Source organism: Arachis ipaensis, chromosome B4, assembly GCF_059453495.1.
Source record: "Arachis ipaensis isolate K30076 ecotype BB chromosome B4, ASM5945349v1, whole genome shotgun sequence".
Classification (NCBI taxonomy): Eukaryota; Viridiplantae; Streptophyta; class Magnoliopsida; order Fabales; family Fabaceae; genus Arachis; species Arachis ipaensis.
Genome location: NC_142439.1, coordinates 17,980,886 through 18,103,574, shown reverse-complemented (window position 1 = coordinate 18,103,574; position 122,689 = coordinate 17,980,886). Strand labels below are relative to the sequence as shown.

The window sequence follows — 122,689 nt, the reverse complement described above, 5'->3', positions numbered from 1 at the left end:
GTAATTTTACTTATTATTTATTCGAAAGTCTGTAATTTTCTATACCATTTTAGTGTGATGTATATTTTGTTTATTTTTGTTTATTTTTTATAACATTACTGAAGAGAATAAGTCACAAATTAAATTCTCTCTCCTTAATTTTGAGTCGAGCCTATAACAACGATAAAAAAAATATATATTTGAGATACAAATAAAACAAAAGATAAGACATCAGTAATAAATATCTAAATATTTGATACTTTCTTTATTTCTTAAGTTTTATTTTAAAAAGATATCGATGGAAGTTTTATACATATAAAAATAAATGCTTGTATATGCCACTTCTCTCTATCTTTGCTTTTTCTTATGTCAAATTAAGTGAAAATCTAATTTTGATGGTTAATGATGAAAGTTCATATATTCAAATAACATAGATATAAAGATTAAAAATAAAAGAAATTATACAAAAACCTTCATAATTTAAAGTTGATGCAGCGCCAATTCATGGTAACTTTTACATACCTAGGTTCCCCTGAACTATGCTTCTAATAAAAATACTCTGATTCTAAGATTCTAGTTATTTTTTAAAATAGTAATATTTATATTTATTCAAATTATTTGTTTATAGTGGGATTCATTTAAAATCACTTTCTTTTTTTTTGTTCCTCTTGATTAGTGATTACATCATTTCAGGATATTTTTTGGTTTAATTACTCTACAGGTCCCTATAGTTTCACCGAATTTTCAATTAGGTCCCTATACTTTTTTTCTTTTCAATTGGGTCCCTGTACCTTTTTTTTTTCAATTAAATCCATGTCGTCAGTGTACCGTTTGAGATAACAGAATATTTTTCATAAAAAAGGAATATTCTTGAAAATTAGCTGTAGAGGCTTGATGAAGTAATCTGAATTTTTTCCTAATATCCAAATAACCCCTCACATTTCATTCCTAAGAAAAAAAGAACCCCTAAGTTTCTCCTGTGTTCTCCGTCTCCTGCCTCCGTCGACGGCGTGTGTGTCTGCCATCGACTGCAACAGACGGTTGCTGGTGTCCCCTCCGTTGCCTTCTCTCTGTGCTGGGCCCTTGTTCGTTGTTCTTCTCTGAGGTCTTCTTCACGATTTGTCCGGCCAAGGCGTCTTCCTTTCGTCGCGGTGAAGGCCCTCGCCTGGAGTCACCGTGCCGCACGTTGCCGAGCCTCCGACCACGCCTCTGCTCCATCTCTCTGCAGTCGAAGTTTCTGCAAGTAAGTGACAAAGAAAAAACCCTAATTTTTCAGTGTTAAAAGTTGATATTTATGTTAATTTTTTCAAAAAAAAATATGGCATTGTTTGAATGTTGTTGCTATGATGTTGGTGCTTTAAATGGATTCTACTTCTATTTTTATTAAATAGATTTTGCTTTCAATGGGAGATTTGTGAAAGTGTAATGTATGCTGATGGTTTCAACTTATAAAAGTTTCAACCTTTTTTTCAAATTATGTGGTTGAATGGAGCTACTATGGTATTGGATGATGAATTTTGTTTATTCTTGAATGTTGATTATTATGGCTGTGCCGATGTTGCTTTAAATGGATTATGTTTCTGTTTTTAATACCTGTAGGGATGGGGGACTCAGATTTTACCATAGACATACACCATAGTGACAAGTTTCATGATTTAGGGAATGGGCTAGAATATTTGGGGGGAAAGGTGTTGGAAGATATGCATTATGAGCTCGATGAATGGAGTTTGCAAGAAATAGTTAGTGAGTTGCAAAAGTTAGGGTACAAAGGGAATGTCAGGATCTGGTACTGTGAACCAGGCTGTCAATTGAGCTCGGGTCTCAGAGAATTGATGAGTGATGGAGATGCCATGAGAATGGGTAGGTTATTAGTGTCGCAAACTGTTAAGCATTGCTCGGTGTATGTTGTTGATGGCTGTAGGGAAGGTAACGGTGTTGAGATATGTTCGAATGATAAGGACTATGTGCCAACTGAAGCTGAGTACAATGAGAGTGATTTCGTAGAAGTAGAGGTTGAATGTGAATCAGAAGCGTCTAGTGAGGAGGATAAATTTGATGACAGTGCAGACGATGGAGACCACGAGGATCATTTTGAATTTGACGTTGAAGATGGAAATGATGGTGGAGTTGGAAATACTTTTGGGAGATTTGATGACCCTTTAAATGAACATGACAAAGCTCAAATTGGTGGTTTTGATGCTGCTGTGAATGACGCCGCCGTTAGGAATGATGTTGAGGTTGGAGAGAAATTTAGATGCAGATTGATCTACAATGTAAAAAATTTAGAGTGCATAAATAAAACTTTTTATTTGTGTATGTGAACAATATCAGTTTAACTATAAAAGTTGACGTAGTATTTTATTTGAATAACAATTAAATACAAACTTTTTTTAAGATCTATTATAATAATGAAAAAGATTTTTGTGAAATGGATTTTTTTTATTTTTTTTTGAATTGAGAAAGTAAAATATAATTTTTAATTTTTTAATTTTTTTATATTTTTTTATCTTATTTATCAAATTAACGATAAAAAATCATACTTTATCTTTTCAAATAAAAAATTTAAGAGAATCCACATAAATACCGGTCATAATGGTAACTTTTAATACGCTAGTAACATAATTTTTTTTATACAATTATTTAATTATATTTATATTTTTAAATAATTATTTATATAATAAATATAAAAAATAATTATTTATACTAATTTAATAATATATATATATATAATTAAATACATATATAAAATTTTTATATACCAATAATGCACGTCAGAATTAAATTTATATAAACTAAATAAAAAATGAAAAGGCTATGATTTATCTTTTTATATGAGAGCGTAATAATTAATGGTCCTTTCGCTAGGTAGGCACATGTAGAATAGTACTCATCAAGATTCACCTAATAATGGTCGATGAAGTTTCTTATTTTGTGCAAAATTTTCAAGCAATGCATCCGGTTTCTAACTGAAACTATGTGCGTACTATCAAAGGACAAATATATGATAAGTACATTTATCTAACTAAGTTCAAGTAGTTACTTTTTTAGTTTTTCGTTTATTAATTGCAAGGAGTGCTTAAATTAAAGTTTAAAAGATTTAATCTACCCTTACGAACTACTAATTTTAATGAATCACATTTCACACCCACAACATATTTACGACTTTTTGAAGCATGGAGATATCAAGTCTTAAACGTTTAGCAAAAAGATTATATCCATATAAAAAAAAATATTGAGTTAGTTATTATATATTTGTGTATAAATATATATTATTTATTTTATAATAATTTATATATAGTTATTTTTATATAAAGTTGATAAATAATAATTATTAGATGATAATTTAATTAAATATATTAAATTATTTAATAATTTTTAAATATCAACTTCATATAAAATTAACTGAATATGAGTTTTTATCTTATTTATTTTTAATATATATTTTATATTTTAATATATATCTTATGTAAATAATTGATTAAATAATTGATTTTTATTATACAAGTAACATGATAATTATTTAAATTTTATTTTTTAAAAAATATAAAATTAATTATTATTAATTAAATTTTATTTAAAATTAACTAATTAGCAGTTATTTACCTGTAATTTTTTCATAAGAATGTACCTAGCTATATTATTCTTCAAGGCGTCGCAACTTTTCACATTTTTTTCAAAGACTCCACGTTGTTGAAAACTTGAGGCTTAAACTACTTATTCTCTTTCTCTCTTTCAAGATTTTGTTTATTGATAAAGATTAAATTATCGTGAGTTAAAAAACTGAAGAATGATTCAACATAAGAATCAACATTTAATTCCTTTAATGCTCTTAATTCAGTACAACTTTTTCACATAAAATATTGCAATGTTTTTTTTCCCTGTTGGTCAATGTATGCCTACACTTTCATAATATATCTTATTTTTTCTTACAAAATATATTTCACTTATATGGTTCATCAATATATAATAGATGACATAAATCATAAAATAAACTACTGATGATCAATACATTAAATATTGGATGAATTGTATTATCTATATCAATATATAAAAAGAATTGGGTATTTATTTTGTGTAACTACTCTTTTTGGTTTCTCTATCTCACACAAGGTCACTCACTTTCTTTGTCTTTCTCAAACATAGATTCTCACATATGATAACTAATTTAGTCTCTGAGTCTCTCATATAGTAAGTACTTTGGACACTCACTCACTTTGATTTAATTGTCTAATTTTTTTCCACTAAACACTAAACAATAATAAAAAATTAAAAAAATCTAAAATTTAAAATTATATGAATAAATTTTTTAAACATAATAAAAAAAAACCCACTTATATAGTGGGATGCGGATCTAACATACATGATCAATTGCCACTATACATTAGTTGCATTTAGATTCTATATCTAAGACAGAAATACAGGATAAAAAAATTTAAGAGATCAACATTTTTATTAAAATTTTATCAATATTTAATCATTAAAAAAAAGTGAATAATTTTACATTATTAGATGTAATTTCACATCATTAAAAACACTAATAATAACTAATTAGTGGCTACAAATCATAAAATCTGTTGCCCCCTAACACTCCTTATATAGAAATAAAGAACATTTTGTTTTTAGAACTAAAAAATTTGACATCTTTATTTCTATATAAGTCAATAACCAAATGAAATTTTTTTATCTCTATTATTTATTATATATTCTGATTTCAAAAATAATATTCAAATAGAGTCCTTGTGTATAAGAAAGAAAAAATGAAGAATAGTAGGTTCTGTATATTGCTTTGTCATTTAGGTTAAAAACAGAGAGTATGCTACATATTCATTATATTGCCACAAAGCCCAAGGCCAAGGGAGAGGGCTGAACCATCACCACAACCCTACCAAAATCAACTTTTTACGATCATGACAAATGAAAAAACTATACCCATATATAATTGGTACTACCCCTATGCTCCGGGCAATAATACTTGAGAAATAAATCACATTCCAACAAACACACTGCTTCAAATTTCCACAATTGCCCTTCCAACCTTAATAAGAAAAATAATAAGCCCATCTTTTTATTGAAAATAATAATTAAGATATACATACAATTTAGTTAAATATATTAAATTATTTAATAATTTATTTTTTTTATGTGAATAATTATCCTAACAAAAATATTTTAAAAAAACAATAAAAAATCCTTCAAAGTTATTTTATTTTATATTTATTATACTATTAGAATAATTGAATAATATTATATATAATAATATATAAGTATAAATATTATATACATAAATTATAAGTATTAAATTAAATAGGATAATTCTGAATTATGATATTCTTAACATGCATTATTATTATCCTAGGGTAATTTACAGGGCAATAATGGAAATTTACTAGGACAAACCACCAAAGTGCTTTTGCCAACCAATTTGGAATCCCCCCACAAAATAATAATAAAAAGCTAAAAGGACAATTTGGCTTCATACTAGGAAGCAAAAGGACAAGGGACTTATTAGAAGTTACTCCATCATATATGAAGCATGGGTAACACTGGAATAATAATGTAGCTGCAAAAATTACAAAACAAAAAAAAAAGTATGAAAAATTGAATTTAGTCTTTTAGTCTTCTAAAATTTTAAAATATTATTTTAGTAATAAAATTATATTTTTTAGGGCATTTAATTTTTCTTGTCAAAATTAATAACCTAAAAAAACATAATTTTAATATCTAAATCAATACTTATAAAATTCTCAAAACTAAAACAAAATACATTAATAATTCATTCCAGGGCCAAATTTAAACATTTTCACAAAAAAAAAGAAGAAAATTAAAAAAAAAGAAAGTCTCCATTTTTGGTCATAGTAGTTACTGTCTCCAAATCTAGGCTATTAGTTCTTCTATCTTTGACTATCATCAATAAACAAAACCACCACCTCTTTTTCTTGCTCCTTTTTTATTATGAGCCTCTGAAGAAGAAGAAGAAGATGAAGATGAAGAAGTAGGTTTGATTTTCATAGCAGCCATGGAACAGTTCTCTCTCTGAATAGCTTCTTCCTCATCCATGAAAATTTGCTTAGACCTACACTCCTCACTGCAGAAAGCCTTGTCCCCCCTTCACATATATAAACACCAAATAAATAAACAATAAATTAAATAACCATAACAAAAAAAAAACTGTGGTATTGTCAGAACTAAAGAAGGAACAATACAAGATAAACAATAAATATAGACTACTAAGGAATTGAAGATCTGAAGGGTAGTTTCAAGAGAAAGTGCTAAGTGTCAGAGAAGAAGAAGAAGTAGAAACAGTAGCTATTAGCACATGTAATAATAATAATAATAATAATAATAATAATAATAATAATAATAATAATAATAATTTAGATAATATATATGGGTTTTAAGGTTTGAAAGGACACTCACTTGTACATGTAAATGTCTTTACCAGGCAATAGCTTCTTCCTGCAAAGAAAGCATAGCTCTAGAAAAGTTGGATTCAGAAAAATAGTGTTATGAGAATAATTATTAATATTATTCAATGAAGAAGAAGGAGGAGGAAAATTGGTTGTGTTACTTAGCATCATCATAGTGGTTTTGTTAATAACCCCACTACCTTTGTGAGATTCTAACACTACACTCAAACCCACCATATCTCATTCTATGCTTTAATTAATTATTTCTTTAATTTGGTGATGAAATGACATATAAAATAGAAGAGAATGAAGAAGAGATGTGAGGGAATTGATGAAGAAGGGAAAGAAAGAAAAAGAATTGATGATGGAGGAGTTAATAATAGTACCAATCAAAAACACTGGAGTGAATGTGTCATCATATAGAGGAGGAAAAAAAATTATTAAAAAATAAAAAAAATAAAAATTGAAGAAGAGAAAGAGAATGAGGTTGGTGGGTCCCCCTATAGCTATGGAGCAGTAATAAAAACAGAGAACGATCAACGATTTGACTGCTTTTCAGCCATTTAATTGACACGTAGCATGTTTTCAACACCTTTTCTTTTATTTTTAAAGTTTTGGTTCATATATATTTATATATGTTTTTTTAAAAAATATACTTAATTGTAGGTATTATAAAATGTTGATACCTTTTTTTTTTATTTTTGTTTTATTCCAATCAGTTATACATAAAAAAAAAGTGATTATACTTTTTTTACTATTTACATTAAATGTATTTTAAAAATATAAAATTTTCTTCCAAAAAAATTTTGCAGGTTTTTGTCTTCTTGTGCTGTTGTGTTTGGTAGTGGAATTTTGTCTACGTGTTAAGGTGATCATATATACTGGTACTAGGTGGTAAATTTTGCTTCAATTGTTCATTGTTTTTAACTTCTTTCTATTTTGTACTTTTGTGCTGAAAATGACTAGGGTATGCACATTATTATTATTATTATTATTATTATTATTATTATTATTATTATTATTATTATAAAGTTGGGTTGGTTTAGTGGTTAGTTCATTAGTCCGTTTAAACAAGAGTTAGATGTTCGAATTCCGTCTTGTGCATGCAGCAACCTATTGAAAATAAACCCTTAAATGAAGTTTAGTACAGTAATAAATTAGTTCTTGACTTATTGGGATGAGAGATACTGTGAGAAACCAATAATAATAATAATAATAATAATAATAATAATAATAATAATAATAATAATAAACGGTAGATTAGTTTGTGGAATGTAAGATGATTCTCTTTTATTCTACTCATTTTTTCATGTTAATGATCCAGTGTACAGCCACCTTTCACTTTTGTTTTGTGAGAACATTTTGGGGAAACAGTTTTGCATGGACTTTTTTCTTTTTACTTTTATTTTTTCTTTTTCTTTTTTCATTTTTTTTTGGTGGTGTGTGGACTTCATTCATCCGGACGTTTGAAGAGAAACACTTTTGACTTTGTAATTTTTTTTATTTTCTTTCTTAAAAGAAAAAAAACAATTCTATAATTTCTATTGCTACTTTGTAATTACATAATAGACCAATCAGCACACATTAAATTTAGAATTTTTTTTATCTAGAACTAAGATGACCTATTTTAAATTCAATGTCTCACTTTTACATATTTTCATGTTATTCTAGATTGTGGGAGGATCTAGGTTAAGTGGGGCAAAAAAAAAAAAAAAAGAATGAAACTATAAAGTTTAAGAAAAATTAAAGATTTTTTTATGAAGTAAAAGAGGAGAAAAACTATTGGCAAATTATAAAAAATAAAATTAGTTAAAGAGTGCTCTAATAAGGATAATAGAATGTAAGTGAGAAGTTTTTGTTTTACTAATAATACATTTTAAAAGTTTTGTTTTGAAAGGGTAAAGTATTAAATTGGTTTTTATATTTGGGCGTAATTCTGTTTTGGTCTTTAAGGTTTAAAATATTTTATTTTAATCCAAAAAAATTTCATTTAGTTTTAATGTAGTCTCACCGTGAAGTCAAAATTAAATAATTAATGGAATGTCCTACATGACCGCAGTATAAGAACAAGGTCAATAATTTGGAAAACAAGTACAAGCTCTACATGCACAAAATTAACCGTGAATGCATCAATACATTTATTTATCATTCTTCTTACAATTTAAATGAAATATTTTCTATAGAACTAAAGAGAATGATAAATGAATGTATTGATACATTCACGGTTGATTTTGTGCCTCTAGAGTTTGTACTTATTCTCCAAATTATCGATTTTGTTCTTGTACTGCTGTTATGTAGGACATTCCATTAATTATTTAACTTTGATCTCACGGTGAAACTACATTAAAGTTAAATGAAATTTTTTTAAATTCAAATAAGACACTTTAAACATTAAAAGACCAAAATAAGATTACGTCCAAATATAAGAAACTAATTTAACACTTTACCCTTTTTAAATAAAAAATTTCAGGTTATAGTGTATTTAACGAATATCTTAGAAGAGAATGAATTCTTTTAATTATTTTTTAATTGAGAATGTAAAATATAATTTATATTTAACCTTTCAATAATGTTTCTTTTCATATTTTTTGTCCTGTTTATAAAATATATAGTGAAACATCACATTTTATTTTTTCAAATGAAAAAAAATTAAGAGAATCTAATTCCTATCTCAAAATTATTTATTAACAAAATCTATTAACAAAATCAGATTATCAGCACATTTATATAGAAATGGCTAAGATACTCATTTTAGTTTTGACATGAGATTATTGCAAAGAGTGGTCTATGATTCATGGATTAATGGACTTTCTTTTTGAGTTTGAAATCTCCAACGGAGAAATTAGAAAACTCTTTTCTGATAGAAAGGTGAATGCTATAATACTTTTAATATTATGCTTAAATTACTAAAAAAATAAATAGATAATATTTAATAAATTTTAAATAATTTATTTTTTATTTTAAAAAATAAATTAGGCAATTTATGCATCGTAGAATTCACCAAAGAAGAGAAGGTACTATAAATTGCTATAAACAGTTAAACTTTTTTAATTTTATAGATGATAATGGATTTTCATAGGGCACGAAGTCGTTTCTGTTCTTGTTTCCATGATAAAAAAAAATTCTCTATCTTCTTCTAATATTTGTGATGGGTAATACATATTTGATATTTATTGTATATTCATATTTCTGTGAATATCCATATATTTTTTAATTTTATTAAAAAATATTAAAAAATAAAAATTCTGAAAATAAAGGGAAAAAACGTAACCCTCAACATTAATACAAAACAATTCATGATACAGTCAAAAGATATTACATTGCACTATCATTGTTGCTGTTATTATTATTAATATTATATCTAAAAATATTAAGTAATTTCATATTCACGAATATTATATCAGATATTTATGAAATCGATTTTTTTTATCTTATTCCATCTTATTTATTATTAAATTGATAGTCTCTTATTTTTGTAGAGAAAAGTTGACCCCTAACTCGTTTCGGCGTGTAAATTTCCATTGATACCTGCCTCGAGGAAATTGGCATTCTTGTTTAAGTTTGATCGAACATTTTTTTTTTCTATAGATGTTGGCAATTTGATCATATATATATATATTGGAAATTTTGTCGGTGAAATCGCTCCTCTTAGCATTTTGGGAGGTGAATGATGGGCATAATGGATTAAAGTTTGTTATAGCGGGAAGATTAAACACTAAGATGGGTTGAGTAGGCTTATGAATATTGTATTAATTATTTAGAGAAGAAGAAAATTGTGTTTTCTGCAAGAAGGTACCTGAGACAATGAAGCATTATTTGTACTTACACTGCAGACCAATAATGTGAAGGCTTTTTGTGGATGATTCCTTCAGATTTTAAATATATGCCAAAGTGTCTAAAATCGGAAAGAGGAAATCAATTGTATTTGACATTTCCCACTGTGGGTATCAATCATCATGCTCAACTCAAAACAAACCAATTTTGTTTGAAAAAAGGGAGCATAAACAATACTCAACCTACCTTACCTCCAACTGAAACGGACACTGTTTTAACTTTTAAGTTTTTTAATTGGAATTAATTTTAATTTGGAATGACTTGAATTAGAAATAAATTACTGCATTTAAAATTAATTATATAAAATAAGAATTAGTTTGATTTTAAAATTGATATAATCATTGATTTTATATTTTATCTTTTATTTAACTATAAAATTTTTTAACATTGTTAGACCATCTTTGGACGGCTTACAATTACCCTATCGAATTTCTACTATTTTTTTCTTTTTCTAACCTTTTTTTATATTAATATCTAAAAAAATAAAAACAATTTTTTATATTTTTAATACACAAAGTTATTTCAGTTCTAACCAAATTTTATTTAAAAAATTGAATTTCGTTATAATAAAAATTCATAAGATTCACAAATAAATCCAATTTCCAATTTTTATGCATTTTAAACGAAGGAATTATTTTGAAATAAAATCAATTCAAATTCATTTGTGTTCCAGATGCACCTTAAATTTTATTTATTTATTTATTTATTTTTTCTTTTATTTTGTGTTCTTTGTTATGTTCTTCTCCCACCATCCAAAGTTTCTAACATCAGCCTATAGAACCGTCCATCACTTTTCAGTTTTCACTGAAACTTTTTAGGCCAATTTTATGGTGTATTTTGTTTGGTGTCTAACTTTTGTTTAAATTATTTTTTATAATAATTTTAAAATATTTAAAATTTTTTAACTTTTATATTTTTAAATTTAAAATTAATTATTTTATCTATTTTAATAATTAGACAATATTTTTTAGGCACTATAGCAAACACCAACTTTTTATCTTTTAAGCCATATATAACTCTCACTATCTTTAAAAAATATAATGATATGTATGGATATGGTCTATATATCTCTTATCGAATAATAAGGGTACATTTGGTTTACGGTTTTATGTTCAGTGTTTTTTATTTTTTAAATTTTATAAAAGAAAAAATAAAAATAATAAAAACAAGCAGTAAAATCTTATTTTTTATTTTTATTTTTTGTTTTTATTTTTTTATAAAATTTAAAAAAAATAAAAAATATTAAAAATAAAAACAAAAAATAAAAACACAAACCAAAGACACCTTAAACTTTTCAAAAGTTATCTCTCAGGATTAAATAAAGTTGAAGTTAATATAGTTTAACAAAAATATAAAGATATATTCGTTGAATAGATATATAAATTGTTTCTCTTAATTATCTTCAATTCTCTCAAAATAAATAAGGAATTGAAAGGCAACAAACTAAGTAGTACACATGCTTTATGATTAGTGAGAGAACTATATAATAATTGTTTGCAATCCATAACGAAGCTATAATCATGAAGCAGCACAATTCCATAGTTGACCGTGGGATGCGAAAGTACATAATACTATAATATAAATCACACTATATATTTAATACATTTGGCATTTTTACCAATTACTCATTTAATTTATGCACTTTCACTTTCATGCTTCTCATGATAATTATTATTTCACGTTATCTTTATGATCTTTTCCATGATCCTAGTAGTCCTTTTGACAACGTAAATGATATACTATAAAAATGGCTTCTCTATAGTATATTAATAATATACTTTAATCACCGATGTTGTTGAGTTTTCATCCATCCTCCCTCATACGAGTGGATGTTATTTCATTTTTTCTTTTGTTATTATATTCAATGAAGTTATGAAATGGGCTAAGAGTTGAAGACTCGATTTTAAACTCAAATGAAACATAGAACTTAATCAGCAGCATTTGGTTCTGAAGATAAAATAAAACACTAAGAACAATATATTAAAAATAATAATATATATAAAAATTAGTAGTTTTATATTTTATTTAATGATAAATTAAAATAAATTATAAAAATATAATTTATTTTTATTTTTTTATGCAAAAGGTTTTAAAAAATATATATAATAATAAAAATTTAATTATAAAAATTTAATTGAAATAATAAAAAATAAGTTATTTTTTTTGTTAGTATTTCTGTATTTTTTTTGTTAGATACAAAATACACTAATTCAATATCTCTGAATATAATATTTTTATTCATATCTTATCTGTTAAATATAATTTTATATTTTTGTGTTCTTATTTTAGTATCTCTATGTCTGTAAGGTAGCGTTTGTTTTGAGGTACTGAGACAAAGACTGAAAGACAGAGACTCAGTATCATGTTTATTAGTTCAGAGACTGGTATTAAAATTTCTGTCTCTGTCCCCAAAATTTCAGTATTTTAGTACCTCCAAAAAGTGAAGACACAGGGAACTAAAATTTTAAGAAATGGAGACTAAAACTTTAATAACATTTTATATCTAAAATACCTTCATTTCAATTAATTAATTCCAATTTTATCTTTTGTACAATTTAAATTAGAATTTCATTCTTATTTCAATTTTCACCTTAGGTAGCGTTTGGTGGAAAGACAGAGACGGAAAGATTGAGACTGAGAGACAGAGACTAAGATACAGGGATTGAAATAAATCTCAGTATTCTGTTTAGTGCAAAATGGGAGACAGGAATTAAAACAAGAATGAAACTCTAATTTAATTTGCACAAAGGATAAAATTGGAATTAATTAATTGAAATGAAAGTATTTTAGGTATAAAATGTTATTAAAGTTTTAGTCTCCATCTCTAAAAATTTCAATCCCCCGTGTCCCTACTTTTTGGAAGTACTGAAATACTGAAATTTTAGAGACAGAGACAGAAATTTTAGTACCAGTCTTTGAACTAATAAACACGATACTGAGTCTCAGTCTCTCAATCTTTGTCTCAGTACCTCAAAACAAACGCTACCTAAGATTTATTTCATAGTTTCTGTCTCTCAATCTCAGTTTTTCTGTCTCTGTCTCTCTACCAAACGCTACCTATAAAGGTAGGGTACGTTATTATTATGAACTCAATTGCGATGCTAATTATTTTTTCTCTTTTAAGTCCAAAATCTCAACATATTCAAAGTGTGAAGAACGTACAAATCAAACCAATTACTATGCTACTCTATTTTCTATAGCTCAAATCTCATCACATGCCCACTTACCTTACGTCTATAAGATTGTAATACACATAAATGACATTCATAAAATGTGAAGTAACTTTGGTATTGTCATCATCAAAACTACACTTAATCATTCCAACATACATAACATACTATCACGCACGAATGATTCTATATATGAAAATATAATCTATATATATTCCTTTATAAAGCATTATGAGCAGTAATTATTCTCAAAGATGGCAACACTTTCGCATAACCATTTGTCTTTGACACATTGTTGTAATGGCATGCATCTCTATATATAATTTATATAACTATGTAAATAACTAGACAACTACCGATAATTATCTAACACAGTTGATGTGAGATTCACTAAAAACATATGCTTTGTATATTATTAGTTGTGCCAATTGTTGGGTATCATTATATGTAATAAATAATCTATAAATATTGGTTAGTTTTCTTTTTTTTTTTTCTTTTTATTTTAGTTTCTGTTCAACAATAATTACTTTGAATTTAATCTTCTAGAGGGAATTGAGACTTCTAATCAGTCACAATGTTTGAGCCGAATAAAAACTAAGGTGTGGAGTACTTATAAGAATATTCTGACGATCAAGTCAGTAATAACCTAAGCAAGAAATATAAAAAATTAGAGTAAGATAACATATCGTAAAACAGGTAGTATTTATAATATATTTTTACGAATTTAAAAAAGGATTTATACTAAATCTTTGTTAAATTTGGCAGAATATAATCTGATTCCGGTGTCTTATTATGACCTAGTTATACCTTTAAAAGGGTGAGTTTGAACTGATAAAGTACGTTAGCCTAATTGAACACAATTAGTAACAGTTTTTAATTTACAAAGCATAAAAGTCCAGCTTAATACAACAGAATAAGAATGAAAAATAAATAAGACTCATAAAAGAAATAAAAATGAATTAAAAAGACGACAATTTTTTTTTTTATTTAAGGTGTGAAACCCTTATATAACAAACTTTTTTGTCGTAGCCATATATACACATAGGTCAGTCATGCGTACGAGAACATTAAATGGCGAATAAGCTAAGGTTAGTTAGTTGATATAAAGGCACTTGCAAACTTTAACATTAATGAAAAGGAGTTGAGTTGAGTTGAGTTTAATTTTGGTTAGGAATTGAATTGCTTGCTTTCATTATTCTTGGCCATGGTTCCTACGTACATACCTAGGTAGCTTGTTGGGTTTAATTTCATGGTTCCTACTTCCTAGCTTACTACTCTACTCTCTAAAGCATGTCTTATCTTATCAGTGACCACCCTAATCCACACTGTCACCACAAGTAAGATAGCAGATGCAATCAGATGATCATTCTTTTTTCATCAATGCCTCATTAGTTTATTTAAATTTATTTAGCTAGGGTTAACATATGGTATTGAATCTTTTTCTTTTTCTAAAAGAAACTTAACATATTGTGCTATAATACTTTAATATCAGAATCTTCATCATAAGAAAAAATAAATATTAGTTAAACTACGTCATAAAACCACTTATTTCAAAAGTTTAAGTTAATAAAAGAGGCAATATAAATAATTATATCTCTAATATTCTTCTTTAAATAAAAATCTCTTTTGGGTTTGTTTGATTTTTGTATAGGACTTATTTTTTTCTTTTATTTGTCTTATATATGCTATTTTTTTCCGTTTTTGAGTTAATCAAGAATCGAACCTTATACTTTTTAGACATAAAGTTCTGATATCATATTATAATATTACCCATCTCAAAAGTTTAAACCGATAGAAAGAGGCAACATGAATGATTATATTTTTAATAAATTAGTCAACTAGAGACTAAGTGATGATTGCTTTTTAAATTAAAAAAATTTGCTTATATAGACAAAAGTGAGATAACAAAAAAAATGAGACACCACTACAATAAGCAGCAACAACAATTAAGGATCAAGTGAGTTTTTTTTTTTTTTTTTTGGGGGGGGGGGGTTAAATTTGATATATATATAAAAGAGAAAAGTGAATTAAGAAGATTAGGACAAAAGTGTCATTGTCTTGGTTTGTTGTGTGATGAGGGGGCCATTATTAAATATTTTTGGCCAGCTAAGAAGATGGCCAGTATTGGAACTAAAAAGGGTTTAGGAACAAACCAAAAGCGATAGATAATGGAGATATCTACTTAAATTGACAGAGAGTGACAGTGGGTGAGTTATGTCAAATGGACATGGTGCCTATTCCTCTTTGTTTTTTCACTTCACATTTATTATATCCAATGAACCTTTTTTACCTTTGCTATTTCGTACTGTTACTATTCATTGAGGGAGCTAGCGAGGATCATTATTATTATTACTGAACACCACAGAACAAAAAACAAAACACACTATTATTGGAGTTATTCAACAATATAATACCTAGAACCAAATTATTATTATTATTATTATTATTATTATTATTATTAAGATGTTTTAGCCCAAGACTTTATTAAGTTTGCTAATTGCTAATATTTTTTTATACACTATTAAGGGGAAAAAAAATAGGAAATAACTTTTTTTCAACTAAAAATTAATAAACATGATTTCCTTGAATTTCTACTTCGCATTCTCCTTAATTTTTTATTATTCATTATTTTGTTGGCTGATTGTTGTTTTTTTTTTTTAAATGTTCAATAGCAAAATTATTGATAATTAATGTTGCTTTTCTTTTTGGTGGATTGTGCCAAAAAAAGCCCAATAGTTACAGTAGCCCAATCAGGCTTCAACAATGCTGTCATTTAAAGCCCAAGACCAAAAGAGCCCAAGCGTGGCAAACCTCCTGGATCGAAACATGTAACATATTTTTGTCTAAAAAAACAACAATATGTAGCCTATGGTATCTCCCATGACTAAACAAGCTGACCACTCAACCAATAAATTAGATATCAGATACTATTAGAATGAGATTACCAAACAAAAAAAAAAAAAAAAAGAAAGAAGAAGAAGAATGAAATCACCACAAAAAAAAACATATTGTTAGAATGAAAAATGTTAGGAGACTGATATTTTTTATCAATATTAGTTAATACTTGAGTTAATATTTTATTTTATATTATTTAATTTAGAATAAAAAATTTAAAATTTATAATTTAGTATAAAAATACTTTTTATTAGCCAAATGTTGATAAAAATGATAAATTTAGTTGATCATATTGCATTGCTCATTTGTGTTTCTTTTGATTAATTTTTTTCTTTTAATAAATGTATAATAAATACATTGTAAAATTAATTTGTATATTTTTTTCAAAAAATCAATTAATAATCCTGATATATATATTTTAAAAAATATATTAACTAAATCTAATAAAATAAAATAAAATTCTCTGTAAAGATTATTGCTAGGAGTTGACACATTTTCTTTTTCCAGATGGTTTAGTGGATATGGGAAGTCCTATACCTGAGAACAATTTTTTTAGGCTCAGTTTCTTTGTTAATAATTGTTCTGGCCTAATACAACAAGAGTTGGAGGTCTATCAAGCGTCCACTCGATCTTCTCTAGAGAGATTTTGACAGCTAGTGGAAGTTTCTGAAGGGTTGGGTCCTAGAATAAGGGGTCCACCCGAACGAATAGGGATAAAGGAGATGTATCTACCCCTCTCTCCAAGTACATCATCATTACCCTAACCTAGTCGCCTCTTTGTACAGACGCTAACTTAAGTATCGGAGCGTCCTTGCAGGTGGCTCCACCTGCCAACCAACCGACGACCCACTGGCGCAACTTCTCACTTTAGAACTCGCGTTCAGGTCCTGATCTGCATTCCAATACCTTGCAATCAACTGACTCAGTGAATTACCGAATAATAGCGCCATATGTGGGAATTTGACATGCGCTGAGGATGGAGGTTTTCCTCCACTCGGAGGATGAGCTAGGAGAAGGCGCGAACAGTGAATGAAAGGGGGTCGCCTCATGAGTAGGCTGTGCACAGGTACCTCTTGAAAGTGGCAGCCGACCCCCTTCGACCAGCCGATCCCCGGGAAGTCGCCCTTCTGGGGAAACAGGCAGTGACAACTCCCGAATCATGCAAGAGCTTAGGCATAGGGTCTAAAACCTCAACAAAGAGCTGGCAGCGAGGGACCGCTATAATCCTGAGGCTAGCCGAGACGCTCGTTCGCATGCAGAGGCCCAGCCGAGCTATTCATGCACCCGATTCCCACAGAGGAGGTCGAAAGAACGGCAGTGCCCAAGGGAGACGAACGACGAGCACGATCAGACTGACGGTCGCACCCAGTTCCATCACTCCTGACACAAGTCGAGAAGCTGGGAACGAAGGGAGGAGCGAAGAAGGAAACGTCGAGACCCCGTCGTGATCGGTGCCACCCCTTTCCATTCTTCCATCCTCAAAGTCCGATTACCTAAGAACTTCGATAAGCCGACAGACATGAGATATGATGGTACCAAAGATCCACAGGAGCACATCACGACCTTCGAGGCCAGGATGAATCTAAAGGGCGTGGGAGACACAGTCAGCTTATGGGCATTCCCCGCAACCCAGACGGACAATCTGTTGGTTCAACTCCCTCTCACAAGGCTCCATAACTACTTTCTCAGATATCTGTCAGAAGTTTCTATCCCAATTCACCACTCGGATCGCCAAGGCAAAACGCCCGATCAATCTCTTAGGGATGACATAACGCGTTAGTGAGCCTACGAGGAAGTACCTGGACCATTTCAATGATGAATACTTAGAAATAGATGGCCTTACAAACTCCGTGGCCAGCTTGTGCCTGACGAACGACCTGGTGAATGAGGACTTCCAGAAGCACCTAACCACCAATTCCGTTTGGACAATATAGGAGATACAATGTGTGGCGAGAGAATACATAAATAATGAGAAAGTTAGCCAGGCGGTGGCTGCCGATAAACGACATCTAGCCGCCCAGTCTTCCCACTAGATCGCCAACTCGAAAAAATCACGGGACGCCCCAAGGGAGATGACAATTGGAAGGCCATTTAAACCGCTCCTATGGATAGGGAAGTTTAAGAACTACGCATCCCTAACTTCCCCAATAGCGGAGATTTTCCAGCAAATTGTGGATAAAGATATTTTGCCTAAATCGAGGCAGTTAAAAGACATGACAAGGGAAACAAGAGCCTCTATTACGATTACCACAAGGGCTTTGGACATAAGACGCAAGACTGCTTCGACCTAAAAGACGCATTAGAGCAGGCCATCTGGGAAGGGAAGTTAAGCAACTTCTCTCGGTTCATCCGGGAACCGAGGAGGAAAGAAAGGGATCAATCGGAAGAAGACCAAGGTCGGGATGTCAAGCTGAAACAAAGCATTCTGAAGAACGCGGACTCGGGTCCTACGGTGGTAGTGGATGTTATGGTTGGAATAAGTGCCCCACCAAAATCGAAGTTGGCGGCAAAGAAGGAAGCTAAGGTACTTGCCATTATGATTGGGAGGAAACCTTCCCCAAGGGAACCTCCCGAAATATCATTTGGTCTCGGGGACTAGTAGTGTGACGACCTACCCGAGGACCCTCCAATGGTGGTTACTGCGAGAATTGGGACAGATTTGGTCAAGCGAATTCTAGTCGACACAGGGGTCGGCTCGAACATTATGTTCCAAAATGTGTTTGATGCTCTGGAGCTGAAAGAAAGCGGCCTCAAGGACTACCGCCATGAGGTTGTGGAGTTAGTTGATAACTACATTAAGCCAGACAACTCCCTTGTCTTGCCGATCTGCATAGGATCTAAATCGAGTAAGAAGTTTGCCATGGCCAAGTTCGTAGTCCTGAAGGACTCCATAGTCTATAATGTCATCCTCGGGTGAAGAACAATCAATAACCTGCTGGCGGTCATTTGCACCAAATTCCTAATAATAAAGTTCATGGTGGACGACGGATCAGTAGAGACGATTTGGGGAGACCTGGAAATGGCCATCACTTGTGATAACGCCAGTTTGTCCTTACGAAGAAGATCCAAGGAAGTAATCGGCGTCTTCTTGGCAGACTTGGACTCAAGGATCAACGAGCATCCTAGGCCGAACCCCCAAGACGCCTTAGAAAAATTCCAAGTAGGGAAAACAAAGGACAAATTCATATTTGTGAATTGTAACCTACCTTACAAGCTGAAAAGACAGTTGGTCGAGGTCGTCCGAGCTAATGGAGACCTCTTCGCCTGGATCCCTATCGATATGTCGGGTATAGACCCAGAGTTTCTGTCCCACCACTTGGTCGTGAAACCGGGGGCAAAGAACATCGCGCAGTAGAAGCGAAGGATGTCCACGGAAAGAGCAGACGAGGTGGCTAAGCAGACGGCTAGCTTATTGGAAGTCGGCTTTATCAGAGAGTTGGACTACTTCACATGGCTGTCGAATGTGGTTCTCGTGAAGAAGGCAAATAGAAAATGGAGGATGTGCGTAGACTACTTGGACCTCAACAGGGACTATCCAAAAGACTCGTTTCTCCTCCCCAATAGAGACGCATTGGTGGATGTGGCGGCAAGATGCAAGTTCCTGAGTTTCATGGATGCCTACTCAGGATACAATCAGATCCCGATGCACTGACCTGGTGAGGAGAAGACGGCGTTCATAACGCCAGGCGGGACATATTGCTACAAGGTCATGTCATTCGGACTAAAAATGCGGGGGCGACCTACCAAAGACTGATGAACAAGGTCTTCAAGGACCACATAGGAAAGTCGGTGAAAGTTTATGTCGATGACATGCTTGTCAAAATGGCAGAACCGGGGTCTCTGGTGGCTGACTTGCAGGTCGTTTTTTATTCCCTCCGAGAACACAATATGAGGCTAAACTCCCCTGAAATGTGCTTTTGCCATGGAGGTAGAGAAGTTTCTAGGATTCATGATCACCCAGAGGAGGGTAGAATCCAACCTAGACAAATGTGAAGCTGTGCAAAGGTTAGCAGAAAGGCTGATGGCTCTTACCCATTTCCTTGGCGCTAGGGGTGATCACAGGTATCACCGTATCGGGTACCCGATTACCTGTCCGAATCCGAAGCGAACTAATTAAATTAGTTCTGAAACTAACAGGTAATCGGGTCCAACCCAACCCAAACCAATGGCTCTCTCTAGTAATTGGTTGAGGTAACGATTTTGGGAGTGCGGAACCTGAACTAACCCGTGGACTCAACCATGTGTTAATTAAATAAAAAAAATAAAAATTTAAAATATTTGCCATGATTCTAACCCAGAAACCCTAACCTAAACACATATTGCAGCGGCGCCCTCATCCATGGAATAAACCCTAGCAGAGCTTCCTCAATCCTCACCACCTCACCGTTACTCACGCAACCAAATCAGCAAAAGCTTCCTCTGTGTCGTTGGTATATCCTTCGTAATCTTCGTCAGCATCGTCTTCTCCATCGTCTTCTCTGGTAACGGCAGCGTCGTCTTCTCCATCAACGTCATCTTTTTCAGCAGCCAGCTTTGTCTTCCATCAGCGTCATCCTCTCTAGTAGCTAGCTTCGTCTTCCGTCAATGTCATCCTCTCCAGTAGCTAGCTTCGTCTTTCGTTAGCATCGTCCTTTCCAGTAGCCAGCTTCCTCCAGTGTGCGTCAACGTCTATAGCGTCATCTACTAGTCAACAACACTGTTACCTCCATCTGTGGTGGTCGTCTTCTCTAGTTAGGTAAGCGTTAATTTTTTATTTATGTCATCTATTAAAGTGTTAATTGTTTTACTCTCTGTTTAATTTTTGTTTATGTTATCTATTAAAGTGATAATTTTTTTGTTCAATTTTCTTGGTTTGTTTAATTTTTTGTTGAAATTATAAATTTTTTGTTCTTGTTGATACTTTTTTTTTTCAATTTTTACTGTTATGAGTTCTTGTAAAATACTACAATGTATAAAAATTATGTGTAATTAATGGTTCTGTACTTTTGTCATGTGTTTCGTAGCTTTAAAAATGGAAAAAAAACTAACCCTGTAAGCTACACTGTTGTTGGAAGCACTTGTTCTCCAAGTGCAGCCACTCCCACTGCCATTGACGATGGTATTTCGGGTGGAACATCGCAAAGTCCAGCTCTCCCACCATTGCATGCCTCAAATCCTTCATCAGAACCTGATGCACAAACACAGACCAAAGCTGCTGGAGTTATTGGTGAGCCTCTAAAAGAGGTAAAACAAAAATCCAGTAAGGCACCTAGTAGTGTTTGGGCTCATTTTTCTAAAAGTTCTCCTAATGAAGCCTTTTGCAATTATTATAAAAAAAATATGCATGTAATAGTTATAGTCATGGTACAACAAACTTGCATAAACATTTAAGAATTTGCACTAAAAATTCTCATAAGCAAGTTGAAAAGGGGAAGAAAACTATTGCACTTGGGAGCCAATTTAAGGATGACCTTAATGCTGTTACTAAGCTTGTTGATTTTAATCAAGAGCAAACTCGTCTTGCTCTTGCAAAGATGAAAATTGTTGATGAACTTCCTTTTAAATTTATTGAGGCTCAAGGCTTTAGAGAATTTATGAGTGAATCACAACCTAGGTTTAAGATTTACTCACGTTTCACAATTGCTAGAGACTGTATGACTTTGTTTAGATATGAGAAAGAGAGGTTAAGAAAGATGTTATTTGAAAATTATCAAATGATTTTTTTTACTATCGATACTTGGACCTCAATTCAGAATTTAAATTATATGTGTGTGACTGCGCATTATGTTGATGAATCTTGGACATTGCATAAAAAAATATTGAATTTTGGTTTGATTATTGATTATAAGAGTGAGACCATAGGGAGAGCCTTAGAACAATGCTTACAAAAGTGGGGTAATAGAATGATATGTTGTGTAACTGTTGATAATATTAGTGCTAATGATGTTGCAAATTTGTATTTACTTAGAGGCATGGATGATTGAAATGGGTCAACATTGTTAAATAGTAATTTCATACATATGAGATATTGTACTCACATATTAAATCTAATTGTCGGTGATGGTATAAAGGACATTGATAGCTCAATAAGTAAAATCAGAATTGCATGCAAGTTTGTTACCTGCTAGGATGCAAGCTTTTAATAAGTGTGTTCTAGAGGCTAGTATAACTTGTAAGACTATGGTAGTGTTAGATGTGTCTACTAGGTGGAACTTTACCTATTTAATGCTAGATGCTGCTAAGAAGTTTGAATTAGTTTTTAGTCGGCTTAGCTATCAAGACTCATTTTATTTGTTAGTGCTTGAGTCTGAAGGAGGACCTCCTGATGCTAATGATTGAAAAAGGGCACGTTTGTTTGTGAAGTTCTTAAAAATATTTTATGATACAACTCTTACTTGGTTCTTTGAATGTTACATGTAATAAATTTTTCAATAAATTGTGTGATATTCAAAAAACTTTGAATAAGTGGAGAAAGAGTAATGATGTTAGTTTGCAAAAGATGGCGACACAAATAAAAGTGAAACTAGATAAATATTAGGAGGGTAATGGCATAAATTAATTTCTTTTTGTGGTTATTTTTCTTGATCCTCATTACAAGTATGAGTATGTTGAATTTTGTCTTAATAGAGTGTATGGGTTGAATCAAGCCAAAGATATGTTAAAAAGTTGAAGGATATCATTCATAAGCTGTTTGAGTATTACTCCATGATATATCCCCTTTCGAATGGTAGTTCTTCTGGTAGTTTCAATTCTAGTATTGCCTCTCATGATCATGGAGTTGGTGGTGAAAATACAAATGAAGAGGAAGATGACTTCGAGGATGAGTTTAGATTGAAAGTTAAAAAAAAAAAAAGTAAGGTGAGGTCAAAAGGAATAAGTTGAAAAGATACATGGAAGATGATGTGGAGGATAACATTCCCGGTTTTGACATTTTGCGTTGGTGAAAATTGAAATCAATGAAGTATTATGCTCTTGTTCACATGGCTAGGCATTTGTTGGCTATTTCCGTCTCTACCGTATTTTCTGAGTCGGCATTTAGTACTAGTGGTCGTGTGCTTGACCAATTTAAAAGCTCTTTAAGTCCTTCTACTATTGAGTCTCTAATTTGTTCACAAAATTGGTTGAGGACTAAGAGAAATGCATGATTTAAAGAAAGAACTTGAGAACTAAGAAAAACGTGAATTAGGTAATTATTTTTAAATTATATTTCTTTAAATTATTATGTAATTATTGTTATTATTGAGTTTCTAATAATAATTTAATTATTGTTAATGTAGAGCTTTTAGCATTAACAATATCTAATCAAGCCGTTGGAGTTGATGGTATTTACAACAATGAGGTTAATATTTTTTCACTAATTATTTGTTTGTTGAATTACTTTCAATTAATCAATTTCATATATTGACATTAGCTAATTATATATTGATTTTTTGAAGATCACAACTCTTTTCTTGAACATACTTAATTGATGGAATGAAGGATTATGGAGTGAAGACTTTGAAAGATTATTTCTTTGAAGGATTATTTCTATTGCACTTTTGTATTTAGCTTTTAATATGTTTGGTGTTTAATATGTTTGGATTTTAATGTGTTTAGTATTTAATATGTTTGAATTTTAATGTGTTTAGTTTTTAATGTATTTGGTATTTAATATGTTTGGATTTTAATGTGTTTAGTTTTTAATGTGTTTGGTGTTTAACATGTTTAAATTATTTCTATTTATTTTACATGTTTATTGTATTTAAAGAATTTTTAAGATAAAAATTTCATTTTTTTTTATTTTTTTTATGAATTTCTGTTTCATTGGGTATCCAATTATTTGAACCGAACCAATCCGTTCTTAATCGATTTGGTTTGGTTCGGGTACATACACACAAAAAAAAAAAAACGTAAATCCGAACCAATTATAATTCAATTAGTTCGGTTCTAATTTTACCTCAAACCCGAACCAACCCGACCCGTGATCACCCATACTCGGCAGTCAAAGCACTACCTTTTTTTAACCTGATGAAAAAGGGGATAGCCTTCGAGTGGGACCCAACATGCGAAGAGGCCTTTAATCACTTTAAGAGGGTATTGTCGACGCATCCCATACTCAGAAAGCTGAAGGAAGGGGAGCTCTTATACCAGTACCTCACGGTAACGGAAGAGTCTTTAGCCGTCACTTTGGTTTGTAAGGAAGGTAAACAGCAGCAACCTGTATACTTCATAAGTAAAGTGCTCCAAGGGGCAGAGCTAAGGTATACAAGGTTGGAAAAGGTGGCTTTCACCCTGTTGATTTCCTCCCGGAGACTAAGGTAATATTTTCAGGCACATTCGATCACAGTAAGAACCGACTAGGCGATCAAGAAGATATTGTAGAAGCCCGATCTGACATGGTGGATGATGATTTAGGCAATAGAGCTATCCCAGTACGACATTTAGTACAAGCCTCGCCATGCCATTAAAGCCCAAGAAATGGTCGACTTGCTAGCAGAAGTAGTTGGAGACCCCCCAGATTTCAAGCACACGGTGGAAGCTCCACGTAGGCAGAGCGTCCAACCAATCCTTTGGTGGAGCGGGAATAATATTAGAAAACTCAGAGGGGGTAACCTATGAGCAGTCTATCAAATTCGAGTTCTAGGTCTCGAATAACCATGCATAGTACGAAGCCATTATTAGGGGCTTAAAGTTAGTAAAAGAATTCGGCATGGAGAGACTCAAAATTAACAATGACTCGCAGGTCGTAACAGCTCAAGTGAACGGAATGTACTAAGCTCGGGACCCGACGTTGCATAAGTACCTAGAAAAGAATAAATAGCTGTGTTGGAGTTTTGATGAGGTAGTTGTGCAATACGTTCCCAGGGAAAGGAACGCTTGAGTAGACCTGCTGTCGATACTAGCCAGCACCAAACCCGGCGTAAAAAATCGATCCCTCATTTAAGGCTTGGCGAAAGAGCCATCGGTAGTTTTATGCGTCACCCAGGACCAAGACTAGGAGCCCCCCTCTTGGATAGACCCAATCCAGCGATTCCTTGAAAAGGAAAGTCTACCCGAGAACACGGAAGAAGCCAAGCTCGTGCGAAGGGAGGCCACCAAGTATATGATAGTGCATGGCCAGCTATATAACAGAGGGCTTAATCAGCCTTTGTTGAAATGTTTGTGACCCAAGCAGACAGAATATGTCTTGAAGGAGGTACATAAGGGATGCTGTGGGCATCACATTGGTAGGAAATCTCTAGCTCAGAAGCATAGGTCTTGGTATCCAGCAACGATTCTCTTCTATAGAACACCTTTAGAGTAACGAGCAGGTGGAGGTGGCGAACAAGGTCATTCTAAAAGAGTTGAAGAAGCGCCTGGAGTAGAGGAAATGTTTTTGGGCAGACGAGCTACCCTCAATCCTCTGGTCCTATAGGATGATACTATAGTTTGCCACCGGAAAAATGTCCTTTCGTCTTACCTACATGGTAGATGCTTTAATTTCAGTCGAGATAAGGGAACTCAGTCCGAGGCTCCTTTTAGGGGGAGGTGACGAGGCAGTTGAAAAGGACTTAGTAGATGAAACAAGGGTGATGATCCACTCGTCGGAAGCAGCACTGAAGTAGAGGATAGGCTACGTTACAATTGTAAAGTGGGTAATAGAAGATTTGAAGAAGGAGATTTAGTCTTATGGTGCAATGACATTGGGCCACCGGCACCAGGGGAAGGAAAGTTATCTCCCAATTGGGAAGGCCCCTACAGGGTGAAAACAGTACAAGGGAAAGGCGTATACAAACTAGAACGGCTAGACGAGAAGGAACTTCCGAGAACTTAGAACGCGGCGAACCCAAGGAGATTCTACTCGTGAAGGGCAATGCTTCTCACGTCCTAACAATCTCCCGAGCATGATTTGGTTATACCTCATTATTTTTCATCCTTATTTTATTGCTTTCGATTTGCCTATGCCTTGTTTTAGCTTTACTTTTATCACACACTTTCTTGTACTGTTGAAGTATAGTTTATAAAAAGAAGCTGTAGTCTTTTCCCTTGCCGTCAGCCCAAAACGGCAGCAAAGGGTTTTGATAAGACCCGTTTTTTAATAAAATTCCCTTTTATTTTTTGGGAAAATCATTTCCAAGTTTTAACTACGGCTTCCTGAAAACTGATCAACCCGAGAGCCCCCTATGCGAGAAAAAATGGATATCCATTGAAATACGATTAAACGGCCAAATTAGCAAAAATATCACACGACTAAATGACCAAACTAGATAAAACATGCTAATGAATCTACAAATTCAAAAGTTTACAAATCACAAGTTCAAAGGTCTACTAACAGGGCAATAAATCAATCCAACAACAAAAAAGCAGCTAAATAGTTCAATTATAACAAAGAGAAATAGTTTGACTATAGGAGCAGAAGCAGCTACTTCCTCGGCATATCCATACTCTTGCCATCTTGGATGATTTTGAAAGATCCAATGGTAGAAGTATCAAAACTGAGAGCAAGGAGAATCACTTGGGCTTTCATCGCCTCTTCGGTAGTAAAAATGGCATCCCAAATATCCTTTATAATCTCCTTGTTCTTTTTCTGCATGTTGGTGGCCTCAAGGCGAGTAGAATCTGTCGACTTCATGGCCTCAGGCAATTCTTTCTTAAGTTCCTTGACCTTGTCCTCTGCTGCGATGGCCCAACCTTGAACATCATTGATTTGCTTCAGGAGGTTGATATCTCGATCAGTCAGGCACTAGATTCCTCTCTGGCCTCCTTCAACTGCTTTCGACACCTGCCAACTTGGTCCCCATAGTTTCTCCCTCAACATTCAACTTAGAAATTTCATGCTAAGCCATCCTATGTTTCTCCTTCAGAGTCTGGCACTGGGTTAAGACCGATTCCACTTTCCTCATGATGGCAGCAGCTCAGAGAAGGCTCCAATATGTCCACTTGGCCTGAGCTGCCAAGTCTTCATCACGGAAGAAACTTTCGGTACCCAGCAGCAGTTGGGAGTCAATGATAGTGCCTGCGTCGAAGTATTTTTCCATCACGAAGAGGAGTTGTCCTGGACTAGACCTAGCTTTCCTTTTCTTAGGATTGGGGATTTCCAACACATCATTCCCCCCTTCCCGACCTCCCGAGGAATGCTTAACCACAACTCCCTTATCCTGGTCAACCTTACTGTGTCCAGGATGAGGTTCAGGTTGAGGCTTGGACACCGGCTCGTCAAGCTGGGGAACCTTCTCTCGAGCTTCAGGAAAACTGGTGGCATTGTTGTCTCCGTCAAGGAAAAAGTGGGTCATCAAGCGACTAAGGGTAGTGTTCCCAACGGCCATCTCAACTGCAAGAAAAAATTAAATGAGGTTACCAAGTCGTAAGGAAAATAAAAGCAAAATAAATCGAGAAAATAGAAGAATAATAACGGGATTGAATACTCTACTTACCTATGTAATCTCGGTCAACATCTCGATCACCCATCAAAAGATGTAGGTTAAGTGGATTAGAGCTAAACACGGCCAACATAATGTCAGAAATCTGCTAGTTCTGCCGACCTATGCCCTCGTAGGTCACTTTGATTAAGTAGTTGGAGTTAGCGCAAAAGCTCCAGTAGGTTAGGATACGCCTCTCCCCCTCAAGGGTGAGCCAAAAAAGGTGACGACCTCGAGTTGGACTCACTTTGAAAAAAAGTTTCTTTAAAACCATAGAAGGAATTTTCGAAGAGGCTGAAGATCCTCTAGTTTTGCACAGCCTGAAAAGAGAGATACCCCTTCTTATGCTTGTCCTCTCGGGAAGGATTTGTGAGTAGGAAAAAGAAAAGGAAGACCTCGACGGTAGCCGGGAGTTTCAGGTACTTGCAAGCCATCTCGAAGCACCGGATAGTAGCCCAACTATTCGGGTGAAGTTGCGAGGGAGCAACATCAGATCTATTTAAGAGTGCTTGGCCAAAAGGGAAAAGAGGAAGCCGGACGCCAAGAACAGAAAACATGGGCTTGTACATCCACATCCAGTCAGGAACACGAGGGGCATCAAGATTAAGATGGCAGATGCGTTCCCAAGGACTCAGGACTAAAAGCTCGTAGTCCCTCTCCTTGGGACCACCACCGCATATTCCTCCTACATCGCGGAGCTCCTGCAGTTCCTCTGTGGTCACTCTGGAGGCTGTATTCGTCATGTCGGAGGTACACCATACATAACGATTCATCGAGTGAGGTCGCATAGTCATACCTATAGTGGGGGCACCACTTAAGTTAATCACAAGGCTACAGGAAGATCTTAGGCCTAAACTAAGTCATTCTACAGTAAACCACCCTAGCATAAGCTACGAAAGGGACACCTATGGCACCCCCTAAGAAGTACCAAACAATGCAGAATAAGAAACAATAGCCATAAGAAAGCAGAGCAATAATGGCAGAAAATAAACAAAATGGCAGAAAAGATGATCACTTACCAGTATCTGCAATGCAGGAAGGCGCTGGAAGCAGGCAATGGCAATCCCCTCGCAATAGCAGCGTGAAATCCACAGGCAGAGATGAAAGCAGCAGTCGCAGAGAAGAAAACGAGTGAGTGGCGGTGGCAGTTATGGAAAAGGAAGGGAAGAGTAGAAATGGTAATGTAAAGTAAAGGTGGTAACTGTAACCGTAGAAAAAGAAGTGTGAAAGATCAGGGGCAAAGTTGACCTTTTCACGTGATTTTAAGTCACACTTAAGTGCATTTAATGCTTTGTGCGCAATAATCAAAGCGACGCCCTCAAAATGGGTGTTGGGGGCAACTCGCATGCGCGAGGAAGCCTCTAGAAGCCCAGACCCATGATGACGAACCCATGCTGCGTAGAGGCTATCATTACGAGAACACGAGTAGGTGAATGCGCCAGTCGTGGATCTCACGCCTTGACGCATTTAGGGCACTATTCTGGCCTAAACCAAGAAGAACTGGAGGTCCATCAAGCAGACACGCATCTCGTACGTACGAGGAGACGCCTTCCATGTGACTCGATCTTCTCTAAGGAGATCTTGACAGCCGGTGGAAGCTTCTGAAAGGCTAGGCCCTAGCAAAAGGGGGGCCACCTGAATGAATAGGGATAAAGGAGAGGGACCTACCCCTCTTCCTAGGTACGTCATCATTACCCTAACTTAGCCGCCTCATCGTACGGACGCTAACTTAAGCATCAAAGTGTCTTTGCAGGTGACTCCAACCGCCGATCAACCGACGACCCGCTGGCGCAGCTCCTCACTTCAGAACTCGCGTTCAAGTCCCGATCCTCATCCCAATACCTTGCAATCAACTGACTCGGTGAACTACCGAAGAATAATAAAATATCTAGTCATTATTTTCTTGGTCCATAGCATATATATTTTTAATAAAAGGAATTAGAATTAGTTCTTAAATTACAATCACCAAGCAAGGAAGGATCGTGGTTCCCCTAATTTTTTTAACAAAAAATTAATAATTTTAAGTGTATAAAGTTATTATATATTATATGATTTTATTTTTTATTAAAAAAATAGAATAAATAATTATCGTATATAAATAATTATTAAATTATTGAATTCAAAAGCAAGTAATAATTCTAAAATTGAGAAAAAATATTATTGTCAATCACTTTTCGATTAAATAAATTTCTAAATCTTTAAACATTTAAATTAATTTTTTTCTTTTAAATATTTTTTAAATTTTATACCTATTATCATATAAAAATTCTTTAATATTTTTAAAAACATTAACATTTAATTAGATGTTAAAAAAAATCTTTATATATTATAGTACCTACATAAAAGTAAATTATTTTAACATTTATTTATTTATCTCATGATATTAAAATTATAACATATTATGTAAATTCATTAAAATATTATATTTTATATATTTTATTTAATAATATGTTTTAAATACATATAACAAAATTATTACAACAACTTATTTATATTATGTTATAGCATATTTTTTTATGATATGAAGCATAAAAATATAATTTACTGTCACAATAATACTCTACAAAGTAAACTAATTAAAAAAATAGATAATTTTTATATTTTATTGAATCTAAACTCAAAAGGAAAATTTTTCAAGAACTAAGATAAATTTTTTATATAGCAAGCCCTTATTAGCATTTTTTTAATTAAAAGAAAATACTAATCATGATTACATATATTACTAAATATACAATTTATATTTGATTATACAATATTTTAATTTTCGGTCCATCCTTTATTAAATTTCTGGATCCATCCCTGGTTTTGAAAATCAAATTGGTGATCCAATTGGTAGAGTTAGCAGTTTAAAGATTTAAAAGTTCAACCGAAATATAACTAGGTTGAGTCAAAAATAATAAAATAATACATTTAAGTGTAAAATACATAATTTTTTTAAAAAAATATTTTTTTATTTTATCATTTTAAACTGGTTAACTACTAAATATTCGACTAGTTCAACTAAGTAAACGATTTTTAACCAGTTCATTGTTAATCAATTTTTATCCTGAACCGAATCGATTTGATGACCAAATTGTCAATTTTTGATCCAGTTCTCAGAACAATGCATACCACCCTCTAACGCTTATAATACATTTTCATAGTTATATTCTGATACTGTTTAACTAGGTTTTTAGTAGCTATAAAATACTTAATTTTTCTGCCTTTGGTTTTATAAGTAAAGTATTGTTTTTGTCTGTAATGTTTATATTTTTCTTTAAAATTATCTCTAACGTTTAATTGCATTCAATTTTACCCTTAACATTTTCGAATTTTAGCAAAACTACCCCTAGACGTTAATTCCGTCTAAATCACTAACGGAGCTAGGTGATCTGGCAATGTGAGAGTCTAACGTGGCAAGAATTGGCAACAATGGGTGCAAAAAAATTGAAATTACATAGTTGCCCCCCAATTAAACGTTTAACCTTCTCTTCTCTTCTTTGACTCACTCACACCACATCCTTTCGCACACCCTTTCACTCTCACATATTCTCTGTAAACAACAAAAATTAGGGAAAAAAAGACCGTCTTGCTCGACGACGACGTGACTCGCATCAGAAAGGAGACGCCATAGTCGGAGGCCCTCGCAGTGACGCATTGCAAGTGAGACACGATCATCGTCGTCCCTATTTTTTTCTTTCCTATTTTACGGTTTTGGGGTTCTTGATCATGTGTTCAAGTGTTTTTATTGTGTTTGGATGATGTTTTTTAAAATGCAAGGTCAGTTATTGTTTGTTGTTAGGGTTTAGTCCAATCCTTAATTAGTGCTATTTTTGTTGTCCTTCACCTTATTTTTGGTTTTTCTATGTTATTAAACATATGAAGCTCATATTTTTTTAATTTAATATTATTCCATGTTGGCTTTTTTATACAGTGTATTAGGATACCAATTTTTATTGTAATTTTTTTTCTTTTGTGGCTGATCTTGGTTATAACTGTGTATAAAAAATGTAATTCTAATATGGGATTTTAATTGCATAATAGGGTTAAGCATGAATTCTAGTACTATAAATCATGCAAAGGATGAATGTTCTTGTAGGAAGTTTCAGCTCACTGAGATGCCTTGTGCACATGCTGTTAGTGCTATAAATCATGCAAAGGATGAGATTGCCAAGTATGTTAATGTCTGTTATAAGAGAGAGAGAGGCATATGTTACTTGTTACCATATTTCGTTGGCCCTTGCAATGGAGAGCAGTTGTGGGAGATAAATGAGTATCCAGATGTACTGCTTTTAACCTATAAAAAATCGATAAGGAGACCAACCAAAAAAAGGTCAAGGGCTGAAGATGAGCCAACTGGTCCAAATATGTCCAGAGCGGGACAGGAACAAAGGTGCTCGGAATGTGATGCATTTGGGCATAACAAGAGGGGATATCCATGGAGACTTCCATTCATAAGTTCCAACTAGGGATAAGTACTATTTTAGTCTCTAAAGTCTAGAGTTAAAATAAAATTCATTCATAACCTTATTTTTAATTCAAAATTGTCCTCAACATTAAAATTATTTTTAAAATTGTCATTTTGACAATTTTACCCTTATCTCACTAACCCTATACTCTCATCTCTCTGATCCTAATCCTATCTTCATTTCTATCAACCTAACCAGACTAACTATCATACATACACATTCAGATGAAAAAAGAGTGAATGAGAATTTGGTATAGAAAAGACAGGGCCAGTGGGTTGAAGGCCGTCGTCACCGTCGACGCAGTAGAAAGAGGGAGTATGAGCAATAACGGCGGTGGTTTCAGATCTTCTTTACTTCTGCAGTCTCCACCGTCATCATTGACTTTATCGCTGCATTAGATGCAGGCAGATTCTCCAACTACCCAAATGCGTTCATCTCTGCAATAGCCGGCAACAGAGGCTGTGGATTACTTCTGTCGCCATCGTCGTAGTATAGCTCGAAGGCAACACCAACTTCACGATCGGCATCATCGCTAAGGCCACTAGAAAAAGAAAAGAAGAAGCAGACTATCTCTGTTTGTCTTTCTCTACCTCGCGTGGTCTCTCTCTGCCTCTCATTCTCTTGTTTTTCTCTCTGCGGCGGCGGCGACTCTTCCGTAAGCCGGCGTCGTGCTATCCTTCTCCTCTTTCTTCTTTCTTCTTCTTCTCCCTGTCACTCTATTTCTCTTTTCTCTTTGTCCTAATTTTTTTTCTTTCTTTTTTTCAAAAAATAAAAATGAATGATGTGTGCTATTTTTGTTGCTAAATTTGATGTTGTTGTTGTTGAATTTGAATGTGTTATTGTTGGTGATGGATTAAATTGATAATTGTTTGAATTTAAATAATAAATTATTATTTTTGAACGTTGTGTTCTTGAATTTGATTATTGGTATTTGGTGGGAGTAAGGGGGTGGTGATGGTAGTAAGAGTGGGGTTGGTGGATAAAGAGATTGGAGTTAGAACAAATGCAAGGGCAATTTTGTCCATAAAAGTCAAAAAGATGATTTTAATATCAAATGAAACTTTGAGGACGATTTGAATTGAAAAAAGGTTAGGGATGGATTCGATTTTGACCCTAGAGCTTAGGGACCAAAACAGTATTTATCCCTTTTCATTACTTATCCTACTTTATTTGTTTTCTTCTTTCCTATTTTTATCTAACTTGCAACTTCATTTTTGCTATTGTGGTTATAGAAAACTTCTAATGTGCAAACTCAAAGTTAAAGCACAAGCATGGCCAGATAAGCAGGAAAGAAGGAAAATGTTACAAATGAATCAAATACAAAAAAAAAGTGCTGCCAATACAAAGAAAATAAAGATAAGAGGAACAACTTCAGAAGCTACTAAGACAAGCAACAATCTGAACAAAAGTACAACCATAAGCAACCCAAATTCCTCCCAACGACAAAGTTCAACCCAACAAAGTGGAGTCATAAAGTAGCAATGATAGCACGAGGAATTAGTTAGGAATGAATTTATTTTTGGTATATCTATTTATTTTCTTATATCACTTTCTTTTGTTACTTATCTTCATGGACATGAATGTTGGCCTCTGATGTAATTTATGGATAGACCATCCAATATCACATCATTAGGATAATGGATTATAAATGTATTTTGTGGTATTACTATCGCTATATGATAACATTATTATGAAATCTGATGTTATTATGTTTGAATTTCTAAGAAAGTTTTCATTGTCAATTTGGTTATTTTATACATTAGCATAGACTATCAAACACTTATTATGTCGCTTAAGATTGTTCAGGAACATTTTCGAAAAAAAATGTCACATTTTAGAGACAAAATTGTACATAAGTTTTCGCATCAGGTACATAAATGAAGCAAATTTCAAACTTTAGGGATAACAGTAAAAAACTAGTTTTCGACTTAGGAACATTTTTAAAACATCATATGCCACTCAATTAAAATTTGCAGACAAAAGACAATACTCGTTACAACAATTTTTCCATGCCTCAACCCCTTCCCAAAATCTCCCATTCTTCTAGTATGGCAGCCTCACTATGGTCCCTTTTTACACAACAAATACAACAAGAAAAATATCATAATTCACCCTATAATCTTAAACACAGCAAGAATCTTCTATTTACAGTTGGTTTAGGCTAATTTAGCTTTCAAGGTACAAATTTTCATCTTCAATCTTGCAACCTCACCATTTTTCTTTGCTGCTACCTCACAATCTGCCCAAATAAAGAAAAAGTAGTCTTTTTCAATCTACAATAATATCATCCAACACTTAGTTAAACCACACCCAAATCAAAATTCTCCATCCACAAGAATCCAAAAATCCTAATCCCACAAGAATAGAAAATTTTACATCATAATTTATACAATCCTGGGTCATTTGAAGTTTTTTATTTCTTCAGAACAGGAGGTTCCCTATAGTGACACATTAGTATTTTTCAGCGCCTATAACTCTTCTGTGACGATACAGAACTTTAAAAAATCATGACTTTTTATCCGGTTTAACTGTTGAGAGAGAGCGAGAGAGATTTAAGAATTTTTAATAGTTCAAATTTATTTTTTATTTTATTAAAATTAAATTTTAGTTAAAAAATAATAAATTTGTTACTGTTTGTCACGTCAGATTCTCACGTTGTTAGATCACCCAGATCTATTAGTAATTTAGACGGAATTAAAATTTAAGAGTAGTTTTGCTAAAATTTAAAAACGTTAAGAATAAAATTAAATACAATTAAACGTTAGAGATATTTAAAAAATATATAATTTAAAAAAAACATTTTATCTTTTTTTTTTTAAGTTTCATCCCTATAAAATTAATTTTTTTTTATTTAGTACCTACCGTAATTTCTTCCATTGAATATTGACATGACAAATTGAAATGTCGATATGACAAGACATGTATTACGTGCTACGCTAGTATTTAACGAAACAAAATAATGCATGGATTAAAACAAAAAAATTAAATAGATATTTTATAACTAAAACAAAAAATGGATATTTTATAGGATCAAAAACTTAGATGCAAAATTAGGGTTACTACCTCTCTTATAGTTGTGGAATTTAAATTTAGAGGATCAGAATATAAAATTGTAGCAAATATGTTTAAATATGGAAAAAACTTTAATTCCCGGAATACGCACCAAATGAAAACATTTCTGAAATACGCAGGGCCACCTCATGGGCGTCGTCCGCGAAATGGAGAAGCACGTCAACTCACTCTCGGCGGCCGCGAATTGGAGCTGACATGGGCAGCTTTCCCATTTTGTGCATGGCAGGAACAAAATGACCCACTCCACCCCCGGCGCACACGACTTGGACCATATCAAGATCTGCGCCAGCGAAATAGGGCAATTAGCTTGCGGCAGACACAAAATGGAGACTTGCTTTTGGGATTCAACACCTTCTTGCCAAGGGGTTATGAAATCACACTTCCACTGGATGATGAACAACCTGCCCCAAAGAAGCCTGTTGAATTTGAAGAAGCGATTAATTTTGTGAACAAAATTAAGGTAAAATGTTCTTGGGCCTAATTGGTTTTCTAATACAGACTCAGTTTCAATATAGAATGGGAAGTTCTAGTTGAATCTAATTCATCATTTTCATTCAGACCCGGTTTCAAGGTGATGATCGTGTTATTATGTTATAGCTAGGAAAAATTTTTATATTTGTCTTCCTATGTCATTTATATTAGTCTTAATATTTCTTTCAACGTTCATTTCAATCATATTATGGACTTCTTCAGGTTGCTGCACTTTTCCAAGAGCATCCAGATCTTCTTGATGAGTTTACTCATTTTCTCCCGGACACTTCCTCAGCAGCCTCTACTCATTATATTTCTGCTAGAAATTTTATGCTACGTGATAGGAGCTCTGCAATGCCAACTGTACGGCAAATGCATGTTGAGAAGGTTTATCTCAATATTTTTCTGTCCCCGAGATGCTAAGTCAAGGTGCCTGGAGGTTTCAGCACCTTTTGGTGGCTGCATTATTGCCCCTTCCATGAGATGCATGCTTCTAGTGTATTATTGTTCAGGCAACATACCTGTAGCACTTAATGATAGCTGTAGAAAGTTTAAAAAATCCATCCCTCTAACTTGCTATGATGTTACATTGGCTAAAGTATTATGTTGTTGAGAAGTAACTATTTCTAAATTGAACATTGCATTTGTTTACTTTTACTTAGGATGTTATTCTCACCTAATTATAAGTCTTTGGCTGATCTTTCTCCAAAGCATTAAAATCCTGAAGCCTTAAAGTAGCCTTTTGTCTTTTACTATCTTTCTCCAAAGCATTAAAACCCTGAAGCCACACAAAGCAATCCAATCTTAACAATGGAAAAATTTTTAGAGAGAAAGAAGGTTGTGAGGTTCAGACCAATCTCGGAGAGTTGGAGAAGAATGGAGATAATGCCTTCTTCCGTGGATGAAGCAACGTTTATATAGCCACATTGAGGTCCCAATTTGTGGGCAGTACACATGAGGTACCTCATCTCGCGTGTACTGACAGTGAAATGGATCCAATTCGTACCCGCCTCCCCAGAGTTTCCCAATTCATGGATGTCAGCCACTAATTGGCTTCCCCTCCATTTCGTTTGCGCCGCACCAGACATAGAAGCTGCCCGTGTCAGCTCCAATTCGCGGCCGCCAGGAGTGAGTTGACGTGCTTCTCCATTTCACGGACGACGTCTGTAAGATGGCCATGCGTATTTCAGAAACGTTTTCATTTGGTGCGTATTTCGAAAATTAAAATTTTTTCTATATTTAAATATATAAAAAAGCCAATTTTCCTTGCTCATAGATTAGTGTTTCTACGGCGATGAGATGTACCTACAAGGAACTTAGGCATTTGACTATCTTTAAGCCCAATCTAGATGTTAGATTGTAACTATAATTATATAATTAAGTTTCATATTACTCTTATGGAAAATCCCATCGACTCTAAATTCCTATTACAAGAATTTAATCAATTTACTTCGATTTATAAATTTGTTCATTCTCAAAATTTAAATTTGAGTCACTTGGTTAAGGACATACAATCCCGATTCAAGTATTGAGTGCATTTTATATGCAATAGTAGTATATAATCACTATTGAGCACTGTATTATATTTACACTTCAAAGGAATCTTTCTACATTTTTATATTGTTTAGTCTATTCTTCTGAACAATATTATTGTTAGGGCATTCAAATTCAAACCGATTTAAATTAAATTATTTTTTTAATTTAATTTAAATAAAAAATTAATTAAAATCATATTAATTTAGATTTGATTATATTTTATTTTTTATAAACGACTAGATCAAATCGATTTTAAATTTACTTCTTATAACCGATCTAATCCAATACAAACCACACCATGTGCTATAATATTATCATTTTATTATTATATTTACAATTTTACTTAAAATATTCAATTTGTTATATATTTTTATATTATTTATATAATATTATTATTTAATAAATATTTTATGTTCAAAATATGATTAATTTATTTATTTTAACTAACATATATTTTTATTTTTATTGTTATGTTATCGTTAGTTTCTTAAAATATTATTAAAATTTGTTATATTTTTGTAGTTATTTAAAACAGAAAAGCTCTGCATACAAGCCATTAGGGCTTGTATGCTTTACAAATTAATTAACCAATAAAACCCCAAAACGCGCTGCAAGGGTTACGTCCCATACACGCGCTATATAAAGATCCCGCGTATATATAACTACCAAATTTAAAAGATTTGTTTCCTTCTTCGTTCTCCTTATTTTTAGATTTTCTCATTCTTCTTCTCGCGCATCTTCCCCTGCTTTTTTCGATCGTTCTTTTCCCCTCCTTTCTCACTGATTTGTTCTTCATCATTTACGTTAGCTCTTCTCTCTGTAACTCCAGCTTCGTTTTCTATTCGATTTTTTGTTTTCTGAAATCAAAGTTTGAACTCGTTTTGAAGATAATGGATGATTCAACCTCAGATTGTCAGTTGAATCAGGGCAAAGTGGATTATGAATTTGAATCTAACGAAGTTCCTGAGGTTTGATTTACATACGATTACTCTGAATTTTGTTGCAGTAATTTGTATAGCATTGTGTAGCTGAATAATTCGTGAACATTGACTGTGAAACTAACGCGTGAACATAAATCTGTGGATTGAATCTAATGTATTAGTTTTGATTAATTATCTGGAATTTATAGCAGACGCTCGGGTGTAGATCAGAACTTTTTGGGTGTATTTTTGCGGGAAGTGTGGGTGTATTTACAGTTTATGACTTTTTCTGTTATTTTAGCTGAGTTGTTGTCGTTCGGGTGTATTATATCAGACATGATTGGGTATATTTTTAGTTTTTGACATGGTGTATTCTGCAGCCTGTGTATTTACAGTTTATGATTTTTTTGTTATTTTAGCTGAGTTGTTGTCGTTCGGTGTATTATATCAGGCATGATTGGGTGTATTTTTATTTTTTGACATGGTGTATTCTGCAGCTTGTGTATTTACAGTTTATGGCTTTTATTGTCATTTTAGTTGAGTTGTTGCCGTTCGGGTGTATTATATCAGCAATGATTGGGTGTATTTTTAGTTTTTGACATGGTGTATTCTGCAGCCTCTCTCTGTTGATGATGACCAGTTTGTTCCGAAGGTTGGAATGAACTTTATCACCCTTAAAGATGCTGGAAAATTTTACAGGAACTACGCCAAGGCTGCAGGTTTTTCTACAAGAGTTCGGAGCACAAATAGGAAGAGAAACGAGATTAAGAATCAATTGATTACATGTAGCAGAGAGGGAAAATGGAAATCTAAAATATCTCCGACCGAGAAGACGAATCCGACAGCCGGTTTAAACTGTCCTGCAAGAATTTATATACACACATTGAAGGATGTTGGTGCTTGGATCATTTCAAAGGTTGTGCTGGATCATTCACACCCTTGCTGTCCAAGTAAACCAGAGATGCTCAAACAGCACAGGGAACTAAGCATGTCCATTCATCGTACAATAGAGAATAACGAGGAGGCTGGTATCAGACCAAGCAAAACTTACCAATCATTTATTGCGGCTGCCGGGGTCACCGCGAGTTAAATTTTATTGAAAAGGATGTGAGGAATTACATTACGAGAGAAGTGCGGAATGTTTCCAAACAAGAAGATGCAAAGGAATTCGGGAAATATTTGTTAAGAATGAAAGAGAAGAATCAAAATTTCTTTTTTGAGCTTGAACTCGAGTAGATCAATCAATTAAGCTGGCTTTTTGGGCCGATGCAAGAAGCAGAGCTACCTTTGAGTATTTCGGAGATGTTATTTCATTTGACACCACCTACAATACAAACAGGTAACAAACTGTCCCTGTTTATTATGCTAAATTAATGTATTTTTATGAATCCATGGCAGAGGTGTATATTGGGTGTTTTGGGTGTATACAAAGCATTTGTTGGGTGTACCTAATGATTTTCCATTCTGCACTATGGTAATTTGTTTCGGGTATAATTTGATTTGTGGTTCTTTTGTCGGGGTGAATCACCACGGTCAGTCAACACTTCTCAGATGCTCTTTGATGAAAAATGAAGAAATTGAATCATTCAAATGGTTATTTCAATGTTGGCTTCATTGCATGGGAGGAAATGCTCCGAAAGGGTTTCTCACCGATCAATGCGCATCAATGAAAAGGGCTTTAGAGGCTTGTATGCCAACAACAATTCACCGTTGGTGTATTTGGCACATCATGAAGAAGATTCCAAGCAAATTAAACGGGTACAAGGGACATGCAGAAATTGAACAAGAAATGAGCCAAGTTGTTTGGAACTCTCATAGTAAAGACTCATTTGATAGTAATTGGAATGATTTTCTGCTGAATTTTGGTCTTGTGGACAACAAGTGGCTTTCAGGTAATGTTTGTTTAAAATCTGCAGCAGATGTGTAAATTGAATTTTTTTCAGGTGTATTTATAGTCTGTGTTTATGTGTATTCTTCAGATCTCTATAAAGACCGTCATATATGGGTTCCAATATCTATCTGGATCACCACTTCTGGGCAGGGATGAGAAGCACACAAAGGAGCGAGAGCATGCATTCATTTTTTAACAAGTTTATTACCCGGAACAGCTCGCTTATTCAATTCGTCAAACAATACGATAATTGCCTCGGAAGCAGGGAGCAAGCAGAGAGAGAATCAGACGCTGCAGATTTTCATACAGTCATACCGTGTGCAACCAAGTCCTCCATTGAAGCTCAGTTTCAAGATGTGTACACTCATCAAAAGTTTAGGGAAGTCCAAGCACAATTTAGAGGAAAGGCGAATTGCATCACTAGATTAACGAATTCCGCTCTAGGCTATTCAGTATATAAAGTTGGAGAACAAGTTTTCAGCTCAATATTCAACAAGTTTGTGGTTACTTACGACTCAGTAGCAGCCGAGGTAAAATACCAATGCTTATTATTCGAGTCGAGAGGGATATTGTGCCGTCACGCACTAAGCGTGTTAAGCTTTGAACGAGTAAGCCAAGTGTCACCTAGATATATACTGGAACGATGGAGCAAGAAGGTAAAGAGGCGACACACACACATCAAGAGCAGCCACGACGAGCCACTGTTGGAGCCAAGAAGCAAGAGGTTTGACCAATTGATTTTTTGTTTGTAAAATATTTGCAAATTTGCATCCGAATCGGAGGAGCTAACTGCAATTCTGCACCGTGCGTACGATAACATCATGGTTGAGATGGAATCATTGAAAACCAAAAGGAAGGGCACATCTTCTTTATCTCACGAAGACGCCAACGTGGAATCTGTTAACGAGCTTCAAAGCCCTCCAAGGATTCGAACAAGAGGACGTCCAAAAAATAGGCTAGGTTCAAAGTTGGACAAATAGATTGCAAATGCCACAAAGAAGAAGAAAACGAAAGCTTTAAACGAGGTAAAAGTGATGTTCTTTAAATACGTGGTGATTGAGTTTAATTTTCTCGTTAATAGTTTAGCTAATATGTGAGTTTGTTATATTCAGTTAAACCTCTTTGATGCTGCATCAGTGGTGCATTCAAATTCCAGCCAATATCAAGCACGTGTTATGAATTATCAGTTCAGGGTACCAGCAGCAGCGGATAACTCTTTGGGTGTATAGTTACAGAATATAGGTGTAAAAGCACTGTTATGAATTTTCTTGTATTTCACATTTTACATATATATACATATATATACTTCAGAACCTTATTTTTATGTTATAAAATACTGTTTGTTTTTTTTTTTACAACGTTTTAAGGGTTTTATGTTATAAAATACAGTTTGCATATGGATGGTTTTAAGTGTTTAGGGTTCAGGGTTTTAGGGATAAAGCATCAGGGGGATAGATTTTTGGGTGTATATTCAACTTTCTTTGGGTGTAAAAAATGGCAGGTTATGGGTGTATATTTGGTTTGATGTTTTCCTTCATATTATAGTACCTGTAATTCATACATTTTGAATACAGCAGACAGAGTTTAATTATTGAAAGAAATTTCACCATAAACTGGATTATAATTGAAAAATTTTTACAGCATGTGTTCAATTTGTTACAGGACTATATAACAAGTACATTAAGCAGTGTCAACATCCTCAGAAACTATCTGACAATATGGACTCAATAACAACGAGGATGGCTTGGACAGTCTTATTGCATTACTTCCCCTAATGGCTTCAGCTTTTTCTAGATTCATGTCATGGAATAGAATCCGGGAAGCATATTCTACTCTAAAGTGGTCCACCTCGTCCTACAGTAAAAAAGAATATTCTGTTTAATCAACCATGTTAATTGAGTAATGTAATACATAGTTATTTAGTTTTAAACATATTTACCTGGGTCCAATTGTCCCACTCATACTTCCGCCTTTTAATGTTTGCAGGCTCAAATATCTCAAGCCACTTCATTACGTAGATAGCACAGTCATAGCTGAAAACAGAAAAATAAATTACAAATTACATATAGGAAAGTTTAATTTTCAGAGTGAAAGATTTATACCTTGTCTTTTGGCCCGAGATGTGAAGGTATGGTGCTACAATTTTCCTGTCCTTGTCCCTTGATTTCAGAGGTGCCCCCAGCATATACTTTAATTCGTGAAATTACATATCTCTTAAAACACAAAACAAATCAGTAATACGTGAATAATTTCAATAAAGGGATACACCCAAAGAAGCACATAGTTACACCTTATATTTAACAGAAATACACCCAACTATATATATATATATATATATATATATACAGAACACAGAACCAACTTACAACAAATGTATTCAGCGCAGTTCTCTCATCGGAAGGAGATTTTGTGTGATATGGGTCGACTATATAAAATTTCCTCTTTCTTGCACTACAAGAATTTGACAAATTAGCGACGATTTTTTGCGAGAAATATTTTTTGTCACTAATCCGTCACTAACTTGCGAGGAATTAGTGACGCATTACCGACAAAAACAATGAGCGGTCACAAAATATCCAAACTTGAGAAAAGCCACTGATTAGCGAGAGATTTACGAGTAAGTCTGTTTCTCGCAAATTGACTTTTATAGCTAAAAAATGAGCGAGGAAAATTTTCTCGCTAATTTGTCACAAATTAATTAGTGAGTGACAATGTTCTAGCAAATCAGTCACTTAGGGATTCAATCAAATAAAAGTAAAGTAGCGAGGGATATTATTATCACTATTCCGTCGCAAGTGTTTGATATATAATTAGCGAGAAACAACTCACACATTAGTTCGTCGCTAAATAAACTTTGTGTGAAAAGAGTAATTAGTGAGAAACAATATTCCTAGCTAATCCGTCACAAAGACTTGAAATACATTTTGCGATGGACAATTTGGTAGCTAATTTGTCACCAAAATTTTTATTTTTAGCGAGCAATTAGTTTCTCGCTAAAATGTCGCATAAACCATAAGTAGTTATAAAATTATTTTGACCTATAGCATACTTTCTACTTAAAATAAAAAAGAAGGGTATCATTAAGTGCAGTACCTCTAATTTATTAGTTTATTACTAGATTTTATCCCTGATTATGTTGTGAATTGTATATATATTTATTTCACACTTTATCATGTTCAAATTATCACAAAGATAGAATTCATGGCTTTCATTTTACTATTCATTCATTAATTTTGTTAGAAATGCATGTGCTGTATTTTTTAAAAGAAGTATAATAACATATAAAAATTAAATTATAATAGTGTATTATTCTATTAATTGTATGTATTAGTGACACTTGACTGGCTTCTCCATTGAGATTATTCAACTTTTCTAAATGTTAAAATTATTACTCAACTTTTCTTATTAATTGTATTATTCTATTAATAGATAGATAGATAGATAGATAGATAAATATGATCACACAAGTCTTGATGCCAAGCTTTGAACATCCATCTTATCTAAATGTTAAAATTATTAAAACTGGTTCAATATACTCCTACTTGTTTTTTCCGTTCAATCACAAATTAAATTATAGTGATGCTGAAGTTGTTATTTTTGCTTATTACTCCTTTATTATCGTTACTTTTTAAGACATGTTTGGGATGAATGAGATCACTTCTTTTTCCCTCTATATTTGATAAACTTGATTTTTATTTGAAAAATTGTTTGTTGGGATTGCTTGCATGAAGATAATAATGGTTGCTGCTTTAGTCTTGCACTCTTGGAAGCTTTATATTCTTTTGATCTATTTTATTTTTATGAATTACTTTAAAGTTATGAGTAATATAGCTAAGTCTAGAATTTGTTATTGCTTTGATGATCTATGTTATTGTGTGTTAAACTATTTTTGATAATTGTGTATTTTTTAATGTAGGAAGAGATTTACAGATCATATGGTAACTCGTGACATCACGAAAGATTTATTAAGTAGGATGCCTTCTCCAGCGCCAAGATGGCAGGATTATTGTCCAAACATGAAGGACGAATTGTTTAAAGGTTTTCTGGTTAGTAATTATAATGTTTCACTATGATTTTTTACAAATAATTGGATTGAGTATTTGATAATTCTTTCCCTCTTTAAATTTAGGAAAAACATGAATTTGCATCAAATTATGATAAGGCTATGGCAAGAACTGTTTGGAATAAGACAATGCATGACCGCTATCCTGATATTTTGAAAAGAGCAAGGAATAGAGCTTTTAAGGAGGCAAACTCTACTAGTATTGCTGATATTAAGGGTCATGGACCTAAAGCAATGAAAGTTGATGTTTGGAATGGATTAGTTTATCATTGGTTAGATTCAAAGTGGCAAAACAAGTCTGTGGCCGGTCAAAAAAATAGGGCTGCTATGCCTGCTCATAAACTACACACTGCAGGGTCTATCAGTTTTGGCGAACACAAGAGAAGAAAGGTATAAAAAAAAATATTGTCTATAACAAATGATTTATGATAGTATATTCTAATAAATGTTGTTGCAGGAAGCTAAGTTGAAGCGTCGTGTATCTTTCCTTGAAGTATATGATGATGTTCATAAGAAAAAAAGTGGAGAATATGTTTCTGAAGTATCCAAGAAAATTATTGTAAGTGTCTTTAATTTTGTAGTATAATTTAGTTTTAATTTTCTTAATAATATGTCCTTATTTTTCTACTGTAGGACTCATATGGAGAGGTAATATCACAAAAATATGGAGAAGATTTAATAGATCAACCTGAAGTTGATCCTGACGTGTGGACAGAAGTTGCAGGAACCAACAAGAAAGGACGAGTTCATGGGTTAGGCCGCATTCTGGATATTGGTATTCATGATCATAGAGATGTGCCATTACCTGAAGATACAGGTGTTTCTACAGTCAAGTCAGTTTCACACACAGACATCACTGAGGCTATTAAAGAAGCATTGCCTAGTGCTATAAATGCAGTGTTGCCTAGTGTTGTAAATGAAGCTATACAGAGTAATTTATTGTCTCTCCTTTCTAAGATTCCAGAATTCCCCCAAGAGAAGAACCATTAGAGTGATTTTGCTGGGAATAATATTTGATTAGGTGGCTTATGTTAATGCATTTTGTTAGGCTTAGCTTATTATCGTAGTTTATTTGTTTGATAGATAATTGATTAGGCAATTTGTTTCATTTTCAGTTTTTATAGAAGTTGACTTACTTTTATTGGTAGTTTACTTAGTTGATAAATAATTATTTGGATTGATTTTATAGTTACTGATATTGTTAGATTTAGCTTGTTTTGGTATTTTATTTGTGAAGTATCTATGTTGGAGATGTTGCATTAGACTTTTATTTTAATAAATATGTTGGGTTTGATTTTTTTTTAAACATGATTAATTTTTATGAACTAATTTTATTTTTATGCATTATAATCTTTCATTTCAATCAATAAAATAAAAAAATAATATGATATTTATTTTAGTATAACGAAAAAATTGGAATTCTAACTGATATTCTAGTAAAATTAGCGACATACTCGCTGTTGATGATGGTGACAAATTAAAGACGCTATTGCGACTGAAACAATTGTGAGATACCTATCGATTTGTTACTATTTTAAAAGGAATTTGCGATGACATTTTGCGATAATATTGCAACTAATTGACTACATATTATTTCTTAGCAAATTAGCGACTATTTCATAACACTACTTTATCATTTCAAATAGCTTTGGTTTAGCGACAAAATTCCTACAAATTTGATTAAGGATTTTCAAAGATTAGCTATAGGTTTGCTACACAATGTGATAGATTTGCGACCATATTAGCGGACAACTTGCGACGAGTTAGGTTCGAAAAAATTCCTCGCTAATTAGCGTCAACCAACCATCCCATTTTGTCTACGCAGTTAGCTTGTATTTAGCGATGAATCTGCTGCAGTAGAGTTTATCGCTAATTAGCGACTACCGTTTAGTCAATTTCTTCTGCGGAATTAGCTTTTACTTTAGTGATTGATTTGCGACTATTTATTCGGTAGCTAAAAACTTTCCGATAAATTAGCGACTGTTGTGTTTGCGTTACTGATCTGCGACTTGTAATTAGCGAGGAAACCATTAGTTTCTAGTCGGTATCTAATCTGTCACAAATTATATTTTGCGTCAGATTAGCGATGATTTTACGACTCTTTTTGTAGTAGCTAATCGGCCATATTCTTGTAGTGTTGTATCAGCGAACCATAACCACCAATGTTGTGAATAGCAAACATGTGCAAATATCTGAAATATGTTCAGATTGAACACTGTTTTAGTTTATTTGGTACATAAGTAAAAAATGGTAATAAGTAGTTTTAGAAATGAAAACTTACATAACGATGTGATTTTAATTTTTGAAGGTCCAAGAAGGGTATAAACATTGGGTAGTCTTCCACCCTGAAAGGCTTATTGTTTTTAAGCTGTAAGAATACCCCCTGTGGATGATTTGCAAGGGCCATGTTCTGCAAAAATTGTGAACAACCAAATGAATACAGAAAATACACTCAAACGAATCCAGAAAATGCACCCAAATAAATAAACAACTAATACCCAATTGAACACAGAAAATACACCCAAATGAATAAACAGAATACACCCAATATAAGACAAAAAATACACCCTAAGGAATGCAGAAAATACACCCAAAATTTGTTGAAGCAACCCTTACCACAATATCAGGGGGGAGACAGTATACTTCTTCTTGAAACCTTTGAATATTTTGTTGGTTTAGGATGAAGCACATGGCAGAGACAATCTAGAAAAAGATGTCGAAATCAATTTTACATCAATCAGGATTGTAGTTAATTTTGGTGATAAAAACATTAATGTTGTTGTAATATTACCTCAGCTTCTATATGCGTTTTAGGCGCGAGTGATGCAAGGTGGAGTTTTAATAGAGTGTATATATCTTGGGCTTGGAGTCTGCAGACGTTGTCAAACTCATCAGTTAGCCCATCTGCGTAGGTCTTCACTCGTATAGCCCAGAGGTAGCATTTCTCTTTCATGTCAGAACTATTTTCATTTGTCCTGACAGGAGTTTCAAACTTCTCGAAACTCTCTGCCCCACTCTCCTTTGGAATCTGCGGACTTTTTTCTTTTTTTGTCACCCCACCACTTGCAATTTTATGTACCAGATCCTCTAATTGTTCTAGCAGTTTTGGGGTTTCTGGAGTTTTTGCCCTGTGTTCATCTTGCGTTGACGCTCCCTCCTGCGTTGTTGTTTCTTCTTGGCTTGAATCAGTGAAGCCAAGGCTGAATGATGGCATCGGATCTGTTTTAGGAACATACGATACTGTCCGTGCCATCATCATCAGCGCAGCAGCGTCTTCTGGGGCTGGATTTCTGCGTGGTCATGTATAACATATTATAAGAAGCAGAATATACGGATGATAACCAAAACATTGATTTTACTTTGATGAACTTACATTTTAGATGGAGTTGGGGAAAGCGTGGGTGTGCTTTCTTCAAGTTGTTGGGGGGGGGGGGTTCAGGAGTGCTGCACGACACATAAAATTAATCATGATGTAAAAAAACTAGTCAGGGGCAATATACACCCAAACTGTAACCCAATATACACCCAAACTGTAACCAAATATACACCCAAGATTATTTCTTACGTTTTTGTAGTTCCTTCAATTTGTAGCAGAGGGATTGGTTCATTTTCTGTCTCAGGTGTTTCTTCAATTTTCGGCACAGTGGTTGTTTGGGACAGTAGTAGACAAACTTGATTCAGAACTTTAAACAAGAAGAAAAATAAAAGGTTAACAATGCCTTTGAAAATAAAAAGGTTATAAGGTTGAAATATTCTTGAAAAACTCACATTGCAAGCCCTTCGGATGGTGTCTCTTCCCTCACAACCATCATATTCGAATCAGCCGGCTCACTGGCTGACTCTTCAACCAGACTCAACCTAAAATACACCCTAAGAAAGTCAAAAATACACCCGAACAATTCAAAAGAAAGACAAGCTTTGTTTTTTGAGAACTTACATACTTGCATTTTTTGCTTTTTTTTTCCTGCCTTTTTTTTTTCGAATAAAACAATAAAGGGCTTTTTTTTCTAAAAAAATATATACAAAATTAGAAGTAGAAGGTAATAAAAGGACAAAAGTAACTGTTATTTGAAAGAGAAATTACATGCTCTCTGCCGTTTTGTTTACGCTACTTTGTTCTGTGTCCTTGAGAGGAAGGATCATCACTTCCCAAGTTTACGTCCGGTATTCTAAACATAATAGAGTTCATGTTATTCAGACAAAATACCATACTATTAAATCATGATAACAAGATTTATCAAATAAAGCTTCTTACATTTCAGATGAGACATAGTGACCTTCCGTCGATCGCAGGTCAGCTTCCTTCTCCCTGCGAAACAAGAAACAATTATTAGCAAAGAAAACACCCTAAAATCTGAAATATACACCCCAACAAGACATACCCCTGTGCAGCAGAATTTTCATTGTTTTCCCTTAACAATTAATCTAGATCTTCACTTCCTATTTCAGATCTGACAGTACATTCATAAAAGAACATGTTAACAAATATAATCTTGATGATAGACGGTAATATAGCTTACAAAGTATTGTACCCATGATAGGATTGAGCTTGCTCAGGAGATGAATCCTCAACAATGACCTTTTTCTTTTTGGATTGTGTCCTGGGTAGAAAAAACAAGTATGAATTAGAAATAAAAAAAATTATTTTATCACAAAATACTATCCAAAGAAGTGCTTACTTTTTTGGTGTTCTCTGTGTCTTTTTCTTTGTTTTTTGCTTCTTCACTGGTGATGATTATTCGCTTCTATAAGTTAATAAGAGACACTCTGTTAATACATGAAATCTTGATAATAAACCCAAAGGAAAAGAGTAATAATTTCAGAACATTACTCATAAGTTGATTCGGATTCTGAATCAGAATCCTCCTGATTCTTCTTTCTTTTTTTGGACTCCATTCTGTAAGGCAAACAATCATTATTTAAAAACACACTAAAAGGGATAAAATACACCCAAATGAATGCACAAAATACACCCAACTTAATAAACAAAATACACCCAACCGTATAAACAAAATACACCCAACTTGATTAACAAAATACACCCAACTTGATAAAGAAAATACACCCAAGTATGTTACCTACTTTTTGGCTTTTTTGCTGGGTTGTTTTCTTGGTGAATTCTCTGAGTCTTCTTGAGTCTCAGACTCAGAGGTAGAATTGTCACTATCAGTTGTTTCTGTCTCCGATGATGATATTGAACTTGACTTCCTTTTTTTGTTTTTTTGATTTCTTGTTTTTTTTTTCTTTTTTTTTCTCTATTTTTTTTTTTCATTTTTTTGTCTTGTTTTCGCCATCTTTACAATCACCTACATTAGAAATTTTAGTTAGCAGCATTCAGGTAAATAAAATACACCCAACATATTATGTTCACTTACCATATTTTCCTCTATTTTTGCCCTCATTCTTTCGACCAACTGCTCCTTACTCCAGTTGGCAATCCAAGGTTCTAGAGGTCTTTCTGCCCTCTTCTTGTCTTTATTTTTTGAAAGATGAAAATAAATTATCATCAGGGCAAATAGGCAGCCATCAATTGCCTTTTTCTTTTTCAGCTTGTAATCGGCTATGCCCTTGATGATAAAACTCAAAACATGTCCTCCCCAGTTCCGTTCTATTATTGTGTCCATTTCCAAAATTGGGGCCATGTGCACAGGTGAGATTTTGTTTATTTTCGTTGGTAACAGGAACGCCATCTGTATATAGAGGATGAAAATCCTCTTGAACATGAGGCGATCCTGTTCATTACCAACGCCAATATCCATCATCTCATCTGTAAGATTTTTGAGAATCTTACCCTGGAATCTTCTAAAAATTTCTTTATCATCTTCAAAAAGATCCTTATAATTGACTTTTTGAGGAAATAGATATCCTACAAAAAGGAAAACAATATAGTATGAAAATTAGTTCAAATACACCCAAGCATCAATTGAAATACACCTGAATATGGTCATATACACCTATAATTTTTAGCGAGTTACCTGATGCGTTGATGCCAAGCGCAGCACCTATTATTTTTGGTCTTACTTTAAAAGAACCGTAGCCGGTTTCCAGTCTGTTTTCTCCTAATTTGAAGGAGTTAGCCAACTCCCTTAATATTTGGTGATGAACCCTTAGTGGCGGGATGTGCATCAGGCCACCGAATCCCAAATCCCTAACAATCGTTTTCTTCTCCTCACTCATGTTTCTGAATTTCTCACTTAACAAATGTGTTGCACACTTAAGGTCTTTGGTTTGCTGTAAACAAAGCAAAATTATAGTCAGATATATTTCTATTATATAAAACTGATTTCATCTAAGACATATATTTGTTCTTACATTTTTTTTAGCTTGGTTTCTCGCTGCCATTTTTTCTGAAATGAAAAATACGTCCACAGATATCAGTAAGATACACACATAGATATGAGTTAGATACACCCATATATATCAGTCAGATATCACTCAAACATGCATTAATATACAAGGTCAAGCAACATTACAAGGTCAAGCAATATACACCCATGGACAAGCAAATATAAGAACAGTTGCAACTGTTGAATATATTACAGTATATCAGTTTAGAAATATACACCCAACAAATTATGCCATATACACCCAACAAATTACTCCATATACACCCACCAAATTATGGAATATACCCCCAAAAATCAGTTACCAGAAGAATTAGAACAACAAGAACAGTAACACCTAGAAGAACTAAGAAGAACAGTATAACCTAGAACCAAGAATAACAGTAAAACCTAGAACAAGTAGAACATTATAAATTGTAAAATGAGACGTAGAGCAAGAAGAACAGTAAAACCTAGAAGAACGTAGAAGAACAGTAAAACTTAGTTCTTTGATTTCGAAATGTGATATACAGGATGAGTAAAATAGTAACGTAACGTACATTGAGTATTATAACTTCGTTTTTTCTCGAAATTCTTGATGGAGAGTTCTATGTTGTGTTGATGGAGAGTTCGAATCTTCGCGACGATTGCTATCTTTGCCGTTTGTAATGTTGCTCGAAAATGGAAGGGTTGTGTTTTCTTCGAATGGCTTGGAGAAGTGGAAGAGTGCGCCATTAAGGAGCGGTTTTCGCGAAGCGCGACTGTTGAGTGGAGCGCGTGAATGTTACGCTCCATTCAAAGTAATTCAGTGCGCGTGTGAATGAAGTGTGGGCTGGGAGCTTGTATGACTTGTAGGGCATTTTTGCTTGTATGTGTAGTAGGCCCGTATTTAAAATTTGATATTGAAACTTGTTTTATATATATATATATATATATATATATATAATCTAATCCAAATTGCTTAAAAATTGGATCGGATCAAATCGGATCGAATTTAAAAAAGAAATTCAATTTAAACTGCACCGCAAATAAAATTAATATTCGAATCAAATAAATTTTTTATTCAAAAGCAATCCAAAACTCACCGCGACTCTAATTGTACCGCGACCTATCCCATAAAACTTTATGGGTTCGTTCATGACCATTATGCCATTATTTTGTTCACATAATTATGCTCCAATTAGTTGAGTAACAACTAATCAATTAGATTGTTCATCGCTTGAAAAGGCCTCTTTCTTATCTTATTTTATTTCTGGGTGTGGGGCCTAAAATAATTAAGTGGCAGTTAACCAGTTAGGTTATATGTCTTACAAAATATCGGTTGTACTTTAATTTTATGGTGAATTAATAAAAGGAGAACGAAATCAATTAAATATATTTTCGAATTAAAGCTTGGTAGTATCAAGAAATTAAAATCACAGGAATTTACACACATTCTTTCTTTGTTCCACTAACTTGTTAGTGGTAATTATTAAGGAACAAAAAAGTAAAACCTGATTTCGATTATCCCCAAGGATGGCTACTATAGCCTTTGCTTAACTATCATATCATATAGTATTAAGAAGAGTTGAGTTTTCGGAAGATATTTTTTTTTTCCTTTTTCTTTTGAAATTTAGAGTTTAACACATTATATTATTGAAAAAAGAGTATTATAATTGCTATTTTTATTTAGTTATAACTCCAAATACCTAAAGCTAAGTCAACTCTTTCCGATCACCACTTTATATAATATGACCGTTAGTTATTCTCACACTTTCACTACTATTTTCCAAAAATTTATTTTTTCTTAATTAAATTCATTTTCTCTAATTATAGTTCTTTTATATATTATATTTAAAAAGTTTTAAATAAAATATAATTTTTTAATACATTCATCTGATTATATTTGTTATGTTAGATAATTATTCATTTAATAAATTTGAAAAATAATAATCTTTTACAAAAATGCTATTTGTACACTAAAATTAGTCACTAAAATCAACTACTAATGTATTTGTATATAAATATATGTATGGTTTAATTTATTTTTAATGTATATTTGTATTCTAATATATATTTTATACTAGTGGCTAATTTTAGTGGCTAATTTAGCGTACATGTAGCATTACTCGATCTTTTATTGATGTATCAGTATATAGTTGAATACATGTGTGAGGATATTTTATATTAATAATGTATAAAAATTAAATTCAAATTAAAATATAATAATATTATTTTATTTAAACATTAGATTCTATTTTTTTGAAATTACTAGACAATGAGATGTAGTGGCTTTCTATGTGCCTCCTAATCTCCTATCCGTCGGTTTGGTGTGTATATATAATTCTTTTGGGCCATTCATTATCTATATATTTCCATGACAAAGGAAAAAGTACCATTTAATAATTGATGCATAATTATAGAACAAGTATAGTGATAGTTAGTTATTTGAAAAAATCTCGGTTGCTTTCAAATTGCTATTCTGCCAAACTTGTTTGCATAGGTCTAATGTGTAGTCTATTCATATGGCATCTTTGAATAATAATAATAATAATAATAATAATAATAATAATAATAATAATAATAATAATAATAATAATAATAATAATAATAATAATAATAATCAAATCAATGCCATCAAGAATAAATTGTTTGTGGCCTAATGATGAAGTACGACTTGAGAATACAAAGGACGGAAAAGATATAACATCTCACGTATAGTGTACGTCATGCATGTAAATGACATAAGACAATGATCGATGTTTAAGTTTATGTTGGTAAATGGAAGTACCTTCATATATTACATGGCATCGTGTATGCAACACATGTTAGCACATGCTTCCAATTTCATAAATTGGAAATGCAACGTCAAAGACATTCAATGTATTCAGCTCGTTTTCAACGAGGTCTAAATTTTAAAACATGCAGTGCACTTTTCTTCTTTCTCTATCTCTGATTTTTCTTTTTATTTATATATAAAAGTGATGTAGATAGACTTATATCCGCTCCAACTATCCTAGATTATATTTGGTAGGAAGAATTTAATTTTGATGTATTCCAGCTATATAACTCAAATGATATAATTTTTCTTGTATTCATTTAGAGGTTAAAATAGACGTAATTAGATTGTTGTGTAAAATATTTTACATTATCAGTATATTAAAATTATCTTCTATTAAGAATTATAATGAAATTAGGTGCGGAAGAATTTTCTTTGAGTTCATATAAGTTTTTTGTATTTTATTTTAAGGTTATAAAAGTTTTAATAGCATCTCATAAAATTATTTTTAAAAGTTTAAATTGAGCGAAAAAAATAGATAATTATATTTTTAATAAAATTAAAATTAATTGATTCCAAGAAAATACGTACTCCAAAGTTTTACACACGTGACTTATTCCATGCCTATATATATGATTCTCCCTTTGTACTAAATATGTTTACAAAACCAATAATTTTTAAAGTATTTTTTATTTCTCCTATATAATTTTATATGATATAATTGTCACTTATATTTTAGATTAATAAATTAATTTAGCAAATATAAGAGCAGTATTATGATGATAGTGAAATTTTGAGAGAGGAAAAAGGAAATATGATTGTGATTATTTAAACCAAACACTACTTAATTATTAATTAGTAATCTGATACTAGTAGCTAGAATAGTTACCAGACCTTATACTTGTATCCAGAAAAGGAGGGGAGAAAATTACAAAAGACCAATTAAATATACGTGGTTATACAATATAATAAAGCAAATACATATACATAATCATATATAAACATACACAACAAAAATATTAATCAACTATATAGTCACTTGATAAGATCTTACAGCAGTTAAAAGGAGTTAAATTACTATACACATGACTAATTATAAAAAAATTTTAAACTCACATTCAATTGGAATATCGCTTGTATTGAATGGGAGTTTAAAATAATTTTATAGAATGTGTATAGAAATTAAACTCAATTAATCAGTTTGGGTTGTTGTTGTTGTTGCTGTTCGTCGTGAGGGATAAAGACAACACATTCTTCACATTTGACTGTTTGGTGTTGTCGACGACAACCATGATGATTTGTGTCACGTGACAGCGAACCACCATAACCAATTCCAACCAAACTTTTGGCTTTCAACGCCTCCATTTCCCAATCGGTGTTATACACAACAAGAAGGATGGAAACAACACAAGCCACCTGAGCCGATAGCAGTCCATAACACATTCCCACAAACCCTAATTCCCAAATAAACCCCAAAACAATTGCCACGGGTGCCCCAACCAAGTAGAAAGAATAGAAGTTGATTCCAGCTCCAACCCCAGGCCTAGCACTCCCTCTAAGGATTCCAACGCTTGTTGTTTGTGGACAATTTGCAATCTCACATAATCCAATTATGGGCAAAACCGTAATTGTAAGTTCCAACACTTCACTATCACTTGTGAAAACCCTACCCCATTCCTCTCTCCCTAGAGTGGTCCATAATAATCCCAACACTGAGGTTGCTAGTGCCATTCCTATGGCCACCATGGTGGACAAGCTCGCCCTTTCGGGTTGACCCGCGCCCAGTTCGTTTCCAACCCGAGTGGAAACGGACGCGCTCAGCGCCATCGGCAGAGTGTACATCAACGAAGTTGTCTGTATCACTATGCCGGCGGTTGCGAGAGCCACACGCGGGTTATAAAGATAACCCGCTAGAATGGTCATTAGCTCGTACCACCACCATTCCAAACACACGCCAAGACAACTTTGTATCGAAAATCTTATCAACATCCCCCATTCTTTGCGACTCAAAGTTGTTGGACAAGAATTATTGAAGATAGCATCACCATGGACAACCTTTTGAGATTGTGACAAGGGACAAAAAAGCGACAACGACGACGAATCTTTATTGTTGTTTGAGATATTTGTGTATACCATGTATGATAGAAGAAACAAAAGTGTGTTGAAATTTGCGACAAAAGCCGAAACCGCGATCCCGGGAACACCAAGGTTGAGTTTGAAGGTGAAGAAAGCGAGTACTGGAATATGTATGAGAATGGAGAAGAAAGTGGACCACATTAGAGGCCAAGTTGTACCTTTGCTACGTAGAAAAATACGTATAGGGTGAAGGAAGCTATTAGCAATGAGGTCAGGGATAGAATAGTAGCAATAGACGCTTGCAATTCGTGTTATTTCAGAATCTTGATGGAGGCAAAGCATCAAAGGTTCAAGCTTTAGCCACAAGATTGAAATGGGTAGGGATGCTAGGAGTAGCATTAGGATGGTTCGTTTCAATGTGATGGAGACCAAGGAGAAGTTTCTAGAACCGAAGGCTTGGGTGCAAAGCGGCTCCATGCCTATGGCTAGGCCCGAGAGCACGGAGTAGCCGGTGATATTAGTGAAGCCGATGGCTAAAGCACCACCGGCTAACTCGAGGCTCCCGAGCCTTCCCATGCATACAACCATGATCATGTTCTTGAGGTATCCCACTAAGCTCATGGCTGCTATTGGGAAACCTATGTCTGCCATTCTCTTTACCTCATCCACTACCTGCTCATGATCAAGAAAAAAAAAATAAACATAATTAACTTTAATTTTTAAACACTTAAATTCTTATAATTTAAATACTTATTCTACTGTCCTTATTGGACTTTAATAATTGTGACGTCATTTTGTTATTTGATATAATCATGTTTGAGAGTCATAAAGAATTATAATTAACTTCTTTATAATTTTTAATATATTTATCTTTTATTTTTTAATTATTATTAAAATAAATAAATAAATTTAAATGTAATAAAAACATAATTATAAATATTACATATATAAAATTATAGATATTGAATTAGATAAGATAATTTTATATTATTATTTTTTTAGTATTACTTTTTTGAATTTTGATAAATAATAAAATTTGTGTGCAACAAAAACAAATCATGGCCAGAGAGTAATCACCACTTCCCACCTCTTTGTCCTACAGACACTTTCTATTTTTGTTTATCTCACTTTGTATTTGTATTTTCTATTTTTGTTTAGAAGACTACTAGAGTTTTGAAATGTCACTATACTTCTTATTCGGTTTAAATAAAATGAGATGAAAATTTTGAAGTACAAAAAAAAAGAGTAAAAATATGAGTTTATATTGACAAATAAATTTGTACATTATTTCTTCTCCCAGTCAATAGTCAAACCGTAATCTTTTTTACAAAAAATTAAGATACATATAAAGTCAAAACTATTTGTGTGTAGTGATATATATAAATTAAAGAATGAAAATGAAGAAGAGAATTAGTAGTTGCAAGTAGTGATACCTCTGCGGTTGTAGGGTATGGCTTGGAGGTTTTCTCCACGGCAACCATATCTTAAGGAAGGCTCTAGTTTTTCTCTTTCTTTGTTTTATGATAGTGGGTGTGGATATGTTTGTGTCACAGGATATTATAACAGTCTCTGAGAAGCACAAAAAATTAAATTGGAAGTGTGTGGAATGAAGAGGGGACCATAAAAAGTGTAGTGAGAGAAGAGGGGAACAATAAGCAATAAAGTGTGTTACGTTTGTGATGATGTGCGAGGTTGAGAAGAAAGCAATAAAGAATAACCCTTTATATAAGGTCTTGGAGGGTGCATGGTGGGGTATGTTAATGTTAGCAACATTGCTGGAATTATATTCATTAAATTTTAATTATTTCAAAAGCCTAAACTACTAATACCACATTATTATTTGAAGTGTGTCATGAAGTTAGTTCTCGAATAATTATATTTCTAATAAAATATTTATACACAGCTCTAAGTATACAATGATGTAAAGTATTATTCCAAAAATATAAAGAAAACTCAACAATTATAGTCCAAAAATATTAGGGGCCAATATTTATTTGCCTTTTATATTTATTTTATATTTACGCCAATACTAATTATTTTTTTACTAAAAATATTTTTAGTATTTTTAATACTTGGTCTAATAGTTTTAATACTCATAGTTTTATTAATGTAGGATAATCAAACTCGGATATTAAATTAGAATATTTTGAGGTATATTGAGAGGTGATGATGAATTACATCATGGCCATATATATACATATATACAAATTAATTATATGTCACTTTACTCACTCAAACGTTCTTATATACAAGAAGTAGCATTGTTCAATCTCAATCACTAGCTAGAAGATGAGTTGTTCCATTCACTCATATAATGTATAAGAGACATATAAAGTTATTTGCACAAATACATTAATTTGTTCATCACTTCTCCTCGGTATTATTATAAATAATTACTAGAATAAAGATAATTAAGAAGTAGATTTAAAAAATTATAAATCTTTGATTTCTATTACTCATTAAATAAACAATGATATATATATATATATATATATATATATATATATATTGTTTATCTTTGTATTAAAAATATAATCATTCATATACCTTTTTCTATCAACTTAAATTTTTTAGAAAAGTAATATCATGACATGGTATCAAAATTTCTATGACCGAAAAATCTAAAATTTGATTTTTGTTGAATTTCAAAAAAAAAATAAATAGCATAACACATAAAAAAAAGTTTATACAAAAAAAAATGCACAAAAATTTAGCTTAATCCGTTAGAAGAAGTGAGATGATTATCACTCTCTCTATATGCATGTTTAATTAATTAGAAATAAACAAAAAGGATATGCATATATAATTGGAGAATAGGAATTAAGAATATGCGAGTAGCTAGGTAATATAGTGGTGCAATGGTGCACTAAAAAACCTTATTTAAACCGTGCGATATATACATGAATGAATAGGAATACCTAAAGTTCTCTTCTATCTTAGTCCATCTTTGTCACTTTTCCAAATATGAAGAGGCATAAGCACATTCTCTGCTCCATAGGAATTACACATATGCTGTATTACCACAAGTTTCAACTTCACGTTTTAAAAAGAAGATGTTGCTAATTTGTGCATGTGCTCCCAGAACTCATTGCTATTGCATTGTGTATACTGAGATCATGTTTGGCGAATTTTGGGCGCTTACGAATTGTTCGATGGAACTCACACTGTGACACACTCCTAATAATAATAATATATATCTTTTCGGAAACAAAACTTCTGCCTACTATTCTTCTTCTACTTATTTCCACTCTATTTTTTATACATTATCACCATACATATAATTTCTCATATCATATTCTTAATCATCTATTTTATACATGTGGTAGTAAATATCTATGCTTTACAGGTTCGATATAACTCTTTTGACCAATGCTTGCTGATAAAAAAAATACGTGAATAATTTTATGAGTTCTTATTACAACTATAGCCAAGTAACGTTAACTAGTTGAAAAATAGATTTATTATAAAAAAAAAATTAATCTTTCACTATTCTAATTGTTAGAATTTTAAAATTAAAATTTTAAAAAGATTGACTTAAATTGGCTTATATTATAATTGATTCTCTAAACTTTTTCTAATTTTATATCGCACAGCATGTGAAAAATTATTAGAGATAAAGTAGTAACAATAATATATTTAGTCGTTTTTATTGTGTTCATATTCTATTTTTTCAGTTTAAAAAATCAAATGGAAAAATGCGAATAACAAAAAAAAAAAAAATTAAAACCGTTTTGTCATAAAAATATTATATATCATAAATTTTGTAAGTAAATTATTAGAAGGAGGCAGACAAATAATTTTATACCAAAATTTAATTTGATCAATGAAATTATTGTAAACATGCTTAATTTGAGTTTAATTTTAATATATTCATAGTGTAAAATTTTTATGTATTTATTTTTTAATAATTATTTATATAGTTAAAATAAAAAATAATTATTTTATAGATATGATAATATATAAATATATACATATACGTATAAAATTATTTTATTATTATTTTAAACTATAAATTTCTAAAACTATATAAACTTAGCTATTAGAATCAATTAAATTTTGTAGGTTATCTAAATCCCCAACAATCGAAATACAAATATAAATCAATGCAGTTGTTATCTTCTGATAGATCTTGATAAGTAAAACACTAGTAAGTCATATGGCCAATGTGACATGTGCATTGATGACTAGTAACTAAGAAATGACAATGACTACTTTAAAAATTTGTGAAAATATAGATAACTGAATACGAAGAATTTTTACCGGATGTAAATAAAAGTCTACATGTGTGTAAAAATTGGATTTGGATCGCATTATACTATCCAAATTAGAGATAATTATTACCCAAAATTTGAGTATAATAATTATATATTTGCTATAATCTTATCTTAGTTCAAAATAAATAATAATTATAATTATTAAATAAAATTATCAGATCTTAAAAATTATGATTATATATTAATTTTTTTTTCAATTGTGTATTCCTTTTGTAGGAGTACTTTAGCCATATTTGGACAAGGTCATTGGATCCACATAATAATAAAATATTTATTGAATTGATTAATATTTTAAAATATTTAATTTTAAATTATTTTATTATTTAAAATAATATTTTAGAATAAATAATGTTATATACCGATCAAAAATAAATTATTATGTATTTATATATAATAAATATAACTGTTATTTAATTTATTTTTAATATTATATATATAATAACTAATATTTTATGTACACCTAACATAATTATTTTAAAATAACCATAGATAACTTTAATATACCACAAAAGTATTTGTTGAAATAAAATGATAGAAATCTTGTTACTAATCATAAAAATGTGACTACTGATATTTATATAATGATAATAATTAAAATATAAATATGTTATATTAAATACTTTTAATAAAATATATCAAATTATGTAATTATTTTTATATAAAAATATTTTCGTATGGATATTAAAAATTATGATTAATAGAAATATTCTATCACATGAATGAGTGGAGATGGGAAATAATGGCGTAGGTACTAACCGAGAATCACCCAAACTAATTGATGGATTTTTTTAAATTTTATTTTTTAAAATAATTATGTAAATTATAATTTGTTATCATATATTTTTTAAAATAAAATAAGAAAGAATATGTTAAAAATATTATATAATAAATATTATATTTTATAATATTATTTGATAAAATTAAAATATCTCCTCATTACATAACATATTACATTATAGATTAGTACAACGTGTTAATATATCAAAAAAATATACAGAAATTAATAAAATTATATACAAAATGAAAATTTAAGGATTACTTCAAATTTAAAAAACCAGAGGTATACAATTTCATAAAGAAAACCTTGATTATATTAAAACTTTATTTATTTATAGACTTATATATATTATTAAAAATAAATACCTTGCTATATATTATTTTAGTTAATATTCATTTTCGGTTTGTAGGGACTTTGAAATTTGAAATTAATTACAGTATTGGGAGATAGGTCCACATAAAAAAAAACAACAGAAAGTTTAACTAATAAAAATTAGATTGTATTGTAAGCAAAAAAATATCTCCTTTAATAATATTATATATATAATATATGTATCACATGTTAATTTTTGGAGGCAGGCAAGATATTTTATGATGGGATATATATAGATCCAAAAAATCACATAACTTGCTTGAAGCCACCTCACCACACCTTTTTCATTGGAGCAAACACCTTGTCCTCAAAAAGCAATTTGCTATTCTAATTCATTCATATTTGTAACGTTGTTCCCCACCATGCATTTTATATCTCTCCAACATATACATATCCTCGCCATTTACCTTGCCCATAAAAATATTTTTATACAAAAATAATAATTAATAATTATTAAATATTTTAATATAATATATATTTATATATTAATTATTATTTGTATATAAAAATATCTTTACGTGAATAATTACGGTTAGATAGACAATTTTTATTATTACATAAAAGAATTGAAGCTCACTAGTCTCTTATTAGCTTCCATCATGGTGATTCGATGATGTGATCCTATATACCACACATGTTCCTTAATAGGTTACGGTTCAATAAGACAGGAAAAGGTGGTTTCACACAAGTGAATCCATTAACATATATTCACTCAAAATTTAGACTTTGACAAAATCTTGGTCATGTCTCGTTCACCACGTACATTTGACATGCCAATCACTTTTCTTTAACAGGCAGAGAATTTTCTTTTTTTTTTTAATTGTAAATAAAATACTGCTCATGAGAATTTAGACTTGAGATTGGCGAACTAATTAAAATTACGTGATTATTCAAATGAAAATAAAATGTAAATATTATAGCTAAAATGAACATAATCATTTTAAAACTATCAGCGTATAAGTGTTTATCAACTAAACTATTATATTTTGATTATTTTTTTTCTAAAATTAAGTGTTTAATTATAAAAATAAAATAAAATATCTTTTAATCAAAGCGAATTACGTTTCTAAATATTTTTTCTTCAAAAAGCAACTTTTTTTTACTATTTTCCTTTTTTCCATCATTATTTTTTCTCTTTGTGGCGCAATGAGAAGTTGGTGAAGACGGTGACATACAAAATATACAAGTAAGATTTGAATAATGTAACGCATTTGGTGCTAACCCTAGCTATAAGCTGCATGGCTATAGTGTGCATGCGTCTTTTCTTGTTCTTTACGACTAAATAATGTTGAATATTGACAAAATTCACTTCAAATTAGGCATGCCTATTTACTTTCAAACTCCATGAACGCCGTATTAGAGGGCTTTAGAAAATCAACAACCTCCCTTTAAGACTCTTTAACACTTGTATGCTTCATTGTTACCCACAAAGTACTAATAACTTTGCTTTTATTTTTATAATTTATTTGTTCATATTTCAAACACTACATTATTAATGCACCGAAGACTTTTACCAATTAAGAATACTCAATTTCATGCTTCCTTACGGTCTTGCCTTCCCCTTTTCATATTAATTTTGTTTTTTAATATGTGAGTTCTTTACTTATTTTACTCCCATGCTAGCTACACTAGAAGGATCTTTCATAGATTTCCTTTTATGAGAAAGAAATTTAGTACAGTACAGTTCACACTCTCTGTACCATGTTCTTTTATCTTGGTACACAAGATTCGCATAAAATACTTTTCTAGATTGCATTGTATTAGTTGTCTGTTTACCTAACCAATTTGAATTAGTGGTGTGGTTAGTTTATTCGTTCACTTAAGTCGTCAGAGTTATGTTAAGAGTTTGAATTTTATCTTGTGCATTTAGCAATTTATTGACCAATAATAAATTCTTAAATAAAACTCATATCCATTATACACTAATCATTAACCTGTCGAATTGAAAAATATTATGCGAAAAAAAAGTTGGCTACTTACCTAACCACACAATATGTGTATGGCCCTTATTTGTCTTGGTGCATGCCTAACATAAATTATTGAAAAATTATTAATTCGTTAGTACTTTGCGCGCTTTGTTATTTATGCCTTGGAATAAATTCCCAGGGATTAAAAGAGAAGAGTAAACTTGGAGGAGCACTGGATATTATACCGGTAGTAGTTTTGATGTATATTGTTATTGCCTTATTGGATAAAAAGAATAAATAATGGGGACTATTGAAAATGGTAGACATGTGTAACATGATTCTTTGAACTAAATTGAATCGGTCCATTCGACCAAATTAATCAGAAATTAATTACTACACTAATTTTATTCAAAAAAAAAATAATTGTAAGAAAATGTGTTAAAAATTTAAAAAAAAATTATTCGGTCGAATTATTCGATTTTTAATTTTTAACAGATTTAAAAAAAATATAATTTAAAAAAAATATATTATATATATATAAATATCAATTTTTTATATTTAATTTAATTATAAATAAATCTCGGTTGAATTTTTAAATTTTTATTTTTATCAACTTAGTGATTAATTAGGTTTTCATAACCTTGTGTGTATTCTTAATATCCTTGATTTTGAACCGATCATCTAAGACACTTTTGATTTTGTTGATCTCAAGAATGTCATCTCCGACCAGTACTAAATCGTCCACATAAACTAACACTGCAGTAAAACCAGTTTCACATTTTTTTGGTGAAGAGGCTATAATCAGAATGGCACTGCTTGTAGCCAAGCTCTAATAAAATAGATTTGAGCTTGTTATTCCATTGTCTACTAGCCTGCTTGAGTTCATGGAGCAACTTCTCTAGCTTGTACACTTGTCCCTAGCCAACATTTAGCCCTGGTGGAGCAACCATATACACCTTTTCATTAAGATCTCCATGAAGGAACGCAATGTTCACATCTATTTGCTTCAAGTACCAGTTTTTTGCTGCTGCCAATCCAAGTACCATTCGAAGGCTTGTGAGCTTTAGGACTGGACTAAAGGTGTCTCTGTAATCAATGCCAAGGACTTGTGTGTAGCCCTTGGCAACTTCGATGTGCCTTATGACGTTCTACAGATCCCTCGGGGTTGTATTTCACCTTGAAAACCCATTTGCATCCTATAACTTTCTTCCTAGGTGGCAAAGAGGTGATCTTCCAAGTCTTGCTTTCATCAAGTGAATCAAGTTCAGATTTAATAGCCTTTTTCCAACAAAGTGGAGACATAGCCTTCTCATAGTACTTGGACTCAGTATTTGTGGATAATGCAATCGAAAGTGCTCTATGATTTTTAGAAAGTTTCTCATATGACAAAAATTAGATAGAGGATACTTACAGTAGGTATTGACAGAAGAGATGGGCTTGGTAGTGAGATTTAAGCACTGATAGTATTGAAGATAAGAAGGAGAATTTCTTATTCTCGAGGTCCTTCTTTGCACATTCTGCTCAGCAATAAGTATTGTAGTAATTGTTTTATTATTAGCATTAGTGTTAGAGATAGTAAGTGGTGGTGAATTGCGAGAAAGCTCAATTGGTGTTGAGTCTGCATTATGAAAAACATCATTATGTGAAGAATGACCAGTGAGTTCATATTCCTTTGGGTATGACTCAAGATTAACTAAATTTTGGTGTGTTGTGTGTATATTAAAAGGTGCATGAGGTTGAAAAATGTCATATGAAAAGGGGTCAATACTCATGGATTGTTGCTGATTTGATGCAGTTGTAGTTAAGGAGTCAGTTTCATGAGAAAAGGGAAAGTGATCTTCATAAAAATGTACATGTCTCGAAATAAAAATTTGTCTATTTTTTAAGTCCATGAGCACATAGTCTTTAACACCCTCCTTGAATCCCAAAAATACTGATTTTCGAACTCTCGAATCAAGTTTTGATCTATTTGAGGTGATGGTGCTAGCATAAGCTAAACAACCGAATACTCTAAGGGTCGAGAAATCAGGGGTGATGTTATGCAAGATTTGAAATGGTGATTGATTGTTTAGAAAAGTGCTTGGAACCCAATTTATGACATAAACTAGATGAAGGATAGCAAAATTCCAAAAATATTTTGGGATTTCAGATTGAAAGAACAAATTTCTTGTGACAAGAAAAATATGTTGATGCTTCCGCTCAAAAATTTCATTTTGTTGAGAGGTCTCAACACAAGAAGTTTGGTGTATTATTCCAATTTTAATATAGTAAGTTTTCATTGAAAATTCTGGCCATTATCTGTTCTAATGTACTTTACTTAGCTGCTCAACTGAGTTTTTGCAAATTGAACAAAATTTTTTACTATTATGCTAGCTTCAATTTTGGTTTTCATTAGATGAGTCCAAGTGAATCTGGATTTGTCATCCACTATTGTTAGAAAGTATTTGTGGCCAGCAATTGAGGAAATTGCAAGAGGTCTCCAGATATCAATATGAAGAAGTTTAAATATGTTTGCTGAAATAGTATTGTTGTTTGAAAAACTCAATTTCTTTTGCTTTGAAAAATGGCATGTATCACATGGATCAATTTTTGTGTTACAATCTATAAAATAAAAAAAAGATTTCATTACATGGAGTCTTTCAAAAGGTAAATGTCCTAACCTAAAATGCCAAAGATTTATTTCTTTTATTTCTGACTTTGGCAAGGTAAGAATGCTTGTTGTTTGTGCAAAGTTAGGCCTCACTGCTTCATTGTCCAGTGTGTAAAGTCCCCCACAAGCTCTAACTACTCCAATCACTTTTTTCGAGTTGGTATCCAGTATCTTACATTTTTTGTCATCAAAATTCATATGACAATGCAGATGTGATGTGGCCTTGAAAACAGAAATTAGTTTAAAATTAAAGGAAGAGATGTATAATGCATCAACAAGGTAAAGTTCATTTGTGAATATGATAGTTTCAGTAATTTTTTTTATGGCTAATGCACCATTAGGCAATTTTACAAGGATTAAGCTATCTCATGATATGTATGAAAGTTATTGAGTGAGTAAGAGACATGGTCAGTTTCCTCGTGTCCATTACCCATGATGCAAATTTCTTATTTGAAACAATTAATGCGAGAATGTTTGATGTGAAATGCATAATATGTACCAACTTACCTGAATGAGGTGTTGGGAAAGCCTCTTTGTGAGGATCATCACTATGACTTGGTTTCTGCGCTTTCTTGCTGAGAAGTGCTAATAAGGCTGATTTTTGTTCAGGGTGTGAAATCAAAACTTATTACATCACTATCCTGTCCACTATAAGGGTTTCTGAGATTCTCATTGCTTCCCTCAGATTCAGATTCAGCTGCTCTTATGTTGATGAATGCTGTGTTATATCTTTGCTTAAGATGTGGTGGCAATCCATGCTTTTTGTAGCATGTATCAATAACATGTCCCATCTTGCTACAATGTGAACATTGCATCTTGCCTCTTTCTCCCTGTCCTCTTCCAAAGCCTGGATTTCTACCTCCTCTGCCCCTCCCTCTCCCTCTGTCTTGAGAGGCCTCTACAGTGTTCAAGAGGGTGGAAGGTTGAGTGATTTTCTGAGCTATTATTTTTGGTTGAGACAAAATCTAAGTTTTCAAACTGTCTCTCTTGTTATGTAAGAAGAGAGAAAACAATGTTGACGTTTGGGAGTGGATCCATGAGCATGACTTGTAACCTAATCCCAGCATATTGTTCATTCAATCCTCTAAGAAATTGAGTAACCTGATCTTCAGTTCTAAAGTTCCTTATGACTCCTAGTCCACAATTGCAATTTCTTCCACACTCGCATGATGAAATTGCTCTAAAGCTGTCCAGATTTTCCTATATCGTCTTCAATTTCGTGAAGTACACGGTCACGCTCATTTCTATCTGCTTAGTTGCATACAACTCTTTTTGTAGCTCAGCGATTCGGAAGCGGTCACCTTAGTAGTACCTATGTTTTAGGTCTTCCCAAAGATCCAGTGCTATAGTGTTCCAGCTCACACTTTTGGCAATGTCAGGTTCTATTGAACGATTGATCTACGCAACTACATATGTGTTACATGGTTCCCATGCCTCAATTAGGGGATCGTGCTTTTCTGGCTTATCTAAGCTACCATCAATAAACCTAAGTTTGTTCTTTAATTTCAGAGCAAGATTCATAACTCTACTCCAATCTTCATAGTTCCTTCCATTCAGAATTTCATGAGTTATGGATATACCTGAATTTTTGGAGGGATGTAAGTAAAAAGGACTCATAAGATCTTAGATTGGTCCTCTGTTGTTTTTGTTTATGTGCGCTTGAATTGCAGAAAGTTGATTCAAAAATACTGAAATTCCTTGAGGATCGAGGTTCTCCAATGGTGATTGTACTTCTGGTTGTGTGATTCCGCGAACTGGTTCCATCACTGTACGCTAACTAGCGATTCAGAACTTGCGTTTATGATTATCAAGTCTAAATGATTAAGCCCCTTCTTCAATCTCAATCCCTTGGAGCACTCTTCGATCTCCACGCTCACCGCACCATGTTAAAAGATGAGCGAAGCAGAGAGAGAACACACGAATAGAAGGAATTGAGAGAAGAAATAAAACTGACATAAACTCAATCTACAGTGAAAAACTCAAATAACTATTGCTATAGCAACAAGCTTATATAGTGCTAATTCAATTCTAACTAACTACTTCCAGATGGCAATAATAATAACAAACTCAATATCTAATGTACTTAAGTTATATTCTGCTGTGTGTTGCTGCATTATATGTATATGAGTTTGTACAAAATTTTCTATCAAGTAACACATTTTATAGTAAAAAAATTTTAGAATTATACATAATCTTTCAAAGTTATCCCTTTTAGAATAGTTTTAAACTTTTTCATTCTCTTCTTTAAACATATTTTTCTAGCTAATGTCTGGACTCATCATGGTATTGTCTAATTAATTAGAACAACGAACAACCAAACTATACCGGCTCCCCATATATATATAAAAGGGATGAAATTGTTTGAATTTTTTTCCAAAGATAAATGTTGTTTTATTAATATAAAATAAAGGTATTTTTATAAGAAAGTACAAAAGAATTGGGTAATCCCATTTATCACCAACTGTGACTAAAAGATTAAGAGCTTAGAAAAGAGTAAAGTAAGAGTAAAGAAAATTAGCAGCATTCATCAGGTATGGCTCACGAGTTCACGCACTAAACTGTTGGCTTCTTTCACTATGTCTGGTGTTGGGCTTGTTACCTTCTCAAAAACACATTGATTCCTCGCTTTCCAAGTGCTCAAACACAGCGCCGCTATGAAGATGGTCTTTTGTCTACCGTTGAATTGAGCCGCTGCCCAAGATAAGACTCGTTGCCACCAATTGAAAAAGGTCTCTTCTTCTCTCATCCATAGGTCAGGGGTTATTAAGCTTAGGCTCCAGATTATTGAAGACAGGGGGCATTGGAACAAAGCATGAGAAATTGATTCAGCCTTCAACATGCATCTTGGACAAGTGGCACGGGTGGATGCGAACCGGCTGTGAACTTGTTGCAACATCGGAAGCTTTTCATGAAGACTCTTCCATAGAAAAATCTTAATTTTATGAGGTAATTTCAATTCCCAAATGCTATTCCATACTGTGTTGTTCTGTACGTTCTGGGGCCTCAATGAAGTAGGAGAATGAAAGAATCCATAAGCAATTTTGTATCCTGACCCAACTTCATATATACCAGATTTTGTCCAGCACCAATTAACTTCATCCTCCTCCTCTGTTGGTTTGATTAAAAAAGATTTATTGCATATATCAACTGAAAAAATTGACTCAATTAGATTTCTGTTCCAGCTTCTATCCAAATTTAGTAACGCACTAACGTAATACACTTGCAGATTTGGCGGGATTGTGAGTGCATTTTGAGGGACATTAAAGAGCACTGGTGGTGGGAGCCAGGGGTCATGGAAGATGCAGACATGAGTACCAGAGCCTATTTTCCATAACAAGCCTTTCTCGATCACCTTGCGCCCTTCAAGAACACTTCTCCAGCCCCACGATAGTACGCTTCCTATCTCTGCATGTAGAAAATATGTATATCTGAAATATTTAGTTTTGAGCATTCTTGATAGAGTAGAATTAGGGTATTTCATTAGACGCCAACATTGCTTGCCCAATAAGGCCAAATTTTGCGTCCTTAGGTCCTTGATCCCCAACCCTCCATCTTTCTTCGGTCTCATCATTGTGTCCCATTTAATCAAACCATTCTTCGTTCTGCGCCTTTTTGACCCCACCAAAATTGCGAGAGCATGCTATGAATCTCAGTCAACAGCGTGTCCAGGAGCTTGAAACAAGAAAGTGTATAAATAGGAATCGTCTCCCCCACTGCTCTCAATAGCGTGTGTCTGCCACCTGATGACAATAGACTTCTTTTCCAACCCATAATCCTCTTCTGAACTTTATCCTTGATAGCTCCAAAGGTTGCTTTCTTTGATTTTTGGACTATAGAGGGCAGCCCCAGGTATTTGTCTTGTGCTTCGATATGTTCAATATTTAGTGTCTGAGTAATTGCTAGTCTTGTGTTCTGAGGTGTGTGGTGACTGAAAAAGATGGCTGACTTATTCAAATTGACTTTTTGCCCATTGAAACCCTCATAGATCTCTAGCAATTCTAGAATACTTTGGCTTGTATTAGGTGTGCTTTTGCAAAAAAGGATTGAATCATCAGCAAACAAAAGGTGATTAACTGTTTGGCATCTCCGATTAACTTGAACTCCTTGAATTAATCTGTTTTGCTCTGCCTTGTGTAGTAAGAAGGAAAGTCCTTCTGCACAAAAAAGAAAGAGATATAGAGATAGGTGGTCACCCTGTCGGATGCCCCTATTTGGCCTAAAATAGCCAAAAGGTTGACCTTCCACAACAATAGAGTAAGAAACAGTCGTTACCAATTCCTTAGTCCAGTCAAAGCCCAGCTTATGCATAATATACCATAAGAAATGCCATTCAACCCTATCATAAGCCTTGCTCATGTCTAGTTTAATAGCCATCTCATGCTCTGTCCCACTTTTCTTATTTTTCAAATAGTGCATACATTCGTGGGCAATTAGAATATTATCCGAAATGAGTCTACCTTTGAGAAACGCACTCTGATTTAGGCTTATAATTTTATTCATAATACCTTGTAATCGGTGCACCATAATTTTAGAAATAATTTTATACATAACTGAAGACAAACTGATCGGTCGTACCTGAGTCATGTCACTGACATCTGGCACCTTTGGAATCAAACAAATTTGAGTATGATTGAAGCTTTTTAGAATTCTGCCACTGTGAAAGAAACTTCTCACTACCTTAAAAACGTCACCTCCAACTATATCCCAGAAAAAATGAAAAAACTTAGCTGTAAACCCGTCATCACCAGGAGCACTCTGAGCATGAACACTAAATGTAGCTCTTTTGACCTCGTCCATAGTTACCGGCCTTTGGAGCCTGCGGTTCATGGAAGCTGTAATCTTAGGCTCCAAATCCTCTAAGAATGGATTCGGATCAGCCGAACAAGAAGAAGTAAAAGTATCACAAAAGTAGTCTTCAGCTACCTTTGCAATATCCTCCGGTTTCGATGCAATCTCATTGTCTCTCCCTACTAATCTCAAAATTCTGTTCCTTCGCACCCTTGATTGAAATTTCTGGTGAAAGAATCTAGTGTTCTGATCTCCTTCTTTTAGCCACTTGACTCTAGATTTTTCTCGCCAATAGCTCTCTTCTTTCAAATATGCCAGCTCCAACTTCTCCTCCAAATTGGTAACCTCTTCTCTCCCATTAATTTCAACCACCCGCAACTCCTCTAGTTTAGCTTGAAGGTCCTCAATTTCTTTCCAAGAGTTTGCTTTGTGAGTTTTCTGCCATTGAACTAGTCTATGTCTACAATCTTTCAACTTTTGGGTCAAGGAGAACATAGCTGAGCCTACAACTTCCATTCTCCACACTTCACTGACAATTCTCTTGACATCCTCTTCTCTACACCAACGTTCCTGGTATTTAAAACACCTTTTACTATGCCAGGATTTAGGTTCGGTTTCCATCAAGATTGGAGCATGATCCGAGCCTGACTCTGTGAGCTTGTGCACCACTGCATTCGGAAACTTCAGCTTCCATCCCATCCCAACTAAATAGTGGTCATGCCTCTCCTTCACCAAATCCTCTCCTTGTCTTCAATTTGTCCACATGAAAGGGCGTTCCACCATTCCAATATCCACTAATTTGTTACTGTCAATAAAATTAGTGAATGTTGCAATGGTGGTTGCTGATTTTTGGCCTCCACCCTCCTTTTTCGCTTGGCTTGTTATAGCATTAAAATCGCCTGCTATTACCACTTTTTCTTCCAGGTGTTGACTCATTGTTGTAAGCTCCTCAAACTGTAAGGATCGAATTTGTTCCGAACAACTCAAATGGATACCAATGAACACCCATACCTCACTGCTTCCGACTTCCTTAATTTCGGCTGCCACAAAGAATTCTCCACTGTTAATAATTTGAATATTGATGCTGTCCTTCCAACCTAGCACAAGTCCTCCTGCCACTCCTGCCGGGTTAACAATATGCCAGTTTTCGTAGTCGCATACCCGAAGTTTTGCTTCCACCTGTCGAGATTGGTTCTTTGTTTCACTTATAAATACAATCTCGGGGGAGTGGGATTTACAAATCCCTTTTAGAGTGTGAATTGTCAGGGGTCTCCCCAAACTCCGACAATTCCAAACTATAGTTCTCATGGCGCCTTGGGTGCCATTTGTAGGCTGGCACCCTCCACCATCTATTCAACTGCATTTTCATCCTCTGTTCTTCCTTTCTTTGTAGATCCTTCAGCTATACCACTCATCAACCTTCTTTTGAATTCACTTTTAGTATCTGACCCTCCAGCACCTTGTCTTGCTAACCTTTTCCACTTCCTACCTTTCTCTGTGATGAGACACTGCCCAATAGCGAATTGCATAAGTTGCCCTTCATCCTTCTTGACATTGGACTGACCAACTATGATAACCTCCATGCATTCTGTTCTAGAATTGGCTGATTGAGGTGACTCAGGTGCTGCCCTGTTACCAGTTTCTTGTGGTTTCAAATTTTGTTTCCCTTCTTGCATTGACATCCCTGCAAATTTTTCCAATAAGCAGTTTAAGACCGGTTTTTTCTTACGTTGAGTGGCCTTATTCTGATTTTGGGTTGAGTTGTTGAATGTTCTTTCTCCTTCAGAGTAGATTCGCGTCCCACTTGGCTGGCTTTAACCCATTCGCCAATGTCATCCTCTTTTACCATATCACTCTCTGTATCCTTCAGTAGATCATGGCAGTTTTTCACCTTGTGCCCAAATTTTGCGTAATAGGTACAGAACTTTCCAAGTCTCTCATAGCGCGATGCCACCTCTACCTCCTTTTTATTAGGTCCTGCCACTATTAACTGATCCCTCACTTGCCTGGCAGCATCAATATTGATTTTGGCCTTCACAATCCTAGTTTCTCTGTCCCGCATCAGAAATTTACGTACATCCAACACTGTACCCAGTCTCTCTCCCAATTTACGTCTAACTTCGAGGGTTTTAAACGATTATGCCAAATCCCAAAATTGAACCCAAACTGAAAAATTAGAAATAATCTCTTCATCACAGTTCTAATCTTCTTTCCATCTCTTGACATGGAGCACATAATCTTTGAATAGCTATAGAGAACCACGTTCAACACGCAAAACATCCACTTCTTTATTAAAAAAGAATTGGAAGGAATTGTCTCCTTTGTCACTCGCGCTAAATCATTCCGGGTTTTTCCATATAGCCTTTAAAGCATTCTCCATGGTTCCAACTGAGACGGTTTTGGAAGCAAAGAGTCTGCCATAGAGACTATTAGAGCAAGTGTTAATACCTTCTGATATGTCTGCTTCTTCTAGTAGAATCACATTCCTATCTCCTTTTTGGTTGTCTTCCTCGATCCGATCTTTATCCTTCGTTGTCTCAACCATGCAGATTACGTAGACTTATATTGAGATTTAATTGACGTTGACAATGTAGTCTTGACGGCAATAAAAACTCCGTTAAAAAATCCTAACAGAATACTAAAAAACCCTAACAGGACAACCCAGGAGTGTACATTATTAAAGTTAACCCGCTCTTAAATTGTTTGAATTTAAGAGTGAAGTTTTTAAGTTCCACATAGATATATAAATTTAGATAATGTGATGTGTATATATTTGACAAAATTCCTAATTAAATTCATTAATACCCCTTGGTCAAAATATAATGTTTGACTGACACGATAATTTCTCCGCAATCTGTTATTTCAAACTGAAACATTTCAAAAAATTTTAAAAATATGTGTATGCATGTTGTGTATGTGTGTTGCTGAGTGAGTGGTGTCTTACTAATTTTCTTTTCAATGAATTATATTATATAATTTAACATGAATTAATATAGTAATTTAGGTTTATTTAGGAATAATGAACAATTTGAAAATAATTCAAATTAAGAATTTCGAGAATTAAATAGTAAAAATATTAGTTCAATATTTTAACTGAGACTTAAGGTTAATTATTTATTATTTATGTTTTTGTATTTATGTCCAATTGCTTTATATATAAATCTTTTGTAGTTATATGTTCTATTTTTTAAAAAAGTTAATTGGTTTAATTTTTAATGAGTAATGTTAAAAAATGTATACCAACTTGAGTTAGTCTAGTGGTTAACTCATTATCCGTTTAAAACTCATTAGTAAGCAACAAACACTTAATTAGAGTTTAGATTCGTGACGAAATTTTTTTAGTTTGCCAAATTAAGAAATACATTAGAAAACAAAAAATAAATGTTCAAAAAATAAAAATAATTATTAACTCATTTTTTAAAGGAAAAAAAAGAGAATATAAGATAAACCAAATTCTAATTCTCTTATTTAAAATTTAATAAAGAGTAATATCCAAAATATTATTGAACAGCCTATTAAACAATCTTACTGAGTAACATTATATTAAAAATTAGATTTCTTCAAAATTTATTTCAAATTTGATATTGATAATTTTAATTTCATGAAATATATAGGAGCACATCTAACAGTATCAAAGTCTCAAAGACCTTGAGGACACCAAAAAAAAAAAAAAAAGTCTCAAAGACCTTGACTTTAACATATAAAATATAATATATGCAATTATTGGCTTAAGATATACTTTGATAGATCATGTGTTATTAACTTTTCATTATATTATTAGGTTTAGTTTATTTGTATTTGTTGAGTCGCCCTCCTCTATGGAATTCCTGGTTCCACCATTGATGATAATGACGATAAAATATAGATATTTAAAAAGAAATTGTGTATGAAACCTCACAGGCTCACACCATTCCTTGAATGTGGTACAAATAGATATAGTAGATAGATGATTATTACTCATCGTTAAGCTTAAAAATTAAGGACCATGCATGTGCAATGTAGTTGCACCAAATGACCTATGGAAATTGAATAATCAATATCCTCAGCAGTAATAATCAATTAATTAGATCCCCACACAAAATAATCATGTCGACACAATTTGCACCTCTTTCATAACTTTTATCCAATATAAAATATCTAATTAAGATGGGATTCTACACCTTCCAAAATGAAACCAATCCGATCATAACACTTAAGTGTCACACATCTCTCATGGGATTCCTTGAACATTTAGAATGATATGAAATGATGTAACTAAAATGTGATATATACACACCCCTTAATGTCCCAAAATGTTGGTCACTGTTTCAAAAAATTCGAACAACCGACACCTTTTTCTCTTTTACTCCCTCTATGAATGGAAAGGGTTGCAAGTTTCTTCCATCACTTCTCATCAAAGATTCAAAGTTTAATTGACTAATAATCGCTTCAACATTTGGTAAAGAGAGATAGACAGATAGATATCAATAACCAATTACATTATATTTATATGGGCCTCACTCTAAAGATATAAGATATTAATTAATCCACTTAATTAATTAGCTAGCACCATTCTAAATCATTTTTTTGATATTTTTGAATAGATTCTATCTGTCCATGCCTCCACTTGCTTGTTCATTGCTTTTTGGATGGCTCCTTGCTAGTGAGTTAGTTCTTAAATAAATAAATAAATAAATAAACACAACAATAAAATAGTTAGTATGCTATCAAACTAGTACTATATAACTATATTTTACCGTTTTTTTCAACGGTGAATACAAACTTAACCAGTACATAAGTTTAATTTGGTCTCAAACAAATTATATTTGTTCCTGAATGGGAAATTCTCCATTCCACATACTGACATACATGTAGTCTTCTTACAAAGTTGGTTCAAATTAAATATTTTTAGAAGATGAAACAAGAAGAAGATCTCTTTTTATCCTTCTCATCAAGAACATGAACAAATAATGACAATCAAAGAGATTTAAAGACTAAACAACTCTTAAAACCACAAGATCATCAGAATGTATAATTTTCTTTCTTTACTTTGTATGCATAAAGAAGTTACCTCTTGAAATTTAGTAGTTTTATTTCCCAACATGTATTAAAACTTTGCTCTCATCAAGTTATATAAATATTATTTTATGTATGGTGAAAATTCAGGTGCAGTCAATTTCACGTGAAGTTGATAGTTGAGAACCGTTAAATAATTTAAATAATTTGATTAAATTTTTATCTAGCGACTCTCAGTTATAACTTCACGTGAAGTTGACTGCACCTGAATTTTCACCTTCATGTATAAGTTAATCTTATTGATGAACACATGAACAATTTGATCATGTACTTTCTGTGTATGACCTTTATTTAGATCCTTTCAAATAATTGTTTGATAAAGGATTAAACTAAGGCTTTTTCTTTTTTCATGAATTTTATTATTATTTACAAACAAGGCTTTACTTGTTTGTAATGATAAAGATAAACAAGTTGTTTGCAAAGTTGATAGTGGAAACAAAAACTTTAATTTTAGGAAGAAAACACAAAACAAGGAGGGAAAGCCCATCGGTGTGTGTAAAGGCCAAGGCCATGATAGCTATCAGCCTTTCAATATGTCAAATTGAGGGCATCTTCTCTGAACACTTTGCTAGGACAGAGGAGTTTGTTGCTTTAAATTCCAAATGGTCTTATGAAATTTTAAGGATTTGTAAGAATGTGAAATTGGACTTTAATATATAACTGCTGAAACAAAATATACAAGACATAAAAAACTCGACTCACTTGAAACAAGGTGAGAAACAAAAAAAGTACAAGAGAATCAAATGATACCAAAGCTAAGAAAGACTAACACCAGAGATATATATATGTGTGTCAAAGTAATTCGAAATAGCTCCTTAAAAATGCAAAGAAAACAAGGGAAAATATTAAATGGTTGCTCCAACTGTCATTGTATTCATCGGTTTATCTATATTGTATATCACTCAAAACACTCAACCATACAGGCATACATTGCTATAAAACATCTAGAAAATAGAAATAATAACCATGCATCTTGAGGTTTTTTAGTTAAATATAAAAAATTGCCGTAATTTTCAATTCGGGTTAAAATAGAAGTTTCTTAAAGTGGAAGCTACCAAATAATTCCAAGTTTTATTATTATTCACATATTTTATTTTATATTAACATAAATATCAATAAAAAAATATTTTTTTTTAAATTCAAATAAAATATAAAAAAATTTGATAAGAATATAAAGTTCTAAATTTTATGCTTAGTTAAAATTTAGGAAAACTACATCTTTAATCACTTATAAATTTAAGATGAAACAATTAAGTATTTTTTTTTTATATCTAAAGAACTATTATGGGCCTTTTGATTTTTTAAAAAAAATTAACCTAACTTATAATTTTCTAAGATAGCATAGAAGCTTAGACTTAGATGTTTTCAAAAAAAAAATGGTTCTCTTGTTTCAGACTTTCCTAGCACTATAAATCACTCTATCTCTATATCGCTTTAAAGCAAGGTAGGCATGAAGTTCCCTTCGCTTGGTATCCGCGTAGCGTTTCATACGAGTCTGAGCATTCTGTAAATTACGCTTAAGGAGAGAAAGTATTGCATCTCGATCTCTTAACAGTTGCTCCAATTCTGAAGGGACCCCATCGTCCGGATGAAACTTAAGAAGAATAGGGGGGTCACGACCAAACACAGCTCTGAATGGAGTCATACCAATGGAAGTCTGGAAGGACGAGTTGTAACAATACTCAGCCCAAGGCAAGTAGGAAACCCATATTGGTAACATTTAAAATATATAGATAATATTAAGATCAAATTTTTTTATTATTTAATAAGACACAAACTATTCCAACTTTAAATATTTAGTAGTATCAAACTAAAAAAATACACTATCTTAAAATATTGAAGATAAAGAGTTAATAGAATTATTAAATTAAATAACAAATACTCATGACCTATATACATTCATTTGTTGTTAACCAGCAATACAATGTGCTTTTATACTGACTCCATAGATAAGCATCCAATACTTCAACTTTTAAAACACTAGGTACATGAGTGACAATATTTAAGAATGGTTGAAAGAGTTGTGAAAGATGAGAAGATTAGTGCTGGTGTGATGAACGCAGCAAACCCATTCTAGAGAAACAAATTTCTTGAATTACAGGTAACAAAAAGAAAGAAGAGTAATTGAGAGAATGTGGACTTGAATTAAATTAATTGTCACACTATGTTTTGTCTAGCATTGAATACATGTACTTATAGCCTAGGTCACAGCTGTTGTAGCCGCTTTATTCTCTGTGCCTCTCAAACTAAGGGTTGGTAATGAAGACACCTTAGTTTGCTAAGAAAATTGGTGAAAATAGGTACTGGAAGTGTCCTCGTGAATACATCAACAATTTGAATATAGGCAGAGATACGAACAATGTGTAGTTGACCTTTAGTAATTCTTTCCTTTATAAAATATAAGTCAATTTTGAAATATTTATTTTAAGGGGATACTCCCACAAAGATGTTCAAAACATCTTTTTTTAAAGTTGCTGATATGTCACATTGTAATTGGTGTATTTAAATAATCGGTTTAGTATTTATTATTTAAACCCGGTTCGATCTGGTTGGTTTAAATAAACCGGACCGGATCATGCTTAATTAATTTTTTTTTATTAAATTTCTGATACGACGTCGCTCTTAAGCTCTACCTTCTCCTCCCTCACCGTCTCTCTCTCTCTCTCTCTCTCTCTCTCTCTCTGAAGCTCGAGTTTTCTCATCTCCTACTGTGGCTCATTGGTCATTGCTCTCGCACCCAAGCTCTCTCCCTCTCTCGGCTCCAGTCTCTCTCACTGTCTGGTGTCGCACTCAACTCGTCATCGCTCTCTCGGCTCCGGTCTCTATCACGGTCTCTGGTCTCGCACTCAGTCGCGCTCGCGCGCCTTCCGTGCCCTCGTCGTCGCCGGAGGCAGAAGCAGCAGGTCCTGGGACTGGTCGTCTTCGTCGTACCCTGTCTCGTCACCGTCTCGCAGTCAGTCCCGCACCTTCGTTGTGCTCGTCGTTGCCGGAGGCAGAAGCAACAGGTCCCGGGGATTCCTCCTCGCCGCCAGCTTCCTTCGCACAACCAGAAGCTGGTCCCAATTTGGTGAATTCCAATAAATTTTCCAGTTCTTTCCTTTTCTGTTTTGTTGCTGTCTTTGATTTTGGTGCTGAAAATATCACTGAACTAGTATGCCTTTTTTGTTGCTGAAAATAATCCGCGACTGTCAATTCGTCACTGATTATCACTGAACCCTGAACAATTTGTTGTTGAAACTATCACTAAGCAATTTTTTTGTTGCTGAAAATCATCATTGAGATGAATATGGTACTGATTATAGAATTTTTATGGAATAATTTTTTCACTTTTACGTATATAGAATTAAAAAGAGAAAGAAAACGAGTCTGGTTGTGAATGCATTATTGATATTGAAACTTATTTGCCAAAGCTCCATCCTATGTAAACAAATGAGAAGACAAATGACATTACATTGGGGGCTTTTCTCTGGTGTGGAACAACTAATTTGTCTTTATGCACATTGATAATCATGCTAGGCGCTTCAATTGAACTTTTGGTTGGTGGAGTTAACTCACATTTGATAATATGATATGTTATGGCACTGCAATGCAAGGCTTCTGGGAAGGATTACCAATCATGCTGTACTTTTAGCCGTTCTGATTTTATTAGTTCCACACCCTGCTCCCTTCTTTTATCACTTTGTGTCCTTTTTTCTTTGTGTAGCATTTTGATTTGGCAGTGTTATTACTTACTAGGTTGAACAATCGATTGGACAATTAGTGTGATCAAGGGAATGGGAAGGAAGGAAGAAAGAAAGAAACAAAACAAACATTTCTTTCCCATTGCTTGCTTTGTGACAATGTAAATTTGATTTTGTTGTTATGGATTTAAGTTTGTCTAAATAGAAAAAGGTTTTTCTTTTTTTCATAGGAATTATTGCTTTAGTGTTTTTTATCAGTTTTTTTCTGCTCGTTGCAAAGGTGCAAAACTTGGGTCTCATTTTACCTTTGTGTATGCGAAATTGGTTCATTCTTCAAGATGTGTTTGAAAGACAAGAGGGAGAGGAGAGGGAGGGAGAGAGCAAAGGAAAAAAAATATGGCTTCATGTTCCAACTTGTGGACTAACTTCAATTCTATTTGTGCATCTAATTGACTACATAATAGGGTCAGGGATCAAGAAAGTGCTGCTTAATTCTTTTTGTTTAGCTAATGCAGTAGATAAGCAAGCACACCATTATTTTCCACTTAGTTTATTTTTCCCACTAACTACTAATGTCTGCTGTGGTTCCATTTCCTCTATTCTTATCAGTTATCACCACTAGTGCCTGCTCTGTTTCCGTTTCCACAGATTCTGCCAACACAGTAGCCGGTGGTTCCTTTTTCTCTCGTGGTTGTGGTGCCACCACCGTTGCCTGCTGTTGTTCCTCCTCAATTACTTGTGCTTCCCTCTTTTCTAGTTGTTGCACAACATGTTGCTTTAAATATCTAAACAATATTAGTTGTTTTTTGATGATTTATCTGCTATAATAACTGAAAGTAGTTAAAATCAGAACTCAATAATAAGAATTCAAGATTCAACAACAACAAAATTCAAGTAAAACAAGATGCAGCTTAGCAAAATTCAACTGAAAAATTTAATAAATAAATAAATTCAGTTCAATGCAGCAGAAAAGATTCAATCATACAGATTAGTAACTCAGAAGAAAAATTCGATACAGCACAAGTACAACAGATTGGATTTATAAATCAATCTCAACAGCATTAATTCAGTAAATTAATAACTCAAAACTCAACAGAATCATCAATAATACACCATAAGCATATTCAGAATAAACCACAGAAGAAAACAATATAGCACAAATACAACAGATTGAACTTTGAAGAGGATAAAGGGGAGGTCTTACCTGAACTGGCGGCGAAGGCGAGAAGAAGAGCAACAGCGAGCCAGAGACCAGAGAGGAAGAGATGCAGTTACACTGTCGCAGATAGTTAGAGGTAGAGAAACATGTAGTTACAGAGCCAAAGAGCCAGAGCGGCAGAGAGGGGAACAGGATGGCGGATAATTCTGCCTCCGGCGACGACGGTTCCCCTCGGGTGGGTGTCATGCGCGCGACGACGGCGCGGTAATCTTGAGAGTTAGACGTGGAAGAGTGAGAGGGGGAGGGTGGCAGACGGCGATGAGAGTGGAGGAGGTTGGCGGAGAAAAGGAGAGCGACAGCACAGAGAATAGAGGGTTAGGAGTTGGGTTTTTTTGGTAACTAATATTATATGAAAAAGTGATAGAGATATTTTAATTATTTTGTATAATAAAAATATGATAATTATTTTATATATATATATATATATATATATAAAAAATAAAAAATTAATTTAAATCGGTTTAAAATTTGGTTTATTTAATTTTTGATTTAAATCAATTTATTTGGTTTAATTTTGACAAAATATATGGTTTAATCGGTTCTATATGCTATAATTTGATTGGTTAAAATAAAAAATCCATAAAAAAAGATGTTTTGAATATTTTTATGTAAGTGGTCTCCTTTATTTTTATTATGCAAAATTGGATTTTTAGACAGCAATACTGCACCCAAATTATCACAATTAATTAGAGTTTGAGAGGTTGAATTTTGAATTCTATAAGTAGTTTTTGAATTAAAAAAATTCGGTTACAATATCAGCCAAATATCTGTACCATAGAAGATTTACTTATAAATTATTATTTTTTATTGAACTAAAAGATTGGATTACTACTAACTAAAATAAATACATAATAGATCTTTTATCATCAAGATCATTTGTGCAGTCTACATCTGTAATCAGTGTTTTTAGTAAATTGAATTCCATGATTTGTCACCGTATACCTATTGTTATATCATATATGTGTTGCATAATGAAAGATTAATGATATTTAATTTTGAGGTTTAAGTTAAACAAAATTTTTAACATATAACAATTGTTATCTTATTAAAATTTAATTCTGTACAAAAGTAAAAGTAACTAAATAAATATATTAACTAAAAAATACAACATTGTCTTTAAATATTAAAAATAAAAAGTTAATAGAACTATTAAATGACAAATAAACATGACCTAAATACACTCATTTGTTTGTTAACTACTAATACAATGTGCTTTTGAAATACTGACTGCATAGGTAAGTAGTACTTCAACTTTTTAAGCATTGAGTACATAAGTGACATTCTATTGTTATATTGTACGTGTTTCACAATTAAATATGAATGATATTTAATTTTGAGATTTATGTTAAATAAAATTTTTAATATATAATAATTGTTATTTTATTAAATTTAATTTTATATCAAAACTAAAAATAAATAAATAAATATATTAACTAAAATAATAAATTATAACAACAAATTCTATAATATTAATCAACTAGTTAATTACCAAATTTTAAGGTTAATTATTTCTAAATATAAATGAGTGATTCAAATTATAAAGTATTTTATTTATCTATTAATATTATTTATTTAAAATTATATATTATTTCTTTACTTTAATACTAAAATGTTGTTATTTCTACTAGCTATTTTGGTTAAGATAATTTTTTATATCATTAATATTTTAATAAATTTTGGGATTGAATAAAAAATAATAAATAGTTGAATAATTATTTAAAGACATATGTAGCAAAAATGATATTTAATCATATTAAAAATAAATAATTTAGAATAATTATAAATTAACATTTTATTATTTTAAATTAATGTTTTTAATGTGATAATTAATTTATTAAAAATTTGATTGAAAAAAAGAAAAGTTATTGAGCGCTGGTAACTGCCAAAGCATTTCTAGATCAATAGCATGTACGGACAGTGCATTTACTGTCCAAAATCTAAACTGCACATTAGTGCAAATGGAAATTCTCAAACTCATTACCATTACTTCACTCTCTTTTGCTTTCTTCTTCTTCTACTTATTCTCTTGTTTTAAATTTACATCTTCAGGTAGTTATTACTTCCGGGTTCTCCCATTGTAAAAAATTTAAATTTTGGTATATTCTTCTACTATTTCTATTCAATTTCTTTTTGTCACAGATAGAGCAGAATTACCCATTTTTGTGTTCAGTTGGTGGGATGATAAGAATACATTCCATGCCGGTGAGACTGCAGCCATGAAGGTGAAAGTTCTTGAGCGTGCTGATATGATTGACAAGAAAGGTTTCAAACCTATTGTAAGTGTTAATGGAAAAGAAGGGAACAGTTCTTATGTGTCTACTATGTTGTTGAGTTTTAAAGGTGAATCCAGTAATGATTGGAAGATCTATTTCACTCCCATAAAGGTTGGAGTGTTCAATGTACTTATCAAAGATGACCATTATCAAGTCTATGACTCATCCTTGCATTTTCAAGTTGAGCCAGGTTTGGTTACAATGGTCTTTAATATTGTGTATTCTTAGGTTGGGTTTGAAACTTTGTTGTTGTGTCATGTGTGTTCTTCAATGTTAAAAGATGTTGAGGACATGATTGACATTTTAAAAATTTGTGCACATAGTTGTTGACACTAAAATATGTTGTTGTGTGATTGAAGGGAATATGTACCCTTCTGTGTGTGTTGCATCATGGAATGGCATGAAACATGAGTACGAAGCTGGTGCAAAAGCTACCATCACGGTACTCCTCAAAGATGCATTTGGGAACAGTATCTCTAATAAAAAAACAACTCAAGTGTCTTATTTGCCTGACTTTAAGTTGTTTGCGCTATATGAAAATAATGGTTCTATTGCTAGTATGCCAGACATATCCAATATTGGATGGAACGAGTTTGATTATGTTATCATTGAGTTTGTTGTTATTAAAGCTGGAAAATTCTCATTGTACATAGAAGGAGGGAATCAAACCTTGAATGGCTCTCCATTACCATTGAAAGTGAATTCAGGTAGTTGTAATTAAATATCAATAAACAATTATATTAGTAGTTATATTTATTTTTAATTTTGCAATAAATATTACTTATTTTCCTATTGTGTACTACCAGGACCTGTAGATGTTTCTAAATGTGTTGCCAAATGGAACATTGATTCACATGCATGGCAATTGTCTTCTAAGATGGAAATCTTCATTCATCAATTAGATCAGTATGGGAATCTAGTTTCAGGGTTGTATCCTTTCGATGCCGAAGTCGTCCAAAGAGATACAAACTTGTCAATACCAATATCAGATCAACATTTTGAAGAAGTGGAAGCTGGAATTCAATTATTTTCATTTGGAAATTGGGAACCAGGAAAGTTCCTCTTAACATTATATGATGCCAAGCATAACAAAAGCATTTCCAATATGCCATATGCTTATTCTGTTTTTGTAGGTAAAATTTTATCCGGATTCCAAAGTATTATATTTTGATTTTTTTTTATGATTATTTTTCAATTTTAATGTAGTTCTGATTTTGTGTTCTTGTTCTTTGAATAGGTTATTGTGATGGAATAAAAAGTATTGTTAATGGATCTGGTTTGAATGATTCAGTAGCTGGCATAAAGCAAGAATTCTCTGTTTATTTAAATGATGTTTATGAATATCCTTCTCCTGTCGAAGTAGACATAGTTGAAGTACAAATTCTAAAAGAAAATGACTCGTATAGTGTTTCTCCATTCATTTATCCCATCCTAACTAAAAATGGTATGATCAACCTTCTATTTCATAATTTTTTTTCTTCTAGAATCTAATTTTGATTAACTCTCATACGTGGTTTTGGTATCAGGTACTGTGTCAGTTTCAAGAGTGCAACAATATGGTTTTATCAGTCAGATGAATGTTGCCCCTTCCCCTTCAATGGACCTTAATAACAATGTATGACATATAAGCTAAGTGTTATTGTACTCATTTCTTTTTCTCATACTGAATTGTTTATAGCTTCCTTGTGTCACACACATTTTTTGTGGTAAATAATTACTTGGATTTCTAATGTCATTTTACCCTGATTTCAGATTAACAGCAGTGAAAGCTCTATAGCTATGAGTGCTTTCCATGTAGATTACACACCTGAGAAAAGTGGGTTTTATGATATACATGTATATTGTGGAAATGTCTTATTGAACAAGGGTCATACACTCAGAAAAGAAGTAAAAGCAGGTAAAGAATTAGTTTGCATTTTTGCATTTGACCAAAAGAAAATATTTCAACTTCAACATATAAGAATGTTTAGCTAGGAGAGATCAATTGCTTCTGTAGAGAGAAATGGTTTCTACTTTATAGTGCTTGATTTTGTTGCAGGTGAAGTTAATGGTTCCTTGTCAAATGTGGTCAAGTTTTCTTCTAAGGTGGCAAAGATGTCAGAAAATGAAATACTAGTGCAGCTTATGGATTCATTTTCAAACCCTGTTCTTGCACAACAATCAAGGTTGAAGTTGGAGACTACTTCAGCTAACAAATCTCTTTTTCAAACTTTGGACATTAAGGATAACATGGATGGTTCATACAATTGTAGCTATATGGCTAAAGATGTTGGAACTTATGAGATTTGTGCTTCCTTTGATGGCAAGGATATTCTGCCATGTCCCTTCAGTATCAATGTGTATAGCAGTAAGTTCAAATTGCATTCTGCTTATGATGTGCTTGTTTTTTTTTTTAAGTGATTTTAATTTATAACTTAATTTATTTTATATAGTACAGTAGTTGACCCTTGAAAAGCTGAAATGTTTATTACTAATTATATTTTATAAAATTTATATGAACATGTAAAACTGATTTTTCATGTCACAGGTGAGTATTTTCCCAAAGCCAACAATGATATAGTATCTGTTTGGGAGGATCAATCAATTGCCATTGATGCTTTAGCAAATGATTACTTTGCTGGTGATAATGCAACTATAGTTCAATTCTCAAAAGTAAGATCATTAATTAGAGAAGATCCTTAATTAGTTATCAATTACATTAGTTTACAATAAAAGAATTCATTTTCTTCTACCATTTTAAGTATCCTTAGCTTTGATTTGTCTACAGAATCAATCAAATTAAAACCTCAATAATTGGTTACTGAAAGAGTTTATTATTTTTATTTTTTACTTTTTTTTTTTTCAGCCAGACCATGGTTCACTTCTACAGAATGGAAGGATGTTTCGTTATACTCCATATAAATATTATTATGGAAATGATTCATTTTGGTACACAATATCTGATGTGAATGAAAACCTTGCTAATGCTTATGTAAACATATCTGTTCTCAATGTTCCACCACAATTTGCTTCTGTTCCAAGTGAACTACAAGCAACAGAAGATTTGATATGTCCTAGGTTTGGGTAAGCATATGAAAAAAATGTTTTATTAATATAATTTACACTTTTTTTTCCCTATGTGATCTTATTGTGTGCCTTCTTGCAGTGGCTTCTCTGGGTTTGAGATAGCATATTCAAATCCAATAGAGAATATTTCAGTTAATTTGAGTGCACAATTTGGAAGTATACTTTTGTTTCCTATGGTGATGCAATTTGGACAAGCAATGTGGAATGAACTTACCATAAATTCAGGGAATGAAACTGCAAGCAGTTTGCAACTACAAGGCACTGTGGAAGTAATTAATTATGCTCTTCACTCAATTCAGTATCTGGGGTATGTTTTCTTATACATACTTTTATCAGTTTGTATTTTCTACTACTAAGAAAATTAATTGCATTTTAACCTCCTAAACTTTTTGTTATTATTATTAACTTTAGTGTTTCTTTCTTCAGAAATGAGAACTTTTATGGTGGAGATATTATTCAGGTTTCTGCTAAGAATAAGAATGGAATGAATTCATTGGGTGTTCCCATTTTCATTGACCCTGTCAATGATCCTCCATATATTAGAGTTCCCAACTTCATTGTATTGAAGAGTAATGAAGATGAGACCCTTATTTTTGACAAAGAGAAAGATAAGTTCAACTTTTCCATTGGAGATCCTGATCTTCCTAATTTCCCTGGTATGATTTGGAAGCTCTATTAATGTCTTATATCATTATTTATTTTTTTGCTTTACATAAATTATGAATTATATAAGATTTAACCTTAAATTATATTGAACTCATTATTCTAAAATTTGCTGATGGATCATATATATCAGGAGGTCAAAGTAATTTTATGTTGACTTTCTCTATGGAAGTAAATGATGGTTTATTAGTAACAAATCTTCCATCTAACTTGATCAACACAACTGAAGTGAAGCACAAGGATAGTTATCAATGGCAGCCTCTTCAGACATATGTTACAATCTCAAAGCATTTTATGGTCAAAGCTACTGGAATCAGATTTCAGGGCACAGTCAACGACTGCAATGGTGTTATGGAGCAACTGTTTTTTCATGTGAGTTGTGTTTCTTTTTAAACTTGAAGTTGGAGCACTAATCACGCTCTTCAATATAAATTCAAAGACTACACAAAAGTTTATGACTAGTAGCAGATGCACTATTATATGTTCCTTTAATATAAAAAATACTAAGATTTATTAAGTATAGTTAATGTCCATAGAGTATTATATTAAGTATAAATTTAAACTAAAATAGAATCTTAAGAGTCTTGTAAAGATATAAAATGTTAATCAATTTGGGTTGGTCGAATAGATAACTCAACCATCCGCTTTATTAAATGTTGGGGTTCAAATCTCATAGTAATCCATTGACTAGTGATAAACTCTTAAATGGAATTTAGATTCATCATAGATTAATCCTTGATATGTCGGGTGTGAGCAATTCAAAAATATATATAACATTATTTTAAAATTTTAAGTTATAGTTTCTTTTGTTTAGTGTATTATCAAAAGCTTGTTGCAACGAGTTATAATTCAAATGGGATAGTCTCTCCATACTCACCTAAAGGTCACGGGTTCGAGTCTTACTCCTAACTTTGGAGGGAAAAAAAACTTGTTATTAGATTGTGTGTAATTTGTTGTTATTTTGAACAGGGTGGCGAGCATGGAGGTGTTTTGACATTGACATTGAATGACATGGGAAACCATGGATGTTATCCTAATTGTGCAGAGGGAATGTCAATGCCTTTATATACTGAGGCTACGGTTATTTTAATGAGAAAGCAACTAATGAGTTCATTTGTTGCTCACAGTAAGTACCAAAATCAGTTGATACATAAGAAACCGAAGCATAATGGTATTTAGATTTTGTTTATATGAATGAGTCAACAAGATATTTCTTCTCCTTTTGTGGATACAGGCTTAGGATCAATCATTGTCATTGAATTTGTTGTCATGTTCTCACTGGGAGTGCTGCTTTTATACTTCACATGCAAATGTGCAATTCTCCTTTTACATGAAAGAAGAAATCGTCACAAAAGGTAAAACTATTTTGATCAACTATAGTTTGCTTACAGATTATTGAAATTGATTAATATTTTTCTTAAATGATCAACTAGCAGCATGGTGGCAAGTCAACAATTGAAATCCAGCATGCCTCAAACTCAACATTTAAGCATTTTGTAGTGCATTTGTTACAGGTAGTTAATCAAAATAAACACTATTAGTAACTGATTCTATGAGTTGTTGAATATATTATATATATCTTCAATACATACTCCCCCACCCTAACAGTAAGGTTGGTGTGAATTGGACTTTGGAGTGTCGAAATATTAATTAAATAATATAAAATGCAAACCAACAACGCAGCAACAACAACGGCACGCAACAGTAACTTCTGAAAACGACTTGCTCATCGCACACACCATTCGGAATTCAGCACTTTTCCACCTAATCCTATTATTCTATAAAAAAAAATTTTAAGTATACTAGTATACTTGTGTTTTACTAATTTTTAACCATTAATTTTAATTATAAAAAATATAATATATATATATATAATTAAAATTAATAGTTAAAAATTATTAAAATACTAGTATACTAATATACTTAAAAACTTTTCTATTCTATAACTATTTTTAAGTTTTTAAAACATTGCGCTCATGTATTTCTGTTCATAACTTTTTATATCTTTTTCATCTTTTTTTAACATTTGTCATAGTAATAATAATAATAAAGCAAGAAAAAGTAAATATTTTTTTTAGTGTATATAAAAAGTAAAAACTGTTTTTTTTTTCTTTCCAAACTATTAGTAGTTAAATACCGGTAGAAGAATCTGTATTAACTATTAAACAAAGTATCAAAAGAAGGGCACAACTAAGGACTATTTTTGTTTTTCAGAGAAAAAATAAATGATATATTTAAATATTATAATTTTTAGTATTTTTTAAAATTATAGAAAAAAATTAAAATTGAAGAATCCCATTTTTATACTTCAAATTATTTAATATTTATTGAAGAATCTGATTTTTATATCCTAAAATCTAAAAATTAGATTCTATTTTTACACTTTAAATTAAACCGTTTTAAATTTGAGATTAATATCCTAATAATCCACAGTAAAGAAAAAGGACTCTACTTTTGAATCAATATCAAAAATAAAAAGTGCACCACTAACATGCAATGTTACCAGGTTTCACAATTTTTTTTTTCTTGCATTTGGCACATGATTGCTATAGCCGTTCACTAATTTGGACTTTTCTGCGAAATAGACTTGTCTGAGTCTTTCTCGCTCCACTTGTACCTGCTATTGTTTATATCTTTACTTTTACGGCAAAGTTTTTTTAACCAAAAATTCAACACAATAAAATTAGTAGCTAGACAAAAAGATATTATTTTTTAATTATCTCTATCATTGTTATCAATAATTAAAATAATCAAAATTAGTCCAATTTTTATAATTTTTAATGAATTTGTTGATAATTTTCGTAACACTTGTTTCTTAATTTTTGAATGTTCTGTTATTCTTTTTCAGTCAAATATTTTAAATTTATAGTAAAAAAATCAATTAACCACTTATGCCATTTTTTTTTTATAGGACCATTTGTTCAACTATCAAAGTACTGCAATAGACCATAATGGAACAACCAAGTACACCACATCTACTAAGTAAACTCACAACCAAGGAATAAATGGTAATTATTCTCAGTAAATTTTTTACATAAAATACAAATATTATCATTTTGATCAATAATACCAAATCTACTCAATCTATCCTTCGTATTAACCCTGCCATCTAGGGACAGATTCAGGAATATTATTATGGGCCAATAGCACATATAACATTAAAAAAATATGTAAAAAAATTATATAATGTAAAATGTATTACAAAAATATACCGATAAAGAATTATTTTAAAGTACAAAAAATATGTGTACTTTTTACTAATGAAATGGCCAATTCTTCGTATCATAAAATTCATTGATAATAGAATTTGTGTCAAATCTTTCAGTAATTTTTTTCTCAATGTAATTAAAAGACAATTAACAAGAAATTCATCTTTCATTTTGTTTCTAAGTTATTCTTCACAATATTCGTAACTAAAAAGATCTCTCAGTTGTAGCAGTTAAAACAGAGAGAATTAATACCAAACGAATCAAGAAGGACAGTTACAAGAAGAAAAAGAATCCAATTTTATAGGATTTGAAAAATTTTATTTAATTAAAAAATATTAGTAATAATATCTTTTTCAGTTTTTTTTTTAAATTGTTACTTATTTTTTATATATTAGAGATTTTTAATATCTTCATCCCAACTTCCTCCTTACTTTACCTGGTACGGCTTATTGTCTTCCAAGTCCCTTACAGTCCCTTCCTCTTGGAAACAACTTTCCTCCAGCAAATTATTTTCATCCCCTGAATCTGATTCCTCTGCTGCATCATCCCTCATCAAGCTTGCTCCAGTCTTCATCTTGCCACTCACGTTAACCCTACTTATTCTGGCATAGCATCGATTCAACATGCCTAGCTCATTCTTAGATATTGCTTTCCCTGCCTCCCCTTTGCTAATAGTGTCACCCTCTGCAACAGTCTCATATATCTTCTTTGTCAGTTCCTCATCAGAAATTGTCTTCATCCCAACACCATTTTCTTTGTTTACTAAACGGTTCTCCGCCACCAGACTCACCTAATGCCAGGCACCTCTGACCAACTCCTTCCCGTCGCCATTCAGCTCAGTAGTGGCTCGACAAGCTCCTCGCACTTTACTACTCTCCACACCATCGTCCTTTGCCTGACGATCATCACAGCCACCACCACCAACAGCCAGTCATCTTGCTTCTTGCCCTCCCATTCCCCCATCATTCTCCTCGTCACTGTTAGGCCTTGCAGACTTCACAACCCCTGTGCGAAGGTCTGAACCTTCCACCTTCCTCTCTCCCAAGATCATGCAGTGCCCTTCACCTGCACCCGCGACCTCCGCCAAAGAAAACTTAGGAATATGCAGAACAATGTACCCACCGTCGCACACCACCTCAAAATCCCCAATGGCCCAAACGAAGCCATGGCCATCCCCAACAAGAATCTGTTGATCTCTCCTATCCATGTATAACGCCACTGGATTACTTCTAGTTGTGATTATCCAACCCGCCAGGGCTCCAGGCTCAATTCCATCAGTTGGGCTTGTTTGGTATTGGCCCATACCATACCTCTTCTCTTTGTTATGCTGAGCACATCTATTGGGAATCTTACAATTTAAACAACCCATATTAGAGTTCACTTTCACCAAATCAGCCTCACTAAGCCTTATTCTTCCATAATCCCAGGAGCTTTATAGGAGGGTTCCATCCAATGGAGCTACGCAAAATGTTTTACAAAATTATCCCGTTCCACTACTTTGTATTTTAATAAATCTCCACATTCAAGTGATTTAACCAACCAAGTCCAATCAACTCTTTTAGATTCACGCGCTTCTTCTTCTTGTTTCAAATTCACTCACTCTTGATGCTACGTCTTCTTTTTCTCCTCCTCCTCCTTCCTTTTCATCCATCTCCTCCATCATATCATCGTCATCATGATCATCATCGTTATTGTCATTGTCGTCTTCTTCTAATACATATCGTCATTATCGTTATCGCCGTATTGTTATCGTTATCATCAAATTTTGCTATATTGATGACATTGTCTAATCCAAAATTGATTTGGATGTATTTTTGTTCAAAATTGACTTAGTCTGTACTTGTTTTGAAATGAGTTTGTTTGTGTATCATCATCATTAAGTAATTTCAGTTCATTCGGAATTTAATTTTTGGCTCATTTTGGATGTAATTTCAATTCATTTCTGAGTGAATTTCTGATCATTCAATTTTGTCTGTGTGCTTATTTTTTAACACAACCATTAAGTAATTTTGGTTCATTCTAGATTTAAATAAGGTGATTTTGGTCTGTGCTTGTTTTGAAATGAATTTGTTTGTGTATCGTCATCATTAAGTAATTTCAGTTCATTCGAAATTTAATTTTCGGTTCATTCTAGATATAATTTTGGTTCATTTCTGAGTGAGTTAAGGTGTATTTGGTCTCATTATTCTGCATAATTCAAAACTCTTCCTCCTCACGTCCTCTCTTGACAGGAATAAAACCAAGAAGAAGAGAAAAAAAAATCAAACAAAAAAGAAGAAACAAGAATAAAAAACTTCTCAAAACTCCTCATCATGTTCTTCTTTTTCTTGTCTTGTTCATCTTCTCCTACTTGTTTTTCCTTCTCATAATTCTTCTTGTTTTACCCTCTTAATAATAATAAAAACATGATAAAATCAAACAAAGAAAAAGAAACGCATAATGTTGCAAAATTACTTGATGGGTTTGGATGTGTTTTTGCTCATGATTCAATTTTGTTTGTGTGCTTATTTTCGAATGCAATCATTAAGTAATTTTGGTTCATTCTGGATTTAAATAAGGTGCACTTGGTCTGTACTTATTTTGAAATGAGTTTGTTTGTGTATCATTATCATTAAGTAACTTCAGTTCATTCTGAATTTAATTTTCTATTCATTCTGGATGTAATTTCAGTTCATTTCTGAGAAAATTTCTGAACATTCAATTTTGTTTGTGTTTGTTTTTTAACGCAATCATTAAGTAATTTCGGTTCATTCTGGATTTAAATAAGGTGCACTTTGTCTGTCCTTGTTTTGAAACGAGTTTGTTTGTGTATCGTCATCATTAAGTAATTTCGATTCATTCAAAATTTAATTTTTGGTTTATTTTGGATGTAATTTCGGTTCATTTCTGAGTGAATTAAGTTATATTTGGTCTCGTTATTCTGCACAATTCGAAACTCTTTCTTCTCATCTTCTACTGCTTCTTCTTCTTCTTTTTTATTTTTCTTCTTCATCTTCCTTTTATTTTATTTTGATATAATTCTTCTTGTTTCATTCTCTAGAGAGGAATAAAACCAAGAAAAAGAGAAGTAAAATCAAACAAAGAAGAAGAAGAAACACATAATGCTATAAAATCACCAAGGAGAGGAGGAAGAAAAGAAAAAAATACAGCAACAGCAGCAACAAAATAATGACGATGAAGAAAAAACATACGAAGAAGAAGGAACGCGAAGATAAAGGAGGAAAAGGAGGAGGAGGAGGAGGAGGAGGAGGAGGAGGAGGAGGAGGAGGAGGAGGAGGAGGAGGAGGAGGAGGAGGAGGAGGAGGAGGAAGAACGCAAAGAAGAAGAAGACGACGATGACAACGACGATAACGTAAAGCCCCGCGCGTTAATCGTGCTCTTTTAATGAGAATAATTTTTGTTGGTGTTGGGTCTACTTGGTTGAACTTAGATGGCAATAATACTTGGATGTGTAACAAATCTGTTTATATTTTTATATATACTCATTGTCAACAGATATTTTATATAATTTTTTAATAACCCCTCTATCAACAAGAAGTTTTTAAACAAAACAACAATATTCGTTTCTACTTAATTTCTAGAACCAGCATACACATGGCTTGAATAGAGATTCATAGACATTAATTAAAAACTTAGTATTATACATTGTTTGATTGAATTACCAAAAATATTTGTTACCAAGGTAGAAAGATCCCGTTGAAGCAGGTATGGGTCTGGTCTGCCTTAGTAGAACGAGAAGGAGTGAAGAATAGTTTCTCGCAGACGAGATTGTCCTCAGCGTAGAAATAAGAATAGTGGTAGAGGCGGTTCTAGTCTCAAGAGGTTGGAAGAGTTAAATTATGAATTTGAGGCTTGCAAAGAGGGTGGGTACAGCATAATAGAGAGAAGGTTGAAGAGAGAGAAAGGTCAAAAGAGGGAGGTTAAAGGAGGTGGTGGTTGCTTAACGGCTTTTTTCTTGTGACACTGAATCTAAAAAAATTAGCTTCTGATGTTGAGAATAATTTGTTGTGCCTGTCGAGAATAATGAGTAGAGTCACTATAAGTACCATTGAGTATCTGAATATTGACCTCAAGTTATAGAAAAAAAAAAAAAGAGGAGTCTTGGTATTCCCTTATGAGAACATAAGAGAAGAAGATAACATCTTTACAGTTGCATTAGAGAGAATGAATGGTTAGTGAAAATAACATTGAGAATTATGAGTTTGTAGTAGTAGTGTTTAGGTTAAGTTGTGCAGAGTTAAAATAATGGTAGATATAAAATAATAGTAGATAGGATGAAAATGAAAGAAATGAAAAAAAAATGTTGAAGAGTGATAACATAAGTATGACCATTGATAAAGGAGTTAATAAAAAAATATGTAAAATATTTATTGACAATATATATATATATATATTAAATTAGAAAAATCTTGTAAATATTTTGCACGATTTCATTTGATGGAGCTCTCTTATAAACCTCCATCAAATACTTTGCCTACTTTTACTACTTTTGTATTTCTCTTTGACAATGAAATATAGGTCATATAACAGGGATATGTGAAAAATTTTGATATATAATTTTTTAAAAATATTTTTTATTATATATAGCTCATGAAACATAATCTTTTACTATTTTAGATTTTTTTTATATAATTTATTATTGTGAGTTATGCTGGATTATGATGATTAGGGGTGAATTACACTGTTATGACGGCATTACTCTTAGGAATCTGGAAGGAAAGAAATCGGATAGTCCGATTTCTTGCAGAGAAAAAAAGGAACACAAATCGAACGATTCGATTTGTGTGAGGAGGAATTTTCTGTTGCATGAAATCAGACCCACCGATTTCTGGGGGGCAAATTTTTTTTAATCCGAGAGTACACCAATTGGACCCAGCGATTTGTGTTGCGAAAAAAAATTGAATTGGCACTCCAAATAACCGAATTATGACAGATGTCTAAAGGAATCACATCTGGGTCAATGTCTCCAATGCCATAAGGCTGCCAAACAAACTGGGCACATCGAAACAGTCAGACGATTACACAACAATTAATTCACTGACCAAACTAAATTCGGTACTAGTATTTTACAACATACATGTCTTTCTTGTAGATCATCCAACAACCTCCTGACTCCTGTAGTGCGCAAACGAATTATATCGGTAGGCATAGTTTTCACGATCCCAGTTACGCCACCTGCCGTCAGACAATCCATTAGTTAACTTATTTTGTGGAAAACAAAATACAATTTCTAGAACTTCTTTCAATGTATACTTTAATCAAAATTACCTGTTTGCAATCGAAAACACTCGAGGATTGTCGGAAATCGGTGCAAGAAATGGTAGCCGGATCCAAGCCCAAGTAAGCAACAGTGTCAACGGACCGTCCATCTCCTTGCAGTCGACACAAGTTACCCTACACAATGATCTATACAAGTGTACCAGGCATGTCGAACCCCAACTAAACTGTATGATCCCAGCGAAGTTACGGAGCAAAGGCAGAAATTTCCAGTGCACCGTTGCACCCGACTTATCTCCAAACAGAATTGTCCCGAATAACATTATGTGACACTTTACATACATCTGAATATGAACATCATCAGTCAACACTATACGATCTTTCAAACTCCTAAACCACATTAATTTTATAAAGCTTCCTCTACAGTCCGTCTTCCTCGGTGCAACCCTAAACTGGTGTAAGCACTCGGTCTCCAATGCCTCAAAACTACTCATGGTCGGTCCTGTAACTGGAAGACCATTTGTCGGCAGACCGAGAATTATCGCCACATCCTCCAAGGTCATGGCACACTCACCAACCGGAAAATGAAATGTGTGAGTCTCAGGCCGCCATCTCTCAATCAGAACATTAATCATTGCTGACTGACATTGGATAACTCCAATCTAGGAAACATAATAAAATCCAGTCTCACGTAAGTGTGACTCAACAATTTGGTTGTATGGATCCGGCGGCTTTAAGTGATCACATATTAACATCCGTTAACCCTACAATATCACATTTCCATTATAAGTACCAGTATAATATAACTATATTAACAAAAACACAATTATCCTTATATGTCCATTATAACTAATTACCAGCATAATTGCATTTCAAACATACACAGTAAATCTGTTATACAAAAATCCTTCAATCATATTCATTACCTTATAACAAAAATTAATTAACCTTAACTAACTAATCAGAATAATTTCACTACTGATAAATTATTTATTCGTAGAACAAATATTTTTTTCTTTTAACCTCTATTATTATTATTATTATTCATAAAACAACATACTAATTTTCCAATTTAGGTTTAGGGTTTACTAATTTATCTTAAATTCAATTATTAACGATCATAAATAATTTATTAATTTATATTATTAATCATGATAATTTATTAAACTCAATTACTAATACTAATACCAATAACAATATCTAAATCTAATATCTACAGATCTCATTCTCCTTCTTTCATTCACATTCATTCATTCTTTCATTTCATTTCATTTCATTTTAACCAACAATCATAAATAAATCCAAATCAACGGTACAGAAATTTATCATACATACATACATGACTAATCCCTATTTTAATCTCTATTTCTTTCTAACCACCTAACAGTAACAATAGCATACACACATACATGATTAATCTCTACTTAGTGCCATTATAATATATATTGCTAATAAAATATAATATTATCACTATTATTATTATTAAATCAAATTATTAAAAAATAAAAATTTATATAATTAGGATGTCTAAGATAATTAACTATTATTATTATTAAATCAAATTATTAAAAAATAAAAACTTATATAATTAGGATGTCTAAGATAATTAACAATATAAATCTCTGGTTGATTTACTTCTTTGATTTTTGGTCTTCTTGGCATTGTCTTTCAATTTTTTTCAAGGTTTGTTGTGGTCCAACAATGGTGAATAATGGGCAGAGTTATGGAGTTGGGAGCATGAAGAGAGGGATATGAGAGTGAAAGAGATGTCTGCTGAAAGGGAGGAAACACTTGTATTTGTTGAGATTGCAACCAAGCCAACCAAGGAAGCCATCTGCATGCGCGCCACGTGGAAGGAGTGCACTAATCGGACCCACCAATTTGTGTACCGTTCGATTGGTGAAATCGGACCGTCTGATTTCAGTACCCCTAATCGGTCCGTTTGATTACTTCTGCGTAGCCATCACAGTTCGGTGATATACCATAAACCCCCATATTTCTGCTATACACCATCATTTCCTTCGTATCAAAATTAAAAATCTCATATAATGACTAGGTCTAACTTTAGATAAATTAGGCTGACTATGAATAACTCCAAAGTGGTTATTGTGGGGGAGGCAAGATCCAGTGCACTTAAATTATGAAGTTTAAACACAACTCTTAAGTCTTAACCATTAAATTAGGGTTATTTTATATTTTTATATCATATAAAAAAAGTTTAAAGCCAATCATTTTAATTTATATTATTCAATATTTTTATAGTAGTTTAATATCTTTAGTTAACAGTTTATCACTATTTTTTTAACAAACTTTTTTAAATATTATTACTGATTAACTATTATTGAAAATAATAAATTGTGTTGGTCTTATAACATTATTCAAAAGAATTTTGTTAGAATGACTTTTTTAAATAATGTGAATAATAGGCTTTAAACTTAACTCAATAAAATAAAAATACACTATACTCCTAAATTATCTACCTAAATCTTAATATTAGATGACCATCCGCACATCTAGTGAATCGAACATCCGATATATCCATTGTTCACCTTATTTAGTATTTTTATTGTTTACCTATATTTTTTCTTATTCAAATACTAATTTATAACTGTCCATTTTAGTGCAATTTTTTTTTTATTTTGCGCATTAATTTCTCATTCAATTTCTTTAGTAACTCATGTGATTCAATAACTCAATAAGAAATCTATAAATACATTAACTCGTACTCAGATTTCAAACATTAAAAGAACTACACAAACCATTCTTGAATCCTCCATCTTTCTCTCTTTTTTCATGATTCTTTAGTAGTTGAATATTTTCAGTTTCTTTTCTAACTTATACGATTTATTGAATATAAGTATAACATAATTTTTCATCCAATGAAAAAAGGCGTGTAAATTTAATATACAAGATAGAAATAATATAAATTGTGGGCTAGTGCCTAGTAGGGGTGCACAGACCCGGCCCGGTCCCGAACACTTTTGGGGCTAATTTGGTGTGATTTCATCGGGTTTAGGGCCGGGTAAGGGTCGCAAAAATAGACCCGGTCATTATTTCGGGTCGGGTCCGGGCCATAGCTCGGGTCACCCGAAGTCGGCCCGGTGGCCCGGTCATCATACACAATTAATATTTTGTGTTATTAGTGATGGATCATGACTATTCTTATGTGGAATTTAAGTATTGTAAATCTTAATATTTTGTGTTATTAGTCATTATAAGACTATAAGTTAATGTTTTATGTTTAGAATGCATAATATTGTGTTATTTGTATGGATTTAAATATTTGGTATTATTAGACAATATTAGTATTGATTGTGGTTATACTTTAGTATTGATTGTGGTTATGCTTTAATTTTGAAGAAGGGTTGGTTCTTGTTATATTTTTCTAAGTGAATTTTACCATGTTAAATAATGGTTGGAGTCTTGGAACTTTGGATATTTTTACATGCTAGCTTACAAGAAGGTATCAATGTAATGTAATGTTAATGGCCCGGTTTTCACCCGATTTTCACCCGGTATAATTGTGGCTCGAAAGTGTATTGGTTTCATCGGGTCTAGGGCCGGATTCGGGTCTAATAAATAGACCCGGTGTATATTTCGGGTCGGGTCTGGGTCACATCAAACCCGGCTTCACCCGACCCATGTGCACCCCTAGTGCCTAGTGGCAGCTTTCCCATCTTTTTGTGCACATTGTTAAACGTTGTCGTTTGGGCCCTATGGTGAACCCCCCACGCCCCATGGCAAAGTTAAATGGCTAAACTCAAATGAAGCCACACCAGCTTCGAATCCTAGTGTAGTTGTTAGGTTAGTGTGTACGTGGGATGTGTGTAAATTGTTAGAATTTTTATTCTAATTGTAATCTAATTTGTTAATATAAAAATTAATTTAGATGGTGTTATAAATATTAATTAATTATATTAGCAGTTGATCTATTTTTTTATGAAAAGAACACGATTGTTCATAAACTTTATAAAGTTTGGGTCCCCAATTTTAATTACACAATAACAAACAAACACACTTTGATTTCATATGAGTTTGTGATTCAAGAATTAAAAGTTTCCAAATCAAATCAAAGAATTTATTGACAATGACCGGAGGTACGCAAATTACTGATTTTATAAAATATTTAACATGTGGTATCAAAGCTAAATTGTCTCTGCCTTGCTATTTCAAAATTCATACTATACTTTTTTTTAAAAATAATTTATCAAAATAATACACTAATTAAATTTTAAAATGATAAGGCAGAGACAATTTGACTTTGATACTACATGTTAAATATTTTATAAAATATCTAACATAAATGTGTTGTATAACCAAAAAAAAAATCAATTTAGTTGATTAATTAATTAATTCACTCATCTTCTTAAATAAATATTAATATTCAAATCCTATTTTGTGTTTGTAGTAATTTATAACCAAGTGATCAATTTTTAAATAAAATTCAGATATACAAAATATTAATCCATTGTAACATGAAATGGGAAAGAACATGGGCAACAAAAAGAAAAAACAACGCTAAACTTAGATTGGATCTTGGGGGTTGTGACAGTGTAACTCAGTCTCTATCTAGACTCCAAGATTTCCAGATGGGTCCAAATTAACGGACACAAACCTTGGCGCTATATTAGTAACGTGCAGCTACCAACAAACTATATTAAACTATCCAATAGGCATGATCCTCTTTTTAAGGACAAAGATATACAAGAGAGTAGAAACAGGTATATATATATATATATAAAATTCACAAAATCATTTTTTTATACTTCATAACAGATCCAACAAGATTAGTTAACAAACTAGATTACTAGACTAGCTTAAGAAAAAGGAAAAGGAAAAATACAAAAAAGAAAGTGGGACTTTTGGTCAAAAGCACGAGAGCTCAGTATCCTTTCCACTTTGCATATTGATTTTTTAATTTTTTTCCCCCTAAAAAAAGTGTGTCACAAACACAAAAAGGAGGATTCGGCCTTTCCCCCAATGTATCAAACCAAACAATTGAAACCCCCCTTCGGTTAGATTAAAAGATAATTTATAAAAACAAAATAAAAGATGATCTTTGTATTCACTTTTCTGGAATATTAATTTAACTCAATATGCATTTGATAGTTTGAATACAATACACATACAGATTAAAAGACACAAAAATGTATCTAAAATGAGACAATAATGCATATAGGAAACAAAATAATAATGTGAGTAAAAATATCACAATTATTTCAGCCAAAATATACCAAACTAACATAAATGCAAGAGACATCATCAAGAATCCAGAGAGCTAAACCCTACCCGTTAATATTAGCTAACTATTAAGACATGAGATTTCAAAGTTGTAAGGAGAACAACCTAATTAGTGTGTTATTATTATTAATTATTACGTGACCAAGTATATGGGCTTGGCTGAGGTGGAAACCCTCTGTTGGAGTTGTTGCTGCTCCATGTTCAGGTCCCTCAGGCTCAGGTAAGGTGTTTCCACGTCACCCTTCGCCGGCGGCATCATGGTTCCGGCCAGGGGCCCGGAGGACGGCCGCCTGGCAGTACGGTAGTAAGGGGACGAGGACCCGCTTCTGCTCTCCGTCAAGTACACCGGGCCTGACATTGAGGCCCGGAAGGCCCGGGCTCGGGCCTGGTGAACATCATTAACGTTGTTGATGTTTTGGTAGTGGTGGGCCCACCTGAACTTGAAGAAGAAGAGGGCATTTTTCCACCAGCGCTTCTTCTTGGCGGGCTTGTGAAGCCTGCTGGTCCTTGAGTCATGATCCTTGGAAATGGGCTTTTGAAGCTTGAAGTGTATGGAGTCTATGGATCTTGATGAAGATGAAGATGTGTCACGCTTGTGCTTCATGGCTTCCTCCAAAACCTGGTTTAGTTAAAAAAAATTAAAATAATAGTAATTATCGCATTGTGGTGTTAAAATAAAATAGAAACAAAAGAAGAGATTTTGATAGTGCTTACTTGGAGATAGTTGATTTGAGGGTCAAAGCCATAGTCACTGAAATGTTGAGGGTCTGGCGACTTGCTAAACATTATGTTTGTTTGTTATGAGCAGAAGCTAAGGAAGGAGAGTGGAGAGAGAGAAAACAGAACAGAAAAGCATTAGTTAATAATGGGTGGGGTGGGTTCACATTCACAAATTTGGTGCCTAGAATTGAATAAGGTTCATTACGCGGAAACACAGGGCAAGTAGTGAATCCCTGTGTTACCAACTTTGGGTCAATTTTCTCATCCCACATGGACGTGATGTGAATGTGAGAGTCACGCCCATAATAATCACCATTCACCACAACTAGTACTAATATAATATGCTATACGTATACCTCTTACAATACTCTCTCACAGCAGTTATGAGTTATGACCAATTTTTTCTATCCACAAGAAGTTATTTCATCCATAGAAATTGCCAAATAGAAATTTTTTCTATGCAAATTATTTCTTTTATGATAGCAGACATGGTGTTTATCCAAAAAATGTTGCATGAATTGTTAATAATACTAAATAAGTATTAACATGATATATGAGAATTTAGTGTATTAAAATGTTTTTTTTATAAGATTTTGATACTGTTCTTATTCCCCCAAGCAAATTCTTTAAATTTACAAGTGAGTCTTGTTGGTGTCAAATAGTTTCCCTGTGCCACACATATCAAGAAGTCATGTATATGAATTTGTCTAATAATACTCATAATTTTACCCCCACAAAAAAAAAAAAAAAAGAGAAATGTGCATCAAACTATATGGCATACTCAGTACAAATTTTTTCGTAATTATCATACCTATTCTATAATATACAAGTAGTATCACTCTCTTTTGTTTTTGGAAAGAAAATAATATTGCTCTTGAAAAAATTGCTGGAATATTTGCCCATATTCTGGAATATTTCTATAATAATAAATAAATAAATAAATAAATAAAAGAATAGTTGTGGTAAACTTTAAGGCCAATGATAAAAGTTGGCAGATGTGATGGTATACTCGTAGTCAGGTTGGGCCCATGATTAATTGGGTCTCCATTGCTATTTGCTACCCATTTTCTTAGTTTACTATTTGAAACACCGAACTACATATACTCTGACCCAAAAATACTATGTATCAACAAACTGAATGTGTTCAAACTCAAAAAAAAAAAAAAACAAATTCGGGTTAAAATACATAATCACCAACATGTCAACAAAAAAAACAAAAAAAAAAAACATAATCATTGTTCTGAGATATTACCTAAAACAAAAGTTGATTTGGACTTTGAGAGTAAAGTCCAAATTTCTGTGAAGGTCCCGGTTTTTTTGTTGGGACGATAGTTTATCCAATATTTTCGTCTAAACAGTGGTGGAGGTAGTTACAAAAAACTCTGATACATAAGTTAACAAGAGTTTAACCAAATTTTTTAACGAGACTAGATTAGAAAAAATACTTGAGTGTTAAGGTATTTATAAAGTAGCAATGTAGGATTTAGGGTCCGTTTAAAAAGTTTTAAAAATTGTTTTTTTAGTTTTTAATTTATAAAAAATAGTAGCATTAATGTCTGTTGTAATTTTCAAAACCAAATTGAATAAAAAACTATTAGATACAGTTTTAGGGGGCTATCTAAGTCACTCGTGTGGATTATGCCATATGGATTGAATGGGACTTTAAGCAGCCAAATTTCATACTTAGCTTGCCTGCTTGAAGAAATATGAACCGGGCTCTTATATTTCCTAGGTCCAAACATGAACAATCACTATCATTAATAAGTGTGACAATGGGTAGGATAAGATAGGGTTTGGATTCAATCCTAATTTTACTTGTGAGTTAAGATTTTTATATAAACTCAATCCTATTTTATTTGCGGGCTGAGAATATCCCAATCTTAACTCTACCCGTTCTTAATCCACGGGTATTCGATTTTACCCATGGGTTACTAAAAAAATACAACATTATTATATAACTTAATGAAAATTTAAAATAGAATTGATTTTTATGTAAAAAGACATATATTAAATTATCAATTAATGATATTCTTTTAGAAGTTAAGGATCTTTTGCATTTAGTGAAAGGTCTTTGGTTCAATATCCACTTGAAACATATTTTTATATAAGTATATAATATATACATATATAGGATGCATGTTAGTCGAGTAGGATTAAGACTCAATCTGTACTATACTCGACCGGCACAAGAACCCTAACCGCATCCTACTTTATCCGTAAGTGGGATACAACTCTATCTATCTAAATTGAGTCAGATTAAATACCCGTAAATAAGATGCATGTTGCCACCTCTAATTATTAACCTATTAAAATTAAGTAATATCAAGTACAGACTAAACTAAAGCAAATTAATAAATCCAAAAATTTTTTGTTTTTCTTTATATAGTATTTCACTTTTAATAAAAATATTTTTTTACGAATACTATTCAAATAATAAATAAAACAATAAGCCCTATATTAGGCTATAAAAACTAAGGTAATTTTTATAAAAAATTATATTATTTTAAAATATGCAAAATGAGATAATAAAATATAATTTAATTAATATATTAAATAAAACAAATATAAAATATATAAAATAACAGTTAAATATAAAAAATAATGATAACTTTTAATTTTAAAATATTATATTAAATTACAACTTAAATTTATCATTATTAGTTAAATATTAATGTTTTTGTTACATGTAGTTAAATACTATTATTTATCTAAGTACACTACTGTATAAGATCCAACAGATGATCACCACACCGTGACATAGGCAGACATAACAATAGAATAGTAATTCACGATTTCACGTGCATTATATGTTGACCTAATTGACTTTTCATATTGTTACATGATTAATAGATACTGTACATTTAGTTTAAGAGGAGTGTTACAAACAGTAAAATTTATGATGAATAGTTATTAATTAATCATCATTAACATTTTTAATAATATGAGTTGATATTTATATAAGATTATTCATTTTTTTTATAGTTAAGTATTAGTCAAATTTTAATAAAAATACTGATTTTTTAGACTTTTTCTTTAGTTCAGAGTCAATTATGATAAATTAAGTTAGTTGAGCTAGTTTGTTAAAATTTTTGACCGGAAACTTGTGCAGCATATAAGTTTTGTAGCTGCTGCATTAATTGTAAGTATATATTACACATAACCTTAGTAGTTACGAGTCAGTTGATTCATTTCCATTTTGAGATGCTAATTCACAACAGAACTGATTTCCTTTCTCTCTTCTCTGATCTTCTCTACTTTCTGGAACCTTCTTCATGTTCTTTCACTTGTTCTTAATATTCTTTAGTTTCTTCGTCCATTCTTTCTCTTTTCTTCACATCTAAACTTATATAATAGAGTTGATGAGAATTACTTCATCTCAGTTCACAGTTCTCCAACACATATTTTGCTAATCGACATTTTATTGTACTTAAAATTTTCTGTTAAAATGATTTCAATGTGAGTGTTAAAAAATATATTTTATTGTGAAATTACTCTTTTATCAAATTGAAATATGTATAATCTGTAAGCATCATAGAATACACTTTTGTTGACTGGCCCTTCTTCATTGTGAACTCGATGACCAGCCATATGGCCTATGGGTCGGTCTCAAGGATTTAAAAAAAAAAAAATCCATGAGGATGTTGAGCATTTTTTATAAGGTTTAATTATTCTGTTGGTCCCTATAGTTTCGCAAAATTTTCAATTAGGTCCCTATACTTTTTTTTCTTTTAATTGGGTTCCTGCACCAATTTTTTTTTTTTCAATTGAGTCCCTATACTTTTTTTTCCCTTTTATTTGAGTCCTTGCACAAATTTTTTTTTTAGTTGGGTCCCTATACAATTAAACCAATTACTACTAAGAAGGACCTAATTGAAAAAAAAATTGGTGCAGGGACCCAATTAAAAGGAAAAAAAGTATAGGGACCTAATTGAAAATTTCGCGAAACTATAGGAACAACAGAGTAATTAAACATTTTTATAAAAACTAGATTTATGAGGTGTTGAGCTTAGCCTTTAGGTGAAAGGTTTAACTCCTAAAGTTATAAGAGAATTTGACAATTTGTTAAAAAAACAAAAGATAGAAATTTCAGAAATTTTTGTATGTATTCAATACAATAAAAATATTAGTAGTTTTAAAGATTTTCTAAAAAATTCGCTTCATTTATAAATTTGTTAAAATTATTTATAGTGATTAAAAATTGGAATTAATGGTTAAATTAGTCCTCGAAAGATTGGCCGATCGTCATTTTCGTTCCCGAATAATTTTTTTAATCAAATTAATCCTTAAAAGATTTAACATTAATCTCGTTTTCCGTCAAATGTTTAACATATTCCGTTAACAATTTTGCACATGTAGCATTAAATGAGAACACAGTAGGACTGAAACGACGCCGTTTTGTGGTATTAGTGTGTTTCGGTTAAATATGACGCCTTTTCTTATTATTGTTGAGGTAATTATAAAGAAGAAGATGAAAGGGAAGAGAGAAGAGGGGGCCACGGCGGGGAGGGGTGGTGGTGCTGTCGACCTGCCGCGGTCATAATCATGAGAGAGAGAGAGAGAGAGAGAGAGAGAGAGAGAGAGAGAGAGAGAGAGAGGGGTTAACCTCGTTGTAAAAGAGAAAAGAAAAGGAGACAACAGAAATTGTCGAGCTAAAGAAGGAAGGAGAGAGACGAAGGAAAGGGGAGATATGAACGAAACAGGGAGAGAAAGAGAAAGAAAGAGAACGCGACGAGCAAAGGGAGGAGGGGTTGTTTCTGCGCCGCCGAGCTTTCGTCATCATCGCTGGCTCCCTTCTTTGTTATTGTCATGTGTTAGTTCCCTAAGCTAATTCTTATCAATTCTTATCAATGCTTATCAAAATATTCGCCTCTTTTACCAAATCTGTTTAACCTCTTCAAAACACAGGAAAGATATACAAGCTTGCAACTACAACCATAATTGATAACAGTGACACTGAAAACAACACAACATAGAAGTGGCAATTCACCTGGAAAGTACAAACATACCATTAATACCACCTTCAATCCTTTCCTCCAATACTATAATCTCGGTGTCAAATTTACTTCCCCACACTTTGTTCTATTTATGGCATGGTCTGAATCTGATGGCACTGCATCCTCCAAGCTTAGCGTTCCAGTTCCAAGGGTCTTGGTTGATAGGAAATCACTAGTGATCTTTCGGGCACTCAGCGATCACATTGAGGTGAAGCTCTGCCTCATCCTTCTTGTGAATCACCCCATCCTTTTCTGCTTGTCTGACGACCACCAAAATTTGTTGCTCGGTGCCTCCGTCCCTCTCAAAATACAATCAGGGTAATGGCTCTACACTAGTATAACACCAGTCAACAAGTCAACAAGATGGATAAATGTCTTCGTCGATTTTGGAGATCAGGGTTCATATAAATGGAGATAAATGTGACTTAACGCTCCACGTAAATAACCATTAACAGAAACTGTTAGTTTGAAAATGGAAGGACAAATGAGATTGGTGTTAAATTTTTAAGGGACTAATTTAATTAAAAAAATCATTAGAGGACGAAAATAACGATTGACCAATCTTTCGGGAACTAATTTGACCATTAATCTTTAAAAATTACTTTAAAACTTTATTAATTAATTAAATAATTTATAGTGGTGTAAATTTTCATTTATTATCAAGTATGATATAAACGTAAAAAATATTTAGTAACAATGTAACATTATATATACTGTAATATAATAATAAAACTGAAGGGATAAGTATGATTTTGGTCCCTTACGTAGGGGCTGAAAATTTTTTTCGTCCCTCGCTTTTTTTTCGCTCCAAAATGGTCCCCAAAGTTTCAGTTTTTTTTAAAATCGTCCTTTTTACCAATTATATTTTTTTTATTACCAAAATACCCTTTATTAAAAAAATTATAAAATAAAATAAATATAAAATAAATAAATAAAAAAAGAAAAAAAAAGAAAGAAAGGGGGGATACAGAAGGGGGGTGGGTGGGGAGAGAAGGGGGGGAGAAAAGGGGGGGGGGAGGGGGGAGGGGGGAGATCCATGCCGCTGCACCGCCGCCGCCGCCCCCGCCCGCCGCTGCACCGCCGCCGCCCCGGCCCGCCGCCACACCGCCTTCTTCTTCTTCTTCTTCCTCTTCCTCCCGCCGCCACACCCACCGCCGCCCCCACTTCTTCTTCTTCTTCTTCTTCTTCTCCTCCTTCTTCTTCTTCTCCCGCCGTCACACCCACCGCCGCCCCTACTTCTTCTTCTTCTTCTTCTTCTTCTTCTTCTTCTCCCGCCGCCACACCCACCACCGCCCCCACTTCTTCTTCTTCTTCTTCTTCTTCTTCTTCTTCCGCCGCCACACCCACCGCCGCCCCCACTTTTTCTTCTTCTTCTTCTTCTTCCCGCCGCCGCATCCACCGCCACCCACCGCTTCTTCTTCTTCTTCTGTGAATTCTGTTAATTGAATTTTTTTGTGAAATTTCTGGATCTGAGTTTTTGTTTATCTGAGTTGAGTTCTGGATTTTTTATGATGATTTTTTGGGTTGAGTTTTTGTTTGTCTGAGTTTGAATCTGGATATGAGTTTGAATTCTGATGAGGATGACGATGATGATGTTGATTTTCTGAGTTTTCGTTGGTGTGATGGAGATGGTGATGGAGTGACAGTGGGTGGGGGGTGGTGGTTCTGGTTCGTTCTGGTGGTGGTGGTGGTGGCATGATTTTGGGGAAGAAGGGATAGGGGCATTTTGGTCCGAAGGACCATTTTAAAAAAAACTGAAACTTTGGGGACCATTTTGGAGCAAAAAAAAGGCGAGGGACGAAAAAAATTTTCAGCCTCTACGTAAGGGACCAAAATCATACTTATCCCTAAAACTGAATTATGAATGTATGCGTTCATGCGTTGTCCTTGTTGGTCACATTAAAAGAAATTAATTAAATATTTAAATAAGAACATCCCGGAGGCATGCAATATGGAATTTATTTCTTTTCCACATGCATTGTCAAACTATGAAAAAATAATACACATTACTTTTTTTTTTCAGAATTTATCCTGTTATTTACAACTAAAAAACGGAAATTGATCTAATTATTTAAAAAAAAAATTTGGACGTTTCTAATTATAAATTTCTAAGAGCATTATTGAAATCTGAGTATAAAAATGTAAGAAACACAATTCGAAGAAAAAGAAAACATTGTAAAAGCAAGCAGCCGCGTAGGAGGTCTAGTATAATCAGTAATGTCAAATGTGGGGCTTGCAGGGAAATTGCAACCCGGTTTCCTCAATACATATGTCTCCACCATTAATTCACACACATAGTAAAATTACACAGAGCTATGTTAATCACTTAAAACAATCGATAAGTCAAAGTTGTCAACTGTCAAGTACTAAAATTATTATATATTTATATTTAATAACATAATTGTCTTGATGAATAAGTTTTTTTTAATCTAATATTTAATCAAGTTTCATTTCCCCCAACTTCTTTTCCATTATTTTCACATGTTTGCATTATTTTTCTTTATTCTTTCTACTCCTCGTCCTTTTCATTATGTCGTTGACTTTTTGTCTTCTTTTTTTGCGTTTTTAACTTTTTATTGTGCTTTTTTATTTTGTTTCTCTTTTTCTTTTTCTATTTGTATACAATTCTTTTTTCCTTCTATTTTTATATTCTCATTTTAGGTAAATTTTGTGGTATCCCTCTTAAAATAAAAATATGGTATCACTTTGATTTATTACCATAGATTTATATTAGTCTATAATTCTTGTAATACAATAATTGAGTCTCTAATATTGAATTAATAAACAACTGAAATGTAAGTAAATATATTTATATGAATTTTTTTTTAAGTATTTTGGCTAATTAGTATTTTAATTTTCTCAAAAGAAGTGATTTTTTAAAAGAGATTAGTCCATAAATTTATTTTGACTTATTTGACTGATAAATCTAACAAAAAATATTAAAATATCAGTGTTTTAGACAAAATAGCAACATAACAAAATAGCAAGTTAATGAGAATCTGATGTTATAAGATAACGTCAGATATGGCATAACAGTCATGCCGTTAAATTATGAAACCGCCAAATCATAGCAATAAAAGCATAACATAAAGGCAATAAATATTGGAAAAATGGCAATCTCAAAGAATAGAGATAAAAGGAAAGAGAACTAAGCAAGTAAACTCAGAATCAAATCGCATTGTTAAACCCATTGCTAAATAACTTAGGTATCGGAGTATCTTGCAGGTTGCCCCCCGTCCTTGTTCTACACTTGCCGAAGCTAGGATCTCCGGTTTTCAAGCACTCCAGTTCGTAAATTCGTTCTTGGTACAAACATTTGGCATCGTCTGTGGAGATATCCTACTTCACCAAGAATCATGACCGAGCACAGAATTCACTCAACAATAAACCTAGAAACTCCGTTAAAGGAGCAACATCATGAAGACGGGCATGAAACCAATGTTACCCCTACCAATGAGGAGGTTCCTCCTGGATATAAAAACCAGGAGGTACCTAACTCAGACGCACGTAATGCGGGAGCTCGTCACTTCGCAGGGTTAGGTGATGATTATTATCATGCTATGCAAGAAATGCGTCATCAAGTACAAAAACTAGAGCGTCATCGTTTGGAACTAGAACGACGATTGGCTGAATGCTCACAATCTAGGCAATCTCATTCCTGAAGCCGTCCTATTAGGGGACATATCGAACATAACCATGGAATTCTCAAGCAACAATGGGACCTCAATTGACGAGATTCATGCTCGCCACAGTGTCAAAAGGTTGAAAGGAGGTCACCCCGACGTTATGCTGAACCTCGAAAATCGAAAATGTGGGAAAGGGACGAGCCTCGATCCACCCAGTCTAAAAGGCGATGGACTCCACAAAGGAGTCCAAGTCCTAAAGGATATAGAGAAACCCGAGAACACGTAATAATGGGTTGAACCCTATTTGCTTCTCACGTCCTCCAAGTACGCTTGCTAAAGCACTTGGATAAGCTCATTGACATAAAGTATGACAGAATGCCGGATTCCAAGAGCACGTTGATGCTTTTGAGGTAAGAATGAATCTAGAATGTGTAGGAGTAGATGCGATCTAATGTAAAGCCTTTTCAATAATCTTGTCAGGCCCGGCCATGGCATGGTTTAACACACTCCCTTGCGGGTCTATCTCTTCATTTTTCGATGCTAAGGTTAAGTTCTTAGCACATTTTACCACAAGAGGAACCTAGGCCAAGCATCTAATATCTCTGCTTGGAGTGGAACAAAGAATGAAAGAGAGCATTCGAGATTATCTAGATTGCTTCAATAAAGCACTATTGGAGGTGAACATGCAAACCCCAGAGGTCGTATGTTTATGCTTGATCATTGGCTTGTTGGAAGGAGACTTTCCGAAGACATCTGACTTCTAAGGATGTAAAATCCATAGAATAAGTTCATCAGATCACCCTGGAGCACATGCGAGATAAAGATGTATCCAAGGTGGTTTCAACAAAAAGGATGAACCCTGTCCCCTCACCTAATAAGGTCGGAAACACGGGACAGTCTTCATTTCCAAAGTCGTCAACTCCTCGAGATGCGAAGTTCTTCGCGTACACACCTTTGGTTGCCTCATGCACTGAGGCGTACCAACAAGTTTTTCATAGAGGTATCCTCTCAAAGGCAAGAGAGATTCGGCCCAGGGCTTCTTTGAATAAGTCTCAATACTGTGACTACCATAAGTTTTATGGTCACAAGACTGAGGATTGTATTGATTTAAAGGATGCCTTAGAGCAAGCAGTCCAGGATTATAAGCTCCCCGAGTTCGTTCAGTATGTAAGGTCGCCTAGACCAAGAATCCTAAGAACTCAAGACTTCCCGAGAACCCGTAAGAAACTGCCCAAGTTGTGGCAAATATAGTTATAGGGAGGAACGGATTGCCCAAATCCAATAATGCATTAAAGAAGGATGTTAAGGCTACAACTTCAGAAGTTCTTAAGGTGACTAGTGTTCCAGCAGTATAGTTCATGACAAAAGATTTTCAGATTGCCATATCCGAAGATGATGAGCCCTTGGTAATTACTGCCAAATTAGGTAATGGTATTGTGAAAAAAATTTTGATTGACACAGGTGCAAATCTGAACCTACTTTTCAGAAACACCTTCGACGCCCTGGATTTAACAGATCAACATTTAAAGCCTCATCTCCCTAGATTTGTCGGGTTGGGAGATCATTATATCAAACCTGACAGAGCTGTCGACCTCCTTTTTACAGTAGGAGAGGGCGTTAATGTGCGAGTGGTATAAGCCGAGTTCGTTGTCCTTCAAGATTCCACATCTTATAATGTGATCTTGGAGAAGAAGACATTTAATGATCTGTGTGCATTCATATCAACGACATTCCTAGTTATAAAGTTCCTGACCGCAGAAGATCAGGTTGTAACTATCCATGGAGATCAGGTATCTGCTGTTACATGCAACAAGGCTAGTTTGACGCTCAGGGATAAAGCTAAAGTTTTCACCGCAGTGTTTCTTGTTTATTTGGACTCCTGAGTTCAGGAAAAATTGAGGCCGGAGCCCAATGGACACGTGGAGAAATTCCATATCAGTGACATTGCAGAGAAGTATACCATGATGAATAAAGAACTACCTAACCCCTTGAAGTTGGAACTTCAAAATTTTTTGAGAGGTAATGTAAATTTATTTACATGGGAACCTTTCGATATGTCTGGAATTGATCCCACATTCATGTCCTATCAACTTACCATTAATCATGAATTTAAGCCGATTGCACAGCAACATCGAAAGATGTCGCTAGATCGGGCTGTCGAGGTTAAGAAACAAGTTCAAGGATTATTGGATGCCAGATTTATTCGAGAATGTACTTATTTACCATGATTGTCTAATGTGGTCAGGGTGAAAAATCTAATGAAAAATGATGAATGTGTGTAGACTACAGAGATTTAAACAAAGCCTGTCCAAATGACTGTTTTCCTTTACCTAATATTGACAACATGATTGACTCATCCTCAGGATATTGGATTTTAAGTTTCTTGGATACCTATAGTGAGTATAACCAAATTCCAAAGCATAAAGCTGATGAGGATAAGACAACCTTCATCACCCCTGAAGGGATTTACTATTATAGTGTAATGCCCTTCGGTTTAAAAAATGCAGGAGCCACTTATCAAAAGTTGATGGCTAAGGTCTTTAAGCGACATATTGGAAAGATTATGGAGGTCTATATCAACGATATGTTGATAAAGACTAAAGGCGATTCCGACTTGATTGCCGACTTGCAGGAGATGTTTAGGTGCTTTCGACTTCACCAGATGAGGCTGAACTCGGCAAAGTGCATATTTAAAGTCTGAGGAGGTAAATTCTTAGGCTTTATAGTTACTCAAAGGGGGTATAGAAGCTAACCCTGAGAAATGCCAAACCATTTTAGACATGTCAAGTCTTCGGAACTTTAAAGAGGTACAAAGTCTCACAGGTCGGTTGGTTGCATTATCAAGGTTCCTAGGAGCTTCCACGGTAAAAGCAAAACCGTTTTTTTTAGTTGATGAGGAAAGATGTGGAGTTTGCATGGACGAAGAAGTGTGAGGTAGCCTTCCAACATTTCAAAAACTTGGTGTCATCTCCTCCCGTCTTAGAAAAACCATAATATGGTCAACCCCTATACCTGTACCTATCCGTAACTGAAGAAACTTTGGCCTCGGCTTTAGTTTCAGATGACAAGGATAGGTATCAATGCCCCATGTATTTTGTTAGTAAAGTTCTTCAAGGACCTGAACTTCGGTATTCAAAGTTGGAGAAATTAGCTTTTGCTTTACTAACATTGGCTCGTCAGTTACGCCAGTACTTCCAGAGTTATTTAGTCATTGTGAGAACCGACCAACCGATTAAGAAAGTTTTACAAAAGCCCGATCTAGCAGGTCAGATGATGAGTTAGTCCATAGAACTTTCCCAATTTGATATACGCCATGAACAGTGGTAGATTTTTTGGCCGAAATGACTCACCCAATCTCCGACATACTGACATGGGAGTTTCATGTAGATGGAGCCTCCAATATCAGGTATGGAGGTGATGGTCTAATCTAGGGATGGCAAACTGGTCTAAACCCTCCGGGATGGCCCACGTAACCCACCAAAAAAGGTGGGCCGGACTGAAAAATTGGGACCACTGAATAGCAAAAGCCTGCCTAACCCGTACCGCTTAAACCGCGGGCTTTGGCGGGACGGGGCGGGCTTCTCCGCCGGGCTTAGTATTTTTTTGGCAAGGGATATTTTTACAATTTTTTTACCAAAACCCAACTTCCCCCAACCCAACTTACAAGAGAATGAAGATGAAAATGGAGTGTTTTGGATTATATTTATTTTGTTTTAGAGACAATATTTATAATTATGATTTGGATTATGTTTATTTTGCTTTGGGAACAATATTTATAATTGTGTTTTGGATGAAAACTTGGTTTATAATTATGTTTATTAGATATTTATAATTATAAAGACTTTAATGTGTTTGAATATAAAAATTATAATTTGTTTATACCTTTAAAAATTATAATAGTTAAAAGTAAAAAACAGAAGAAATTTTTTTATGCTTTTATATATATTAATAGTTAAAAGTAAAAAAAAAAGGATATTTGGCAGGCTTAGCCCGCCGGCCCGCCAGCCCGCCGTTAGGCAGGGCGGGCCAACCCGCCAAAAAAACTGGGCTTCTGGCGGGGCGGGGCGGGCTTCCCTGCTTGCCACCCATTGTCTAATCCTAATAAGTGGAGATGACATGGTGATTGAGGCCTCCATCAAATATGATTTTTTCATTTTGAATAATGAGGCTGAATATGAAACTCTGCTTGCAGGTTTAGCATTATAGCTCGAGATGTTGGAGTTACATAGATAATCGTGTTTAGTGACTCGCAGTTAGTGACGTCCCAAGTTAATGGAGAATACTAAGTGCGGGATCCACTACTACAATAGTATTTGAAAAAAGTACAACAAGAGGTACAATTTTTTTATTCTTTTCTAATTAGGCACGTACCTAGAGAACAAAACACACGGACTGATATGTTATCTAAGTTGGCAAGTACTAAGCCCGGAACTGGAAATCGTAGCCTGATACAGAAGGTACTTACATAATCTACTGTAACAAAATCTGATGTCATGATCTCACATTCTTTCGGTATTAGTACTTGGATAGACCCAACAGGCATGTACTTCGAAGGCATTGCAACTCCCTGGGGATTCTCTGCTTGTTCCTCTTTTTTCTTTGGCCTTACCTAAAATCTTTTAACAATTTTCTAAACATATCAAAGCTCAAAACAACTCCACATAAAATCAATTAAGTCACAAGAATCTCAATTAAAATCAGAAAATTACTAAAGATGCTCATGCATCACTCAAAGTCACTGTTAGTGCTTGTTCTTTGTTTGCTTAGCCGCGCTTCTGCACTATCTGTCGTCCTGCTCGTTGCTTGGTCTCTGTCTCCATCTCCATCATGCTTCTGTCCCTCTGCTCAGACTGCTCAAAACAAAAGCAATGACTTCATTTTTTTTTATTTTCGTTCTCTATTTTTCATTCTTTACTCAGAACAATGCTTTTTTTTTTTGGAATTCTGCTAATGCTACTCAGATTGAAATTTGAATATAGTTATATTATACTCTATTTTCTTGTATTTATTTTGCTGGTTAATCTTTGTTAAAATTGTCTTGATTCAATTGATTTAGTTCACTGGTTAACCTTGTTGATCTTTATCAAAATTGTGCTGTTGTTTTGTGTTTTGTGACTCAATTATGCTTAGATTATGACTATCTTGATGACTTAATCGTGCTTAAATTGAATGATTAATTAATTATCGATTAGTTATAGCTATTTTGTTGTGTTGTTTTGTGTTTTGTAATTTTTATATATAGTGATGTGTTGTTGTTTTGTGTTTTGTGACTTAATTGTGCCTAAATTATGAATGTCATGCTAACTTAATTGTGCTTAGATTGAATGATTAATTTGATTATTGATTAGTGATGGTTGTTCTGCTATGCTACTGTTTTGTGTTGTAATTTTTATATATAGTGATGTGCTGTTGGATAGTGAAATTGTATTTTAGGATGTTTATTTATAATTTATTTTTTAGTTTATTATAATATGGTTTTTCTGGTTGAATTACAGTTAAATCAGTTGGACTAATAAACCAATAAATCATTAGCTAGAACGGTTCGATACTCAGTACGATTATTAGAACCTTGGTATATTGTGAATAGGATGATGTTTACGAGTGTTGTTTTTAATTTGGGCTAATTTTTATTGTTATTTTGATAATAAGGTATCTCACTACATGAAAAACGCTGAATATCGTCAGATTTACCGTCAGACGTTAGCGACGGGTTTACCGGCGCATTTGGCAATAAATTTATCAGATAAAAAGATTACCATTGGATTTGATTTTCCGACGGTAAATTCACCGGTAATGATTAGAGGAAAAATAACAAAAAATGGTGCCGAGATTACCGTCAGATTTATTTGTCAGTAATCCTTAATTAGTATAACGCTGCGTTTTGGTCACTTTCAAAGTGTTACTGTCGGATTTTTTAGCCGGTAATTTGGCGATAATCTTACCTTGAATTCGAACAGCGAACTCTCTCCTCTTCATTTTCAAACTACTACTCTCTCTCTCTCTCTAACCTTCTCCACTCTCTCTCCCCCCTCTCTCCCCCAAAACCACCTTCGACAGCCCCTCCACCATTGTCGGCCACCCACCAACTGTGTCCAAAGACTGCGTGAACTCGGCTAAGTGCTCCTTGCAATGCATTGGTCGCTCTATCAACAATATTTTCGTCGCTCCCGCCACTGCTACCACTGTCGTTGCTCCCTTAATCGCCAACCTGCGTCTGAGCGTCTCTCCTCCCTCCTCCAAGTAGGTTGCCCTTAGCTCTCTTCCTATTCCATCCTTTTTTCACATCATTATAAATAAAAAGTCCTAACCCCTTTCTGAACCTAACCCTATCTCGCTCCTTATTTAGTGACAGTGGTTCGTGGTTGAAACGTTCTCGCCGCCTCGCATTCTCACTGCCAGTCCTACTTAATTCTTGCCACATTGTTATCATCTGCTTCTTCTTCTCGTGATTCCTCCATTGCTGTGTTCTTGGTTCTACTTCTATAATGTGGGTGAGTTCACTGACTTTACTTTTTATTTTTTTCTGTTTTTATTCCATAAATTTTTTATATTGAATTTTTTTTTGTTTTTCTTTTTTAAATTTTGATGTAGGTTTAGATAATTTATTTAATTTGACGTAATTAGTTATTATTAAGTTGCATCTAACTCTCTTGTTATGATTTTTAGTTTATTATTAATTCTTGGTTGAGAATTTTTAGTTTTTTAATTTGGATTTATTGATAGATTTTTTAGTAAATCCATCAGTAAATTCAATGGTATCTAACGATTTTTTTATAGTGTCTTCTCTGTTATTAAGTAATCGTAATCATTTGTATTAATGTTTTATATTTTTGTTGGCTACAAAAAAAATTGTCAATATTATCAGTATTTCATTATAAATAGTATAGGGTGATTATTATATAATTTAGACATATTTAACCATACAAAATACGAATGAAATAATTGTGTTTAACTATTGTTGAAAATGGTTGAATTAAAATTAATAAAAAATATTAAAAATAAATTTGACAAGAAAATACAGAGAAAATAAAATCTAAATATTGAATATAAAAAATTGGCAATTTGGCACACACTTATTTTTAATGCGTTTTGAGTTATTTTAGTTCTCATGTATATAGTTTTGATTAAAAGAATCATTAATGATTCTATTTCAAATTTTATAAGTTTATAAAAAAGTTTAATTATATGTTTTTATAGTTTTATTGAATTTTTAATTCGGTTCTGTTCTTGCAGAGGTTGACCGGTGTATAGCTCGTCCGTCGATCAATGTCTTTAAATTTCTCGTCAGGATGAGTTATACGTCGGCAATGAGAGAACAAGGGGTGGGTACCTGCAAAAGACACTCCGACGCTCAAGTCAGTAAGTGTTTAAGAGGTAGTATAAGAATAATTCTATGAATATAGAATGTAAGAGATGAAATGAAAGTTATCATGTGTTATGTTGTGTTTATAATAATTCTATGAATATATAATGTATTATTGAGATTAGATATAGAAGGTTCTTTTTATGGGCATAAAATTGATTAATAGAATTGATGTTATGACCGTTTGGTCATTAAGATAGAAATGATGGTCATTAAGTCGGTAATGAAAGTGTCAGTTACAAGCAAAAGAATGAATGATAGTTAACGCTGAGTTATAACTCATAATGCATAATAAAGACTGAGTTATAAGGTGACGGATCACAGCCCCAAGCTTTGTCCGCCGATCATATGATCCAGGCTAAGCTTAGAAAATAAAATGAGTTATAACTCGGTTAAAATATAAGTGAATAATGATATGGTGAGCCCCCAAGCTTAGTCGGGTTATTATGTCGGCACTTATTCAAAAAATAATTGAGTGATAAGAGTCATTCAATCAAGATAGTTGTGTGGGGGATACTTTTCCGCTTAAGAATAATTTTAGCATTTGATTGTATATGAACTGAAAAGTTCAAAGATAGGCATCCATTGATGGAATCGATTGTATGATCCGAGGATATAGTGGTTAATTGTCTTGGGAATTTTTCCGGCCCACAACAACTTATTGATAAATTTCTTGCTCAAAGCAATTAGTTATTGAATATTTACAATTTATAGTGAAGGTCTGTCATGAATAAGATAAATTGAGAAAATGAATAGGTATAAAGTCGCAACATATATTGAGTAATATATATTGTAAAAGTAAAATAGTTCAAAGTAAAAAAAAATATACCTTGAAGTTGATAATTGTAGAGAAGAAGACGACATATATGAATGTCATACATGCCAAATGTGAATATTGAATTTTGCTTTGTAGAACATACTTTAATTTGATAATAAAACAATAAAATAATTAGTCATTTAATGATATAATAAATTTTGTTTAGCTATGAGGTATAGTTTTTGTGTAAAAATAATAAATTTGCATATTTGTAATTATTTTTTACTTAACTTTATGCACTAATCATATAGCTAGTAACATAAAATTTAATAGCATAAAATAAATAGTATGACAGTTATATACAATTGATATACAATTAATTTTGGATAGAATCCAATTTTAAAATTTGAACTCATCATTACTATCATTTAATTGTATAAATGAAATCACTAAACAATAAGAATATAGTACATAATAAAATAAAAACGCAATTGACATAGTTGTTATATATCATTATTGCATAGTGAGTTTGTGCTCGGTTTGATTGAAACCGAGTTTGTTCTCGAATTGATTGAAAGCCGAGTTTATTCTTGGATTGGTTAATTGATCGATTATAAGATGTGAAATATTATGATACGTAAAAGTGAAGCAATTTAAAGGTATAAAATACAAACCTTATAAAAAGTTACGATAGATTAAAATTTGATAAGAGGTATTAAATAAAATATTAAATAAGATTGTTGAGATTGGTTCAAAAATTTGAATGTAAATCAAGTTTTATGAACCTAAGGGGAGTAGGAATTATTTTACTCGTCCCCACAGACGGCGCCAATTGTTCTTGCTGAGATTGACCGGTGTATAGCTCGTCCGTCGATGAATGTCTTCAAGTTTCTCCTCAGGATGAGTTATACGTCTGCAAGGAGAGAACAAGGGGGTGGGTACCTGCAAAAGACACTCCGACGCTCAAGTCAGTAAGTGTTTAAGAGGTATAAGAATAATTATATGAATATAGAATGTAAGACATAAAATAGAAGTTATCACGTGTTGTGTGTAATAATTCTATAAATAGAGAATGTAAGACATGATATAGAACTTATAGAACTTATCATGTTGCTCCTTGAGATTAGATATAGAAGGTTCTTTTTATAGGCATAAAATTGATTAATATATTATGACCGTTTGGTCATTAAAATAGAAATGATGGTCATTAAGTCAGTAATGAAAGTGTCAGTTACAAGCAAAAGAATGAATGATAGTTAACGCCGAGTTATAACTCATAATGCATAATAAAAACTGAGTTATAAGGTGACAGATCAAGTTCCTATATTTTTTTATTTTTTAATTGAATACTTATATTATTTAATTTTTTTTAATTAAGCTCATGTCGACGTTAAATATAAAAAAAATGTTAGTGAAGTATAAATTTATTTTTTTACTTGTACTCTACGCTTATAATATGGTTCATATAAACCGAAGATTCTTACTTTTTTTATTTCTCTGCTTTTAAAGTCTATGAAATAGCACATAGATATATAAATCTAAATCATGCTAAGGAAGCTCTCTTCCGAATGCTTTATATGAAGAAATTTCAACCTCAAAAAAAAAAAAAAAAACACTTATATTTGTGTGAGGAAGCAATAACTTTGCCATCTCCATCTCCATCTTTTATTTTTTTACTTGTTCTTGTGCTTCTTGTTCTTCATATTTTGTATATGTAATCCTTTTTTTTTTGTGTTTTTACTTTCATTTTTTTATTGATCACAAATACTATTTTTAATCTCTGATCTATTGAATTTCTTCATTTGTTAAATTTTTATTGAATTTCTACAGAAGATTTATATTCATTAGGACAATCGAACACTTTTCAGCTTCATTTAAAATTAGATAATCTTTATCAGAATCATCGGAATTACTTTTCTTTAACTTAACCTTATTTCTAAAGCTGTGTTTGTCATTAGTTTTTTCTCTCCTTCATCTGTTCTTCCACACCAAATAAAAAAATCCAAAATTATTTCAGAAAAAACTAATCAAATGTATAAAGAATGAAAATCCCTCAAAACAAGAAAAACGAATGAAATCACATCAAATTAAGTCATTAATCTTTTGTACGAGTTGCAATTTCGTGATTTACCTTTGATGGTGGCTTCACAAACAAAAACACAATGCAAAGGTAGGATTTATAATAATTTCCTACCTTTAACTTTAGAATATTCATTTTTAACAGAATATTCTGTCATGTCATAATTTTTTGACAATAAAAATTTAATTGAAAAAATATATGAATTCAATTAAAAATTCTGTAAAACAGAACCAATAGAATAATTAAATCTTATAAAAATATATATTTTTTTGGGTAAAACACTCAAATAAATCAAAATTATGCCAAAATTACATGAATCATCCAAATCAAAAAATGTTACATGGATGTTCCAAAGCATTTAACAATATAAAACGAATTAGGTAAATTCGATTTTCACGTTATGGTAGTAAATCGAATTGGATTGTATCAATTTACATAGAAATGTTGTGCTAACTATCAATCGAATTGAGCATATTTTATATTTTATTTGTATTCTAAATATATTTTTTTTAACTAAATAGCTCCTTCATAATTTTAATATATATTTAAACAGCACTCTAAATTTTTAAAATAAATTTAAACTATGCTCCAAAATTTTTATCAACAATAAAATACAATATCCAAAATTTTTAAAATATAGTATATAATAAAGTATAATTTGTTTTGAAACAAAGAAAGCTCAACACATTAGAGTGGAGCGTAGACACACATACATTAACTAAACCTACATACAAAAGTTATGAATCTTCTGTCATCTCCGGCATTGCCATCAACATCCAAAAGGATCACTACCAGTCCATTCTTTGTAGCTCAAAAACGTCCTTTTCTGTATGATATCAACACATGTTTCTTTATTAGTGGAAATTCTGACATTGCGTTCCAACCAGATGTTCCAAATCACTGCAACGAACCCAGTCAGCCATGTCTTCTGCGCTTCTTTTCGATTGTACATACCAGTCCAACTCTCAAATAGTTCTTTAATGGTTCCAGGAATAGTCCAAGCTCTATCCAAAGCCCTCAACCAAGCGCACCAAACCTGCCATGTGTACTCACAAAATAGAAATAAATGCTGTACAGATTCTATCTCCTTTTTACACAGTACACATATATTATCACTATTAAAAACAACGTCTAGTCTACTTAACATTTCTTTAATATTAACTCTACCAACTAGCACAAACCATCCAAAAATCTCTATTCTTGGAGGCACCACCTGTCTCCAAATAGAACTTGTGAAATTATAGCTCGTAATCTCGTCCGATAGAGTCTCCAATTGTAGTACCTGCAAAAAAGAGTTAGTAGAAAACACACTTTTATGATCAAATTTCCAAACAACATTATGCTCTCTACCAGTTGATAGCTTCACTGGCCTTAACCTCTCATGAAGTTGATGAACAAGTTCCAACTCTTATTGGAACAACACTTTCCTCCACTGAAAATTCTATATCCAATGTAACCCGTCCCAAAATTCACAATCCCTAATCACAGATCCCTGCTGGTTTGAAATAGAGAAGAGCCTTGGAAAACTCGCTTTTAGGGGGCTACCTTGAACCCAATTATCTTCCCAGAAAAGAGTTCTACTTCCATTCACTACTTCCATCGCCAAACCACTAACCATTTTTTCCTTCATCCTTTGCTCTTTTATATTCAACTGACAGATATCTTTCCAGGGTCCTCCTTTTACCGGTAAAGTCTGATTTGCTAGCATTTCATTAGGATTCAAATTGTTACAGGAGCAAATAATCTTCTTTTACAATGGGCAGTCCTCCTTTGAAACCCGCCACCACCACTTAAACAAAAGTGATGTGTTTCTAAGAACTGCATCCCCAACTTCCAAACCCACTGCCTTTTTCGGTGCCTATACCACCTCCCACTTAACTAGAGGGATATCATAGTTACCATCCTCCTTACACCACATAAAGCTCCTCTGCTTTGTTTAGAATCTTTGCTTTCCATAAGCTGAGTTTCTCTTCCACCTTATCTATGATTGGTTTCCAAGTCTTCACCAGGCGTGGATTTGCTCCTAACGAAATCCCTAGGTACCTCACAGGTAAAACAGCTTGATTGCACCCCAATAGACCACACACATGATCTACCCACTCCTGCTCACAATTCACGGAAATCAGTTCGACTTATCAAAATTGATGCTCAGTCCAGACATCAGCTTAAAACATCGCAACAACCTCTTATAATTCACAATTGTCGCTGTCTCTAGAGGACAAAATAAGATAGTATCATCTGCAAATTGTCAATGTGATAATATAGTATAGTTAATAGGAGTAAAATATATCTCTCCAATATTTTTATCAAGTAAAATATTATCCCTCCAATACGTTCCTGTCATACTATAAATTCGATTTATATATATGACTCCATGCGTACTAAATTGACGTTGTTTGATTCGATTTACCTTAACCACCATATTTATAAATCGAATTTGTCTCTTTCAATTTACATCCATCATGTAAATCAAATTGGCTTACTCAGTTTTAATATTGATTCATGTAAATCAAATATTGAATATACCTCATTCGATTTATTCTTAATCGACTATGTTCAATTCGATTTATAGTTAACACAATATTTCTATGTAAATCAATACAACCCAATTCAATTTATTACTATAACGTGAAAATCGAATTTATCTAATTCGATTTATATAGTTAAATGCTTTGAGACAGTGGCGGAGCTTGAAACAAAATGTTGGGGGGCCAGATAGAAGATAATTGTCAAGATGCTTTTGATATGGACTTTGTTTAAGATAAGCTCGTCTAACCTCATCTCTCTGATTTGGGTGATATTGCCAAATTTAAAGCCGTTTTTCAGGGTTTTGTTCCAAAGAATTAAGGTCAAACTCATCAGATGCAACTCTTTGAACTTTTGGAGGTTGTATCTCACTTTTTTCGTGATTCATTAAAGTAGAAAAACTATCTACATGTATTGATATTGTAAAAGTTATATGTTTTCCTTCTTAAATATTAGCCTTCTTCTTAAAAAATGCATCAATTCTTTAATTTTTCATGATTATTTTATATAAAAATTTGAATATATTTCCTGTAAAATATGTAAAAAAGAAGTTAGAATGACAAATATTAAAATTTATAATATTTATTTAAATTTTTTTATCAATTTATACAAATGCAATAATATCAATACTTATTGAATATTCTAATATTTTTTATGATATAAAAAAATAAATTAGATAAACTAGGGGTGTCCATGGATCGGATCGTATCCGCAGATCCGCGGTAAATATCCGCATCCGATCCGAAAATTGCGGATACGATCCGATCCGCAAATTGATCGGATCGGATCGGATCCAATCCGCACCCTTTGCGGATCGGATCGCAGATATCTGCTCTACATCTGCGTATCCGATCCGCGGATCCGTAGATCCGCACTATAATAATTAAAAAATAAATAAATATATATATGTTTGGTATTATATTTACTTGTTTGTATGTTTTAGTTAGTAATTATTATTCATATATTGTATTATTTTATTTTTGTTATTTAGAGAGAGTTTGATTAAAAATATTTTAGGAATAAATAAGTTT

General features: G+C 32.8%; 7 protein-coding genes and 1 long non-coding RNA gene across 8 annotated transcripts; 2 read left to right on the top strand and 6 right to left on the bottom strand.

The window, feature by feature from the left end:
- Positions 1-5,742: 5,742 nt before the first annotated feature.
- LOC107637640 (uncharacterized) lies at positions 5,743-6,761 on the bottom strand. The gene is made up of 2 exons (XM_016341026.3): positions 6,397-6,761; positions 5,743-6,085 (listed from the first exon to the last, which is right to left on the bottom strand). The coding sequence occupies exons 1-2, from the start codon at positions 6,621-6,623 to the stop codon at positions 5,887-5,889; spliced, it is 426 nt and encodes a 141-aa protein (XP_016196512.1). The 5' UTR covers positions 6,624-6,761; the 3' UTR covers positions 5,743-5,886.
- A 34,899-nt stretch (positions 6,762-41,660) lies between these two features.
- LOC148566815 (uncharacterized) lies at positions 41,661-46,734 on the bottom strand. The gene is made up of 7 exons (XM_088484443.1): positions 46,660-46,734; positions 46,325-46,453; positions 46,186-46,235; positions 42,347-42,431; positions 42,083-42,168; positions 41,920-42,013; positions 41,661-41,834 (listed from the first exon to the last, which is right to left on the bottom strand). The coding sequence occupies exons 1-7, from the start codon at positions 46,732-46,734 to the stop codon at positions 41,661-41,663; spliced, it is 693 nt and encodes a 230-aa protein (XP_088340569.1).
- On the top strand, positions 43,904-45,033 carry LOC148566816 (uncharacterized). The gene is made up of 4 exons (XM_088483058.1): positions 43,904-44,026; positions 44,110-44,433; positions 44,501-44,602; positions 44,677-45,033. The coding sequence occupies exons 1-4, from the start codon at positions 43,916-43,918 to the stop codon at positions 45,031-45,033; spliced, it is 894 nt and encodes a 297-aa protein (XP_088339184.1). The 5' UTR covers positions 43,904-43,915.
- A 7,481-nt stretch (positions 46,735-54,215) lies between the features above and the next one.
- LOC107637639 (protein DETOXIFICATION 55) lies at positions 54,216-56,862 on the bottom strand. Its single transcript, XM_016341025.3, has 2 exons — positions 56,634-56,862; positions 54,216-55,872 (listed from the first exon to the last, which is right to left on the bottom strand). The coding sequence occupies exons 1-2, from the start codon at positions 56,679-56,681 to the stop codon at positions 54,313-54,315; spliced, it is 1,608 nt and encodes a 535-aa protein (XP_016196511.1). The 5' UTR covers positions 56,682-56,862; the 3' UTR covers positions 54,216-54,312.
- A 13,857-nt stretch (positions 56,863-70,719) lies between these two features.
- LOC148566814 (uncharacterized) lies at positions 70,720-71,277 on the bottom strand. The gene has a single exon (XM_088484442.1). The coding sequence runs from the start codon at positions 71,275-71,277 to the stop codon at positions 70,720-70,722; it is 558 nt and encodes a 185-aa protein (XP_088340568.1).
- Positions 71,278-79,003: 7,726 nt separating this feature from the next.
- On the bottom strand, positions 79,004-80,264 carry LOC148566813 (uncharacterized). The gene is made up of 2 exons (XR_015880702.1): positions 79,909-80,264; positions 79,004-79,534 (listed from the first exon to the last, which is right to left on the bottom strand). It is a non-coding gene; the product is annotated as an uncharacterized LOC148566813 (long non-coding RNA).
- A 1,494-nt stretch (positions 80,265-81,758) lies between these two features.
- GEX2 (gamete expressed 2) lies at positions 81,759-87,510 on the top strand. Its single transcript, XM_021120896.2, has 16 exons — positions 81,759-81,972; positions 82,063-82,386; positions 82,556-82,903; positions 83,003-83,329; positions 83,434-83,640; positions 83,723-83,811; positions 83,949-84,093; positions 84,235-84,543; positions 84,724-84,848; positions 85,042-85,259; positions 85,342-85,569; positions 85,689-85,918; positions 86,059-86,297; positions 86,895-87,051; positions 87,160-87,280; positions 87,362-87,510. Exons 1-16 carry the CDS (start codon positions 81,882-81,884, stop codon positions 87,423-87,425), a joined length of 3,222 nt encoding a protein of 1,073 aa, XP_020976555.1. The 5' UTR covers positions 81,759-81,881; the 3' UTR covers positions 87,426-87,510.
- Positions 87,511-99,501: 11,991 nt separating this feature from the next.
- LOC107637638 (uncharacterized) lies at positions 99,502-100,580 on the bottom strand. The gene is made up of 2 exons (XM_016341024.3): positions 100,307-100,580; positions 99,502-100,211 (listed from the first exon to the last, which is right to left on the bottom strand). Exons 1-2 carry the CDS (start codon positions 100,376-100,378, stop codon positions 99,726-99,728), a joined length of 558 nt encoding a protein of 185 aa, XP_016196510.1. The 5' UTR covers positions 100,379-100,580; the 3' UTR covers positions 99,502-99,725.
- Between the last annotated feature and the right edge of the window lie 22,109 nt (positions 100,581-122,689).

Bases quoted from the DNA above. Each gene is read 5' to 3' on its own strand.
- LOC107637640 (XM_016341026.3), bottom strand. From the start codon at position 6,623: ATGGTGGGTTTGAGTGTAGTGTTAGAATCTCACAAAGGTAGTGGGGTT. The intron at 6,086-6,396 runs GTGAGTGTCCTT...ATATATGTGAAG, and splicing joins AAAGACATTTACATGTACAA to GGGGGACAAGGCTTTCTGCA.
- LOC148566816 (XM_088483058.1), top strand. From the start codon at position 43,916: ATGGTAACTCGTGACATCACGAAAGATTTATTAAGTAGGATGCCTTCT. The intron at 44,027-44,109 runs GTTAGTAATTAT...CTTTAAATTTAG, and splicing joins AATTGTTTAAAGGTTTTCTG to GAAAAACATGAATTTGCATC. The intron at 44,434-44,500 runs GTATAAAAAAAA...ATGTTGTTGCAG, and splicing joins GCGAACACAAGAGAAGAAAG to GAAGCTAAGTTGAAGCGTCG.
- LOC148566815 (XM_088484443.1), bottom strand. From the start codon at position 46,734: ATGTGCTTCATCCTAAACCAACAAAATATTCAAAGGTTTCAAGAAGAA. The intron at 46,236-46,324 runs GTAAGTTTTCAT...AACATATTTCAG, and splicing joins AATTAAAATCACATCGTTAT to ATATTTGCACATGTTTGCTA. The intron at 42,169-42,346 runs GTAAGTTGGTTC...CACGAATTAAAG, and splicing joins CTGCGCTGAATACATTTGTT to TATATGCTGGGGGCACCTCT.
- LOC107637639 (XM_016341025.3), bottom strand. From the start codon at position 56,681: ATGGTTGCCGTGGAGAAAACCTCCAAGCCATACCCTACAACCGCAGAG. The intron at 55,873-56,633 runs GTATCACTACTT...GATCATGAGCAG, and splicing joins CATACCCTACAACCGCAGAG to GTAGTGGATGAGGTAAAGAG.
- LOC148566814 (XM_088484442.1), bottom strand. From the start codon at position 71,277: ATGAGAACTATAGTTTGGAATTGTCGGAGTTTGGGGAGACCCCTGACA.
- GEX2 (XM_021120896.2), top strand. From the start codon at position 81,882: ATGGAAATTCTCAAACTCATTACCATTACTTCACTCTCTTTTGCTTTC. The intron at 82,387-82,555 runs GTTTGGTTACAA...GTGTGATTGAAG, and splicing joins GCATTTTCAAGTTGAGCCAG to GGAATATGTACCCTTCTGTG. The intron at 82,904-83,002 runs GTAGTTGTAATT...GTGTACTACCAG, and splicing joins ACCATTGAAAGTGAATTCAG to GACCTGTAGATGTTTCTAAA.
- LOC107637638 (XM_016341024.3), bottom strand. From the start codon at position 100,378: ATGTTTAGCAAGTCGCCAGACCCTCAACATTTCAGTGACTATGGCTTT. The intron at 100,212-100,306 runs GTAAGCACTATC...TAACTAAACCAG, and splicing joins CTCAAATCAACTATCTCCAA to GTTTTGGAGGAAGCCATGAA.